At 42.2% G+C, this 144,179-nt stretch overlaps 6 protein-coding genes across 7 annotated transcripts in view; 3 read left to right on the plus strand and 3 right to left on the minus strand.

Moving 5' to 3' along the window:
• The window catches only part of LOC135260774 (E3 ubiquitin-protein ligase RNF138-like), a 6,272-nt gene extending 1,947 nt beyond the window's left edge, over positions 1-4,325 (minus strand). The window contains exons 1-6 of one of the 2 annotated variants that reach the window (XM_064346309.1): positions 4,141-4,325; positions 3,169-3,318; positions 2,862-3,015; positions 1,788-1,927; positions 1,290-1,337; positions 229-334 (exon numbers count right to left, since the gene is read on the minus strand). In XM_064346309.1, coding sequence (XP_064202379.1) covers positions 229-334; positions 1,290-1,337; positions 1,788-1,927; positions 2,862-3,015; positions 3,169-3,302 — 582 coding nt within the window. In that variant the 5' untranslated portion in view covers positions 3,303-3,318; positions 4,141-4,325. The other variant, XM_064346308.1, reaches the window with a different exon arrangement.
• Positions 4,326-28,254: 23,929 nt separating this feature from the next.
• LOC135260785 (opsin-5-like) lies at positions 28,255-42,000 on the plus strand. Its single transcript, XM_064346322.1, has 6 exons — positions 28,255-28,384; positions 34,146-34,308; positions 34,790-34,917; positions 35,719-36,053; positions 38,554-38,841; positions 39,493-42,000. Exons 1-6 carry the CDS (start codon positions 28,297-28,299, stop codon positions 39,649-39,651), a joined length of 1,161 nt encoding a protein of 386 aa, XP_064202392.1. The 5' UTR covers positions 28,255-28,296; the 3' UTR covers positions 39,652-42,000.
• Positions 42,001-46,590: 4,590 nt separating this feature from the next.
• LOC135260777 (beta-1,4-galactosyltransferase 6-like) lies at positions 46,591-74,897 on the plus strand. Its single transcript, XM_064346311.1, has 9 exons — positions 46,591-47,442; positions 55,543-55,659; positions 56,130-56,243; positions 58,174-58,298; positions 58,682-58,798; positions 59,875-60,062; positions 65,408-65,530; positions 67,166-67,267; positions 69,057-74,897. The coding sequence occupies exons 1-9, from the start codon at positions 47,328-47,330 to the stop codon at positions 69,202-69,204; spliced, it is 1,149 nt and encodes a 382-aa protein (XP_064202381.1). The 5' UTR covers positions 46,591-47,327; the 3' UTR covers positions 69,205-74,897.
• On the minus strand, positions 74,512-78,026 carry LOC135260778 (transthyretin-like). The gene is made up of 5 exons (XM_064346313.1): positions 77,893-78,026; positions 76,809-76,954; positions 76,436-76,571; positions 75,549-75,688; positions 74,512-75,081 (listed from the first exon to the last, which is right to left on the minus strand). The coding sequence occupies exons 1-4, from the start codon at positions 77,956-77,958 to the stop codon at positions 75,581-75,583; spliced, it is 456 nt and encodes a 151-aa protein (XP_064202383.1). The 5' UTR covers positions 77,959-78,026; the 3' UTR covers positions 74,512-75,081; positions 75,549-75,580.
• Positions 78,027-78,717: 691 nt separating this feature from the next.
• Positions 78,718-95,855, minus strand: LOC135260776 (desmoglein-2-like protein). The gene is made up of 14 exons (XM_064346310.1): positions 95,621-95,855; positions 94,502-94,624; positions 92,026-92,181; positions 90,672-90,813; positions 89,797-89,963; positions 89,236-89,370; positions 88,677-88,862; positions 87,199-87,467; positions 86,808-86,950; positions 85,990-86,214; positions 84,975-85,211; positions 83,382-83,497; positions 82,469-82,912; positions 78,718-82,220 (listed from the first exon to the last, which is right to left on the minus strand). Exons 1-14 carry the CDS (start codon positions 95,672-95,674, stop codon positions 80,787-80,789), a joined length of 3,831 nt encoding a protein of 1,276 aa, XP_064202380.1. The 5' UTR covers positions 95,675-95,855; the 3' UTR covers positions 78,718-80,786.
• A 6,319-nt stretch (positions 95,856-102,174) lies between these two features.
• Positions 102,175-117,968, plus strand: LOC135260780 (desmocollin 2-like protein). The gene is made up of 16 exons (XM_064346315.1): positions 102,175-102,500; positions 106,138-106,228; positions 106,747-106,940; positions 107,302-107,418; positions 108,623-108,778; positions 109,615-109,759; positions 110,335-110,489; positions 110,809-110,943; positions 111,188-111,373; positions 111,734-111,981; positions 112,755-112,897; positions 113,223-113,444; positions 114,054-114,275; positions 115,188-115,303; positions 115,584-115,922; positions 116,306-117,968. The coding sequence occupies exons 1-16, from the start codon at positions 102,414-102,416 to the stop codon at positions 116,501-116,503; spliced, it is 2,754 nt and encodes a 917-aa protein (XP_064202385.1). The 5' UTR covers positions 102,175-102,413; the 3' UTR covers positions 116,504-117,968.
• Positions 117,969-144,179: the final 26,211 nt, after the last annotated feature.

Here is a 144,179-nt window from a genome sequence, read left to right on the forward strand (position 1 = left end):
AGAAAAGGACAATACTGAAATATATTGAAATTAAATACATTACCGGACACGGCAAGACACCATATATATGGGTAAGTATACACATTACTTCCAATTTAAGATACCGCAAAGCATTAATCTACAGTGAAATATTTCTCATCGTTACCCTTTCAAAAATGTCTACATATTTCTAGTACATTACAGTGTACTGAGAAGCTTCACTGGACAGGGTGAGGGTTTGGACCTTACCACAGGAGTGAGGTCCCAGCTGTGGGTGCTGGCGCAGTGCTGAACCAGAGCCATGTCCGACAGCCCCGGCTGCTGGCAGTAAGGACAGGAGTACGAGGCCGTCGGTCTGAAACACACACAGGGAGTTAGAACAGGAGACCGCGAGAACAGCACAACACCAGAACACCAGAACACCAGAACATTAGAACACCAGAACATCAGAACACCAGAACATTAGAACACCAGAACACCAGAACATTAGAACACCAGAACATCAGAACACCAGAACATTAAAACACCAGAACACCAGAACATTAGAACACCAGAACAGCACAACACCAGAACATCAGAACACCAGAACATTAGAACACCAGAATAGCACAACACCAGAACATCAGAACACCAGAACATCAGAACACCAGAACACCAGAACATTAGAACACCAGAACAGCACAACACCAGAACATCAGAACACCAGAACATTAGAACACCAGAACATCAGAACACCAGAACATTAGAACACCAGAATAGCACAACACCAGAACATCAGAACACCGGAACATTAGAACAGCACAACACCAGAACATCAGAACACCAGAACATTAGAAAATGACCCGCTGAAGCTCCACAGACTCTCCAGCTGCAGGTAACTTTCTGACTGGCCTAGCGTCTCTAATTCGAATCATAATCCTGCCTAGTAACAACACCTGACTCATGTTCTCAAATAAAATTATCAAAGCTAATGCAGTTTTCAAATTAGAATTCAGGTTATGATCGGTTCTTTGTGGAACGGGAAAAAAAAATGCACTTATGAAATATATAATGACATCCCATTTTTTAATCAAAAATATGTTAAACATATTAAACCTGTTCATAATTAACATAACAGTTGCATTAATTAAGCATTAAAGCATCCGCAATTACCAATTAAGCAATGAGTACCCGACTAAAGGTGCAATTCAAGCCTCCGATTGTGCCATAAATAAAATTGTGCCATAAACAAAAAGAGCGAAACGCTGTGCAGGGACGTCATGGCGCCATGAATAGTTCGCGGACAGTGGCTTCATTACAGCGGTGCCTACCTTCCAGTCACAGGGGACGACTGTCCAACATGCGGCACAGCGGGAATCCTAAAGCAGCAAACATAATCGGATCACTGATCAAGATGCTCTTCCACTGCAAACGAATTGCTACAGTACAGGCTTACATTGTGCGTGTTATTATCTGTTTCAGATCTGCCAAAGCAGCACTGTTTTTCAAATATTAATAAACACATTGTGGGGGGAAAAAAACATTCAAACACGGCTTTCATTACAGAACTGGCACTTCTGCGATCACTGCATTGGTATTTCCGATAAAGCCAATCGCAACGTCAAAGAACTGATAGCAGAACTGTTTATGACAGAGATTAACCACAGGTTCACCCACAGGGTGCTACGTTCAGTTCAAACTGTTCAAACCACTACACTACACAGATCACAGCACGGCGTCGAAACAGGAAGGGGTTCAAGCTTCCTCTAGGCATGCTGCGTTCAATCTCTCACGTGTCGTTCAGTTTTCTCGTGAGCAGAGACATTTACCTGACGGGAGGTATGGTCTGTGCGTTGTTATCGCCCCCGTCCTGCACTCTCTGCACAATTCGAGAGCTGGCGGGCGGACCGTACTCCTCGATGTACGCCCGGCAGTACTTGTAGTGGGTCCTCATCTTACTGAAGAGGCTCTAAGAAAGAATATATACACACGTTGTTTATATGAAAACTCTCCTGTGCCTGTTGCCCTTCAAACATGTCTGCTGTTATCAGAACTGGGATCAGTTCCATTTAAGTTCAATCAGTTTTAAGGGAATTCAGAACGTCATGGAACTTACAGGACATCAGAACGTTATTGGCATTTTAAAATTCTGTCAATTCGAGCACTGCATTCAAACACCATTCACCAGTTGAAAAAGGCTAATAGAACACTATTCACACTACATTTATTACTAAAAACTGAACAAACAGAAATACAATTGACCTCAAGCCTGGTTTTTTTTTACCCTTGTCAACACACTCCACTTCTCTATATCATTTATCTTTGTGATGCAATTGTGTCTGATCACCTGAGCTGTTTTTTATCTTGACTGAAAAGGGGAATTCACAGCAAGATTCAGGGACTCTCCAGCCTGTAGTTCCAGTATAGCAAAGAGCACTTAGAGCTGACCACAGAAATGAACGATTACAATGCACTATGATCATAAATCAACTTGTGCATTTCATCAGAGCTTGGAGCCTTGAAGATTCTACCAGAAGCCAAGCAGTTCAACATTACAGCATTACATTATAACAATGAGGCAACAGTACATAATATTTTACCACATGTGTAATACCATCACGCAACAGAGCACAGTATTTGACTGTACCCGAACTACACAAAAACATCCAACAAAATAAAACATTCGCCACAATTCCGGACATTCCGTCGACAATGCATTGTACACCGTATTACCCAGCCATACGCAGTGCATAGCCTACTACAACTACACACCATGACCCACATGTATACACTATTTATTTATTTATTTATTTAGGATCCCTGCACAGTGCGCAGCTAATCTTCCTGGGGTCCGAATATTAAACAGACCTACACATTATTACTCGACAGCACGCGATATTTACCTGAGATCCACAGGCCCTGCACTGTCCCCATGTCTCCTTCATCTGCTTCTGGATGTCTTGCGCCTTCTTCTCCCGTTCCGACACGGGCCCTCGGCACAGGGGGCAGTGCAAACCATGGGTCGTCACCGCTGTCACGAAGCAGCTTCGGCAGAACCTGCAGGCGAGCAGACGGTCATTGCCCCGCTCTCCCTCTCCCACAATGCAGTTCTGCAACACCGGCCAGTTAGGAACCTTGTGTTAAACAAACTTGCTGTATCAGTATCTGGGATAGCTGATGACAACACTTTAATATCTGACATGAGCCTACACATGTCGGCAGGTCTTCGTCCTTATGGGGATCTTGAGGACGTCATGGCAAATGGGACAGTCAAAATTATCGGAGGAATCGTCAGGTGTCTCTTCGCTGTTGCTCCCGTTTTCTGCTGGCCCTGTGGGCTCCATCCCATGCAAATGTCACCTGGGATACAACCGACGCGAAAGTCAAACAGATCTCATCTACAAGGAGAAATATTAACCACTATGTCAACTGTTCAAACACCTAACTAAACAACTAACCCAGTCCTTGGTCTATTTGTATTTTACTAGGGTTCAACCACAAACCTTCTGAAATAAGTTAGCAAAGATGTCATTTTACCATTTGGTTTTTCTACTGGGGAGGAGGAGGGAGCAACAAACATGATCATGTTTTTAACCACTAAATGCGAACATCCAGTAAGCAGTCAGGGTCGCATCGACGTTTCAATAAACATATCATTAAAATATCAGTGAAATATGAGTAAATCTCCGTCTTAAATAACCTCCAACAGAGCGTATATCAGTCCAGTAGAGACTACTGTCCGAACAGTGCGGGAGCAGAGCATACCCATTCCCGAGAACACATACAGACAGCGGCGCGGGTACAGAAGTAGACCTACCTGTCTTTAGGGAAGCCTCGTAGTCAAATAAGTGTGCGTACTTTATCATAGGGTATTTAATACCGAGCAATAGCCTACATTTCAAATGTCACCTTTCACTTTCTCTCTCAAACGAGGAAGTACGGAAAACACCAAACGTCACAGAGCCGAATTGTTTTCATCGATCTGTCAACATCAGACCTCAATATCTGCAAAATCCATAACTACAACTTGTCTAACAGGCATGTGGCTACAATTACTGTCTATCAAAAAACAACTGAATGCTTTGGATGTAAGCTGCTTTCTAAAAACAAAATTAGGACGAGCAAGATGGTCTAACTCCTCGCATTTTCAGCGCACGTATTTCTTAGAAAATGTGAAATTACCCACACTTGAAGTTGCAGAAAACTTCGGTGATTTCAAATTCATTGAGCCAAAACATATTGGAAAAAGGAAATAGAGAACTGCATCAAACAAACAAACAAAAAAGCTTTCAAAGACGGGTAATGTTTCTCTAGACTTTGTATCTTATAGTTTCGATAAAGAGGTGGACGTGCTTTAACAAGTTGGCACTTGATTGACTAACATTCTTTTGATGCAGTTAAGGGAGAAAAAAAAACTAATTTGGCGAGATGGCACGTGACGCGAGTTCAGTTATGCTTGGTACTTCCCACGGGACCGGTGGGACACTTCCAAGTCGGTCGTTCCAAGGTCCAACATACCTCCACGTTCGACTCTAGCCAGGAAATGCTCACCACAAAAAGCTGCTGCCAGTAAGTCATGCAAGCACATTAGCCTATTTTGAAAACACGTCCCGTTGCTGCGGTAATTTGAGACTCATCAACATCGAGTGTATTACGGAGCTCGACGTTCCTCCTGGTGGCGCCTTCTTGCTGCAGAGGACACGCGAAGAAAGAAATAAAAAATATGTTGCTGTTTTATGAAACCCCATTAAGCATAAAACCGGCGGTTCATGTTGGTATTTTTGTCTTCATTGTTGGAAGGGAAGAGATACAGATTGGCAGCATTAGATTGGTATAGTCCCTCAATGTGGAACTCCCACACATCACCAAGCATGGCAGATTTATAGGATATAGGGGATTTTATACCGTACCGATGCAATCATTACAGTACGTATGCGAATGAATGCCATTCAAAAGTGAACGATTTACTAACGCACATTCATGTGTCATGATATGAAACACATTTTTGCCTCGAGGCATTGATTTCAAAACATGCCAATGATCGTGGGATCATGATCATTTTTTTGTGTGCGGTTGCCATGCTTTCTGTTATTGGATAACATCCTGAAAAGCTAACATCCTGAAGCTCATCGTTCAGTGAAATTTATCGCCACTGGCGTTCGGTAAGCAGAAGACGGCGAACGGGGTTGACAGTTGCAGTCACCGGATCCGTCATAGGGGGCTATCGAGCAATGAGGCTTGGGCCTACACATGTACTGTAAAGTGACACTGTCGAAGATCACTAAGCTCCCTATGCATCTTACTTGGTAATATGATTTTGGTTTAGAATATAGCTCTTTATGGAAAAACTCTTTAAAGAGTCACTATTTAGACGTATATTAATAATGTAATATTAATACATGTCATCTTATCTTTTCTTTATGTAAATTCGTACAAAAAAAATGAATAAGAAAATTCTCACAGTTTTCAGTTTGACTTTGGCATTTATAGTTCTATCTTTTCTAGATCATTGGCCTTGGGATTGCTGTGTTCTTGCTGTTGTGATGCACATTTCATTTATCTTCACCACTGTGGGCTTCTACGTCACTTTCGAAGAACGCCTGCCAAGTTAATGAATGGATGAATGAGCCTGGCTGGAATTAAAGCCTATCAACACAACAGCCTTCATGATGGCCCTGCTTAAGGCTTTTGTTAGCCTGCCAGGCGTTGTGCTGCTAGCCCTGCGGAGTTTCTATTCCTGAATTGTCTCATGTGCGAATATCTGGCAGAATGTTGTCTGAAATGTGTATGTGAATTGCTGAATTTCTCCTAAGCTCTGAGTAATTTAATGCAACTGCCATAAAATAAATAAATAAATAAATAACAGTGGCCGTATAATGAAAAATTCCTCTCAAAAGTAGGGTTAAAAATTGAACCCTGATACAGGATTCATTGCACACATCACATTAGATGAATGTGCTATGAAAGCAGCTGATAGCAAAATGGTACCTTGAATGCTTTCAGCTGTCAGCTAAACTGCGCTGGAAAGTGGTTTAATGGAAACAGGTGGTGTTAAAAGCTTGATTCAGCCTGAATGGATTCTTGATCCTGTGGCCTAATCTGTCAAAAGAACAAATTTCATGGACTGTGATCAGCCGAGAGCACGGGTTGTGTGTAAAGAGGTGTCTGTGCTCTCATGAAATTGCCTCTTGACAGAAATGTTCCTCGTCCGTCTGTTTTAATATGCAGGGATTTTTTTTTTTTTTTTTTTGAGTAATCAGTAGCTGTGTACGCAGGTCCTCATGTCCACTCTGCTCCTTATCTCTAGCATGCTCTGGTTAGGAACAGCGGGAGCAACTGCAGTGTGCATAACTGGGCTTTGGACTCTCAGGTTTAGTCCTCAAGACCACAGAACTGCATTGCTACTGGAATAGCTATTAGTATTATAGTATTGCGTGATCCGTGTAGAAATGACTGCTCTTTTTATACATAGCCCTCCTATTTTAAGAATGAATGCTGGCTTCCAAAGGCAGTATTTCTTGTCCTTGTGTGTATTACTGTAAGAGCAATGCAAAGGGAAGGGCGCACCATTGTCAGATTGTCAGAGTCTTGGTCCCAGGCTTTTTCTCCACCTTGCGTGCGTTCTCCGTGTGGTCCGTCTGGCCTGACATCACAGGCCTGATCAGCTGATTTCCTAATCATGGTCAGCGTTGCCGCAATGTATTGTGGGTAATTTTCAAAATGGAGGAAGCAAACCGCTGTGCACTGTGCTCATTTCCAAAACCTTGTAAAAATACCAGAATCAGCAGGAACATGCATGGGGAACTGTATATTTATATACCAGGTTATCAGGTGGTTGCAATGTCACCACTTTCATTTTAATCAGGAAGTTTGAGTAGCATGATATTATTTGGACAGCTTACTTCTGCTGTCCAGCTGTCTCCCTGCACCGCTTGACTCAGGTACCCAAAGGCTTGTCTTCTCCCTGGTGCTGTTTGCTTTTCCTCCAGGCCAGGCTGGTGTGCTCTCGTACGGCAGAAGGGTGGGTGAATGATTCATTAAACGCTTCACCGGTCCCCGCAGAAACATCTGAAATGGATCAATCTGACAACAGAAAAGAACCCTGGATTAATTCAGAGCGTCAGCCTTCTAAACGTGAGAGTCTCGGATACGTTGGCGGAATCCTAAAGTGTGCTGCGGGTACACTGGTCCCAGCTCCTGAACAGAACTGGGTTTCTAGTGTGACTTTGTGAAAAGGACCAGGGTGTCTCTGTGCAGTTCAACCAAAGGAATTTTACTTGGGAGCGTGTCAGGGGAAAGTATTGAGAAAAGCAACGTATTACAGGGCAGGGATAGTGGAGTTAGGGACACAGGCGGCTTCACATTAACGTCCTTTACGGACACAGAGAGGTTGGGATTCTCGGTTGAAGAACCCTCTGCACTTGCCCATCCATCTCAGAGTAGAAGTTCGGGTAAGGGTTTGTTTATGAAGGCTTCAATGTCAAGTTTTCGATTCGATAAATGTTTGTACTTAAATTTGATTCATGAATAAAGGCAGCGGTTCATATGTCATCTTCAGGAACTGTAATCAAAAATTGACTTATTTGTCTACCAATTGGCACATTTCAAGTGTCAGAAGGAACATACAGAAATATGAATAATAATAACGATCGTATAAGGACATTCTGGTTCTCGTACAAAGCTCAAAGGCGTTGGATTTCATCCACGAGGCATTCCCCTCGTGCCTCTGCGCCCGACCGGATTTTTTTGAAGATGGTGGGGCCGAAAGCAAGATGTGCTAATTACGGTCAGCCAGGAGGAAGCAGCGAGCGCTCCGCTTCAAATGAAATTAGAATTAATCAAATTAAGAGATTAGCCGAGGCAAGCGCAGGAACACGCGGGGGGAATCGGCGGCGCCGGAACACGCGTGTCCTCTCTTATCGAGCTTCCCCTCGTCCTGCTTCCAGAAATATCCGCGGGTTAAGGCCACGACGTGCCCGCGTGGCGCACAAAGCAATCTGGATACCGGTGACATAAACGACCGACGGACCACTCTGTTTATGCCTGGACTCCTTTTCTTCTCCTCATTCGCTTCACGTGTATTTTCACAACGCAGTTATCACACGTTTAATGCGCAGATCTAAGAAGATCTATGAAACGTGAATACATCACAAAAAAACGCAGCGCGTGCGCAAATTTGATTCACACATTATAACAGCATCATCCGTTAAAAGCTTTATCCAGAAAGCAAGGAAGGTAGCAGACTGAAGCCCCAACCGTACAGGGGCCACTATGACATTAAACATTAAGCGCACTCTACCTCTGACATTGCATTTGAGACTTTGGGAAAAAGTATTTGCCTCCTGTTCAGTTTCAAGCACTACTGTATTATTGCCCTCCAATCCGATCTTTACGTCACATTACGTTATGTCAGAGAAGAGCCCAGGGGATCTAATAATTGTTTTACGTGTTAGTGTGTGTGCATGTGTTTGTGTGCATGTGTGACTGTGTACCAGCATGTTACATTAAATGACAATCAGAGGATGCACTTATTCAGATGCACTTATGCACTCCCAATGTGGAGAAAGAACCAAGTAGCAGAATAGAGAGATCTGGTAGGTCAGTAAGTTCTGAGGTCTGTTTAAATGCAGGATATGCCATGTCAGATATAGACATTTTATGTTAAAAAAAGGTAAAGAAGATCAGTGATAGGCAGGTATTGGTATTTAGAAGGCCTAACATGAGTAATCTGTATGCCAGTGGTTCTCAATCTCAGTCGCGCAGACAAACTGTATATGCTTGTTTTTGCCAAAGCCAATCTCTTGAGAAATTAAAGTTGTTGAAAAGGTGTTGAAAAATTCTACCTTGATTGTGTGGTTAAACTTGTGTTGCAGGTTTGGGTTGTCACAATTTGCAATTTGTCAGTCAACTCTGTTCGTTTTACACAGATGGTTTCAGGGTTCCACAAATGGGACCCAACTGATTTCGGCTGTCAGCTTGTAACTGTCTTATTTGCCATGTAGTACATACAGTACAGTAAATTAAATCATAAGTTGGTCTGACAGATTTAAATTTGTGGGAGTGAATATAGAACATTTTTTTAGGGCATACATAGCTATTTCTGGTAAGATGTGGCTTTGAGGGTAAATCGTCCGTTAATAGACAAAGTTAGTAAAGGTGTCTAATTAAGGAAAATTAGCAGCTCATTACAAATCAGAGCTTGTAATTATGGTTGGAACAGACCCCAGCGTGCACAGCAGGTGACCAGGACCAGGGCTGAGAAATGCTGCTGTATGCCCAGTACTAATTAACTGACGTATTAATTGTGCTAGTTCCCATTCTGGCCAGCAGAGGGCTTCTATGATCTGGCTGTCAAAAGAACTGATGCACATCATGGGTAAGTATTTCAGTACTTGAGCACTTAAAATTATTTAGCTGTACGTAGGAACATCAGAGACCAGGAACATGTCGCTGATCATTTCCCTGAGACATTCTGAAGGGCTTTGGGCACAGTCTTTCGAATCAGGCAGTTCTCAGTTCTCAGTGAATCTGATCTTGCAGCACAGTGCCTTGGAACCAATTAAATCCGCAGGATCATTAGCGTATTTCGCTAACGGTAGCTTCCCTTTCCAGGGGCTTCAGAGAGACTAGTTTGGGGTTGAGACTGCGGTGTGCCAGACCCTGTGTTGCTACTTGGATCCCATCTCTTAAAAACCGGGCTTGGGGAAAAAAACGGCAACCTTGTCTCCGAGGCCGAAGTTGGCGGGGAGGAGGGGGGGCGTGGTCAGCGGCTACGGAGGAGCGCCCGTTTAGAGGGAGCACTCCAGCACCTCAGGGCAGGGAATTTTAATTGGCACCCAGGAGCCGGACCGGGACCGTGCCGGGGGCGATGCACTGAGGCCAGGCCTCCTCGTGCCGCCGTTTCAAGGCGATCCGAAATTCCTCTGAGTCAAGCCGCAGAAGCGTCGCTCCTGCCGCCCAGCCGACCGGCCGCTCGGCGGTGGAAATTTGCCGGAGATTAAGGAGTTGCTAATTAGCCCCTCTCCCCTTCATGTGGCGCCGCAGACCTGATAAGATGCCACTGCAGTTCATTACCTCTCATTATTATATATCTAGTGAAATTTGTAAAGCCAACCCCCCCCCCCCCCACCTCCCACCCCCCCACCGGCACCCCCATAAGGGCCCTGGGTTACTTTGATATAGAAATCGGGGCTTCTTGGTCTTACACTTGATCTCCAGACATGTGGCCACTTGTTTCTTTTTTTGGTTTCTTTTTTTTTAATGAAAGAAAGATTTCCCAGAATCTAATCCTGCTTTGGGCTCCTCAGAGGAGAGGGCTGGCACCGGTGGTCATCATCTAGAGGTATTCGCGTTTTTGTCCAAAATCTGTGCTCGTTGACATTACAGCGGTCAGTGTGAAAAAGAGATTTACAGTGTGCCTTGGAAGCCTATGAAATCAACAAGAGACAGGTTAAGAAGAGAGAGCCAGATACAGGGAAGGCTGGAAGAAATTCTTACCCTGATGCTGTGAGCACATAAAAATTGATCTTCTTTTGTTGCACCTTTATGACAATGGTACACAACAATTCAGGCTTTCTGATGCCCTCTTCCAATTCACCGTGAAAGTTATCTGTAGCCCTGTGACGCTGCTCTGAAGGGCTGAAAAGAATGCTTCCATCTCCCGTAGCACTTCTTCTGATTGTGCCAGCCTTTCGTAAGTCAAGGGCAGAACAGAGCGACGGAGTTCAACTTTTGTTTGTGGTTGACCTCTGTTTTAAATTGCTTTTTGCGTCACACAGCCACGTGCGCATGCACACATGTACACACACACACGCACGCACGCACGAACACACACAAAATTTTATCCAACCAAAACCAGCCCTTTTGGGATGGGACTGGATACCTCTCTGGTGACTGAATGATTAATTGGGGTATTGCACTACAATGTGCTGGTTGCTCGAGAAGCGGTAGAAAAACATTTTACCGGTGCTGGAGGATTGAACAATTCAATTCAATAATACTTTACTTTTCCCACATGGGGCACTTAAGTTGGAAAAAAAACAACATGGGCATTGATATAAAATAATAGAGCTACATAATAATACATTTTATTTCTAAAGTGTTTTTTTTCATACTCTTACATCAGCTTTACGTGAATAGAACCTTACATCAGCTGTACGTGAATAGAGTGAAAGAAGAAAGAAAGAAAAAAAAACAACATAAAAAAGGATATTGTAACGGCGACTGCTTGGAAGGTAATTCCAGAGACATGCAGCACAGTTCGAGAAAGCCCTGTCACCACAGGAGAGAAACCTTGCCTTGCAGGATACAAGGTGTTTGGAATGTGTTTTTGCTCCAGGTATGTCATATGCAAAAGTCTATTTCAGGGGCCGAACCATGAAAAAGACCCTGAGCTCAGTTAAATGTTGGAACAAGGGCTTCACATTTTAGGCAAAATAGGCAAAACCACAATAAGATATATTGTGTAACACGAGGCTAACATTAATCTGATGACTGAGACTGGTGCCAACTCCCAATTTGTAGCACGCAGCCGAACCCCCACTGACGGCTTATGTAACCGAATCTAAGAAAACTGTCCGCTTGTGAAGTAAAACTAAGGGCGACAGAAGAGAGCCGCAATACCGGCAGAAATCTGTTTTTTTCCTTCATGTCCGCTTCTCTACTTGCACACAGCTCGTGGAGATGCTAGAATATATGCGAGATATTGCACATCTGCACATGCGCGTGAATATCACCAACGGAGGTAATCACTTTACACATGTTCCGCTATGTTGTGCCGTTATACCTGGCAACGTCATTCTAATTTTGACTGGTCCGGTTGCGTGTAATTCTGTAACGAATGGTGCTGTGTGAATTTTTCTACTGAATTTCAAATGGTAATTGAATATCTTGCTAATCAAGTCTTGCCTGAGTGGGCCAAAGCAGGTGCAAGAACCCAGAGCTTTTAAAATGCAAATGAAAATGAGAGGTGTTCTCATACTGATTGCGCAACATACAGTAATCCATAGTAACATATGTTCAAAGTGTAACCTATTTTGACAGTAGCCTATTTAATTACATACAAATTATAGTTTCAGTATTTATAATTTATACATTTATAATTTAGTTTTTTGAACGGTAAGGAAATTAAGTGTTTTGAACACAATATATGAAATATGCTTTATATATACACATTGGCCGCTTATATTAGTATTAGTACGTACAGTAGGCTGTATAAGAAAATGGAACTAACACATAAAGTATCTTAGTAAGGTTTTGGGCCACCACGAGCCCCCAGAACGGGTTCAATGCTGCTTTGCATAAATTCTACAAGTCTGTGGAACTCTGCTGGAGGGATGGAACACCATTCTTCTAAAAGATACTCCCTCATTTGGTGTTTTGATGATGGCGGTGGAGAGCGCTGTCTAACACGTCGGTTGAAAATCTCCCATAGGTGTTCAATTGGGTTGAGATTTTGTGACTGCGAAGGTCATAGCATATGATTCATATCATTTTCATACTCAGCAAACCATTCAGTGACCCCTTGTGCCCTGTGGATGGAGGTATTGTCATCCTGGAACAGAAACACTAGCCAGTTGAGCAGTCTTTATGACAGAAGCTCCTGCCATCCGTGCCCCAAAGATGAATCCTCTTTCGAAGTCACTTAAATATTTTCCTCTTGTCACCTTGATCTAGAATGAGGGTACTGTGTCGCTACATTTTTGTACATGCACAAGTCATGCTGATTATTAATAGTTTATTGTATCTGAGTCCTGTATGAAGCATCATCATTTATTATGTTTCTTCACTCATTTATTCAGGTTTTTCCTTTAATTTGTCTCCTGCCTGTATATATATATATATTAGTATTTAAACATGACATCAGATTTCAAAATCAGATTTTCTTGGCTCACAAATTTGTGGCCAGTTGATACGGTCTGACAGCTCGCAATTCACTTGATGATAAAACAACATACCATTTTTGAATATCTATCTATATGTCTATCTATCTATCTGTCTATCTATCTATCTATCTATCTATCTATTTCTGTCTGTCTGTCTATTGTCTATCTATCTATCGTGGTGTATGTTGGTCACTAGCTCTAAGGTCTAATTTTGTCACAATGTCAGAACAGTGTTTCAAGAGTTTCTGGTGCTATCCTACAGTGCAGAACATCTTACAGTACATCATACCCCTCAACAAATTTAAGAAGATGCCTCATATCTCAATGTATTGGCTTAAATAGGGAGACAGAAATGTTATTGTTAAGAATACAGAGCTGGTTTATGGTTTATTCAATATTCTTGGTAAATCATCAAGCCTGACAGCTGACTAATTGGACACAATTGCCTGTTTGCTGTTTCAATATGATTTGCAAATAATCTGGAGAGATGGCAACACATACCGTGTCCATGATTGCATTCTGATTTCTGTACACTTGCCTTGGAAACCCATTAAAATGGTTGTTGTATTTTGCATCAAAAGATAACCTTGCCTAGTTTAATCAATGATACACATGGCATTGGTTGGAGCTCTGTGTTTCTTCTTCCCTTCTTGACTGATATAGATTTTTTTCCATGGGAAAAGCAGCCATCTGTCATTCTTATCACGTGATCCTGTTTGGCTTATCAATTAGAAAACAAGACCCCCAAGGTTATTTAGAATGATTTCTCACTTCCCCTCTGGGAGGCTGGAAAGTGGTGCCATAGAAATTCCACTCACCCTTTTCATTTGAAAAAGATTCAAAAAGAAAAAAGGTTTCCTGTCAGTTTGAACTAAGGGAGGCTAAAAACTGATATTTTAACTGTCAGATTATAGAATTGATGGTGCATTTGTTACGTCTTTGATTCCTTTTATGCTTTGTGTATGAAATTCTGCTCAAAGAATTTGAAACATTTTCTCTCTGTACTAACAAATGTAATATAGACATAGATTGAAGGCCTCGCTTTGTAAAATAGTTCCATTCCTCTCTGGGTTTTGAACACTTCCTGACACTTGTACTGTAACACAGGCGACCTTGGCCATCTCTTTGTTTGCGACTCAAGGCTGCTTTTTAAAATTGCATTACAGGTGAAACCAACTGCGGCGATTGCTACGAAGTGCACGAGAGAGAGAGTGTCACTTCGTGCCACTGTTTATACTTTCAGACCGCGATCTGTCCAACTCAACTGCGCCCAATCACGGTAGTGCGCTCGCCAATTATTGCGGCGTATTTTAAGAATGTAATATTAGCCTGTGTCAGTATGCATCCCAGAATGTTTGTTGCTTTATTTTTGTTTGAAGTTTATTTCAGGTTCATACACATACATTATGCGCATGGCACACACTAATGGACTGACAGGAAACAGCTGTGCCTGATTCTACCTACCACCCCCTTCCCATGTTGGTAAAATACTCCCCAAGGGAAAGAATAAAAAACACTTACCTGGTTACTTAGATTTCGACAAGTGTCACAACAACAGATGTACAAAATAAAGAACAATTATTAAGGTAAAACTCACACAATGAGCAATCTGTGTCTTTTTATTGCAATTGCTTATTTGTGATTGCATTGTTGCTATTTTTCTACTTTTTAAACAATGAAAATAATGGAGCAACTACATTTTTTGAAAATGTGCAGTCGACATTTTTCAGTTTGGATGAGTCTTAGGATAAGACTGTCATCCTTCGACTCACAACGTGGTTGCTTTGTGTTTCAGACACAGGTGGGATCTCCCTTTGCACGGCGCAGTCGTGCTCTGTTGCTGTGCGCGGTGGAGTTTACGCTGTGAGTGACGGTCCACAGTTTCAAATTCTGTGAAAGTAGGCACGCCGGTCCTGCTCACCACATTATTGGGAATGTGTTAGCAGTGAACAGCAGGAGGCGCAGGCGAACGGTAGGGGACTGGGTTCCAACACCGTTCTGACCAACACCTCACCCCGCCACCCCCGTCGCTGGGCTACACCTCCCTCTCCGATCTCTCCCACACTTGTAACCTACAGCTCCCCTCTCCCTTTTATCAGTCTTATCTTCTCTATTATCGAGCGGGAGGTAGCCAGATTAATGCCAAACGCCGCCGCCCCCCCCCCCATCCCACCTATGCGCACTGTGTACAGATTCAGGAAAAGGGGGGGAGAAAAAAAGAGGTCACATTTTATAATAACAAATACAGGTAAAAGATGCACAAATTTGGCAAAACTAAGTAAAGATGTAGATTACAAGTTCATCATAGATATGCCTTAGCATAACATAAACATTTATATTTCTTTCAGACTCATACTACTCATATACTGTAACTACTGCTGGTGTTGAATTAACACTGTAAATTTTACTATGTTATGTTGGATGTAATGAATCTGGGAATTCCAAAGGCTATATCCACAATGGGTCTTTTCAATTGTTTCCCGATACACTGTGATACGAATCCACTGTGAGACGTCCCCATTGGTCAGCTTCGTGTCCAGATCTGGGTGACAACTGTGGAGTCCGCCATAGCCCAGAATCCTTTGAGGAAGTGTGTCCTAGGCACCCAGCACTCTGAAGTGCTTTAAGATCATGAGATGAAAAGCATTGTCAACACATACAGTATACTAAAACCATGGCGATTATTATGATGATGATCAACTGATCATTGATGTAAAGTCAGCTTCTTGTTCTTCTGAAGGAGTACATGGAGAACTCTGTGGTGAATGGTGATGAGAACACTTGGGGTGTGCTGAGAATCACAAGCCCTGCATAACTAAAAGAAAGATGTCTAATCTTTGAAAGCTCTGGTAGCATAAGCTTTCTGATGTGCTATTTGATCCTGATCTTAAACCCTTCAAGTGCACGATTCGTCAGGATTCATGAATGATTCAAATCCGTTTCTACTGTAGAGTACGTGGATTATCAAGCTTCCACGTGCTTCAAATGTAAAAAAAAATAAATAAATAAATAAATGCTTGAAGTAAGGCATTTTAATTCACACATCTCACGGACATTGTTGGGACTTTTCTGCTGGACATCTGTACAAGCACTTGTAATTGCTGTACATCCGAGAATGAGAATTTCTAATTAAGGTTTCTAGGAATCTCTCCGGTCACCAATGATTTATTTCTCATCTGTTGTAATTTTGAGAGTGACAGACTGTGGTAGAGGTGATGGCCTTGATGATTGTAATGAAATTCTTATATGCAGTGATTGCAGCCTTCTTTTTGTTACTGGGACCCAGTTAACCTGTGCCAATACCAGCAAGAGCAGAATTCCCTTCCTCTCTCCCATCCCATTCTGTGTGTGCATGTGTCTATGTGTGCATGTTTCTGTGTGTGCGTGCATGTGTGTGTGGGTGTGTGTGTAAGAAAACCAGAGCAATACTGAGCAATGCAGGGTTAAACATTATGGGATTTGTGGGGGATAAAATCCATGACCAAAGTTTAAGCTAACTAAAAGTTAGCAAATGCTACATTGAACACTCAAAGTGTTAATTTGGCATAATTGTATGTCTGACATTACAAAGTATACAGCTAATTGGTCCAAGACAAATTACTACTTTTACTTACCTCTCAATAGAAAGACCCCTTGAACTTCACTGGGTGCAGCACAGCATGAGGTGTGTAATCAACACTGTTGAGAAGTTGAACCAGGCTCATGAGAACTTTTTAAAATTACGTAGATTTTTTTCCATTGTAAAAATGTTTTTCTAGGTGACTGAGTTTTTTTCTTTCTTTCTTTTTTTATATGTCCGGAATACCTGGAATCCTGAGATATAAAATCCACCCTTACATTCACAAATTGATTTAAGGCCTGTTTTTGCAGCTGATGTTGTGTGCAGCTCGATCGATTAATCCACTCAGAGAGAGCAGGACTGGAGACTAGCTGCCGCGGCTGGATCAGTGCATTCACGCTTTTCCTCAGAAGCTTGCGATGAAGGCCGAGCTCCTACCTACTTCAGTCTTTCCTTCCAGCAGTACATATCTAATTCAGACTTATGACATTTTAAATGTCTCTTTTATATCGTTTTTTTTTAAATTTATTTTTATCTTGCTTTTTTTTTTTTTAGATACTCTTAATTTAAAACATTGTGAGTTTGCCAATGATAATCAGCCTACAGCTGAACTCTGCACGGAACACAATTTTGTACTGAAGGCAGAGGAATGTTATTTGATGGTAATTATGGTAATATGATAATTATGATAACTGTATTATTGTGGTATTTGTCTTTTGTCTCTCAAGATCAAATAAATGGTAAATAAATACAATGAAGGGGACAGTCTCAATGCAGGTCTTATCATACAGGGCAATATTAATGACAAACAGCAGGCAGCTACTCACTTTCCAACTGTATATTATGTGATGTGATTAATCCATAAATCATTATGGTGCTTTGTTTTCTGTCTAAACACTTCTGTATATAAATGGCAAATTATCTGGCACACACAGACAAAGATATGCCACGCTAGTCAGTGCTGGCTACTTCATTCTTAATAATGTCATAAATTATGGCTAATAAGTTATATGACCACTGCAGGCCACTGCTACTTGAGAATCTAATGCTGCAAAAATCTATTTTTCTCATGATGAGCACAATTCCTTTCTGAGCATGTATTTCCTATTGGAGCGGACCCAAATGGAGGGGTGATGCATGTTCTCAGGGGGATTGCTCCAAATTTCAAAGTGATCTTTCTCACAAATGATGCAAAAAATGGCCAGCACATGAATAATGAATGCATACAAAATGAAATGGCTTCTACACAACAACAAAAAAAGAGAGTGACACGCGTATTAAAATGAAAGCACCACATGAATGCCACACGATCAATGCATTTTTAATGTATTTATTTTAAAAAGTGATTTCTCTTTTGGAGAGAATGGCTTGGGAATAATTCAAAGCCCTAATTGCCCGCTAGACTCCATATTCAGCCTAGGGGAACAGCGTTTATGTAGGAGAATGACTGATGAATCTCACCCGGCTATGTGGATTTTTCATCCCACTTGTAGTGATTTTAACAAGCTTGGATTTAATTAGAACAACCCAAGGGCATCTCTGCTGTGTCTACGTACCTCAGAACACGGAGCTACTTCTTTAATTTATTGATTTTTATCAATAATTTCATTCAATTTATTTTGTAGCAATAGTATCAAGTAAACTTTGAGAAAGGGGTCTTCTTCCCTAGGAAAAGTAGACTTCTTGTCTTATCCTTGGAGTCGAAGGCCTTCTAACATATATGGGTTCTATAGAGCAAATTATTACTTGAATCTTTAGTCAATACCTTACATGATGTTTATGTTCTCAATGCCTTCACAAAGCAGTTATAACATCTTTCTAACATGAATGGGCGTCTTTCACATATAAATCACATAAATCACATATAGACAAATTGTGTTTTAATGCTACTGTGATGTAGACATGAAATACATGCCGTTTAGTTAATGTAATGTATGAAGGATACCACATTGTGTGAAATCGCTTTCTTAGAAGGAATGTTGTTTGTCACTTCATTCATTCCTGTATTCACTCGCTCCTGAATGATTTACAAAGATGCTGTGCAGTGAAAAAGAGGCCTTTGCCATTGTGCCAATCAGGTTTCACATACCACAACAAATTCCTGAATCTTTTTTACAGTATCTGTGCAAAAAAAGACATTGAACCATGCATGTTCAACTTTCAGTGAACACACACACCACGTATAAAATAAACACACTTCCACTCTTAAAAGAATTAACGTTGGATGTCAAAATATCCTGTGGAGAAACAATACCCAGTTTTCATGACTGATTCATACCTATATTTACATTTCTATTTCAAGCATTTAGCTGACACTCTTATCCAGAGCGGCTTACCACTGCTGTGCTTCCAAAAGGCCTATATTCATAAATCGCCAAGAATCCAAGGAACAATAATGAGAGTGCAGTGGCCAGGCCATAATACATGGGGAGAGATTAGTCTCAATATTACAGAGAAATCCACGTACCATGATCTATAAATAAGAGACAACTCAAAAATTTGTTTCATAATCCACCAACAAACATCTCTCAACTTGTGTCTTGTAAATTGTCATTTAATTAAATAAATTTGCACTGATTTGCACAAATGCATACATATTGGTGAATACATATTTTCCCTTTTGGACAAATACCTCATATTTTCTTAAATACTTTCTGGATGTGAGGAACAAAAAGCATATTTCTAATTTCTGTGTGTATTTTTTTTTTTTTTACAATAAAACATTCTCAAATGTAAAACTGGCACTCGTGAAGTGTTGAATCTGCATTTGCATATCAAGTGATTCATGCATACCGTGGCATAAGTTTGTGAGTTTCCTTTTTTATTTATTTTTATTTTGAGACTTTCCTCTAGCGTGTGTGCGTGTGCGTGTGCGTGTGTGCATGTGCGTGTGTGTGTGCGTGCGTGCGTGCGTGCGTGCGTGTGTGTGTGTGTGTATTTTAAGTTGTCTGCGCAGTGCAGCAGCTCTCTAACTTAAATAAAATACGTGCTAGCTTAAAAAATGCACACGTGTGCCCAGCCTCCCCAACCAACCGAAGATGTCTGGATTTTGCTGTGGGAGCAGAAGAAGACATGGGGAATAGCCTAAATGAAAAAAAAAATACATATATTTAAAAAATAAATCCTTCACATCCTTCATCCTTTCAACAAAGAAGTCCTTGAATGCGACTCTCGAGAGCAAGTATCCTGAGAGGTAAAGAGTCTCCTTGTTAAAAGGGCTTTTAGGAGTGAGGAAAGCGTGACCGATCTGGAGAGGCACTGGGGCTCAGTTGTAATGAAAACCTGACCCCCTGAGGAACAGAATTGATTACCCCCCCCCATTACAACATGTGTGAGTTCAGTTTCGGCACGTCTTCGAGTTTAACACGTCTCACCATGACAGACTTCACAGAACTATTAAAATGAAAACGAATGCTGTGGATGATGTCAGAAGGGCTTCCTTCTCAGTTAAAGGTTTGCGGAATGCAGCCTTTTACAGTATTTCTGTCGTCTTATGAATGGATTCAGCTCATTCAGCTCCGTTTGCTGTTCAAAATCTCTCCATCACCGATAAAAAATAGTCAGTCGCCAATACCTTAAAGGGTTTGTAATTGTCCATTTGCTGAATTGCCTCAGTTAAAAGCCAGCTGTATAAATTGACAGCATGTCAAATGTAATCAGTGCATATCCCTCAGGATAAGAGTGTCTGCTAAATGGAAAGACATATCTTTTACATCAGAAGCATAAGCAGATGTAGCATCACACCACTTCTGCTTCTGACAACACTACCCTGATTATGAGTGTGAAATTAGAAACGAGGGGGGAAAAAAACTGTTTCTTTTTTCAGTTAAATTTTGGAAGCAAATATTCATGGACAGCCTATAGCGCTATAGATTTGTTTGAGACACAAGATTGACAGGGAAGGGACGCAGGAGGTCAGCAGAACCTTCCATTGCATTGGGCTGCGACCTCTCCACTACATGCGGAGATCTGTACACAAATTCAGAGAGGAGAAGGCAACACTAATTTTCTCTTCATGCAAGCTAACTGCTAATTATTCATGAAATGCGTCCTTCTGTGATTATAATGCTATTCTCATGCAAATTAAACATTAGTCGATTGTGTGCTGATGTTTAATCAGTACACAAAATTGTCTTCTGCAAATTGTCCTCTGAATTCTGCAAATTACCGCATTCATTATTTGTAAATGAAAAGACGTTTGCTGAACAGCTTACTCTACAGGGTTGGAGTCCTGATCGATGTGGTCACTACTGGCACTACGATCCTTACTTCACTCTAGTGTTTCTTTTGCACCTCTACATCGTGAACCAATGCACTTGTTGTACGTCGCTCTGGATAAGAGCGTCTGCTAAATGCCTGTAATGTTATGTAATGTAATGTAATGTATTAAATTTTAATCTTCAAATAATCTTCTGCCATAGAAAAATTAATCTCTCACAATGCCATGCATTTTCTCCTTGCAAAACATATACTGTAGGACAAGCTTTCTCTATACAGGCCTTAACATGCCTATGGTGAGGAGAAAATTCTGAACTTGTTCCCCATTCAAAGACCACTCCAGCCTCTTGACCACTCTCTCCTGGGTCAAGCCCACGCCACAACACAACCTGGAGGCCTGGATCTATCCTCTTGCTCCTCTCGTCTGAATATAAATATACTCTTCAGCACTTGGACCGTCTGTCGTACCAGATAGTCGAATACCCTGAGCTATTATCTGTCCTACCACCATGATTACTTGCCCAAATAGATTCATCATCACTTTCCTGTTACCCTTTAGCTTATCTTTCACTACTGGCTTTCACTCCTGGAGCCAAGCCGGCCAGTGGAAAATGAGCTTCTCTTTCTAGCCGAGTTCTCCTGAGATTTCTTTGCACCAGGGAGTTTATTTTTATTTTTTTTCTCTGAGGGGTTTTCCTTTCGTCCCACTTGCTGGTTTGTTGATGTTCAGGCCTAGTCCTTTCCATTCTTCGCATTTTGCCATAAAGTGTCTTTGTGACAGTGTCTCCCTGAAGCCGCTGTACAAATGCAGTCAGCCTTTTCCTATAACCATTTACTGAAACTCAATGCACCCGCGATAAGCCAATGTCCTACGCACCTTTTTAAAGGCGTGGACAATTCATTCCTCTATCTAGACTTTTGAAGATGAATGAGTTCCACTTTCAACATGTGACAAAAGCTTGCATAATTGTGAAAGTGAAACCTGGTGCTCCAAGCATCCTTTATTCAATTAAAAAAAAAAAACTAATAAGCTAAACATCACAAGGAAGAACTTTGAAGACGCTCACTAAGTGTAAGGTATTCAGTGTGCTACTGAAGAACAAATGCATGCAGATGTCACAGTAAGGTGGAGGGCATTTCAAATTCCTCAAGAAGCCTGTCCTAACTAATTTCACTTAATCTTGAATTCTTAATTTAAAAAGGCATGTGACATATTGGGGGATCTCAACTGTGAAGCTCACATTTATTTCAACAGAAATTAAATTGACTTCGGGCAATACCAAGTTCAGCATTTACATCTATTCTTGGCATACAAAAACACAACTACTTTCAGCTTTCTTATCTCAGCTGAATTTAAATAACAGAAATTAGCCTTGTGTTTAAGAAGCAATGTACAGTATGCACATGGTGTGCACATTTTCTCTCCCCCCCCCCCCCCCCCAATTTCTAATTAATAGTAGGCTATAACCATAATAAAGGACTCTCCGGAAAAATTACGTCGAAAAAGTTACAGTAGCCTAAGTGTATTTTCTTCCTTCGGATCACCCAGAAAGCACTATATCCTACAGTAGGCTACCTTCCATCATAAAACCTGCGGCTTTCATCGCACACAATCCTTAACAAAATTGCCAAGGCAAATCGATAACAGCAAAATTGGAAAAATACGCGTAAAGTGAACTGTCCCTTTAACAGCTGCAGACTTCATCAAACATTTTATGATAACCCATGAGTAGTGCGATGCATTCCCGTAGGCAACTTAAACCACCGTTTTATGTGCTGCATCTGCAAATCAGGGCTTTGTTTTGGCGTGTTGCCCTTAGAACAGAGACGGAAAATCGTATCTCTCAGATCGGCTAATTATCTTAAACGCATCACGAGACGTAGTCAGACAAAGACCAGCGCAGCTGTCAAAAAGAAGTGTTGACGTACTGTGCGCGGAGTAAAGCCGGGCACCCACCGCACGCGTATCGGCCGCGAGCGCACTACGCGCGTAACTGAAGCGTAGTTGAAGTACTGTTATTACAACGGCAGCGGGCGACGTCGTCTCCACCAGATGCGAACGCGTCGCGTACCGGCTGCGAAGCTCGCGCGACACAAGCGAACTGAAGCGTAGTTTTTCGCTTCAGTTCTATTTTTTCGGCTTGTCGCGCGTCACGATGGCCTGTTTATACACAGAAATATGCTCTAAAATGCTAGGTATACATGCTCTGATTTATATTTCATCCTTATATTACTGGGGGTGTGTCCCTAGTTACCTCCCAGATATTTTATAAGCAGCTAAAAAAATACAAGCCTTTTCGTTTTGTAAAAATAAATAAATAAATAACTGGAACCTAGGGAAAAGGCAAACTTTAGTTTCGCTGTCTTATTTTGCGGAGGGGGTGGGGTAAATTTGAAAATACACCACAGAAAGACGTAGCCTATCGCACTTGTACTTCAAAGCTTCCGGTGTTCATGGCGTTGTGGTGTTCATATCCCTTCAAGATTAAACTGTTACTGTCTTTTTCATGATTAGCTGATTTTACTAAATCTGATCATATAAATGTTTTGACGTGAATGACAAGACAACACAGGAATTCCCAATGGTTGATTACGGATTATTTATTATTATTATGATCATTACATATTCTTCATGAAATTGGCACGCTTGTTAACCAAGCAAATAAATTAATACAGTTTGAGATTGATTGTTATGCAGGCTACGTTGCGATTTAAGTTTATGGTAATTCTTGAAGGCGTTTGCTTTCTCACGTATTTACGAGGTAACGAAATATTACCAAATTAACAAACTGAAAAAGGTCTCTCACCAAAGTATTTACTTAACCCATAATCAACAGTCGTGAACAAACGTGAAATACACGATGTAATCCCACTGCAGACTGCGAGAGCTACTAGGAATATAGAGTTTTAAGCAAGCCTTTGCGCGACACAAACGGAACCAGTGGAGACACGCTACGCGCCGCGTCGTGCTGCTTCGCCGTGCAAACGCGGTCGAGAAAAGGCATGTAATGTGACAATTGTTATGCCCGGTGAAATACGAGTCTGTAATCCCGACCTGAACATTAGTCAGAGTCTCTGCAGTTGGCATTTAAAAATTCTATTCCTTAACCAATAAAAATGGATTTCTAAACAACAACTTTACAGGTTTGCCATGCACCACCTTTGGACATTATGATGGAATCGCTGTGTATATGCATGGGTAAAACCGATCATTCAAAGGTAGCCTATACCTAGACCTATGAGATTTTATTTAGGTCGAACTAACATTTCGAATACTCACGCCCACGTGGGTGAACATGAACTTTTGAGAGCGCGTGTTCTTCAGCCACCTGTTTCCGAAGTAGGCTACGGGATGATTCTGTTTTCATAGTGACTGCATGCGGTTTAAAACCACAGCTCATTATGTCCAAGAAAACAGAAACGACATTCGGTATTGCGAATAGCGATATTAAAACCAAAGGCAAATGAGCAAGAAAAAAGAAAAAATTATGCACTTGAAATAATCTGGACGCCGGCAAGGGATGGGCTACTGAACAACCTATATATTGTTAGTCTCCAAGAGGCGCGTGAATTGAGCTGTCAACTATGCCGAAAAGTCGTCCAATTAATCTGGGAAAACAGAACCAAGTCACTCGCGTGATATTGCACCAACCACTGAAGACTGGGATGCGCCTGTTTCTCAATGCTGATTTTCCGTTTAGCCTAGCAACCAGGCAATGGTTGCCAGAGGGGTTTATAGTGGTTCTTTAAATACCAGGCAGTAGGTTACAGTTGCTGACTTTCTTAAAAAAAAACTGGCGCAATTACAAATGTGGATTCATCAAATCAGAATTCAAATCAAAATTCTATCAGGCAACTCGTTGGGGATTTATAAAATATCAGAAGACCAAGGTAAGATTTCTTCTTCTTCCCTGTACTACTACTACTACTGCTACTATTACTATTATTATTATTATTATTATTGAAATGTATATTTTGAGTACACGATTAGGATCATCCATAATACGTGAAAATTTGGGTGTCGCTGCTGTAACGTAGCTACAGCTACTTTGGATCGAGGGTTGCCAAAATGTCCCTCAAATTGTTGCTTTTTATTGACCAGAAAAGGTTTTTGATGAGCGTACGTGAATTATGTTTGTGCGTGTATCAAACATATATGGGCACTTTTGAAGAATAAACATACGTATAGAATGCACCTGGAGAAAAGTATTTTTGCTGTACAGAGAAGGTACTATAGTAGTTAGGAATGTCCAAACATTTTAATAGCTATCTGACAGCACTGTGTGACCTGTTTGTTGAAATGAATATACATAGTGGGAAAGCCAGTAGCCTCCCGTTGGTGTGTCCATTGGGTATTACTGGGGATAGCAGGATCCTGGCGCTTACTATATCTGGTTTTATCTCTGCATTGACCCCCCTATGTATGCAGGCACACTCACATGCAATATGTATCCACATTCACACACACACACACACACACACACGTGCATGGACACAGAAACCCACACACACGTGCACGGACGCATTCACGGGTGCACACACACATGCACGGACACACAACCCCCCCCCCCCGCACACACACACACACACATGCGCGGACACACACACACACACATGCACAGACACGTGCACGGATGTACACACACACACACACACACACACACTCAGTGGCATACACTAAATACCACCCCAAACCCCCCCACTTCCCAGTGCCTTCACACAATTTCACATCTCAAACTTGCATGATGAAAAAAAGGTTCCATTCTATGCGTTTGCGCATGTAAAGAATGCGGTGGAGATTGTTTTTTAAAAAAATTTTTTTTATAGCAATTAGCATTTGCTTACTGTGGTTGTCTTCCGTGGCGGTTGGCTTATTCCTTCCAAGCCATAGAATGCAATCAGGTTGCACTCAAACTGTTCATCACCAATCAGTGAAAAATCATTTCCCTGTGAAAGTGTCTGTCTCAGGGACGGTTCTGGGGAAGGCTGTCAAACGAAAAGGACTGATTGTCAATTTTTAAACATTTTTTTCCTGTCGTGATAATTACCCAGGGGAGGCACTTTAGTGGGCGTGCACGTGCACATAAGGACGGATGAAATGATGAGGGGGGAGAGAGAGAGAGAAAATTAGTGAAAGCGCGAGACCAGACAGGCATGAAATCACCACGTGCTTCTGCTCTGTGACATTACGAAGCACGCCGCCGTCCTTTGGCATGGTATTAATCACAGCGCACGGCAGAAACATGTTAACCCCAGCAGAGTTTGTTAAAGTGCAATAGACATTGTGTTGTATTGCAGTAAAGCGTATTTAATCAGGGCTTGTTTAACGCTGCACGTTTTACGGTGCAGTCACATTTCGGCAAGCCGGCGAGTTAATCAGACGGGTGTCTCCAATCAGTAGGGCGCTGTGGATTTGATTCACCGCAGTCTCGTCTGACATTTTGTGCCGTTCAGTTTGGCGCTTGGTCCAGTTTGGTGGAGATGGTGTTAATGACAATGCGATGGATTTAAATTTTTTTTTTCTCAGTGGCAGGGATTTCACTTCTACACACCGCGGGGAATCAGAACCGGAGAGATGCCAGGAGTACTTTATTGCTTGCTCAACATGCAGTAGCTTTGGTCCACTACTGTTGGTGTAGCCTTTAGCAGACCTCCCATCCAGAGAGATTTACACAGCAGCACACATATTTACTGAAGCAACTCCGGTTAAGGAACTTAGCTCAAGGACACAAAGGCACTAGCCCCTATCTGGGGATTAAACGTGCATCTCCTTAGATAAGAGTCCGCCCTCCTTTCCGCTATGCTGCACTGCCGCCCCTCAGTTCTACAGACGTGCATGCCGAAGAAGGGAAAGAGGATAGAACAGAGGTCACCCTCGAAGCAGAGGTCATTGGCCCACGGCCAAATTTTGCATGAGTGCGCAGCTCAATTTACAGGCTTATAAAATAAAGCCCTCTTTATTTTCCTATCAGCGAAAACAAATATTTGGAGCGGTGGCTTCTATTTCATTTCAACTGACGGGAAAGTAAGACTCTTTTTTAAAATTCCACAGTTCTTGCTGCATAATTATGCAAATCCAGAAAATGTAGAGCTCCTGGGCCTCAGTCTAAGACCCGCTGCTCCAAAGTATCACAACCATGAAATGACATTTTACTGTATCTTCAGGATATAATTCACATAGGCGAGAAATGCCACGGACATCCAAGCCAAGTCCAATATATGTGGGTCCTCTGTACATCATATGAACTCATGTTTCTACTCAGAGGCCTTTTTTATGGCCTGCAAATGGAGTCGGATTCCTCATGTCCAGATTGCGTTTGGTTTAATTGCCTGGTCTGAGACACACGTACACGCACCTGCACTTGCACGGACACACGCACACACACGCACGCACACGGACACACACACACAAACACACACACACACACACGCACAGACACATGCACACAGACACACACACGCACAGACACACGCACACACACACGCACACAGACACACACACGCACAGACACACACACACACACACCCTCTCATCTCCTCCCTCCTCTGTTTCCTGGCTCTCCTCACTGTCCAGAGCATTGGATATTATATCCCCTGCAGTGATTCATCTCTGGATGAGAGCTACGGTCCTGTGGACCCCAGCACTGAACTTTGAGGATCTGTTTTTTCATCCTCTCACGGCTCTGCTAAACAGCGTGGGCCCACAGTGCGCAGGCCAAACTCGACAATGTCAGGCGTCTCTAAAAAGCTATAAGAACTGTCTTTCAAGGGGAACGGGAACTCCCTTCTCTTATAAATGGTCAGTCGATCTGTCGACCAGTAATGTGGTAAAAAAAAAAAAAAAAAACGAATTACAGTAATGATGACATGCTGATCTTTTAGATATCTGTCTCCTGTCATGGAATAATGAGAAAGAATGAGAGGAATAGCAGGTAGAGGTGTAAATTGAGAGAGAAGGAGAGATGGACAAAGGGAGAGGAAATGATTGTGTGTGTGTGTGTATGAGAGAGAGAGAGAGAGAGAGAGAATCCAATTCACTCTAATAAATTCCTCATGTTTATGGTAATTGCTTCCTCCCCACGTTTGTACTGATTTTGCATATTTAAATACCTCCACACAAATGTCTTCCTGTGAGTGGGAATACATTGTAGAAATCATTAGGAATGAGTCAGTGCACTTGATCAAACCGTCAAGGGGCTTCCCCTTAACTTTGATTTAAATATAAAATGCATATTATTCAGTTACATTTAAAAAAAGAAATGCATTAAAGTTTTTTCAACATGTTGGGCAAGTATCAAAATGTAGGCAGGTGTTATTATACAGTACTTGCCAGAATTTATTTCATAAAGAGAAAGGCCTATCAGTGATTGGAAAAAATCACCCAGGCCCCCTTTGTACCACATTCAATAAATATTTTCAGATTCATTTTTCAATTTCTATTCATTTATTTATTTTGCGGGAGTAGGCTTGGCACTTCAAAGCATGGCACTGCCCCCATCAACGCAGTCCACCATCATTAAGGAGCGCAGGACTCATACCATGCTCTGATAATGCGTTTCCTGGAGACCCTTTGTACAATTTGCCGCAAGTATTAATTATGTCTTTGGTGGGGGGACGTTTGACTGCTTCACATGCTTTATGTTTATTTATTTATTTATTTTTAACTTTTAATTTCAGATGGGGTATCTGAGGGATGGAGCTTCCTTCCATTCGAATATTCCGGAAAGCACTGATATGGTTGTTGCGATTGTGTACTCCATATTTGGTAAGTGAGATTCCAAACTCCCCTGGAGAAAAAAGCATCAATCATGGCGTCCAGTGTTTCATAGACGTAATATTATCATTTCCATGTAAAGCGTCATTTAAAAGGTCGTTAACAGAAGCCATCAGATGTAGGAAATTCAAATGGTTCATCAATAAGGCAAAAGATATAGGCAAGAATACCTAACTTTGAGCAGTCTTCTCATTTTTGTGCCTGTGGTAAGTGAAAGTTTTTAACCTTCATGGGAAAGTGCTATCAGATTCACCCAATAAAATCAGAGACAAAAAATAAAAATAAGATTTTCTTATGTTTTTCTTATAGCTACAGGGACTGCGGTCAAAATGACCTCACACAACACCTTTGTAGACAACGTGGCAGGAAAACATAGGATTATATTTCTTTGCATGTTTACTGTTTACGCCCACCAAATCAGGAAGTGTCATACAGTATCAAGATGAAAAAATAAGGTTAACTGGTTTTATGAGACGTCGAACACAGAATGGGCTCAAATTTATTGATGCCGAACATGATATGAGGGTTAACAATCTAAATGTTACTTTGCGGAACAGCCAGTCATTCCTGTGTTATGGGTACGAATTTAGTTGTGTATGTTAACCCCTCTCAATGAGAGAGCAGAGAGAGAGAGAGAGAGAGCAGAGCATTTGAACATAGTGACCACGTCTGTGCTTCCCACATTGCTTTCGTAAGAAGTTCGCTCTGCTCAGTACCTGTCTCTGCACCAGGCTGAGCAGAAGCAGATGAAGGCGCGGATGTGGTTGTTTCCTTGGCTGCCCATGCCACGGCCAGCTCAGCGCTGTAATAAACACACTGATTCAGCTCGCCTTGTTTGTTCAGCAGCCTGCTGTATGTCTTACTCTCATTGTGTGAGAGCGACCTTTTTCAGATAGTACTTCAGAATATGACCTTCTTCTTCTCTTATACGGTTTAAATACAGTGAACTGCAATGTGTTTTTTTTTTTTTTAAAGAGAAGGTCATTGTGGCCATGGAATTCCACAGAATAAGGCAGTCTCCATTATTCTACACACAATATACTTGTTTCAGCAATGTGTGTGTTGTAACCATGTGTGAAATGTTCTCAGACTGCTGGCAACCCAGAATGTCTTATAAAAGAATACTTAATGAAACAAAGAGCTCTGTGTATACTGTGGAATGAATTGTTAATAGTTAAGCTGTAAGATCAGAAATATGCCATTAGAATGTTCTTAACTGAACATCCTTATGCGGATGTAGCAATCACTGCTCGCATTTAAAAGTAATGCAGTTCTTGAACACTGACTTAAAATTTTGAAACATAAAAAAAACCTACTCCTAAAAGTTTTAGAAAAGCGAAGTACTTGTCTTGTCCGGAATGAAACTTAAATTCTAATGCCCAAAATCAGATTGCATGCTTTTCAAGGCTGGGAGGGAACGGGATGGAAAAGATGGGTCCAGGTTGTTAATCAAAGCTTGTTCAAAGAAGCACACCTGATCCGTCACGACAGGCCTAATTGTCAGTCAGATGGTTTATTGTGGTGTTGCAATGTTGACCAAGACGCTTATTACCGCTTACATCAAAAAGATCTGTTCTACAAATATCTGTGGCCATTTTTTGCAGTCACTTGCATGTCTCATTTGTAATTCTGACATGAATGGATTCTTCAGGCTTATTATAGCTGGGCCGTATGCTTGAAAGGCAATAGAGATTAACTCACTCACGATCAAAGCCTTTTCTGATTCTGAAGGCATTATACAGCGATTGCTCATTACTAATGCAGTTTACAGCTATGCTCATAAAATAACTTCCATTTAGTGAACCTCGGTGGAAAACCTAGAGGTGAAATTCCTGTTTTCCGTCGATTAAATCATCTTAAATAAATGCTATATGCTACATTCAGCGGTTTTTAATTTTTAATTAGTAAAACATACTGAAACCAGCTAGCTTTGCAGCAGTGCATGGCTACAATGTCCCATTATTCAAGCTGGAAGAAATGTAGTTTAGTGGTTCCTTTGAATCCACCTTAAACACTTGACCGCTTCCTAGCCCTTCTATTAGACATTACAATTCACCACTTTTTCCCAAAGCACTGTTCTCACCTGCATTTCGGTCATCCTCAGGACGAGGTCAGTACAGCCTTCTTTGATGGCACACGTTGCCACTTGATGATTGGCAGCAAAGTTCTCATACTGTTTTGTATATATTAGATGAGCAGTTATATCACCTGTACAGAAAAAAAAGTTGAATTCTAAACTATTCATAACAATGAAATAGTTTGCAGAGGGAGGAGGCTGATAAAATGCAATAGATTTAAGTGAAAATGTAGTTTGTAATTGAATTTAATCAGGGTCAATTTTTAACACTGTTCTCAATCATTGTGTGACAATGCTTAGTTCTTAGTGTAAACATGTCCATGTGGAGAAATGTATCTTTCCGCATTGACAGAGTTGGTTGCAATGCTTCCACAAACCTGGACTAGAAATTGGCACCAGAAATGGTACAACAGGGCAGAATAACAACTGCCTCATCTTGTTTTGCAGGGCTGAGATGGAAGTATTTTTTGTGGGTGCGTAGTGATAAATTGCAAATGCGCAAAATAAATTGAGTCCTTCAGTGTGCAGTGTACCAAGCAGATACTGGTGCACAATGCCCCTTTTTTGTTTGCCATTCTGTGGTTGCTGACTTTCTTTCCGCTCTGCCTGTTAAGAAATCTAATTGATTTTATCAGGGTCACGATCAACCACTGATTATGTAATTAGTCGGGTTATGGTGCTGATGCAGTCAGGTCGAGGAATATTGACTGTAAATTTTGAATCCCTCAAGAGCTTTTGAAACTCTGGTGACCCTTATCATAATTAGCATTAGTTAGTATTATTCATCGCTGACCACGATGCAATTATTATTATTTATTCATTCATTCATTCATTTATTTTGCGTTTTAAAATATGTTACAATACGTGATGTGCTAAATTAGCCAGATACAAATATATTTTAGATGTCTTTAACTATTTGCAATTTGTCCATTTTATCTTCAAGCCAAACACCATATCATAGGTAGATCAATTTCATCACCTGGTCAGTAGTCACACAGCACTTGCTTCCTGAACACCATGTTTGGGGGCGTGCCCAGAGTTGGAAAGTCCTGCCATGTTTTTCTTCCACCCATAAACTCTGTCAACTGATTTACCTGATTAGTTCTACCTCCTGGCTCAAGAACACAAGTCCAGGTGATAGGAACAAAATACTGGGGAAGACTTTTACTTTTTTTTCCACCTCAAGGGGGTGCCATAGTGCTCACAGTAGTAAGTAGCGCTACATAGAGTAAAAGTAGAGTTAATAGAGTGTATGTGCGTACAGTGTAGGGAATAGGGTCATGGGCTCACATGGGTTACAGTCTGTACTTTTGTTTTCAGTCTGAGACACTGGGTTCACTGTATAATGAAACTGGTGAGAGCTCGTTTTGGTGAAACCACTCTCATATTGCATTAAGTGTGAAAAGAGGGTGTTTCACAGAATGCATTTATTGCCAGGAGCATGTGATTGCACTTCCAGGAATGTTTTGTTGCAAAGCAAACCTGATTAGGCATTTTGATTAGCACTCTAGAAAGTGCCTTTGTGCAAGCATTTTAAGTTCACTTAATATGTCAATTGTCTTTATAAACATTTGGAAAGTACGCTAATTAAAATTCTCTCTCAGTTGTCTCATGCTGTTGCATTTTTTAAAAACTTTCCATCAAGTTAGAGAATGTGCTAGCTGAATGACCAAATGGAGTTAAATTATGCAAAAATCAATGTTATCTTCTCAGTGTACTGGTTAGACAGCAGGTGCATAAGCCAGTTATTTAACCAAGTATTGCCACATGTCCACAGTAGGACACAGTTATCAGTGCTTTTCCTGTTCATTTGCCTATCTGTGGAGGATGAGCATTTACCTCACGCGCTGATTAGAATAATTACCCATTCCGACCTGCATTTAACGAGTTCATTTAACCATGGCTATTTGTTTATTTGTCCCGCAGTGAAATCTTAGGGTTTACTAATAAAATGTTACCTCATAATTCTATGTTGCTTTATATTTATCGCCAGGGAAATTATTTTATATGTATTGCTATGTTTTCTTTTATAGATTTCACTAACAGCATGCAGGTTGGAAGTGGTAGCCTGTGTTGCAGTAAATATAGGCAGTTCTTCCAGTTAAAGTTGTGGAAAGGTATACACGTATTGCTGTCCTGATAAAATGGATTTGACATTTTTAATTGCTTTTTTAAGTCCTAGCTACCGTTACCGTGATCACATGGTGCAGTATAAACCTGACTCAAATGACTTAAAACTGTCGTCATTCTTAATCGGTTAATGTTATGACAGACGTTACTGTCATATAACATTTATCGATAAATGTATGATAGCTTTATGTCATTTGACATGAGCTGACATTGTATGTTATGCCATCTTGTGACAGCTGTTATGTCATGCATATGACGGTGTTATGTCAGCCTTATGTCAAAGGGTCCAAGTAAAGTGAAGTATTTATCAAGAATTTCTCTCATAGCAGCAGTGTCAGCATTTTTTATTTCACTGTGGGAACTCAAAGTGCATTCCTGATGGAGAAGTGTGTCAGTTACAAGAAATCTTATTAGCTTAGCAGTAAGAGCAAGCAAATACTGTAGGAAGCAACACTCAACTACCTAGTGAAGCAAGTGTAGCAAAATGTTCAGCATTAAATCATCTTTGGTAGAGTTGTATGTTTCATTTGATCTCATTTAGAGTTATGTAAACCAATTAGCTGATTAAGCACAGAATATTCTATGACAAGCTTTTTTTAAAGAATATTTGTAATTCAATATGTAATCTCTATTTACTTTTTTCATGATGACATTTGAGTCCCCTAATAGTAATTCTGAAATCTATCTTTAAATTAGTCTCATTATGAGACAGTATTTACAGCATTTTGGCCTTGTTTAATAATTTTGTGCATGTAACATAGGTCTGGAACTGCGGCACTTTTAAACACCGGTGTATCTGTTATGGGGAACTTCATAATTTGACAGATTTTTCAACCGTTTGCAAACTTGTGCATTTCAAACAGAATAAAACATTACAGTGCATCGTTGTAGTGCCTTATAGACTCCACGACTGTAGCCTTGATCACAGGACTTGGACTGTCACAGGACTGTCGCAGTCTCCGATGCCACAGCGTGTTTGTCAGATCGCTCAAAGTTTCGCGTTTGGCTGGCAGGATGAACCTATGGGAGGCGTGCCTCTGGCACCCTGCAGCTCTGCTTCCGGTGTAGCTCACGTCATTGGTCGGTGTGCTCGGCTGCCTGCGTTTGCTCCCTGGTGGCCAGCAGGGGGAGCCCTCGAATTAGCTGCAGCCTGTGACATGGTGCCTGGCTTTGCTGACAACAGACTGTCATTGTTCACATTGTCCTGCTGATGGACCGGTCGGGACCATTGCTTTACATTCATGTGATAATTATTTGTAAAATTTTTTGTCTTTTTTTCTCTGTTTGTCATTACTATACATCCTATATATTTGTATATACATATATATACACATATATTCATATATGTAATTGAAGTATTATTATGAATAATTATCAAATTGAATATTTCCAATAATAAATATTTTGTTGTACTATTTATCCTGCATGTATTATACTTATATATAGCAGATATCACAGTTTCAAATGTATCCACTGTAGTCTTAGTTTGTTCCAGTTTCCTGGCCACTCTGCCATATTTTGACCCACAGTTGTCGTCTATTGCAGGCATTTGCTCCCTATTCGGCAACAGTCTGCTGCTCTACGTCTCCTATAAGAAGAAGCACCTGCTGAAGGCGGCAGAGTTTTTCATCATTAACTTGGCCGTCAGCGACTTGGGTCTGACTGTGAGTCTGTATCCGCTGGCAGTGACTTCCAGCATTTTCCACAGGTAAACAGAAGTGAACACAACAAAGCGAAGACCATTAATTTTTCATGGCAGCAGAAAGTTAAAAATAAAAAAGGCACCCGTACCATATGCTGTGCGGCATATACCTTATTATCCACTTCACAAAAGAATCTATGTAATATACGTATTGCCCTTGCTACATGTAATATCTGCAATATATGTATGGAGTAAATATTTCAGCTGCTACAGTTTGTGTTACATTGTATTTGAGCAGTCTCCTACCTATGTCATGGAAAGCTGTGGGCTCACTAGTTTCTGTTGACTTAGCACTTCAAGTCATAATTCAAAGTAGTGCATTACACAGTAAATACACTCCTCCTGGTTTCTCTGGTCTAAAATGGTTTCATACTTCGTGGGGCAGACGTTTCAGCTTTCCAAGGCCAGAGTTCTGGACCATGACATTATTTACATCACCAGTCCACAAAGGCAATTTAACATAATCTTAAATCTCTCTGTTGTTCAGGTGGCTGTACGGTGAAACAATGTGCGTGATCTATGCTTTCTGTGGAGTGTTGTTTGGGATCTGCAGCCTGACAACACTAACGCTACTCAGTACCGTGTGCTGCCTAAAAGTATGTTATCCTCTGTATGGTAAGTACTGTATGCTTAAACGTACAAGGCTTAAGACCAAGGTTCCTAAACTATAGGAAATTACCTGTCTTCTTTTCTGGGTTTCTTTTTTTTTCTTTTGCATATTATTAAATTTTAGGCCAGTTTTGAGCTATTCGAAATCATGCACAAAAAAAAAGAAAGTGTACTTTGTCTTTCCCTTCAAGAGACGATGGAAAAAGGACAACCCATAATTTTATAGAGTAATGTTTATAAAGTGAAAATCCAAAATCAGGTATAATGATAGTTGAAATATGAGTAAATGTACTGTACTTGTATATGTATTTTATGCTGGACTAATATTGTAGGGGTCATTACATGGTTACATCTAGAATACTCTGGCAAAAACATTTGGGTATGTAGAGAAAAATTTGTATATGAAATCTTGTGCATGGGCACGTGTGCATGTGTGTTAGACTATATTAAATATAGATATATTCAATTAAATAGATATACTATATGACCAAAAGTATCTGTCCGGAAGCAAATCCCAGCAGCAATGCTCTGACCTCTAGTATAAAGCCTTCCCAGAAGAGTGGAGGTTGTTACAGCAGCAAAAGGTGGGCCGACTCCGCGTTAATGCAGAGATGGTGGATGTCAGGTGTCCACATACTTTTGGCCATATAGTCTATATTCAATTCTATATTACCATAGTCTATATTCTATATATTGTGGAATATATTCAGGTATATATATATATGGAAACTATATGTGAAATTGGTAACTTATATGAAATCATGAACTTATATTGAGTTGGTAAGAGGTGTGTGTGTGTGTCTCCAGGGAACAGGTTCAGCTACAGCCACGGGCGCGTGCTGGTGGCGTGCGCCTGGGCATACGCGCTGCTGTTCGCCTGCTCTCCCCTGGCCCGCTGGGGGGTGTACGGGCCCGAGCCCTACGGCACGGCCTGCTGCATCGACTGGCACACCTCCAACAAGGAGGCGGTGGCCAAGTCCTACACCGTGGTGCTGTTCGTCTGCTGCTACATCCTGCCGTGCGGGGTCATGGTGGCCTCCTACGCCCAGATCCTGTCCGTCGTCTGCCGGTCCCGCCGCACCATGGAGGAGCACGTCTCCGCCCAGTCCCGCCTCGGCAACATCCAGGCCATCATCGTCAAGGTGAGTACGCGTACGCGCAGGGGAGGGGCCGCGAAATCAGGTCCGAATCTGTTCTGTCTGTGTAGCGCTTTCCTTTACTAGGGACTGACGCAAAGACGCTTCACAGGAATAACTGAAGGAGCACTGAGCAAAAACCAGGCCTGGACCTCCAAAAAAAAGCAAGCAGTTAGGTAAAAAAAATTTCCCTCAATGGGAAAATGACAAAAAAAAAACACTAAAAACCACCATAACTGCTGAAACGGGCAAAACCACAGACCACTAAGTCCACACCCCTGTGTGTCTGCACCCCACCCCTCTCCCCCCATCCCATCCCATCCCATCCCATCCTGTTCCATATGCTTCCATTTCCTCCCGGGGGCAGATAAGAGTGCTGTTTCACACACACACACACACACACACACACACACACGCACACGCACACGCACACACACACACACACAGCACAGCTTCGTATCTGAGAGAAACGCACGGAGAGGAAAACAGGACAGGGAGGGAGCTCAGCTTCATTGGGAGCTCTTGACCGCAGAGAAGAGTGCTGCTGCCCGTGTGTTCAGAGATATGTAATGTTGTTTTTTCATATGTAATGCGGGTTGCTTGCCTCTCTTTATTCATATGTTCGTACCTCTGATCCACCGGCAAATCAATCTTCGCAGTTCTGATTATAGTTTGCTGTTTATTTTTTTTTGAGCCGTTTCGCAACAGTGTAATTATATTGCACGTGGGGACAAATATCGATTCGGTTGATTTAATGCATGTGCTGTTTTGCATTTACATTTAGGAATTGCTGTGGATTCCAGATTGATTTGCAGAGCTAACCTTTAACGTACGGTCCTTTTACGCAGATGGATATCTGCTGAAGCAATTGATGTATTTCAATGACTTTTTCCCCCGTCTCTTCAGGAATTTCCTTTGATTGTGGCGTAGTGTGCCTGTAGAAGCGTTGTGGTGACTATTTCACCCTGATGGTAAGGTTAATTATGAGTGAGGTTTAGATTCAGCAGGACTGGCTCTAATCAAGCCAGGGTGCGTTCAATCAGCTGAATCTACTTATCAATTAGATTTGGCTAATTGGTTGATTGAGTAACTAACGGGGTATTTACTTTTTCACATGAGTGTTACGGGTTTGACAACTTTTTTATTAAACAAATGTTTTGTGTTTACTCGGTTTTCCTTAGTCCAGGGGTGGGCAATGAGGGCCGTATCTGTTTCTGGTTTTTTCTAGTTTTCATGCCAACTTCTGGCGTTAATTACTTAATGACCCCTAACATTTACGCCATCTGGCTTTTCACCTGCATTTCTTGATAAGTGCATGAAGGACAGCCGGAGACTGTTCTTGTGTCTGTATATGAGATGTTTTACTGTGATCTAACCTACGAGTGAACCAGTGTTGGTGTGTACAGCCAATTGGCTCATTTAGCCAGAGTAATTGGTGGAAACAAAAATCTGCAAACACACCGGCCCTCCAGGACTGGAAGTGCCCACCCCTGCCTTAGTCTTATTTTACATTTTTCTTAAGATCTGAAAATTTTTTTGTCTGTGACAAATATGCAATAATAGAGTCTTTGTAGATTAGAGATATGTACTCCTGTTTTTGGCTGGGTAATCAGAACAGAAGGGAAGGATTTAGGGATTTAATTGTTGCATCATTAATACCACTTCAGTCAAAGTCAGAAGTCAGGCAGGGATTGCAGCTGACGCTAACTCAGTGATGTCCTCCTCTAATGTGTGTTATTTTAGTTCTCTCCATCACAGTCACGAAACATGCATTCTGGATGGCCTGGGGGAGGGTTAATTTTGTGTTTTATGTCAGAGATAAAACACACAGCTAGCAGTGTTAGATGTGGTATTGATCATAGTTCCGTAGAATGGAATAGAATCAAAGCTCAAGGTTCTGTTGAAATAACACTGGACATTTTACTGTATAGTATGACACAAAGAATATCATTATAATGTGAAAGTTAGAACACAAACTATTGTTAAAAATGAAACGTTATTGTGTGTTCCAGCTGTGTGCATTCCCAGTGTGTCAGACACTCCCCCATCCTGTTCCAGCTTATCACAGCTGTGTGCATTCCCAGTGTGTCAGACACTCCCTCATCCTGTTCCAGCTTATCACAGCTGTGTGCATTCCCAGTGTGTCAGACACTCCCCCATCCTGTTCCAGCCTATCACAGCTGTGTGCATTCCCAGTGTGTCAGACACTCCCCCATCCTGTTCCAGCCTATCACAGCTGTGTGCATTCCCAGTGTGTGAGACACTCCCTCATCCTGTTCCAGCCTATCACAGCTGTATGCATTGCCAGTGTGTGAGACACTCCCCCATCCTGTTCCAGCCTATCACAGCTGTGTGCATTGCCAGTGTGTGAGACACTCCCCCATCCTGTTCCAGCTTATCACAGCTGTGTGCATTCCCAGTGTGTCAGACACTCCCCCATCCTGTTCCAGCTTATCACAGCTGTGTGCATTGCCAGTGTGTCAGACCCTTCCCTCTCCTGTTCCAGCTCAGTGTGGCGGTGTGCGCAGGCTTCTTCGCGGCCTGGAGCCCGTACGCCGTGGTGTCCATGTGGGCTGCGTTCGGCCACATCGAGAACATCCCCCCCCTGGCCTTCGCCCTGCCCGCCCTGTTCGCCAAGTCCTCCACCCTGTACAACCCCGCAATCTACCTGCTGCTCCGGCCGAACTTCCGCAAGGTGATGCGGCAGGACGTGGCCGTCCTGCAGAGGATGTGCCTGAGGAGCTGCCTGTGCACCAGGAGCCTGGCCAAGTGTGACTCCAACACCATCGTCAAGGTCAGCGCCAAGGTCACCCCCCCCCCCCCCCCCCACCTTTAGCTCAGTCACTCCTGCCTGCACGAGTTTGCTTCTGTAGGACGATGCCAAGTGTTTAATGTTATTATGTAATGTCATGTGTGCACATTTTTTAAATCACTTGTGAACTACAATAAATACAGCTTTACAATGATTATGAAAAAGGAACCCCCCAATTCCATTTGTACATTATCAGCAGCCATAGAAGTATACAGTACACTTTGGGATTTATTAAAACGTAAATAAAAATCATGAGCATGATGCTAAATATGAAAGATGTTGCCAGTATTTAACCAGTAGGTGGAGGCCTACTGCCACCTGTACGATATCTGCATGTTATCTTGTATGTGGTCATACCCTGTGAAAACACTGGTGCAAAGTGTCTCTACCTGTTCAAATCGTGAAGGGGAAAAATTTCATTTCATAATTAGCATTAGCGTTTTTTGCAGAGTATCTGTAAAGTAGAATGCTACATTGAGCGCGTAGCTTTCATTCCAAACAGACCCGAACGCCTCAGAAAAGCACAGTAGGCTGGATTGTGTGTAGGACCGTTGTGACGAGTGCAGAAGTGACACGTGCGAGTCGGCAGGTGCCCCGCCAGAGGAAGTGAGAACTGTGCCATTTTCCTCACAGGAGAGGGGGTCTCCGGAACCCAAACCGCCCAGGAAGACCCCGCAGGCTGCCAAAAAAACCGTCCGCGTGTTTGTGCGAGGGAAGCGGAACACAGAAATCGACTGTGTGGAGATAACCCTGGAGGCGGTACCTGTGCAGACCAAATCTGCTTGGCAGTAACACCTCTTTTGTGTTTAAAAGTTCTACAAATGTCAGATAAGTTAGATCTTTTTTTCTATATAAATATTTAAGGTAAACAGTTCAACTGTGAATTGAATGTAACGTGTTTTACATGTTGAATAACAGCATTCACTCAGATATTTGTTTTAGCTGTGGGGAGAAGGGAATTTTTGTTGTGAAATACTGACTTTATCCACTGCATATTTACTCAGATGCACCTCTGCAATCTTCAGAAAGGCAGCTTTTCTTCAGTACTAGTGCTTTGTTGGCACAATGAATCCTATCAGGGCTATTTCTGTCACCTTCAGGTATACTGTTAGAATACTCATGGAATAACTGTAATCTTTTTACTTGTTTGACAGTGTTGTACAGTGATTGTCACCACAGAAATGCTGACAAATTCAGCTGATAAATCTATTGAACATCCTCCACGAAGACCACGCTCGTGAAATCACATACTGTGAATGAATAATCTGAGAAAAAAAAATATTTTTCAAGATTTTTTAATAGTGCCAGGGATTAGCTATGTTCATTCAACAATGCAAATAGAGGGAGAGAAATTGATGGAGGCATATGGGGGGTTAGGAAAAGAGAAACAGAGAGAGGGAGAGGCAGAGAGACAGAAAAGAGTGTGTGTGTGTGTGTGTGTGAGAGAGAGAGAGGGAGACAGAGAGAGGGAGAGAGAGAGATAACTCTTACAGGCAGCTGTTTCTGATTTTCTGAAAATTTTCTGCATGAAAGTGTGTACTCCTAAATGGTTGATAGCCAGGTCCAGTAAGGCATACAATCTCAGTATTTCTGAAGAAATAGATATTTTTGGTTCACGTATTTTTATAAGACCAAGTTTTTTCAAAAAAGACTATGCATATAAAGAATGTGTACCTCAGATAAAATGAGCATTGATGGTTACTACGACTATCATTGTGCTATTTTCTATTTAGCTGATTTGCCTGTCATTAAAAGCCAAACACGAAGCCAAATGAAGATGAGATTGCTAATTATAGCTCTCTCTCTTCAAACAATAACTTTTATCATGTATGTCTTTGGTCTGTTTGCACTCACAGATGATACAGTAGGCAAATCCTTTTTCTGCATATACAATATACAGTATGTGACCATATGCTTAGGCTACATACTTCATTTTTAATGTGTTGCAACTCCTGTTCCATGCATTTAGAGATTGCATTTCTCCTAATTGTCACATTCAGTCTGATATATAGCCCTACAACAGTCTTGTGAACTCCCGCATGCTTATTATGGGATGCTGTGTGTCAGTAGAAACAGTACTGATTACAAAATGTGAATGCTGAAGTATTTCCATTCAGATCCATTACTGGGATACAACTCAGACTACCTCCAGGCAAGACGCAATTCAAATAAGATTGTGACAAATCCAGTCGTGTTTTTTGTGTTTCGACTGCAATCATCAAGTGTGACCCGTGTTGGATTTGTCAAGATACTGGACAAATTTTGCATTAAAAGACAAATGTAAATAGGTCCTTTGATTTATCACTGTACGGTGTGCATCTGGGTCTGTGATTTTTATTACTGGTATAATGGACTTGATTTGGTGATAAAGAACTTGGAGATGTACCAATCCATTATATATGGCAGAGAACTCCCAGAACTTTAGTTTGTTGAATTCACCTGGGTCTATTCAGTATTTTGTTCTGTTAACTTTTTTTATATTGAAATTGTAATCATTCCTTTGAGGAACAAATTATAATTTGTGGAACAAACAGCAGACTGCTGTATTGCCTTTGATTGAACAGATTGCTATTAGATTAATAAATGATTAATTAGATGCAAGCAGGCTTAGCAAAATTAATAACTTCTAGTCAAGCTGCTGATGAACCTCCCACTTCCTGTTCAGCATTCAGTTTAAAGCCTTCAGTTTAAAGCCTTTTCCTGGTTGTCAAGGAGAGCAAGGAGAGTGACGCTCCATTACCAGATGAAGTAGTAAAAGACAGCTATGACTGCATATTATGCAGTATGTATCTCCAATAAATGATACCCTGAAAACTATTGCATTTGCGGCATGTCTCAGTTAAATAGACATGACCGATCCCAGAAGGTGGGCATTCACTAAAGGCATAAACTCTGTCAGTTGTTTCATTGATGCTTTAAAAATGTCTTTTTTTCTTTTAGTGCTGCCAGTTGTTTGTATTACAAAACTGGATATTTTTCATTTGATGGATATAAATGTAAATGAGAATTATGTGAAATTAAACTAATGTGAATGCAGTTTACTCACTGAAGTATACTCCTGTGAATACAGTGGGATTTTGTATTGTCACATTTTACTTCAGGTATGATTATTGAAATAATAAAACGAATTGATGTGACATATTTTAAATGTGACTGAGCATGTTTGCCCGCATTTCCTCATTGCATTGGTCTTCCAAGAATGTTGAATACGTTTGAGCACCAGCCTTGAAGGTACAGAAATGTTCTTGGGGATTAATTGTAGCTGCTGTTGAGAACTGAAGGCGTTTTTTTAGCTGTTGCTGTAGTCTCTGCTCACGTGCCTTCGGCCATCACCCGGAATATTCCAGAAACGTGGAGGCTTTGGAGGACAGGAAGTCTCATTTTGAAAGCCGATCAGAGGAAAGTAGTTGTGGAAACAGCTGAGGGAAAACAGGAAACAGACTGCATTTGTAAAAAAAAAAGAGCCATACTTCAATGTTTATCAAGGCTAAATATTCAAACATCTCTCCATCCTGGCTTCATCAGAGAAATGGTGTTGTAAGCAGATGGAAATCCTTCATATGCATCATTAAAATGCCATCGCTAGTGCACAGTTTTATTACAAAGGGATAGCTAATCAGATCCTCTTCAAACAGTTGATGTGGATCTTTTGAACTGTAGTTATTGAATTTTCTTGGTTTGTGTTCCTCCAATTGGAACAAAGCGTTAGAATAATAGCACCATTCATTTTTATTTAAATGAAGAAGAAAGGGGGATTTTAAAGAAATTGGACAGGTAAATAATTAATTTGCCCTGATTTCAATTCAAATTCAAAAAACATATAATCATATCTTTAATAAAACATTATTTGTCATTTTCAACAGTGAAACTCAAATTGTGGTTAAATAATTACAGTAATAACCACCATATTATAAATTATAAATAAGAAGCATCACCAGAGCTTGGCACACATATAAAACTGCAGCATGCAAGTATCATAATATTTGAATACCCAATCGATCAAAATTCAGTCTGCCTCTACATCAAAGCTTTTTCCCCCACTACTGTACAGTTATAAAATCTGATTAATTTTGATGCTTATCCGCTCTCAATTGAACATTTGAGAACATCATTTTGAGACACCCAAAAAAAAAAAAAAGGCATTCAAACTGTATCGAGATTATAGTGATGTTTTAAACAAAGACAGCGGATTCATGTGTAAAAATGTAATTGCCTGGTATGCAGACATTTATTCACACTGAACTAAACATTGTGTCCCTCTGGGATTTCATAGGAATACATGTCAAAGGGCTGGTGGATTTCTATACAAAATTTTCTCTGGGCCAAAAAGCCCACTCCAACCCACAGACACAACAACGCCTTAGATTTGACTATGATCATGGATTTGATCATCTTTGACCCATGTTTAAAACATTCATTCTTTTCTTCACAAACAAGCTTTCAGACAGTTACATTTATCGAAAAATGCAAAATGTCAAACCGCATTTGTAGAAGAATAAACTCAACACTTGCAAATAATCTCAAGTTAAAGAAGAATGTTGAGTCCAACATTTGTTGGATCACATTGTTTGTGATGTTTAGAGTGACGCTGCCCCACGCCCGAGACCTGACATGGGACAAGTAAACGGGAGAATTCTGAGTCTTTGACGTGAGCCTTTCGATATTGAGTGTGACTGATCACTTGACTGAGTCTGGCTGGCCTAATTGTGGCCATGCAGCTAATGAGGGTTTTGTGGTCAAGACCAGTGGATAGGAATGTTTAGCATGCTATAAATCATAGATGTTAGATTTTACTAGTTCAATTACATTTTTAATTTCCCTTCCCCTAGACATTGGAATGTGCCTGCAAGTGGAAACAATTGAAGGCATTTTGCGTGAAATGTTTCATTTGCAATCATGCTATAGAAGAGAAAAATGATTAAATAATTGGCTAATCCCCATTGCAATCATATTAGCATTTTTCTTTCAAAGCCCTGCATTTGTCTTCATGCATTTCATTAACCTTACCTGTCCTAACTCATTTGTAAACATGCATGCCATTAAGCATTAATATATCCGTGTCACATTTGAATATTCATTTGTGCATTATCCTGATTAAAACAAAAAATAAGATAATTACATTCAATCTGCAAAGGAACAGAACCTAAACTGGCACATAAAAATGAACATTTAGCCTATCTAAGCTGGCATATACAAGCGAACATTTAGGCCTATCTAAAATGACACAACTTTAATCTTTTTTTTAAGGCCAACAGGCCAGCCCGGAGGCATTGCAAAGCATACTACCCGAGAGTAGTTGGATAGCTTCAGCATTAGACACAATCTGTGATTCATATGAAAGCGCTATTTGGCACTATTTGTCCGCTAGAGCACAACATAGGTGCTTGTGTGTAGTCTAATACAGGATTCAGGAAGTAGAAAAAGTAATTCCAGATCTGAGACTGTGTACAATTAGGGACCATATGAAATCAAACTTTCATGAGCTGTCCCTGCTGGCTTTTGTTACTCAGCACTTCATCAGCATAGCAACTCATCAATCAAAGCATTTGATTACACAGCTGACTCGGGTGACCGGGTTTCTTGGGTCTGCATCAATGGCTGATCTTCAGGTGAAAACAAAAGCCAGCAGACGCTGACACTCTCCACAACGTGGATTGAAAATAACTACTGCAATCTATATGTTTCATGGGATTTAAGAACTTATTTTAATGAACATGGTAAAGGGAGAGAGATAGTCTGAAAATATAATCAGGTCTTTTATGGTTAATAAAAAAGGTATTCTCTTATATTGCATCTGATGGAGTACTGAAACACATCATTGGCCTTTCTGAACATAATATAACACTAGTGCATCAGTTACTAGACTCAGGGGGAGCTTTCATAATCCACTGGGTATTGTAACATTGGGAGTGCTAACATTGCAGAACGCAAGCTGTCATTGAAATTCACCACAGATGTTTAATTATTTTTCTTCAACTGGTGGTAACTACTGACTCATCGGTCACAACACAAATCATAGCAACAATTGTGCATTTCTCTTCAGGTTAAACGACACACCTAGAAAGTAGACATGTGGTACAAAAGAATGGCATCTAGCATATATCACAAAGTATATGCGAGATACTACAGAGCCAAACCCAAGTGCTTACAAAAACAAACATAATCCTCCCCTTTTGGCAACACAGAGACTCATAAGTCTGTGTCAAACTTAATATTTAGAAACAATAATAGGATGAATTTATAAATGGATGTGGGGGAAAAAATATATAAATTTGCAAATAATACATGTATTTCTAATCAACCATTCTCTCTTTCAAGTGACAATGAATACTGAAAATGAACTTTAGATGCAAATAACACTATGCTCTAAAGGAAATCAATATTTTTGTTGGTGTCTCGCTGGATGTTTAACATGCCAGTTTTGTTCAACTGTTTCCAGCCGATGCATGTCTTTTCACGCAAAGGTATAAGTTTTTCATAAAATTTTAATAGAAAGAGCAGCTGACATACGAAGACTGAAATTAATCACACTGTACCAGGTAAGGCGTGCTGAATGTCCCTGTGTCTATTTCAAGCATATGAAGTGATTCAATTCAAGACCTGTAGACTCAGGTTTTCTCCACGTCACAATGGGCCACCAGTTTTTTTCATTTAATTTATGGCCAGGTCCTTCAGAATGCATGAGATGTGTTACATGGACCTGCAGTAGTAGACCAGAGCAACAAAACAGAAATATCATAGTACTTGTAAATTGGATATGGGATGGTGTTATATATAGCCCTAAGTAGTTTCTCTCTGTCAGGCTTTTTCAGATAATGTGGGTTTTTTCAGTCCATAAATCCTGTATTGGAATCTCTTATATATTATATATGCAAAAATGTTTGTTTGTGTGTGTGTGTGCATGTATGCGCATGTGGGCTTGTGTGTGGGTCATATACAGTGCCATGAAATAGTCTTGCCCTCTTCCTGATTTCCTCTATTATGGTATATTTGACATGCTGAATGGTTTCAGATCTTAAGACAAAATTAAATATTAGATATTAAATATTATTTCCCCCATTTTTAAACAGTCCATCTACCATTGAAATAAAATAATATATGGGTAAAAATTAACCAAAACAATTTCATCCTATATTTTTTCAATTTCACAACAGTTTTGGTTAAATTCACAACTGTGGAAACCCCCAACAAGTAGAATGGCTCATCACTTTCCGGGAATCGGTGTCTATGCTGGACAGGACTGAATCATGAGCATCCAATTTCCTTTTGGTTTCCACCACATATAGCTCGAAGTGGCAAGTCAAGTTTGCAAAATGGCATCTCAGAGGCTCTAGAAGTTACGACGAAATGCACGGTTCATGGATAAGACTAGCCGTACATCCTCGATTTGTCTACTCAATCCAAGATAATTAAGCAGCTAGTAGGCCTACTTCTCATCCCCATCATTTTCAGCACTTGTGAAGCAATGGCAGGATCACACCCCTGATAGTACTTTTATGCCAACTTGGTTAGGCACTTATTGTGATAGTTGCAGCAAGTCATATTTTTTTTTTTTTTTTTACTTCCGGGACCGTATTTTAATTTAGTGATAACTATACGCAATATGAACTGATGTCATACTGCTATGTGTCCCTAATATGTACTATATACGGGCGCTCAGTGTAACAAGCGGTTAACTGGGCGTTTCCCTTGTCGTTGAAATGCTACCATACCCCACAATCCTTCACTGCAGTCAGAGTGGTTGCCATGGTGATAACTGGTAGGGCGGGGCTGGCCGGGGAAGGTGGTTGCACTTACCGACAATGTCTGCGGAAAGCCGGCAGGCATAATTCAAATCAAACTATTTTATATTTCTGAATCCCCCTAAATTATTTTCCAAATGAACATTTTGGGCCTTTGGAGCCGCCCATTAAGTACTGGTGCTATTTGCACGCTTCCATATCCACTATCGCCGAGAAAGATTGAGCGTGTTCTAGCGGGGTTGCTAGGTGGCTAGCGGACGCAGTTGAAGGAAAATCATCAGCCATTCAGAGCAGAGGCAGCGCAGACCCGTTTTCCCAGGGTCACTGGACCTTCCTTGTCGGGAGAGTAAATATAGAAAAAAAATCTACACATGGAGCAACGACGGGGTTATTACTGAAAAACGACAACCGTGTTCTGGACTGTTACAACATGTCTTGTTGGCGACTGGCTTGGAGGCTTGACGGTGCTTGATCAGAAGGCCTGGTTTTCAATCTGGAAATTTCTTGCCTGGGATAGCAATACCGTTTTTCTGACTACATAGCATTTTTTACTGCACCCACCCGCCGCCCCCCTCTCCCCAGCATACACGATGCGGACTGTATCGACAATTTGATTTTTAGATTATCATTTTAACTCGGATACACAAGCTATCGATTAAAAGATTGTTTCCAACGCAGTCTTTTATGGGATCACTATTTCGTTTCGGTCCGCAGGTCTAAGCAAAAATGTTGAATTGGAGGCGGCTGCTGCGGGTATCAAACCGCTCATTTTTGGCCTTCATTTTTTTCTTTTCTCTATCTACGTCTTGTCTCTACTTCATTTACGTATCTCCTGGAATAGGTACGTATCTGTATTCGTCCGGAAATTCTTGTCTTGCATTTTTCTGCTACGTTAGCTCGCTGCCGTTAGCCATTTGCACTAGCTGCACTAGCAGCGTTAGCAGCAAGAGAGCTAATTCTGAAATCGACCCTTCAGCAAAATGCTTTTCACTAGCACAAGCTAACTTCATGTGGAGAACTAACTCATTGCTAGATAATGCGTGCTTTTGCAGTTGTATACCCACGTTTCTTTTTCGTACATTTAGGTAGCTATCGGCCAATTTAGCTCTGCTTTAGATAGCAACTGCCGGATATACAGCTAGCTGACATTAGTCATCCACCTCTCACGAGTGCACCTGCATACTAGCTAGTTAGCGGCTATTATCACATTGCGTTCTGTGCTTGCGTTTTCCTGCGAAGTTATTTATCCGGTTGATCAAACCATAGTTGTCCACTAGTTATCTAACGGAATAGTACAACTACCCATCTAAATATGCCAACAGAATATCTCCTAGTTTATTTGCACTATACGTTCACAGCAGGTGGCTGGACATTTCAAATGTTATCCGTGCTGTATATCCGAAGTAATTTAGTGTTAACGTTAGCCAACTAGAAAACTAACTACAGAGCTAATCAACTAATTTTGCTAATTTGAATCGTTGAGGCAAACATAAATGTAGAATGTAGAGCGTGTATGCAGCGAGGAGAGTTTAACGTTGATTATAGTACTGTGCTGTACTGTACTGTACTGTACTGTGAGTGGAGTCTCTTAACTGAAACCGAGAACACCGACGTTCATCTCTCAAAGCGCATCCTTTCACTTGTTGTCATAGTGAAAACGGTGTTTGAACTGATAATAAACGCAAACTATCTGCCCCACGAGTGGTCTCAGTAGACGCTTAAGCTGAACGACACTTCTCTGAATGTGTATGAAATTAAGCAGTCGAGCAGATAATAAAAAAGCTTTAACTTATTTCAACAAAAACCTTTTTTAAACATAAAAACCAAACCTAAAACACTGTCTATACATTCCTGCAAATACTGACAAAATTGGTCAGTATATCGCATATGTTAAATGTTATTTGTGTTAACTTGGATCTAAGTAACAATCATTAATGCATCACATTTCTGGAACACTTCTGCACTGTTCTAATCCTGTGATGTCATGTTTTCCACATTTTATTTCATGTGACTTGGGCCCATGTACTGAGTTTGACCCTTTAGTGGAATTTTGTCTTTCAATGTTTCACATCAGTCACAAGTTAAGTCAACCTATCAAACCAGAACTGTTCCCCATCAATGTTGATTTGCAGTGCAACTATACAAAACTGCGTGACGTACAAAGATTTTAATCCATGTTCAAACTGACACCCGATATTCACCATTTAAACACCTACAGCGTATACGTGTCCAGGCTACCACTCTCACACACCATGTCTGTCTCACATGCACAATTTCTATACCACCAGAGCAACAGGTCTGGTTTCATTTTTAAAAATCTGCAGAGTATGTTGTCACCTTTGCCTCTCACTGCCTCATTTAACATTGCGTATTGACGTACTTTATAACTGTGGCAGTTCTACTCTTTGTTTGTCATCGCAATACTGTGTACACGAGTAGCATGAATGCAATATCAATGTACAGAATTGTGCTGCCGATTGCACCTGTACAAAATAGCCAAAGGTCAGAAGGGACAGAAGGGAATCTTTGGTGCGTCAGAGACTCTTTAGTTATTGGAGTATTTCTGTAGGAAGTCCTGAAAAGTACCAAACTCTCATTGCTGTACTTGCGTAGGGTTTCCCTGCCCACCTGTCGAACTTAAACTAGGCAGGAAATGGCACGTCATCAGCATCCTGTCTTCTAGTGAAAGTTCAATCTGGGGATTCCCCAGAAAATGTTTAGCTAGCATCTCTGGAGACACCTCATGGATTTACATTGCAGGTTTATTTATTTATTTTTCTGTGTATTGATTACTCTCAATTTTCTGTTTCTCACGTGACACAAGCCAGAAAAGGGTCATAAGTTGTCGCCTGCAAATTAACTTTCATGTTAATAGTGGCCATTTCACATTATTTGAATCGTTTTCTAGTTAGTCATTTTTTTTTATATACACTTTCAGAGGTCAGTAGTCTTTGTACCATAACGGTGATCTATTAAACAGGCACTGGGCTTTTTTTTTGTGAAATACTCCCTCTATTAATAGATAATACTGTATGTCAATAAACCTGACATGAGTTAGCCTACTCTGTTTAAGGGTGCCCACTCAGCAAATGAATGATGGCATTTAAAGCAAATAGTTGTATGTGCCCGACTGTGGGACTTTTGGTCGCCTTATGTTTACATATCAGGTGCAGCTGAACCTGTTGCATTTGTTTCCTCACAATGCTTTTTTCAGTTGTGTAATGTTTACGGTTCATTTAATGTTTCATTTCTTTTCATGGATGAAGTTCAATTTAAAGACCCTTGGTCCAGCAGCTTTCATCCTCATAACAAAGGTAGTAGCCTAGAATTTTATTGACTTATGCACACATTTCATTGTTCAAAAAGCAGGAAACCGTCAGCATTGCTTAAGCGTTCACTGGATGACTTTGTGAAATATTATCTCTTGTTGAGAGTCATAAATTATTGTCCCAAAATAGGCTTATGGTATAGGCTAGATATAGGGTTTATCAAAATACTGCTCTTGGTGGATGTAACCTTTTTGGCAGATGCATAACCGAGTTTGTGGGAGTCCAATATTTCAAGTTTGTCTGGTATCTGGCTGTGAGTTATGCTATTCCAGCTGATTAAAAATCACAAGACCGGGTTCTGTTTGTTCAGCAGCCTGCTGTCTTTATCTGCAAGCTCATCTGCTCACTCTCACCACAGACGCCACACACTTGTCTTTTTTACTCTGGCCGTCAGACAAATGTGGAAAAAAATACTGACTTCAGTTTTTTCCTTATCACTCTTTCCAGAGACTGCTTTAGCAGAGTCTGGTCAGATGCTAACATTAGCGCTAACGCACGTAGAAATGAATGGTAGCAACAGTTAGCAAATCTTCCATTCAGAGAAAATGGCCGTGCTATGGATTGTGGGTAGTTTTGCTACGAAGGAGTGCTGAAGCTGTTACCGGCACACAAAAAAAGGGAAGTCAGTCGGAACTTTTTTTGTCACGGGCGCTACGTAATCTCCTAATTACGATGATTTGACATCTTTTATTCCAGTTTTTTTTTGTCTTTATGCGTGGGGGTAAAAAGAAAGAAAAAAAAAAAGTTGTTTGTCTCAATGTATGATGCTTCACGAGGTGTGACAACTAGCCTAATATTTATCCTACTCAAAAAAGTGGTTTGGAAGTCATCGACAGTCCACTTCCGAGAATCAGGGCTGGGGAAGGGACGTGCCAGTGTGTGGTCCTAATGGTTTCTTGCGGAAGCATTGTTCCCCAGCTCAAACATCCTCTTTGTTTGAAATTCGTAATGCAGCGGTGCTTCCCGTTCACTCTCCACATGCGCGGACCGTTCCGTTTCATGGTTTCTTAGTTCTCTGCCGTGGCCTGTGAGACCCTGTGCTGTCCTCCTCATAACCTTTACTTTGCTGTCGCTGTTCGTGAAGGCTCCGGCGTCAGTCAAGCACATCCTGTTATCCGTATTTCATCTGGGCTTTTCACGTTAGCTTGCCAGCGCTACCCATTCCCGTCGCGTGATCCGTAGTTTGTGCTGGGCAAATGAGCTGAAGATTAAGATTTGATACAGGGGTGTCTTTGAAACGAGAACATTTAACCTGTCTCTGTCTTCAAAGGGCCCTGGAAACTGTGGGTTTTTTTTTATCACACAACCAGCATGGTTGGTTTTATTACCAAAAACCGCATGGAATCAGGGTTGTAAATGCTGATCAGAAGGTGGATTTTTGGTGACCTGCCATAGATTTTATGGACTGTCAAGTTTACCTTTAGTCAATAATCTGTGTTCAATCCATGTTGAGCTTGCTTTTTTACGTCAGGAACGGTTTTAATTGAAATGCACACTGTCTGTTCAGCAGAACTTTATGAAGAGTAAGGTGCTGAAAATGTTGCCACATTGATCACCGGTAGTCGATAGAAAGTTGGCTTAATTGTTCTGAGGTTGTTCTTGTAGTCCTCCTCTCTAAGAGCGCGGGTCCTGTGTGTATGGACTATGTCACAACTCTCTTTGGAAACAATAGGAGCAGAAGGAGTCTGACCGACCTTCCCCTTGAGTACGGCGATATTTCAGCCTGGCTGTGCAGTATCTCTGTAATAATGGTGTGTGCGGTAGAGCCCGGTCGATAGGTCGGACGCCCGAGTGTACGGTGCCACTGCTCCTCCCCTCTCCCACGTAAACAAGCCCAGGTTAAAACCTAGTACATGGCTGGACCGAACCGGGCGACGTCACAAACATGCGCGGTGTAACTTTATCAGTCAGTCAGTCAGGCAGTCAGTCAGTCAGTCACAGACATTCGCATTTGTAGGGCTGGCCCCGCTGTTGCATCATTACTGGCCTGACCGATCTCTCAATTCGGATGAGAAACGGTCCTTTGACATAAGCGGGATAAATGTACCGTTGGGAGGGCGGAGTCAAGCCTTTGTGCGCTGATGCGTGGGTGGACCCGTGATGCATGTTGCAGTGGTCTTCCGTTGCCTTTTCGTAGAAATCAGCGCACATCATTTAATGATCTCTTCATTTTGCCCCGGATGTCTGTTTTTGCATCCGAATGGGGAACGCTGCCCCCTACGGTAAAACGTTTTGAAGTCACTCTTGAGATTGATTTGGTTTAGCTTGTGAAGCACTTTCTAAACTGTCCTGTGTAGTAATAATAAATCTGATGAGAATGACCTGTTAGACATTGACGGAAAGCAAACCCAAGACTGGGCTTCCCTGTAGCCTAATTATGCAGCGCAGTTATGCTTGCTACACTGAACGCGGGATGTCTAATGACGTTATTTTCCTCTAAAGATTTGAGCAGATTTGATTCTGTTGATTTCCGGTGTTCGCAGTAGGCTCTGCGTCCTGCCTTTCAGAGTTGCCGGTCGTTAAGGTGTGTAACTAGGCATCATTGAAGAGGGAGTGGTTCCTTTGTGCGTGTGCGTGTCTCGCAGACTGTCAACGCCACGTGGAGGGGAAAAAACATTTTAAAATTATGGCTGTTACAGATTCAGTCCCTAGAATTAACTCATTCTTCCTGCAAGCACATGATTTGAGACCAATTTGGGCAGAAACCCTTTTTACTGACTATTGTGGTACTCAAAATATTTTCCCAAGGTTGGCAGGTCTGCTAATGGTGGCTGTAAATTCCGGGGCTGTTGAAAGTGCCAACACAGTGCATCACGATGACAGCAAAGCACTGGCACAATCCCGGATGTGGTATCTTTGTGTTGGTTAGCTGCGGTGCCAAAAAAGTGGATCAGGACGGATTCTGAAGGAAGAACAGCCTACCGCAGTGGCATAAAGCCACATTCTGCTTTTGCAGCGTTATGTTAGACTTCAGAAAGAGCGTAGTCTCGCGAGCCAATCTCTTTTTTCACTTCGTTCAACAGGGCATGGCCGATGCCTTGACGTTCTAGGCATAAACGAAGGAGGCAACCTTCCCGGGATAGGTGTATTTTCCCAACCAATCAGAGTGTTTTGGCCAGGCGTGGTCTGAAACGTGCACCGGAAAACATTACCGGAGGCAAACTTTTCCACAGACCCGCATCAGTTCGCCACTATTTGGGGGAAATGATTGTATTGATTGTAGCGGGAAAACGATCAAAACCATTGCTTCTTCTGCCCATTTTTCTGGGTATTTATTTGATAGCAGACTGCATACCGTAGGCCACGCTTGAAAAATTAAACTTTTGCCAAATCCTGTAGGCAAGCAAGCGAGTACATCTCTGTTCGGTAACAGCGAATCCAAACATACGCGCTGAAGGTCCTTCAACTAAGTCACGCCATGTATTTGGCAAGTCTGTGATATAACGGAATTAAAATCTTCTTCGAATTTGTCCATAATTCTGTTTTTAGCAGATAATTTGGGATAGCTCGATAGCTTTGTCCGTTTTGTTTCAGTTGGGACTAGAATGCAGCACAACTGAGACAGACAGTTCGATTAACCAATAGAGAATCTGCTGCTGGCTCCCGGCGGCAGAGGCTCCTCCCTTTTGCCCCATAAAGTACATGCGTTCGTCCAGACTAGAAAGAGCATAACGTTCTTCAATCTTCAAACTTTTTTTTTTTTTTTTTGGAGCAGTAGCTCAGGGTTGATGTGAGTGGCCTTTCCTCTGGCTAGCTTTTGGTCGGTCAGCTTTGCTCAAGGCCAACTGAAGTCAACCTCAAAATTGTGACTGGCCAATGTGAGCTTATAGCTCTGTGGTTCCACTTTTTCCCCTATTAATGAACAGATGAATCATTTGTTCCCATTTTAGAAATAAATGATTGAAAAGGTATGAGTCCCCAACCCTGTTCTGTAGGCACTGTAAGTGATCATAGCCCCGTACAGGTAGATCAGGCTTCTGCTGATTCACTGGTCTGAGAGACGCGGTTGGCTTTGGTCCCTAAATTAACAGCCAGTGGAGATCGCAATCTCCTTTTAAGAGGGTACGGTGTCCTGCTGTTCCTGTTACCTGTTTTTAATTACTTCAAGTGTAGTCTAGACTTCTAGCGGAGCCGTGTCCTCAATTAAAGGAAAGTTTTTTAAAAAGTAAGTTGCTTTTTTAAAGTGTCTTTTCTTAAGCACTTTTTTTTCTAGTGCAGTTTGGCATGAACCGATTAACAGTAAATTTACAGGAAGAAGAGTTTAGCTGTTCTGAATTCAACATTGAGGTAATTGGCTATGTTCTGCAGCCTTTTGTGCGCTGTGCATTTTTATTGCAGAAGCAAAGTACGTAAGGGCTTTATGGGTTCAAGAAGAGTCCAAGTCCCTATAGCCATCTATATTACATGAGTCTTGAAATGTCTTTGGCTGCTTTTGTGAAACTGACATCTTTTTCATGTAGTTCCAACCCACTGGCGCTGCATTGGATCATACCAATGGTCCAGCAATGCCCACACGAGGCTTGACCTGTTTTACGCACCACTGAGCAAACGCAGGTCTGGATAGTCATTTTCTTACCGTTGCGATCATTCTGATAGCCCTGAGTTCATACAGGTGTGTGGGTACCTCAGAAATGAAATTTTGAGTGTGGAAGATTCGGGCTTGTGGAAGTATTTGGATTTTGTGTAGTGGAAGTTCTGGGTTTTTATTGAAGCTTGTTTTTCAGTTTAATAAATACCTTCAGTGTTGCATTTTAGAGCTTGCTTATTAAAAAAAATATGTGAAAAAAATCTTTGTGGGGGGAAAAAAAAGGCAGCTTTGGCCACTCCGTTGAGTGTTTCGGGCCATCTGGGAAGCAGGCGACAGGACAGCGGCTGTGTCATGATTCGTTTTTCTGGTGTTCTGAACGCAAGTTTATTGTACAAACAGGAAAACCTTGTGACTGCAACCCAACTCAAAACAGTCTCTTAAGAGGAAACTGCTTTCCCTTACTGATTCAGTGATTTCCTCCAAAACTGTAACCCGACTCAAAACGGTCTCTTAAGAGGAAACTGCTGTCCCTTACAGATTCACTGATTTCCCCTGAAGCCGATTGTTTCCCCTCCCACCCCTTTAAACGTTTATGTAACCTGTCTCGAGTGCTGTCTTGAGACTAAGTTCACATGAAGTAGAATATTGTTCCATTGTAAAAGCAAATGCTTTCTAAGCAATGAGAGAGAACCGGTTTTTTGGACATGGTACGCTAAAATCTGAATGCTAGCCAAGCACGTTAGCGCGACAAATTTGTAGGCACTCCCAAGCAGCCATGCTGTTCTCCCGTTCACATACCAGCGTGTGTCTGACGGGTTTTGGATTTTAAGAAAAGCCGTCCGTATCGCTGTGACGGCGCTGAGCGGAGCGGGGGCGGGGGCTTGCACAGCTGTTCGGGCCGTGATAACTAGATATGTGCGCGGTGAATGTGCGCTATAGTATCGTTTTTTTTTCTTTCGCCCGTTTGCCAGTAACGGTCTGTGACGTACTGAATGCCCTGGCGGTGGGTGTTTGAGCGAGATAGCGTTGTCTTCCTGCGGTGTTTTGTCCAATCCCCTGAATGTGGACTCCCGTCTCTTTGCAGCGAACACCTACTACTTCATGGTCCAAGCCCAAGGCATCATGCTGAGAGACAACGTGCGGACGTTTGGTCACATGATCAGGCTGTACACCAACAAGAACAGCACGCTCAACGGAACAGGTAGGCGCTGGGGCCCCCAGGGGTGGGGGAGGTGTTTGGGGGGGGCATCCCGTGTCAGGCTTCCCGCCAACAGGAGCCACACCACCGCTGCTTGCTCAGTCCGATCGATACGGGGGTCACGACCCCTGAAGCGTTCATACTAGAATCTCTCTGCCATCGGCGCTTCGGTGAACCTCTCGGGTGTTGCCCATTAGGCATGTTTTAGTTTACTGATGCGTTGATGCAGGTAGCCCTCCCGTGGTTGGAGGTGCGTGTGATGAATATCAGAGAGAGAGTGTGAAGTATGTGCAGGTCTGTTTAATCCCACACGGGCTTTGAGAACGTGCGGGGGGGGGGGTTTAAGCTGGTCAAAGACCGTCTACACACCGCCTGGTGATGGGTCCCTCATTATTTTTGCACATAATGGGGTGCGTGAGCAAACAGCCTCGAGGACCCCAGCGTGTTAACGCTCTGACCCCCCCCCCCCGCAGATTACCCCGACGGCAGCAACTCCAGCGAATTGATGGCGCAGCCGACCGCCTATCTCCCGGAGAACTTCACCTACGCGCAGAACCTGCCCTGCCCAGAAAAACTGCCTTCTATGAGTAAGAACCTCGCCCTCCATTCCCGCAACCAACGGGTTACGATCAGCCGGAAGCGCCACCTGCGACGTGGGCTATGTGCCAGCACCGTACGGCCTCAGGGTTGTGGTTCGATCGGGGAATCAAACGGGGGGGGGGGTGATCCTGTATTGAGATACCACAATGACGGTTGGTCTGATTATTGTTACTAATTGTTAATGTCCTTAATGCTACGAAATGATAGTAGGCTTATTTAAGTAGAACAGGTTGGGATTGCAGTCAGTAGAGGACTCTTGAATCGTATTGTGTTTGTTTTTATGCCATTTTCTAGTTGCAGACCTCTCAGAGTTCTGTAGCCTCCTTTCCTGATGTTTGTATTCTCTGAGGTTCTTATATATTATTAATCCTGGGTGTGCTATGTTCTTTCTCAGGGTTTGATAAACACTAGTGTTTTGCCGGAAGCTGTTGTGCAGCTCTGTTGATGTCAGTCTGTACAAACTCGGTTGCCATCATTTAAAACAGCATGTTTTAAATGCCAAGCGCTTGCGGTTCATTTGCCCGTTTAACAAGCGCATGTGAACGCTACTGTTTGCTCCTGACCTCAGGAAACTAGGGGGGAAAAACCGTTTGTTGCCTAAGTTAAAATTGTTGGTGTAATTTGTCGTGAAAGTGGCTTTGTCCCGTTTTGGAACTGCCCTTTCTACCCAAGTCCTCCTGCACCCCTCCCTGCCGCTGCCCCAAAAGTGAGACCGTGTCCCCATTCAGAGTACCACAGGGAAGCCATCCTGGATTCCCATGGTCCATGAGAACCTTGAGCATCCTGGAATGTCATGGAAAGCGCTGATATAGCTAAATTTGAACGTCCTTGAATACCTGAATTTGCCTTAACAAATTTGGAAAAAAATGTACACGCTACCAAAAATATATTTTTTTATTTTTTTCGTCCTCCTCCCCTGCACCCTCCTGGAGATTCCCAACCTCCTGAAATGTTCTGTTGCTGTCAGGTTGGACCTGCCGGTCGAAGGCCCCTGTGCTTTCCCATCAGGAGAAACTCATCTGGATGCAGTTTTCCCTGGGAGCCACTTCTATGAAAACGCGCTGAATAAAAGCCGTGACCCAGCAGTGCTTTTAGCCGCCGCAGAGCGCGTGGCTGCGCAGCGCTTTGACGCTCTGTAAATGCTAGGAAGCCCTGCAGCGGATTGGCTCTGTCTCAGGGGAGGGGGGCCCTGATCCAGGTTAAACTCCACAGCTGACCGATGGCCTCGCTTGTGTCACGTGTCCGGGATCGAACAGGGCCTGCGTGTGCTGCCCTGATGTCAGATGTCAGTCTTGAGGAGTTGAAATTACGTTACCCGATTACTTCAGATAAATGGGACACGTTTTCTTTTTTGTGAACACGGGGTAGTTTAGTGTAATGTTTGGGGGGGGGTGAGGGAAGCGGAGTTGCGGGTTTGATTCCCTAGTGTGGCACTTCCGTTTCACCCTTGAGGAGGGTGCTTAACCGTAATTGCTTCAGAAAGCGCTGGGCTGTGTAAATGGATTGCGTGCGTACATGCACATGCCTGTGGTAAGGCACATCTTCATCCCAGAATGCTTTTCTCTCTGAATGCTTTAACTTGTCGACCGCAGTTTTAAGCGCATCACTTATTGATGGCTGGAGATAGTGAAGCGTTGCGGCGGTTTATATGGCCAAAAAGCAGCTCTTTGCAACCAAATGTTGTGTCTAAAAAATGAACAAAAAATCAGGTAGGAGCTGTGATATGAGTCCTCGTCCAGTTATAGCGTTTTGTGGTGGCTGTATCAGCGCTTTTGTATACAGACTGACCAGCAGAGCTCACGAGCAGGAACCGGAGTGAAGGTTTTCGCGTGTGCGTCAGAGCGCCCACCGCGCGCGTCGCTCGGGACACGCACGCCCGCTAACCGGCTCGCGCGTTCTGCCCCCCCCCCCCCCCAGAGGGTCACATCGACGTGAACATGACTGAAGTCCCCATGGAGGAGATCCTCCGGAGGTTCCCCAGGAGCTCGGGCGTCCGAACCGCCGGCCACTGGAAGCCGCGAGACTGCAAGCCGCGCTGGAAGGTGAGCGCGGGGGGGGGGTGGCGTAGCGGGGGTGGCGTAGCGGGCGGCGTGTTCAGCTGGTGATGCGTCCTCTCACGCGCATGCCAGATCAGGAGATGTTAACTACGCCATTGTGGCTTCATCGCAGTGTTAAGATGAATGTGATGAGGGCGTTTATGAGATCTTTCCATGTTAAGTTGAGCGACTGATACTCTGGTTTGTTCAGTAAGTGTTTTATTTGTATGTTAGTGATTTGTTATTACATTTAAGTGAAGGTTCATGTTGCACTCAGTGTTCCTGCGCTTTTTTTAAAAACTGAGTAATTGTGTGAGACCTATTCTCGCTCTCGTGCTCGCTCACTCGTGCTTCCTCTCTGCCTCTGCCCCTCCTTCCTTCCCTCCCAGGTGGCCATTCTGATCCCCTTCAGGAACCGGCACGAGCACCTCCCCATTCTGTTCCAGTACCTCATCCCGCTGCTGCAGAACCAGCGCCTGCAGTTCGCCTTCTACGTCATCGAACAAGTACGACGGGTTCCGCCAACGCGTTTCTCACGCTCTCCCTCGCACGGCTCTCCTCACGTATGACCAGGCGCACACGGCTCACACACACACACGCGCGCACACACACACACGCGCGCACACACACACACGCCCGGCTGCTTTTCTAAATGACGTGCCGGGCGTTTCGCTGAATCGGTTTCGGGGTGAGCTCTTTGATCACGCCTACACCGGCAGTGCCTCCTCCTCGGATTGGAGCCCGTGACCCCGCCCAGTTCACTCACCCCTGTACTACTGCCGTCTGCCCTGCCCGCCACGCATGTTCTGTTTCTGGCTATGTTCCGTTTTTTTTTTGTCGGCGGCGCGCCTCTTTGTTCCTCTTCTGTGCCGCGGACGAGCCGCCGTGATGTCACTATTATGCAAAGCTGTTGTAAACGGAGACTGTGTATCATCTTTCCTGACCTTACTTCACCAGCGTAGTCGTCCTCAGCGTTCGGAAGCCAGAGAATCGTTTCCTCTGGCTGTGAACAGTAACATTATGTTCTCTTTTAGTACCCTGTTGTTTATGCTAGTTGAATGTGTCACGGAGAATGTAAATGAGCACTGGGTGTGTGTAAGGCGAGATATTACTAAACCACTTCCTACAAGCGTCAGTCAACATTGGGCATCTGGGGCGTTTTCTTCCCCGGCTGAATGAACGACTTGAATGAACTTTCTTTGTCGCCTGTCATCGTCTGCTTTTATATTTTATATCTTTATTAAAAATGGCTTTTACAAAACGTTGTGGGTCAACACTGACATCTAGTGGTGCAAAAAAGCAAAATTTCAGGTAATTGAATGACCAGATTCTGAATATGCTTCCATTTCGAATGATTCTAATGGGCAAACCATGGTTGCTGTAATAGTTTGAACAATAGGGCGTTTGAGTTGATATATTTTATGGTCACAAACATAAAAACTCAAGACCAATAAGTATTGTCCGAACACTCAGTAATGGTGCTAAATGTTAATGTTGATTGAGTCAAGGGGCCATGTGTCGCTCTCTGGTCTTAGTGCCGAAGAGAGGGACTCACGTGCTGGCTGCTGTTCTGTTTCTCCAGACTGGAAGCCAGCCGTTCAACCGAGCCATGCTCTTCAACGTGGGCTTCACGGAGGCCATGAAGGACCTGGACTGGGACTGCCTCGTCTTCCACGACGTGGACCACATCCCCGAGAACGACCGCAACTACTACGGCTGCGGCCAGATGCCCCGCCACTTCGCCGCCAAGCTGGACAAGTACATGTACATGTGAGTGAGCTGAGCGCTGCTGATTCCACACAAAACCAAATGCTAGTTGTGTACGTGTAAGCGGTTACTCCTGTTGCCTCGCAAGAAAGAGGTTTCAGCTCAGAGCCCTCGCTGGCCCGGGTCCTCTCTGCTTGGAGTTTGCATGTTTCCTCCGGGTCTGTGCGGGTTTCCTCCGGGTACTCCGGTTTCCTCCCACAGCCCAAACACGTGCGGGTTAGGTGAACTGGAGAAGCGAAATTGGCCATCCAGCGGTGGTGTGTAGTGTGTAGTATGTTTGGTAGCTGAGGATATTTTGAGACTGAATTGGAACGTATGATTTTTTTCTCTCTCTTGTCCAAACTCAGCCATGTTTGGTGAGGCTGGGTAAGTTAGTCTTGAGTTTTTATTTTAATTTTTAGCTTTGTTTTACTTCCCCCCATGAGGCGTAGTTTTCTTTAGTGTGAAATGAATTGAATTGAATTAAATGACTCTTTAACTGTAGTGCTGAAGTAGAATAGAATGCTTTTAGCAGTGGTTAAGTGGTTGTTAGGTTAAGAGTTCACATTTTTTCGGCTACGAGTTCCTGTTCCTTTTTCTTTTTTTAACTGTCTGACCATGCAGGCTCACCCGAGCATGCTAGTTTTAAGAAGGCTATAAAGATGTACAGACGGGTGACAAATTGCATGAAAAGCCAACATAAGTAAGTCTTAGTGAGGTGTTGGGCCACCACGAGCTGCCAGAACAGCTTCAGTGCACCTTGGCATAGACTCTCCAAGTGTCTGGAGCTCTGCTGGAGGGATGGAACACCATTCTTCCAAAAGATGTTCCCTCATTTGGTGTTTTGATGATGGTGATGGAGAGCGCGGTCTAAACCATTGGTCCAAAATCTCAATTAGTTTGAGATCTGGTGACTGCAAAGGTCATAGCATATGATTCATACAATTCTCATACTCATCAAACTATTCATTGACCCCTCGTTTCCTGTGGATGGGGGCATTGTCATCCTGGAAGAGACCACTCCCATCAGGATAGAGATGTTTCACCATAGGATAAAGGTGATCACTCATAATAACTTTGTGTTGCTCTGCAGTGGCTCCTCCCTCTAGGGGGACAAGTGAACCTGAACCATGCCAGAAAAATTCCCTTGACTGTAGAGGTCAAGGGTTCAGGCCTGTACAGTTCTCTTGGTGTAGGCCACACATGCACTCGTCAAGAATATGGTGAAGCATGTCTCATCTGATCATGCCCAATGTTTTCTGGACCACTGAACTCCCAAATGCGCATTTGTCCTTGTAATGAGAGGTTTATGCACTGCGACCCAACTACAATATCCTTATCTATGTAGTTGTTGACAGACTGTTCTTGCTGACAGTCTGATCATGTCCTGCATTGACGTTCTCAGTCACCTGTGGAAGAGCTGCTCTTCTGTTTTTCATTACGTATCTCACATATGCACGAGCGTCACGGTCATCGAATGTGCGCTTTCAACCACAATTTCCAACCCTACTCACTGATGTCTTTCCCGTAGATCTAAATGCAGATGCCGCTTTAGTTACTGTTCCTATAGGAACACTAGCCTGCTAAACAGTCTTTGTGACTGAAGCTCCTGCTGTCCATGCCCCAGTAATGAATCCTCTTTCAAAGTCATCTTTTCCTCTTGATCCAAAATCAAGGGCAACTGGGCCTGCTCAGCATTTTTGTACACGCCACAGAGCATGATGGGATGTTAATTGCTTAATTGTATCATGTACACCAGTATGGAAGCATCTGCATTTGTTATGTTTCTCCACTCATTTATTCAGGTTTTTCCTTTAATTTGTCACCTGTCCATATGTGTTTAGGTGTTATTAAATGGACTGCATTTATATATAGCCTACTGCACAAAGCGCTTTACAATGAAGGCCTCTCATTCACCCATTCACACACACACCCACGGCAAAAGGCACCAGCCCATTGGGAGCAGTTGGGGATAGGCGTCTTGCTCAAGGACACTTGGACACACCCAGAAGGCCGAACCGACAGCCGACGGCTTGTCAGACGACCGCTCTACCTCCTGAGCTTGTACCGCTCCCTGGGGTCACGTGATGTGCTGCACGTTGTTTTTACCTTCAAATTACCTCAGCAACTAGTTCAGTATGTCAGTTAAGTGTTTGAGTGACGAGGAGAGCCAGCCCTGCAGCCTTTCCGGATCACGGTTTGGCCACACCTGTTGTAGCGTCTTAGGGTGCTTTCACGCCTTAAATGTTCCTTTGCTTAACGGAACCTGATGTGAGAATGAACTGCTCCTGTTTGCTTTTCAAAGGCAAAAAAATCATGTGCCTGCTTTTATTTCTTTTGAAGTTTATTTTGGTCCAGTATGTTGCACTTTGCGAGGTTTGAGTCTTTGATGTGAGCACCAGGGCAAGGAGCGTTGGGCGTCTGATCGTCTGATTGCAACATCTGATTTCGACAACCGACCAGGACCAGAATCTGTAATCCCTGCGCATTACGGAATCTATGTACTTTCTTGTACTTTATTTCTCCCAGCATTTGGCAATAGGCTATTGCTTAAAATGCATAGGCCTGTACAAATAACGGCGTAGGCTACATCAAGGTTGACACTTACCATCCACAACTGCTGCAGAATCACGTAAAGCACTGAAAATGGAAGAAATTGTGGAAATTGCAAAAAAAATGGGGAAAGTCGTGGAATTCATGGCACCTGCGACTTCTGTGCTTAACACCCAGCCTTACCTATATATCCCAATCACATCATGAAATCCTCGTCTTTATTATGAGAAATTACTTTTCTCATAATCATGCTATATTATTTTGGGGGGTTATTTGACCAGATTGGTGATATTGGAGGCCTTGTAACCCTACCCCCTCCCCATAAATTACGCCCTTGGTTCATGTTGATGTTGATTTGGAGCACATGTCCACAGACAGTAGAGGGCCGCTCACCTGAGCATCTGTCGAGAATGCGCATATTCGATAACTTAATAATACAGCACATTCCGAGAAAGATGCCCTGCAACTATGCAGTGCTAGTTTCACCAGTCACCAAAACGGGAAGCGAAGATGTTGCTGCTAACCAGTCACATGCAGCATAAGTAGCACGCTTCCTGTGATTGGTTGGAAAGATGTTCTCACCGGAACTGAACTGCTTATTTCTTTTGAAGTTTATTTTGGTCCAGTATGTTGCACTTTGCAAGGTTTGAGCCTTTGATGTGAGCACCAGGGCAAGGAGCGTTGGGCGTCTGATCGTCTGATTGCAACATCTGATTTCGACAACCGACCAGGACCAGAATCTGTAATCCCTGCGCATTACGGAATCTATGTACTTTCTTGTACTTTATTTCTCCCAGCATTTGGCAATAGGCTATTGCTTAAAATGCATAGGCCTGTACAAATAACGGCGTAGGCTACATCAAGGTTGACACTTACCATCCACAACTGCTGCAGAATCACGTAAAGCACTGAAAATGGAAGAAATTGTGGAAATTGCAAAAAAAATGGGGAAAGTCGTGGAATTCACGGCACCTGCGACTTCTGTGATTAACACCCAGCCTTACCTATATATCCCAATCACATCATGAAATCCCCGTCTTTATTATGAGAAATGATTTTTCTCATAATCATGCTATATTATTTTGGGGGGTTATTTGACCGGATTGGTGATATTGGAGGGCTTGTAACCCTACCCCCTCCCCATAAATTACGCCCTTGGTTCATGTTCATGTTGATGTTGATTTGGAGCACATGTCCACAGGCAGTAGAGGGCCGCTCACATGAACATCTGTCGAGAATGCGCATATTCAATAACTTAATAATACAGCACATTCAGAGAAAGATGCCCTGCAGCTATGCAGTGCTAGTTTCACCAGTCACCAAAACTGGAAGCAAAGATGTTGCTGCTAACCAGTCACATGCAGCATAAGTAGCACGCTTCCTGTGATTGGTTGGAAAGATGTTCTCACCGGAACTGAACTGCTCCAGAGTTCACTTGAAAGTGGCCCGAGATGACAGTCCTTTCTGAATTGGGCTGATGTGGGTGTCATTTTGTGTTTTAGTCCAGTACTATGACACCTGATTCAGTTAACCAACCATGGTCTTCAATTAGGCTAAGACTTAAGTAGAAACAGTGCTGAACTAAAACAAAAACCTACACCCACATTGACCTTTTTCAGGTAAGATGGGACACATCTGGTCTAAAGCAAGAAGATAGATGTGTTTTGGGCACAGCAGTTTCATGTTTCCAGAGGCTGCGCATATATAGACAGATAAATTGTACGTTTATTCACAATTCTCAACATACATATCAGTTTTTATGTTGTGCCCCAGTGTGTATTTCTGTGGTCTTTGTTTGCATGCCCCAACAATCAAATATAAGATTATACATAGCGTTTTAAAGAATGAACAGGTGAACAACCTCCGGAGGAATACATTTTATGTACAAGTTGCTGTTAAATTACTTGAAGTACATTTTCTTGCTTTAGATGACAAACCCCTCCAATACCCTCGGTTAGCAGCCATTATGAAACTGGCAGGTTATCAGAAAGTCTATGAAAGTCTATAGAAAGTCTATAAATGATCCGTTATCATACACACACAAAACTGTTTGGGCCAAACATGCAATTAAACTGAATGATGATAAAATAAAAAAAATAATAAGTTTAATAATTGAACATATCCTGTTCAATGGCGCCTCCTGCTGTACGTTTTTGTTGTTAGTTTTTGCTGGTGGTGGTGGCCCTTCCTCTGTCTCTGTGTAACTGTGCTCTATGCTCTTTTTTAACATTTAAAAGGATTATGTTGCAACGCGTACTTCCCAGATAAATGCATCTATGACGTACAGTAAAACTGCTGGATGTACAAGCCAGAAGGCACAGAGCCCAAAACAAAACAGGCAAACAAGCATGTAGGTACATTTTCCAAATACATTGCTCTCAGCAGAACAATGCGCAAAAAATGCATTCCCACAAGTCTAGGCAAAGAGCTGAGATGATGCCAAGTCAACGTCAACTCACAACCAACTGTATTCCCATAACGACTGTTCATAAATAAACTCAACATAAGCGTTAGGTGCCTTATATAGATTTCCTGTTTACTGCCCATCCCTGATAGTCAACTTAAATTTTCCATTAGCTTATTGCTAAAAATAACTTTTACACTGGATTCTGTGCAGTAATCTGGTTTTTCATGTTCAAGTAGCACCACCACCGTTTCCTGTTATCAAGTGCTCTTGGTGGCGCAGTAGGGTAACGCTTTGATTTGCTGTGCTTTTCCACCACGGTGCGTTCCTCTCGCACACAGAGTCGTTCCGCTGGCTGTGTGAGGGTGGGCGTTCCCTTCCGGTTGGTGACTCTGGCTCATTTCCCTTTCAGCCTCCCGTACAGCGAGTTCTTCGGCGGCGTGAGCGGCCTCACCGTGGAGCAGTTTCGCAAGATCAACGGCTTTCCCAATGCATTCTGGGGCTGGGGCGGGGAGGACGACGACCTCTGGAACAGGTCACTCTCTGCGATGAATGCTAACCGCCGCTACATTAAGCTAGTGCCAGTGTTAATGATGCATCAGTCTAGGGTCAATGTTAATGATGCATCAAGCTAGTGTCAGTGCTAATGATAAATGAAGCTAGTGTCAATGTTAATTATGCATAAAACTAGTGTTAACATTAATAATACATCAAGCTAGTTTCAATGTTAAGGATTCGTCGAGGTAGTGTCAATCTTAAGGATTTGTGAAGCTACAATATGCAGTGCAAAGTGCTTAACACTAGAGCATTGTGGCCCTTGAAATGTTGCCCAGTGCATAATCTTTCAGCCTAGACAAACAAAGGAAGCATCACTGTTGTGACAGACACAAGATAAACACAACCCAGACAGCAAATCTGTCTGTTGGGTATTTCTGATCGAATGTACAGGGAAGGAGAGTCTGTTGGCCTAAAGGTAAAGCGTGTGACTGGCTGGTGAAGTGTGTGACTGGCTGGTATAGCGTGTGACTGGCTGGTATAGCGTGTGACTGGCTGGTATAGCGTGTGACTGGCTGGTGAAGCGTGTGACTGGCTGGTATAGCGTGTGACTGGCTGGTATAGCGTGTGACTGGCTGGTATAGCGTGTGACTGGCTGGTGAAGCGTGTGACTGGCTGGAGAAGCGTGTGACTGGCTGGAGAAGTGTGTGACTGGCTGGTATAGCGTGTGACTGGCTGGTATAGCGTGTGACTGGCTGGTATAGCGTGTGACTGGCTGGTGAAGCGTGTGACTGGCTGGTGAAGCGTGTGACTGGCTGGTATAGCGTGTGACTGGCTGGTGAAGCGTGTGACTGGCTGGTGAAGCGTGTGACTGGCTGGTATAGCGTGTGACTGGCTGGTATAGCGTGTGACTGGCTGGTATAGCGTGTGACTGGCTGGTGAAGCGTGTGACTGGCTGGTATAGCGCTTGACTGGCTGGTGAAGCGTGTGACTGGCTGGTATAGCGTGTGACTGGCTGGTGAAGCGTGTGACTGGCTGGTATAGCGTGTGACTGGCTGGTATAGCGTGTGACTGGCTGGTGAAGCGTGTGACTGGCTGGTGAAGCGTGTGACTGGCTGGTATAGCGTGTGACTGGCTGGTGAAGCGTGTGACTGGCTGGTGAAGCGTGTGACTGGCTGGTATAGCGTGTGACTGGCTGGTGAAGCGTGTGACTGGCTGGTATAGCGTGTGACTGGCTGGTATAGCGTGTGACTGGCTGGTGAAGCGTGTGACTGGCTGGTATAGCGCTTGACTGGCTGGTGAAGTATGTGACTGGCTGGTGAAGCGTGTGACTGGCTGGTGAAGCGTGTGACTGGCTGGTATAGCGTGTGACTGGCTGGTATAGCGTGTGACTGGCTGGTATAGCGTGTGACTGGCTGGTGAAGCGTGTGACTGGCTGGTGAAGCGTGTGACTGGCTGGTGAAGCGTGTGACTGGCTGGTGAAGCGTGTGACTGGCTGGTGAAGCGTGTGACTGGCTGGTATAGCGTGTGACTGGCTGGTATAGCGTGTGACTGGCTGGTATAGCGTGTGACTGGCTGGTGAAGCGTGTGACTGGTTGGTGAAGCGTGTGACTGGCTGGTATAGCGCTTGACTGGCTGGTGAAGTATGTGACTGGCTGGTGTTGTTTGATTTCAGAGTGCACTATGCCGGGCTCAATGTGAGCAGACCAGAGGGAGACTTGGGGAAGTACAAATCAATTCCGCATCATCACCGAGGAGAAGTACAGTTCCTGGGGAGGTACGTTTCACCACTTCAGTCAGACCAGTTTGATAGACACATACACACTTACACACACCTTCTCTCTCTCACACACACACACACACACACACACACACGTACTGTACGCATGTGCAGACACACACACACACACACACACACTCTTTCTCTCTCTCAATCTCTCACACTCTCACACACCCATACTGTACACATGTGCAGACACACGCGCACAGATGTGACCAGAGACACACAACTTCAGACACTGTGGATGACACGTTTAGAGGGGGCTTTTCAATTGAAACCGCCACTCTACCAAACTATAGCCAAGATTTTCTTTTCAAATGCGAAGTTGCAAAAGCAGCCACAGAGCCGATATAATAGTGCCACGTGACGGCTAGTGCAGAGCCGACGCAGATTCAAATGCGTGGTGAGGACAGCGAGGCTGCTGCACGGCTGGGCCTTGCCGCTGTCGAGCGTACTTGCCGTTTTCGCATTGCGCGCGTGCTGTTGGAGTGCGATAGCTCAGTGGCGCAAAGCTTGCCTTTGTCTTTTTCTGAACTCTGCTCAAATAGACCAAATGGCACTTCTCCACTCATGTCCTTTGCAAAGCGTTTTGTGATGTCAGTTTGATTTTCGCTAGCCGATATCTACGTTATCACTTGAACTGATCGAGGGACGTGTTTTCCATATTCGTATTAGTCACACTCGGTTATCAAAACTGACAGCAGAACAGCGCTAATACTAAACGTGAGCCTGTCACAGTGAGAATAGGACACTAAAGGGAAATGTTTCTAAATTACTTTAATGTGGGGATTTTAAAAAATGCATTTAATAATTTATAGAGATTTTCCTAAACGTTTAGCATTTTTTTGTGCAACTTTAGCGGTTAAACGTTTAGAAGTCACACCCCTAACGGAGAGGCTAATATTTATGTACGTGCATTAGCTGTTTATTGTATATGGTAAGCAGGGTGACGCACATGACCTCGGCCTAGTTTGGGATTCATTTCCTGGTAATGAATGCTTAGGTACTGGAGTGAATGTCGTAAGTGTAACATCAGACTGTACGATGAATGGGACCTTCACATCTTCGTATTCGACGGTGCCATACTGCAGACTGAGTTTTGAATTTATGCTTTAGATGTCACCCTGCGGGCAAAATGGCAGCCTGACCGCAGTAGGCGGTAGTGTGGCTATGGTTGTACTGACAGACATGTTCATCTAAACGGGTATTTCCTGATGTCCTACTTCCCCTTTTTGGCAGGGCATTGTGTCTGTTTGTGTGTAAACGGTCATGTCCGCATCTGACCTTAAAATTTAGTACATGGGCCTCGACTCTGCAGAACAGCTTTGTAACAAACAAGAAAATCTTTTTGGAAACAGCAGTCCCTTGTGCCCTTGTGATCCGTGTAGCTTGTCATTTTTTTTGTCTTTTTTTAAATTATGCTTGTTCCTTTTTTGTGTGCTCATTGTGGGATTGTAGTCATCGCTGAAAGCAAAACAGGTTTTGGAATTGAGTGCTGTTAATCTGTCATGTTTTAAATCTTGATTTACTAGATAACCAAAGATCTATTGTGGGTTTATCAAGGGTTGTCTTGATACTGATCAAGGTACCTAGTATGACTCACTTGCTCACAAGCTGGAATACAAATATTTCTCCGTACAGAACATTCCAGAAACTGTGTTTTACATGAAAGTGAAATCCTGTCCCCCAAACCCAGTGTCCTTGAATAAGGAAGTGATTGTTGTAATGCTCAGTGCAAGTAAAAAAAAAAAAAATCTGATTTATTTTTACTATTTTTCCTCCTCAGGTACAAACTGCTAAGGTACTCCAAAGAGAGGCAACACCTTGATGGTTTGAACAACTTGAACTACACACCCAAAATCACTTTGAGTAGCCTGTATAAAAATATAACCGTCAACCTTTATCCGGAACTGGCTCCTATTCCAGACTACTGACTGCCGTCGTCCTCTGCCGTTTCGCAAGCACCTCCTGGGAGGGATGCCCACACCCTCGGGGAAGAAAGGTCCTGTCCTTTTTTTTTTTTCCCCCCCTCCCCGGCTCTGTCGCGGGGACGCGTTGTTTGAAACGTTTCCAAAGTTACCTTGGCTCGCCGAGAGAGAATTCCACCGCGAAGTACGTCGACCGAACGAACGAACGAACGAACGAACGATCGACCGTGCGTGTCATTGCATGTTGTCTGTGTCGGCTTCAGCTACTAAAACACACATCACATTTCGGAGGAGCGGAGAGGAGGGGTGCGTCGCCTTAAGAGAACCCGTCGCCAAGTCCTCGTCTCTCACTTTGCATTCTTGCGAAAGCCACCCTGGTAAAATGCTGAAGGGAGACGTCCAGTCAAAGTCTGTCGGCTGATGAACGCTGTAAATTGCGTTCCGTGTAAAATACTTTGTAAAATACTATTGTAAAATGAACCGTGTGTATAAGACACTGACGTCGTGTAGTATACTCACTTTGAAATGTTAATATACGCTATTCTTAGAAGTGCGGTGTGAAATGTTGAAAAGTGTGAATTCCCCACCTGTTTGATGGCTTATAGCACAGGAACGTACCTTGAACTCGATGGAAACGCCTTTTTCTTTGTGTCGTAAGATAATGGACTGCCCCAGGACTAAACCTGGGTTGTAATTTTTTTCTCTCCCAAAACTAAAACAATCTCAGTTTGATCGTGAGAACGATATTTTGCTGAGAAAATTTAAAAGAAAAAAAAAAAAAGATTTTCCTGGCCTTAAGCCATGCTTTTCGTCTGAATTGCACAACTCTATATCAGTTCATAGACTTTGACTGGACCTTTGCTTTTACCATTACCGTAGAAGCCAATAGATATTTGTTTATATCATATGTTTGTACACACACAATTTTTTTTTAAGCAAGGGTTTTTTCCTAGAAAACATAAAATGTGATTTTGTACATGTGATGTATATTTGACAATACATTTTATTTTTTGTATTTATTTTTTTAATTTAAGTTTTTTTTTTTTTTTTTTCTTTTTTTGAGAAGTTCTCTTTCTTCACGTGTTTACATGAGCACACTCCATATCTGGCTGCCATGCAGAGATCATTTGCATGAGTGGACCCTGTGTAAATAAGGGCCTTGTAAAATGGTTAGCATAGTAAAACTATTAAGCATATTCCAGTGTACTTTTATTTTGGCAGCTATGTCCCATTTCCCCTGCACCATTTTAGTAGATTATATAATTAACTGAGCTGAGTGGCCTTCTGCCTGGAGGACTATAAGAATAAGTTTAATGCGAGCAGAGGCTTTGACGTGTTGCTATTCTTAACTGTAGCTTGTCAGCACCTTTCATGCATGCCTTAATTGATTTCATTTTCTTTTTCTTTTCTTTTTGTTGTATAAATTCTGATTTTTAAAAAAATTTGACTCCATTGCTGTTGTTGACGCATAAGCGGTGTTGGTCCTTTATTCAAGTGCACTGTGTTAAAGGTGACGTTTTGTTTATATGAAGGCGTGCTGCGGACACTCGAGTGCCATGGGGGGCACTTGTCCCTTTGCAAGCTCTGCCAGAATGTTCCGGACAAAATGTACCACCGGTCTCGATTGTAAGTTTTGTTCTTTTTCTCCCGTCTGATTCACGTTTTAATTTAATTTTATATCTCCTTAGAGGTCTATCTGAGACTGTAAAAATGCCGAAAAGAAAGATGGCGAAGGTGACGCGACGTCGTCTTTTAGCGGCTCAAGGAATGGGCCTAGGTCGTAAACCTGTTGGCTACGTGCTTAAGCTTTGGACGTACAAGCAGTTATGCTATCGTGGAAACGTTGCGTTAGCTTGTTTTTTATGCGCTCTCTTCCCCCCCCCCCCCCCCACCCCAAACGTCTTTATGGACTTTTCGTGGTTCGGCTGTACTCTGTTGCCATTTACCCATGTCACCATAAATGTTTTTGTTATTTTTGAGGTTGTCAACAGGAGGAGGAAAATCAAAAGTTGACCTCAAACTGCCAGTAACGTAGCCAATTGCTGTCTGCAGAAAGCCTCCACCGTAGTTTTCTGAATTAAATCTGTTTAACTTCTGTCTCGTAAAATATGCCATTCTTTGGTAGCCAGAGGGTAAAGATGTTATAAGCTGTTATAGCTTGCAAACTTCATTTGGCCATTAATCGATATTGCTGCTACTTCCATCTGTCAGGATTCCTAGGAGGAAAGTTAACGTGGTTTTTGTAGTTTCTCATGAAACTCAAATGCTGTTGTGAATTGGTAGTTCTTAAACCTGGCCTCAATTCAGTTTGCATAATTTGTAAAAATCTGGCCATAACATGGAAAAAACATTCATTCATTAGAATATAAATGTAATATTGTGACAATATTGTCAACATTGACAACACACTATCTCACATTTATTGTTTTTGTTGGTTGCTATCCTGTGTAAATACAATATCAAGTTGTATACATGACAAAACTACAGTGTACATATTCTGATGGGGTTTGAATAGGAAAACCTGCTGACATGAACTGTCATTATAGTTTTTCATTGTTTTGTTTTTTTCATTCACGTTTTCCATGTCTGCATCCATATATGTGTATTCTTAAGATGACAGGTTGAGAGGAATCATATTTAATGTTAGGTAGCATAAGTGATATGGCCAAGACTTCTTGAGCGTACATTTTCCAGGGAATTCTGACGTGTTTAATAGTTTATGGATAGGCATTAATGCTGACTAGCAGCATGGCCTGCTCGGTTTACCTCAGTCTAGTCTCCAACCTCAGAAAGGACACTGAATGGTCAAGTTAAACAGGAGTACCATCCAGCTTTACACTAAATGGGCTAAAACATTTAAAATGAAGGTAGCCTGAAGGATTATTGGAAAATGGAAATATTGGTGTTGTTCTTGTATATTTTTTACACCCCTTTTAAGTAGATTTTCCTTTTTAGAGATGTATTGCCTGAACTCGGACACAATGCGACTACTAACCTGACAATATTGATGTTATTGTGAAATAACTGGCTAATCAAATAGCCAGGTGGCTTATTAGTTAGCCAGGTATGCGTTTACTTGAACTACTGATTTAGGATTCAGGTTATGGTAGCTAGCAGTTTATTTGCAGATATTAAAAGAAAAAGAAAAAAACAAGGTAAAATTGCTTCCTTTCTCAATTCTCTTTGTTAAAAAATAAATAAATAAATGAATAAAACAAAATCTTGTTAGTTGGATATTGCTGACTGTGTTCGACATCCTGGGGAAATGCACTTTACCTTGTTTTTCTGTCGCAGCCTAGACAGGAGAAATGGGCTGTAGGGATTTGTGAGGGTGCTGTTGTAAATATTTTTATTTGCCCAGGGTAAGGGCAGGCCTCTAGACGATTCTGGAAAAATGATATTGGTAAATGCATTCAGTCTGGTCTAGTACGTTTAGCATGTGTCCGAAGGAGGCTACAGAGACAGAAGGGCATTTACGTTTACTGCGAAAGAGCGTTTAAAAAAATGTGTACTTATTTTTTGGCAGAATAACCCAAGTGTTCAGATGTCTGGTGTATTTTAATTGATATTTCTTCCCTATCAATGTGTGATCTTTAAAGATGGACCGTGTAATAACTGCATTCCTCGGTTGTATCATTGTGCATTTATACACAAAGTCTGTGATTCATAACAAGGCTGTTTAATTAGTATATCCATGTTGATTTTGTCACAGACCATGGTTTTAAAGTCTGATTTATTTTCTGGGGTTTGTGTGTTGCCTTCATGCTTCATTGCCTATTTAAAGGGGCGGTTCACCTAAAAATGAAATTAATTGTACGCTGCCACTTTTCCGGTGTACTGACTGTCCTGTCTCTTCTTCCACGGGTTTCCAGTGCTTTTTCTCCCCCCATAGGGCTTTCAGTTTCTCCTGTGTATATTTTCGTAAAGTCTTGACCAAAGTATGGCAGTATCGTGTTAGGTCATAGCCCTAATTCTGGGAAGTGTGTTAGTGTTTTTAAGCCATGGGTTCTCTTGGCAGATTCCCAATGTTTTTGATTTATGCAGAAAATAAGGTCTGTAATTAACATAACCCTATGTCATGTTTTGTCCTATGACATAAATTACACCCGTTAATATCTCAACAGTGAATAACTTCCCTGTGTTAGGACTACAAACTGACACTGTGCCGCCATGCTTTGGTTGAATCTTTGCACAGATATATACACGGTTGCCGTTCTTTGGTCGAAGAAATTGCTCTTGATGAAACCGTGCACAAATTAACCTCTGTGGATGTTTGAGTAACTAGCAATATATTTGGAAAGAGACGTTGCTGTTGAGTTATCTAGAAAACTTGTTAGATCTCCGCAAAACTATCTAGATGGGTAGATAGTACTCTGGGTAAGTGGAAACGTACCTTAATTTCATTTTTGGGTGAACTCCCCCTTTCTCCCCCTTTAAGGAATCCCAAGTGGAAATTAGTTGACAATAATTTTCAAAAAGTTGGGGATAGCTACGCAGTAGGAGTAACATGTTCGCAAGGGTTTATCTTCAGAGTTAACGTACTGATGTAGATGTCTAGACATATTAAGGTGAAACCAAAGTGCAACTTTTCCATCCATACATCACTGCTATGGCCACCATCAGGCTCCTAGACTCATTTTTACAGTTCAACCACTTGGTAAATACACTGATGCCTGTGTGTATTGAATTATAACCATATCAAAAAAAAAAAACAAACAAAAACAAAAAAATGTAGAATTATTTTAAATGTGGAGTATTAAGTCTTTCAGTATTCATATATTTATATACATGTGCCTTGAGGCCCCTCCACCCCCCGCCCCATTTTTTATTTTGTTGTTTTACTTTTTACTGTTCTTTAGAAATGCAATTTATGTTTTTGGCTGTGACTTGGCTTGTGTTGTTTTTCAGTGAAGTTTGAGTGCACATTCTATTGTTCTGTTTTTATTTATGAACTCTGACCTAGACATTAGAGGCATTTTGATTGAACATGTTTAGATTTTCATTATTTTTGTAAAACTTTGCAGTTCCAGGGGAGGAGTTTGCTATGAACATGTCCGGTCATTGTGGAAAAAAAGGTTTGACAGTACGGCTGCAATGACGATGATTGCGGTCGGCACTATACACCTCTTGTAATCTAATGACGATGAAGTCGGTCATAGTTTGACTCTGTAACCTTTTTTTTTAAATTCAGCAAAAGTCAAATCCTTTGGTTGCCATGTTCTTGCGCCACAATGCTTTAGCTGAGAGGAGTTTCCTCTGAAAACAAAGCCTCATTTTTATTTTTTCTTTGGAATGATATGGGTGTAGTTTCAGAGGATTGTATGCGTTAATTTTTTTATTTTTTTTGCACAAAGTTTTGTAGCGAGTTTTCTTTGGCAGCTTTAACAGGACAAGTTTACTCCGTGGAAGTTGTTGTATCCATTTGCTGTTCATAAAATACCATTGAAGCGCCATGATTGTCCATTACACACGCAATGCGCATTAAATGATCAACATCACTTTCCTGGCTAGTTTATTAGTCATGTGACTGCCCCACCCAGATCCAAACTGAGAATTACAACTTGAAAACAGCAGAGTCACTCCAATACAAATGGACTTTCATGTAAGCTATCCATCTTCTGATTTGTCCATAGGATATTTGTATATTTTTTATCATTGTCTTGTATGAAAATAAATGCACAAATATTAGCAAAGCAGAATTCCCCCTCTTCCCTCATTGAATGATTCTTGTTTTATTTTCTTTCAATAATTTTTGTTTTGATCAGCTTGGCAAAAAAAACAAAAACAAAGCAATCAACAAAAAAAAGGCTCTATGGTATCAAAGGCACTTTCTAAGTTCCTGATGCAAAATCCTCTTCTCTGATTGGACCGGCGTTGGAGACCCTGGGTAACAAAACGTGGTTTACAATTACACGGTTGATTTGTTTAATGGGCACAGTTACATTTGTGTAGGGGGGGGGGGGTGTTCAGCCATCAGAGCTAATTATATGTATTTTTCCTCCCCATACTGATGTTCACACTACCTTTAGCAGACACGTTTATACAGAGCTACTTACAGTTTACAGTTTTTGCATACAATCAATTTATACAGCTGGATAATTGAATAAACTTAAGTACTTTGCCCCACAGTGGTTTTATCTGGCACAGTAAAATGATCAGTGTCAATTCCACTCTTAACAGTGTACATATGAATTCAGTTGGGATAATGATGTACTCTGTAAGAGTTGATTTAACACTGCACATTTCACTGCGTACCTTGGAAAGGAAACTGCATCCGCTGAGTTACTGAACCTGCAGTCTGTGCACATTGTCGGCAGCGGGAAGCGCGGGCGGGTGTTGCCGTCGGTTACCTTCTCGAGGGTTTGCCGGGTGAAGGCGTGGCTCAGTTGTGCACGTTGGCGACGACGGCGGTGGCCGTGTAGGAGAAGGGGCTCAGGAGGATCGCCACGGTGTAGTGGCGGTGTCCGTCCGCGTGCGCCGTGAAGACCACCTGCGGGACGAGCCGGAACCCTGTCAGATCTTCCCTCTGGGTGTCCCTCTTTTATATCAAATGCACTCCTTACACCCCCCCCCCCCAGTCGCTTTCCCACTGTTCCTGACACTGTTCTTCCAATATAATGCTGCTAAGTGCAAAGGAGACAGGAGCTCCTTTTTGCATGGATTCAATCAACTTCTGTTCTTGACTGTTCTTGAATTGCAATCACAGTGATGATTGACAGGCTTTTTTTTAAGCATTTACTTGTGAGTCAGTTAAGGACGGATTAGCTAACGAATCCTCGCCCCAATTTCTTTTGCTATCAGAGATACCTGGGTCTGTATTTTGCAGGGTCCCGTGTCACTGGTCTTCCCATACAATGCTGCGGTCTACCTAATGTGCACAACCTGAGTATAATGACTGAGTGCTGACGTTGGGTCTGAGAGCCACAAATCAGCAAAACGGAAACTATTTTGTATTGATTTTTGGAAATACATATCGTTTGCCTTACAAGTTTACACTGGCTTTGAGGGAGATCATGTGTGTTAACATATTAAAAAGTGTTATTTTAATTTATGAAAGTGGCTATTTCGATAGACATTAGCAAAAATGACTTAAATGTATAAATAAGGAATAGAATTTAAGTAATTTTTTTTCCTTTTTTGGGGGAGGATTGTGGTCATTGGTTTAACCAGTAACCCGACTCTGAATCTGCATCTGCAACAAATGTTTCTTCCCTGGAGAACATCTGTGTTCACTCACGTCAGCCATTTCGTGGAAGGGAGTAATGCCCTTGGCTTTCCAGTACGCTTTGGTATCGAAGGCCACCTTGTAAATTCCTGCGGTAAAATCCTCCTCTTTGATTAGATTCATGACTTCCCCTGCTAAGCCGGTAACCCTGGACAACAAAATTGGGTTTCTGATTAATGAAAAAATATGAAGGGATTAACTGGTAAAAAAAATCACACGAGAATCTTAAATAGAGGTTGATTTTGAAATGAAACCTGGGTGTGTTATCAAACAGGAGATAGACAGCAGCTCGTTATAAAGGCGTTACTTTCTGCTTCCTGGGCTTGTCTGCGCGTTCTGATCTGGTATGCCATGGTGATAGCATGGAGTAGTGTTTGCAGATTACCCAGAAGTCACTTTGGTCCAGGAGCCGGCCGTTTCCTGTCTGGAGACCGTGACCTTCACCTCGAACGCTGGAGTGCCCTGAACCGCATCCAGAACCTTCACCATGAGCGGGCAGGTGGGGTAGGCGTCTCCGTGACCGCCTTTCTCCTGGAGAAAAGAGCATCGGCTGTTTTTCCACTTCAACCGCGGATGCTTATTGTTTCAGTGTCTTGCACAGGCTTGTTTGCTAGTTCTCCGTAGTCAACATTTAATGCAGTTCCAAAAATGTTAAGCCTGGATTAGGGTGTGCATTTTGTTTATTCGATGCCATTACCCTGTAAAGAGAGATTATGTATCTGGATGATTAAGCAAGCACTAAAGGGGAAGTAGAGAACCCAAGGGTGTAACGTCAAATCCCTTCCAGGGATTGAAACGTTAATCTTTCTGGTTTAATTACAGGTTCAGTAGCCACTAAAACATACCGCTGCAATTGACTCAATAATGGACTTCCACAAATCATGAAGTACAGTCCCATTTCCAAGAGCAACTTTCAACCGTTTATAATATCTACTTTTATGTCCAGTTCTATATTTACTTTAATTTTTTTAATTTAGAAATATGTTATTGGTGAATGCTGCTATCAGAATGAATGTTTAGTTATTTGCATGTCTATATATGTGTAAGTAAATGCAATTGTAAATATTATTGAATACTATTTCAGTAAACCAAAATGTTTTTCAAATGCACAATTTAGATCAGGACTGCCCATCCCTTTTCCTGGAGATCTATTGTCCTGTAGTTTTTGTACAAGGCACTCCCCATTCAACAGCGTGATCTCATTGAGCTGTTAATTAGTAGAATTGGGTGTGCCAAATTAGGGTTGAAATGAAAACTTCATTTCAGCAAATCTCCAGAAACAGGGTCGGGCAGCCCCGATTTAGATAAGTATTTAAGGTACCACCCACACTGCACATAGCATTTAGTTTACGTTATCGGATTTCTTACTTCCTAAGAGAAAGCCATCAGCAGTAATTTAGACAAAACGTATACAGTAAAAACGAGTGTTAACATATTTTACTTAAGTCTTTTGAATGACAGAACCTTACCACAGGCGCTGCTTCAATGTGGAAGATGGCAGCCGCCAAGATCACAAAGACTGCTACAGGAGTCATTCTGCCTGTCTCTCCTGGTTTCTTCACTTCGGACTGGCTAGTCCGCACTGTTAAACTCTTATACCCAGGCCCGCCAACCTTGTCTGTGGTTTACTGTGATCATGTGATCACAAATATCTGCTGACCTGTTATTGTTTTCCCCTGCAAATCAGATGAGAATAAGAAAGTAGAACAGAACTTTTTGCTAAGAACCTTATAAAAACAGGATTTAGGATTTAATGTACAGTACAGTGTATGAATGACTTCCTGGTGATAATCTTTTGGGTTCACATTTTTAAAATGAAGAAACAGCGGGATCAACTCAGGCAAAGTGGAGCAGAAACTTTCTATTCCCCCCCCTATTTAATATCCCATTCAGATCCGATTTTATTAAAATGTTTCTAGTCATGAGATTTTAAGATGGATTTGAGGTGTTGGTGTAAACTATGCTCGATTTATTTATTTATTTTTTTAAACCTGCTGCAGTATGTAAGAGTTACTCAACTCAACCTCAATCCACATTCACTCAACACTGTAGATTAGCTTCCATCGATCCATGTACGAATTTCAATTGTGTTACAGGAATATGGACGGCAGGCACAGGTTCACGGAATAGATATTCTTAGACTGGACTTTGGAGGGTGCATTTGCAACAGAGTTGCTATAGCACGTTACTCCAGGTGCACACACTGAAAAATCAGATGGAGGGGAAATGCATTACAGCAGGAAAAAAAACATTAACGGTCCAATGAAAGGAACAGAGAAAAGTAGACACAGATATGTGTATCCAATGTGCACACTTTATTCGTTAAAACATTTTATTTTGAAAAATACAGCACACGTCATTGATACTTCATTGTTAAACGTGCATGGACCAAGCGCATAGACCTTTTAGGATAAATACCGACATATACTAGATACTGCCAGCCATTCACTTTGTTAAACGAAAAGCTTTTTAAAATTCAAGTTTATTTTAATTGTTTTTTTCCATACAAATTCATTAAGATATTGTAAATAGAAGGAAATGCAGGACAATACAGTTTCACGAAAGAAAAAAAAGTATAAAAATATATTAGCAAATTTTTAATTTTAATTTAAAACATTTAATACATGACTTCAGGAGAAGATTTGAGATATTATCCTTTGGAAGTAAATTTGTATTATAATTCTGATCTGGATCAAGAAAGACATAAAAATTCATAATTACCCAATGAAGCCCCAAAATAATGCAAAAAATGTGTAAGCGTAAACAAAGAGAAAATAACAAAATGAATGCAAAGTTCTCTCATAGGCCACACAGCCAAAGACCCCTCCCCAATTTTATTTATTTATTAATTTATAAGGTGGGGACTATAAGAGCCAGCATCTGACAGTGGCAGGTACATGAATGCTGTTCTTATGTTGTCAGTTGAAATTTGAATGAGACAAAATTTTGCCCATCGATTATAAATGCATTGCCATACAGTAACATTACTAGTGTTTTGTCTGTTTAACTTACAACCTCACAACGGTGTCTGATGTTCCAGTTAGAGGACAAAGGAACATGGCAGTGCCTCTGCAAAATAACTATTTTAACAACATATCTATAATACATTCCAATATATTGACAGTTTTTAAAAAATAATAATCTGTTGACAATTAATGATATATCTTACAAATACATTCCAACATTTATCAAATGTGTCACTACAAATAAGATATTGTCCACTTCAACTGACAATTGATTACTCGACAGATCTTGCAGTGTTTTGTCTCACTGATGCGTATTAAGTGCTAAACAAAATATTATCAGAATAGTTTTCCATTCTCACAAAAAATGACCAATAGAGAATTCAAATATATTTGGTCTCAATATATGGAAAATATATATTTGGTTGGATAAGGGACACCCTTTGCTTTAACTGCTTAACGTGTGGGGAAAAATAATCACACGACAAGAATCTCTTGGGGAAGAAAAAAAGGTGCGTGTTCACCACGTTGGATAATCAAAACACTCTGTTCTGTTAGCAGCAGAGTCGAATGCAATTCATAGACTGAAATAAGAAAGCTTAGGTCTTATGCAACTGCCAATTGCTATTTGAGCTGGTTTCAGTATTAAAGCAAGCACTCTCTGCATTCATGTTAAGGTAGTAATATGTCAACACAGCCTATTTCATTAGCATTTACGTATTTATTTATGAAGTGGGACCCACATGCGCATATTCCCTTTGCTTGGTCAGGCTGGGATGAAGTTGTGCTGGTTCAGAGAGCCAGTGTAGGGCAGCAGTGTAGCATAATGGGTAAGGAGCTGGCAACCAAAAGGTCACAGGTTGTACCCTTGAGCAAGGCACTTAACCGGTATTTCTTTCAGTATATATCCAACTGTATAAATGGATGCAATGTAAATGCTATGTAAAAAATAAAAAAAGTTATGTAAGTCGCTCTGAATAAGAGCGTCTGCTAAATGCCTGTAATGTAATGCAGAGTGTGCAGAATGTGCTGCCCACCCCCCACCCCAGCTAATTATTCTGAACTTTCTAGACCTTTCTAAACAGCCGTATACACTAAAGGTGGCTCACTGCTGTATTGAGCCAGCGCATTTGCACAAGGTCACATTCGCAGCCTGCAGGATTATCTCAAAGAAATGTCAGGTAAAATAAACGACTAGGCTACAGGCATGTAAATAATTTCTGTGTTCTGAGAAAACCAGAAGTAGGCCTGAAGTTCAAAAAAACAACTCTGCCTTCCTAGCACTCCCTTTTTAGACTTTGCCCATTATGCACAGTGTGTTTACAACACGCTCAGCAGTTTAGCAGACCAAGACAACTTCAGTATACGCTGGCCTGTGTTAACATGTCACTCCTCACTCTTCAAGACCACAGTGTGCATCCCACGTGATTCCCCTTGGGCTGAATGGTATGAGCCTGAATAATAATTTTTTTTGTGTTTTTGAGGATTAGGCCGAAAGCATTAGTAAAAAAAAAAAAAAGAAAGAAGAGGGCTAAGCAACGAGTGACGAGCTCAGATGGGGGGCTGTGCGGGCCCAGGAGGGAAACCTCCTGCATGCTCCTCTCAGAGTAGGAGATCTGCTTCTCCTGCCTGACCACCGTGTGGGCCCCGGGTGGAGCAACCATCCGGAGCTCCGCCCCCTCCTCCTGAGCGCCAGATGGCCAGGAGACACCCTCCTCCCCAGCCAGCGAGTTCTGGGAGGCTGGCGACAGACGTCCCCGCGTGGATCCTGCGCCCACCTCCAGCAGGAGACTGTGGGACTGCGAGAGGCTCGTTCCCTGTTGAAGCCCTTGCTGATGACCTGACTCCACGGCCACCTGACTCTCCACCAGCAGGGGGTTTGGGGATGCCGAGGCGCTCCTCTCCTGTACAAGCACCTGCCTTGGTTCCGATTGGCTCTCTGTGACCACCTGCCTCTCCAGCACCAGCAGGCTCTGGGCCCCGGGCCCCGGGCTCTCCACGCGCAGGAGGGTGTGGCCCCGCCCGGCGTCGGCTTCTCTCAGCACGTGGCGCTGCTCCACCAGGACCACGCCCTCGTTCATGCCCAAAGCGCCAGCCGGCACCGCCGCCCCCCTCTGCTCCCGGACGAGCACCGTCTCACCCATGCACGGAGCGTCGTTGAGCAGGTACACGCCCTGGGCGCTCCCGGGCCTGTCCGTCACCAGCAGGGTGGCGCCCAGGCCCGGCTGCTCCAGGACGTAGCGGGTCTGCAGGACCGGGGCGGTGGCGTAGAGCACGGGCGTCGGCTGGACCAGGTACGCCCCGCTCGACGCCAGCACGTTCTCCGTCACCTGCACCCTGGGGGCGGAGGCGGCGTAACTGGTCTCCGTGACGACGCTCTCCACCGCGTGGGCCGGCGGAGTTGCGCGGGCGGGGGAAGCCGCTCGGGCCGGTGAGGCCTTGCCGACGCCCAGCGTGGTTTCCGCGGTGATCTCGGTGTGGGTCGTCTTCGACGATGACGCTGCGCGGGCTGGTGAGGCCTTGCTGGCGCCCAGCGTGGTTTCCGCGGTGATCTCGGTGTGGGTCGTCTCCGACGACGACGACGCCGCGGCGCCCGAGTGGACGCCGCGAGCCGCGGCGGCGGTCGAGGACGCGGTCTCCGTGGCCGAGCCCCTGCAGATCTCCGCCAGGGTTCTGAACTTGGGGCCCAGGTCGTTCAGGAAGTCCAGGTTGTCGTCGGCGCCCAGTAAGCTGCAGCACCCCACGGACCCCGCGGGCGACTCCTGACCCTCGTACTCGTATATCTGCAGTCCGTCCCCCAACAGCCCGCCGAGACTCTCTGCACAGCCCACTTTCTGCAGAAACAAAAAAGATTTTCTTTAGTGTAATGCCAACCTCCAGGGATTCTTCACTCTACTTTGTTTGACCTTTAGGCAGGTCAAATTAAAAATAAAATACGCTTTATTAGCATGACTGCACAGACATTGCCCAAGCAATCCTATTTAAAATAAAATTCAACCGAGACAGTGTTCATTAATTATTAAATTATGTATTTAATAATTAAGCGTATTGTTTTCTTATTATGATTTGAGCAGCTTCTTACCTGAGAGTAGTAATCGTCCAGAAAATCTTCTGTGAGGGCGATTCCATCCCAGGCTCCTTTGTGAAGGCTTTCAAATCCCGAGTATCTTCCTTTCATTTCTGCGCCCTGTATTCCATCACTATAGCCCCAGGCAGAGGCGGAAGAGTAGCCACCTTCTGCCCCTCCATAACCTGCCCCCATGGCCTGCCCATAACCTGCCCCCATGGTCTGCCCAAAACCTGCCCCCATGGCCTGCCCATAACCTGCCCCCATGGCCTGCCCATAACCTGCCCCCATGGCCTGCCCATAACCTGCCCCCATGGTCTGCCCAAAACCTTCCCCTGCCGCCCCCAACAGACTTGCTCCTGCTGCCCCTCCCGCAGATTGTCCTGCCCCAAGCTTCTCAAAATGTTTAGCTTTAATGGAGCCATCAACCTCTGTGGGGACTTTTAGAAGTGGGACTTCCTGTAAAGGCACAACAAGAAATTTTTGGTCAAGTCAACAGCAGCCCAGTTGCTTCAGATAGATAAATGACATCGGGAAGGGTGAGGACAATTCATACAGCAGTAAAAACTACTAGAAACTGTTTACAGCTAAAAAAAAAAAAAAAGAAATTTAAAACTATGTTTACAGTTTAAACAAAGAAATTTAAATAATTCAGTGACTACATTCACAAAACATCTCAACACACGACATTTACTTAAATTAACATTTACCACAGATTAAAGTGCTGTCAGCAGAAAAATGACATTGGCCACTGACTGACAATCGTCCCCGAATTCTATTTATCTGCGTACTACTATTTTAAATCCAACGGGGCAGAAATAAGAGCACAGTTGATTTCCATTGCTAATGGCGAGGAATCCGAAAACTGACTTTTAAAAAAAGATGCACACGTCCAAGAAGCAAGACGCTAAGAGGAAAGGGCTGCTACCTTGTCTTCTCCAGGTCTCTCTGTGTGGTACTCTATCAGATGCTCTTTGGTGTCCACCGGCATCATCATGAAGTGTTTGCCCCCGCACGTACAGAACAGCAGTAACAGAGGCACCACTGTGGGACAAAAGAAAACAACAACTTTAATCTGGCTACATAACACGTACCCTCAGCCATGATGTTCTTTATGCATGTAGGGGCGACACAGCTCAGGAAGTAAGACCGGTTGTCTGGGAGTCGGAGGGTTGCCAGTTCGATCCCCCGCCCTGGGCGTGTCGAGGTGTCCCTGAGCAAGACACCTAACCCCTAATTGCTCCCAACGAGCTGACGGGTACCTGGCAATCATTCACCGTTAGCTTGTGAGTGTGTGTGTGTGAATGGGTGAATGAGAGGCATCAATTTGGATAAAAGCGCTATATAAATGCAGTCCATTTATACATGATTTACTTGCATGATTACATTTTTACCCCCTTAAATCTACCCCCATTTCTTCCCAATTTGGATGATTTTTGCGATCATCATTGAAACCCCCCGCTGTCAGTTTTGGGAGAGCGTAAAACAAGTTCCTGCCCTCCTCTGAACCCAGAGTGTCTGTGCAGGCAGACTCAGACTGTGGGTGCCCCACTGACCAGAGGAGGGCGCTGGTGTATGATGGAACATGGATGTCGTACTGAAAATCCCTCCCTTCCCTGGGTGAAAGTATGGTCAGTCATGCACAGATTATTGAGTACTTAGAAAATGTCTGACGTGGGTGTATCAGAGAATCCCTTTACACGATGATCTGTTTGAGCGTGTTTGTGGCGGACTGTAACCGCGGATACCTTCACGTAGCAATCTGTTTGAGCATGTTTGTGACATACTATATCAGTGGATAATTTTACACGTACATCTTGGTATGTCTGTGACAGATTGTATCTGGATCTTAGTACGAGCATCTGTTAATGTTTGTGACATACTATATCAGTGGATAATTTTACATACTGTAGCAATCTGTTTGAGTATGTTTGTGACAAACTATATCAGTGGATAATTTTACATACTGTAGCAATCTGTTTGAGTATGTTTGTGGCAGACTGTATCAGTGGATCCTTTTACGTACTGTAGCAATCTGTTTGAGATGTTTTGCAACTGTTCAGTGGATCCTTCGTACGTAATCTGTTGAGTAGTTGTGGCAGACTGTATCAGTGGATCCTTTTACGTACTGTAGCAATCTGTTTGAGAATGTTTGTGGCAGACTGTATCAGTGGATCCTTTTACGTACTGTAGCAATCTGTTTGAGAATGTTTGTGGCAGACTGTATCAGTGGATCCTTTTACGTACTGTACGAATCTGTTCGAGCATATTTGTGGTAGGCAGTACCAGTGGATCCCTTTACATAAACCTCTGTTTGAGCACATTGGTTATAGACTGTATCAGTGGATCCCATTATATAGCAATCTATCTGAGCAGGTTTCTGGTAGACTGTATGAGTGGATCTCTGTAGGCAGAGATTTGTTTGGACATGTCTGTGGTACTCCGTATCAGTGGATCCCTGTCCATACAGATCTGTCAGGATTTGACCTGTACACTCTGTTCTGGACGGAGGGTAACTCACGTAGAAGCAGCAGCAGGGCCAGCAGCAGGAAGGCCACCCCTGGAGCCCCGAAAACGGTTGAAGGCACGGCCCTGGCCTCGCACGCCTTCTCCGCCCCGCCCTCCCCACAGGTGCAGACCATCACGTCCAGAACCTGCCGGGCCTCACAGGCCTTGCCCTGCTGGTCCCGCACTTCCAGCTCCACTTGGTACAGGCCGGGCCACAGCTTCTCACTGGCTCTCAGGATCACACTTCTGTCTTTTTAAACAACAGGCAAAAAAATGAAAGATCTCAAACCCACCTTTATAGACAAATTTAAAGACTTTCATTTGGTGAACATCTTTTTGAACGCCAGCCCCCAGCATGTTTAAATATGCATTACAGCATTACAGCATGCATAACGAAGACTTTCTGTTTATATGTTTGCAAGGTGGAGGACATGGGGAAACAACTCATTATCTGTCCAGTTGTTCATTTTTTTTCTCTTTGATTTTCCCTTGTTTTCACAGGTCACAGGTTCAATTCCCGGGTAAGACACTGCTGTTGTACCCTTGAGCAAGGTACTTAACCTGCATTGCTTTAGTATATAATCCCAATGTATAAATGGATACAATGTAAATGCTATGTAAAGTTGTGTAAGTCGATCTGGATAAGAACGTCAGCTAACCGCCTGTAAAGTGAAACTTTCCCTTTGAACAGCTACCAAACCACAGTCTGTTTCACAGAAATTCAGCTGAATACATTATTCATTTTCCAGTGAATAGTGTGTGCAGAGGTGGACATTCCGGATTCAAAAAGTAAAAGTCCTCCTCAGTGTTATATTCAGGTCGCCTGGATTTGCTAATTAGCACACTTCTGCATTCAGGAGGCAGAACTAATCAGGTAAATCAGCTGGCTGAGTTCACGGGTGGAAGAAGCGCATGGCAGGACTTCTACTTTCTGACCCCCTGGACCTCCCACCTGAGAGTGTGAGGTAGGTGGGTAAGGTGAGGTTCTGCTAAGCAAAAGTTTGTAAGATGAAGGATTGGTTCGTTACTCTCGTCGGCAGGTTCGACGGTCCACTTCTGCTTTGTGCCTTCGCGCACGACCCGGAAGTGGAAGGGGGCGCCGTTGGGGTCGGGGTCCGCGTCCTCGGCAGTGACCAGCAGGGCGGTGTCGTAGCTGCAGGCGGTCCGAGTCGTGCTGGTGAGCGTGGGGCAGTGGTCGTTGAAGTCCTCTACCTCCATGAATATGGTTCCGGTGGCGGTTTTTGCTGGGATGTCTAATTTAGACAGAGAAGGGTTAATTATGCTTAAACAAAAACTTTTAAATCACCATCTGCGTCTTTTATTTCAGTTATTTGTCTATAAAATTATGTTACATCGTATATATATTTTTTTTTAAATGGTCGCTCAAGTTAAAATGTAACTGTCACCAGTAATGGTGCTTAGATTGAATTTTGAAATGTTGGGTGTAATGGGCGTACTACTTCTAAGTGCTCAGACTGTTTGTTTCCTTTCAGAGATTACGCAATGAATTATTACATTACATTACATTACAGGCATTTAGCAGACGCTCTTATCCAGAGCGACGTACAACAAGTGCATTGGTTCACGGTGTAGAGGTGCAAAAGAAACACACTAGAGTGAAGTAAGGATCGTAGTGCCAGAAGTGACCACATCGATCAGGACTCCAACCCTGTAGAGTAACCTGTTCAGCAAACAACAATCCTACCAAGTACAAACTAGCACTGGAATCACATTTGCCTAATCAGACAAAAACAACAACAACAACAATCCTGCCAAATAAACTAACGTAATCGTATTATCCTAACTAGGTACATGAATGCATTATAAAGAGTACTCAGAAACGTACCATTCGTTATACATATTATCTTTGCAATGTATGTTCCATTAACCAAGAACTTGGATTCCCGATCTGGTATTTGGCTCAGTTTAATCTCTGCAGTCCTTTCATCGATTATCAACCAGTTGGCTTGGTCGACCAATTTTGCATACCTAAAAAAAAAATTAAAAAGCATTTGGTAACACGGAAAACAATGCAAGAGCATAACTGCTAACGCACTTGAGGGCACACTATGAAGAACTTGTTGAATTAACTGACAAAAAAAGATGCATATTATTTTTTTTCCATCTGACATAAACATTCATTTCATGCTCCCTCTCTCCTTCAGAATAGGTGAATACCAGACATCGGATGTCTTTAAAATCTGACAGAACGTTAGGAAATTCAGCTGCGCACGAACCGGACGTTTTCTGCCGCCACTAGGGTGTCCCCGTCGATGGCGGTGTAGGTGGCGATGACGGTGTGGGTGGTCACCACCTTGCTGTTCTCGGAGATGGAGATGGCCTTCATGGCGGGACTGAACCTGGGGCCTTCCGGCTGGTTCTTCACGTTTATCTTGATGGGGTAGGATTTTCCGCCCGGTGGCAGGACCACGCTTTCGTGGTAGGCCGCTTTGTTGCGCATACTGATCCTGAGGTTCACCTCTTTCAGCTCTTCATAATCCAGGGCCTTCAGATAAATGAGCGGAAAAAAATATTTAATTAATTTTCCATATTTTTAGGGCAGGGTATGAAGGGCAATTTTCCACCCCCACATGCCCCATTAAATATGACCCTGTGCCTTTCACACCACAGAGATCCTGGGAATATATATAATAATGTATTTACACACATAGCACCTCTTTTTACTATCTTATTTAACATTTGTTTGAATAGAGACAGATACATAAACATAGAGTATTTAATAAATAGTCTGATGCCACGCATCATAATATTTACAGTACAAGCTAATGACGTATATAATGCAGTAGTCAAACTGCAAATGTTTGGTACCAGCAGGTATGAAGTGCTTATACTGCGTTATGTCTGTGGTGCGGAATGACTGCCGTGTGCAGTCTGACTGCTGACGAGCGCAATGGCACGTGAGAAGACGCTCCTCCCACGTGTGGTGGTTTTGGCACCCACTGCCTGCCAGAGGGCAAGAGATTCAAATACCGTGTGTGTGGTGTCAAAAGAGAAGGAATGCTAAACCCAGCCATCCTGGCCAGATTCCCACAAAACCAACTCTCGGTTGACTTCCCTGGTTAAATAAAGCTAATTCATTACTGACACGTAACAGAGCTGAAAAAAAAAAAAAAGAGGAATAATATGATATACTGAACGTATTTCGTGAAGAATACGTTTATTTTTTTTGGCTGTTTTTAAGTACTGAAAGCAAACGAAGTTCTTTAACTGCCCACATCAGGAGAATGTCAAATTGGTGATTTGGCGACGGCAGCCATTACAACAACGATGTAATAGCCATAAAGAACAGCCATGTTTCAGACCCTCAGCTCTCGCGTCGAGGGGAAAAAAGGCCTCAAAAATGGATAAAAGGAAATGCGTATTTTTTGTTGGTTATACATTTTCAAAAATAAGCACACATCTTTATGGATCGATGGACCCACTAAAGGCAAGAGAAAGTGGTTGCGCACGTGCTTTAAATTCCTGATGCAGCGGCACAACAATCGATGTTTAAAAAAACAAACAAAAAAAACGAACAAAAAAAAATTTATATCGGAGAGTTATATCGGAGTTATATCGAGGTGTTGTAGCTGAGTTCTGTATGTATTATATGTTAATAGTTTATATGTTAATGGGTTAATATGTTTATATATATATATATATATATATATATATATATATATATATATATATATAATTTCAAGCTTTGTCAGACCTTGATCAGTGTTATAACGCCCTCGTTGGTCTTTTCGTCCGTCGTGATGTTGAAGTATCCGGCTTCGTTTCCTGAAACGATTGAGAAAATCGTCCGCCAGTTGTCGGTGTTGATTGAGTCGAGGTCCACAGCTTTGATGCGCATCACCTCCACATTCACTGTGTTCTCCTCCACACTGCCCTCATACTGGAACAAGCACAAGGAAGGAATTCGGCTCAAATGTTCGGCTCAACTGGTTTGAAAGTTTAGCAATTGGCGAAAATGTCCATAGAATTTGATTTGAATGTATATCAAAATGGTAGAACAGTGGCACTAAATAAAAGATAAATGTAGGGCAGTGGTAACCAACCCTGTTCCTGGAGATCGACCGTCCTGAAGGTTTCCACTCCAACCCTAACAAAGAACGTCATACAATAGCTCAACAATAGAGATCTTTTTCAGCTGTTATAGGAAATCAGGTGTGCCAAATTAGGGCTGAAATGAACACCTAAAGGATGGGAGATCTCCAGGAACAGAGTTGGTTTCCAGTGAGGTAGGGAAACAGGACTTATTAATTTACGTAAGATTTCTCCAGCGTGGGGACGTTGTCGTTGACATCCAGGATGTTGATTGTAAAAGCTCCTGTACCAGTTCTGCCTCCCTTCTGCCCGTTCATGTCGGCGCCAATAACTTTCAACGTATAGGAAGTGTGCGTCTGTGAAACAAACAAAAAAATTTTTAATCAACGAATATACAAATATGCTAAATAAGTAGCCAAGAAGAAAACACAAAAGTTTATTACAGAGTAGCTTCCCATACACCAGCTTAAACACTGTGTTTAGACCACTGGACAAAACAACTGCATTGCAACAGCGCCTCATTACAGATTAGGACTTTCAATTATTGAGGCCTTGTGGAGCCATTTTTCCAGACTATTCAAATCTGGAAAAAGGTATGCTGCAAAGACATGTCCTTGTATGGCCAAAAGCAAGAAGATAAGAAAATTAACATATAATATTCATTTCCAGGGTGAACTATCCCACATCCACATATCCACATATCCACATATAAGCCACACTTTTTGTACACACACACACAAACACACACACATATATTATGCTATAAACATTTTCGCACTCACTTCTCTGTCTAGAGTGTTTTGTCGGACGCGAATCTCGCCCGTTTCCTTGACGAGGTAGAACATGACTGGGTCACCTGGAACCTGTTCCAGGATGCTGTAAGTTATCTGAGCATTGGGAGTCGCTGGATCATCAGCGTCTGTGGCAGCAATTATCATCACTAAAGTGCCTGCGTTTTCAACCGAAAGAGACAAACAGAATGATCAATGCAGCCGCTGCAACCAGCTAATTACTGTTGCTTTTAAAAGTGTATCTTTGCTCGGGGTGAGGTGAGCCAGCTAATTCAGTTACAACAATTCATTCTAATTCTAGTTAAATCTCCTTAGCGATCAAATTTATGCATGTCTTTTTTTTTTTGGTGACTTCAGCAGTCTTGGTGCAGAATGCAATAAAATGCTTTCACATTTTATTCATATCTACAAAAAAAAAAGATTATTCTTCATAATGAACTACAACAACAAGGTAGTACAAGGTACACTTCACGACAGACAGTTTAGATATTTGGTTCATTTGAAGCACTGCTTTTAGAGATGCTGAATCTACTGTATACTCAGTGGTCTGAGAATGTTGCTGGCCATGTCTGGCACTATTCCTCATATTTATAAGATGAATGCACTAATATTTCTCTTAAATTGTAAGATGTGCTGGATAATAGAATCTGATAAAAGAATGTACTAACATGTCATAAAATATTTCAAGAAAATTCCATATTCCAAATTCCTTAGTTTGCCACCACAGAGGGCTGTTGTGGCCGCATTATCTAATATTTGCGTTGAAACGTTTCCAGAGGAGAGCCACAGCCCTTAGCTCAGCAATGGATAAAAATGTCGTTAATAATGCAGAATAGTCAAATAACATGTGCTAATTAAAAGTGTACCTGACTGGCTTAATTCACTGACATTTCCAGCTTTCACAATGGAAAACACCGGATCGTTGTCATTTTCGTCTTCTACAATGACGCGTAGGTCAATGTTTCTCTCTGCTTGTGAACCATTGTCAAATTTTGCCACGCCCTGGAGCTGGAAAGAGGAGAAATATTTCTTACACCTGGGTCATCGGAATTGTTTACATTTTTTTTTTACATAGGATCAATACATGTAACTAGAAATGATGAACACTGATGGCCTGTCCATATAATCAATTATATTAGCATCTACAATTATATGATATTTATATCTTTATATATTTTGGCTGTTTTCAGCTTTATTTGATGGAACAGTGTAGAGAGACAGGAAGAATTAGGGAGAAACATGCGACAAAGGTTGGCGGTCGGACTCGAACCACCGACATCGCTGCACGCATTGAGCATGTGGACAGCGCTCTATGGGCTGCGCCACTAGAGGCCCCTCCTGTGTATAATGTTTTAATGTGTTAATGCGTTATCATACACAGTAAAGTAACATTTATTTTTTTACAACAAATTTTCTGGTGATATAAAACACTTTTTTTATTTTTTTATTTTTTTTACCTTGAGTCAATCAAGCAAGGCAACTGAGAACTCTGACAACCAAGGGAAATAAAGTGGGTAGGGAACGGACAGGGGTTTGAAAGGCCAATCAGATGAAGAGCATGTGATCAACTGACTAGATACAAAGAGCCAGGTCTGCGGGAATTTGAACAAAACATGGGGGGGAGGGGGGAGGGGGCGGGGGGGTGGGGCAGCAAAGTATCACTGAAATGGGGGACTGGATTTCTATTTGGCCTTCCACAGCCAACACCTCTTTCAGCAGCAACCAACTGAAGCTTTCCCAGGAGGTTTCCCATCCAAGTATTAACCAAGCCTATACATGTGCTTACTATTATTATTATTATTATTATTATTATTATTAATGTCTCAAGGCAGAAGGACCAGGAACCTCCTGACGAAAAGGAAACCTGCTGTGAATCATTAAATCAAACTCATTTTCAGAACTGGGGTGCACATCAAAACTCAGTTGTGCTGGCTGCGATTAACTAGCTCCCTTATAGCTAGCTAACTTTCCTCACTACTAACTAATTTACATAAAACAACACTGAATGAAAGTCGCTACAGGCAGCCAGAGAATGCTGGATTAACTGTCAAACAAGACATGTAAAATACAGGAAAGTAAAATACCAAAAGGAGATAGAAAATTATTTTTTAAAGGGATTTAAAAAGAGAAAATGGAAAAGTTGTGTAAAAAAAAAAAAAAAAACAGGATTTCCACTTTGTTGCAGATCACTATTTAAAACGGTTTCGGAGTTGCGCTTACGTAGTAAACCGCTACTTTCTCTCGGTCCAGAATATCCGTCACCCTGACTTCGCCACTCCGTGAATCAACAACAAACAGCCCGACGGGGTCCTTGTCAGCGCCGGGACCTGTCAGGGAGTATCTGATCGAAGTCCTCGTCTCTTCATCGGACCGAATCTCAAAAAAGAAACCAAAACAAAAAAAACAACTTGTTATTATAAATGATTCATGGCGTATCAGATTGTTTTAGAGCAGGCCTAAAACATGTACACCTCTGGTATTGGAAATGTACAATCCACAACAATTTTAAAGCATTTAAAAAGTGATTACAAAAAAAAAGAAACTGAAACATCTCTTTTAGGTACAAATTATAAAATCTAATTTTTGACAGAACCTAAGAGTTTCCTCAGATTTATTTAAATAAAAAAATATAGATAATTTGTTTATTGACTATTTGGTCCTAAGCTCCATGTAAATATTTGCAGTGATTCAAAGTGTATGTTCAGCCATAATACAATGACATACAAATTTTGCTTTTGAAAATAAAACAGTTATGAGGTATGACTTGAATGCATGTACAGTAAGTAGGTATGTTTATGTGTGTGTGTGTGTGTGTGTGCGGGTGCAGTGTACTGTAGCATAATGTTTAGGGGACCGAATTTGTGACTCCAAAGCTCTAAGTTACATTTTCAGCTGGAGTGCTGCTGTGTTAGCTTTGTGCAAGGCACTTAACCTAAGGCGCTTCACTAAATATATCCATCGGTTCATATGGGTTGGATGTAAACTGTATAATCGAAGGGTGTATTTTGAGGCTGGTATTTTATATAAGGGTTACCATCAATATTAACGGACTTTTTGTGAGAATAAATTCATTGACAGGGACACACAGACAGCTTAATAAAGGCACACTAGGCTAGGCCCTGCCTGTTTATCAAAGCTTAATGTAAAGATTTATGAAAAACAGTTTGATTGGCAAGCACACACAACTGGTTCTGAAAGCACAAAGTCGATGTGCTCTAATGCTGCATTCCAATACACCACTGTGCCAACAATTACATCATTTGATTTCCACGGATTCAGAATCGGAATCTGAAGACCAGCCCCAACTCGTGCTGCTTCCCGCACAGTATCCTACTTTTGTGTAGGGTAGCACTGTAGCATGACAGCTTGCCTTCCAAAAGTCTGAGAGTGGTCAACTGAAATTTATTATTCTGTTATACTCTTAAGGCATTTGGATTTAAGATCAAAAGATGAACATGTGGCAAAGGTACAGACAAACACCTTTTCAATTTGACAATCAGATCATTTCATCGTACAGTAGTTAATTTAGCTTTTCTAAGGTTGCATGTAAATTTGAAAGTAGTTAAAACTTTTTATTTATTTTTTTAAACTTGAAATGCAGTGCCATTCTGCATTTGATCTGGAACAAAGTTTCATGGGCAGATGAGACGAAAATAAACCCTTACCGAAGAGATGGATACCTGAAAATGTGGGAAAAGGAAGGAACAGCCCATGATGCAAAGCATCCCCCACCCCCCCATGAAATATGAAGGAGGTAGTGTCATAGCTTGGGCATGTACGGCTATTTCTGGAACAGGCTCACTCATCTTTATTGATAATTTAACAGAGGATGGTTCAAAAAGTGTAAAAAAAAAAAAAAAAAAGAAGTGTACAGATTTTGTCTGACTATGTACGGTACAAAGAAATTCATCCAACATCATCTACCGGAGCGTCATCAATCCTGCAGCAAAGCAGTGACCCCAAACACACTGCCTGTGCAACCAGAGCATTGATCAATGGGACAGGAGTGGAAAGTTTTGGACTGGCCAAGTTAGTGACCTGATTTAAACCCAGTCAAGCATAGATTTCACTCGCTCAAGGGTACACTGAAGACGGAAACCCCTCGAAACAAACGGAAGCAGCTGTAGTGATGGCCTGGAAAAGCATTTCTAAAGAAGATACCAAATGTTTGGTTATGTCAATGAGTCATAGGCTTGATGTGATTATTGTATTTAAGGACTATGCAATCAAATATTAGACTCTATTGCTTTGATTTACTTTTACGTTCAGCTGTTATCCTACTTTTGCACCGCTGAAAATGAAGGCACGCAACACAAAAATAGCCATTTCTGTAAAATGTTAAAACATACACGCAATTTAAATGCCATGAAACTAAATCTGAATGTCTGCACATTTGTCCCATACTCAACTTTTGATCTCAAATCCAAATGCATTAAGCATACAGTATAGCAAAACTTACAAATGCCACTCTCCTTTTTCCATAATTCTGTAGGGCACTGTAGGTTACAGTAGATTCCCAGCTGGTGTGTTGCTATCTGTGAGCAAGGCACCTAACCTGATTTGCTTCAGCTGAGTAAATATATACTGGGTGCAAAAGGAATGTAAGCTGTGCAAGTCACAACCAAAAAAGCCAGCCGAAATCATCCATCCATTTCCTGTCATAAATGAAATGTTCAACAACAAAAAAAGATCTTACTTTTGCGATGACTTCGCGTCTGTAATCCACATTCTCTTTCAGTTTCCTCGGTGGTACGATCCACTCCCTTTTTTGCCTCTTTAAATTTGTGAGCCCTTTGGTGTCCACCTTGACAATTACAACCTATACATCCCACACACACACACACACACACACACACACAGAGAGAGAGCTCAGAATGACATGTTCCTGCATTACAGCAAAAAATATATAAACTGTGGCCTGATGTGTTGCCTATTTTCCCATCTAACACGCATTAATAGAAATTTCCATAATTCAAATAATCACATTTTTAAAGCAATGATGGACCCCCTTTTTCTTATAGGTATTGTTTCATGCACCAATTAGTAAACAGCTACGAAACCTGTATGACTAAAAATGCGCAGTGGTCAAAGTAAGACAGCTGCAAAGACGCTATAACAAAAACATCGTAACACCTTTGACCGAGCAACCCATACTGCCCGGTCCAAAATTAGTTGATTATCATACAGTTAAGGAGAGTAAGTATCATACAGTTACAGAATTGATGACCCGGCCTTAAAATTAATTTGTTTACACCGACTACAACGCCAGCTACGAGCAATTTGAAGGCGACGGTGAAAGTATTTTAAAACATACTTTGCTTCCTTGGCGAAAAGCAACAAAAATTACGATTTCGAATAAACATTAAAAAAATAAAAAAATATAAGACGTTCAAAAAAATTTTATCTTTATGAAAACAGTTTCGTAAAAAAAAGCTGTATGTTAGTTTTTTGTCCCGTTTATACTGAATTTTGTTTAACCGGTGCTAAAAAGTAGCAATGGCGTGCGCAAGGGTTGTAGCATATGACATAAATAAATAAATAAATAAATAAATAAATAAATAAATAAATACATTTTGAATTTACTGACGAATTCATGCATTTGATTCCAGTCACTGTCACATTTTACATTTAATTAACATTCGATTAAATACTTGGTCATGGAGTCAAGGGGCGGTCATGGAGAGGCCAATAATTAGTAAAATTAAAATCACAACTTAAATGTGAAATGAACGTCAAATGGTCAGTCCCAGTACACAACGACGGCCATATGACGCCCACCACACAGGTATGGCGGAAACCCAGATCTTTTACTCACCGTTAGCATGTGGATCAACAGCAGACATATTCCAGCATAAAATACCCGGGCCATTTTGGGTGACAACTCTGCAGAATTTGCTCTCTGAATTGGAATAATGCAAATAGGTCTGTGTTTCCTGTGTCTGGTGGATATGCCCTACGTTTTTATTTGCGAAATCATAATACAACACCAACTTCCAAAAAGCCTGCAGGCAAGTCACTGCGTACTGTGCCTCGGGAGTCTAGGGGAGGCGACTAATCAAGTTCCACTGAACCCATACCCACTCCTGATAGGCCGACCACAGGCGGACAAAGGAGGAAATTACAACTCATGCGGTCACTGGGCTTGGCGGCCAGTTAATGTTTTACTCCGGGTTAACTGTTTTGGGTATTTGATTAAAAATAATATATGTTTTTTTTTTCATGACGCATCAAAGGTTAATCAAAATAGTGAGTGAAGAAAATATAAAATTATATATATATATATATTATAATCACTCATCATGTAAACAACTTTTTATCTTTGTAAACATTCATAATTTCAGAAAATGGCAACACATTTGCAGTGAACGTCTGTATGTATCATGCTCATATTATTATTATTATTATTATTATTATTATATTATTATTCTTCTTATTATTATTGTATAAGAACATGTCATTTTAATTACATTAACAAGTATGCTATTTGGGATAATTGCCTGTGTTTTATGCGGTTTTAGGCTATTTCAGCTTTTCTTATGCAGGCTCGAAAGCCTGTATTCTCAAGAAAATGTGTTCTGGATGGCATGAATGTAATAAATAAATAAATACATAATACAAATAATAAAACAACATGAACTAGGCCTGTCATGGGCAATTGGGACCATTGCTCGCCTATGTGCTAAACTTCACGGAGAGGACTTAAATTCTTCTGCTTGTCTTCAGCCAAGAGCTCAGAGGCATGGACGCTCCATAGGCTGGTCTGCTCGAAAAGACCACAAAGTGATCTCATCATCAATACTGCGTCTCAATTCTCAGCAAAAAATCTCAACATTTTCCATTCCAATCAGTCAAGATATGTCTGTAGCAGGAAACTGCTTGCAATTCTCATGGTTTTAAAGAAAATTATTTTTATTAGTTTCTTTCTTTCTTTTATTATTATTATTATTAATAATAATAATAATAATAATAATAATAATAATAATAATAATAATAATAATAAAAATAATGAAATTGTGTGATTATATAGGAGATCCATGGTGAATTTAAATTCTTACATAATTTTACTGCTGGAATACCTCAGATCCACATGCCAAAGCTGCTCTAGCCACTACACAAATGGTCCATACTGACCCCAGGTCATTTTACAGTAAAGTTTGCGCACTTCGCCAGCTCGCCCAAAGCTCTTTCATGTTGGTTGCCAATGGCAGTAAAATGCTCAGTGTTATGCCAACTGATAGAATACATCCAACCCTGACAGAGTACACTCCTAAAGGGACTCATTTTCTGTTAGCTCAATGAACAATGAACACTAGACTGTGCTTCATTGTGCTGAGGTGAGGTGTATCTTTGATAAGTGTGAGTTTGTTTTGGGTGTGTCCGAGAACTTGTGAGGGTAGAGAGAGCGATGGGAGCATGTGCGGCCTGAGTCACCTGCGGCAGGGACCCACGCCTCATTACCGTAAAATAGACCGAGCGTCACAGTCCTGTCACCGCTCCACGAACACCGCCCTAAATCCTCCTGTCATCCGCGTGCACACACAAACACCTGTCACTCACATTGCAACCGAAGCACTGTCCTCCGAGAGAACCAGGGAGAAAAACACAGATTCGCACGGGCTAACTCTCGCTCTCTCTCGCTCCCTGTCTCTGTCTCTCAGAGAAGTGGGCCGTTGCAAAGTTCAACATTTCCTGCGGGTGGATTCGTGGGAATCGCAACATCGCAGGAACTTCCTGCAGTGCCTATCAAAGGGCCATTCAGTCCCGTTGATTTGCAGAAAATAAATCATTAACTAATTTTATTCCACCAGGTAAGATACTTGGCAACACTCTCTCTCTCTCTGTGGCCCAGGAAGTCTGCAAAGCCTGGAGCCAAAGGTAGTGGTGCACATACAGAGGACAAAAATGCTGATACAGAAAACTCATAGAAGACTTTCAGAAAAGAAAATAACAACACTGCCCCCAATTCACATAAACTGTAACACTTCAGTTATTAAAGAAAATATCCAGTATACATAATTTAACATATGACTGCATTATTAGGGATATTTATCAGACCATGCAGACTTTATGCAACACAAAGCTATTTCAGGTATTCATTACTAAAATCAGACTGCACACCATAATGAGTAAGGTCTGGAGGAGGGATCTGAAGAAGGGGGAATGATATGCAGTAAACCAGAGACTTTTGGGATATTCACTCACAGAAATATTCAGATATACACACAACATTCCAATGACAGATTTAATACAAATCAGTTAGTTTAATGGGGAAAAAAATCTGGCTGGTTAAATTATTCCCAAGATGCAATGCACTTTGCACTTGAAGTAAAATACATCTAAAAAGGCTTGTTTATTCCCCCTCAAGATAAAACCCATATCTTGATTTAAACTCTGGTTTCTTTCTCATGCAAATTGTTTAGAACAGAACAAACATATCGCAAGGGTGTGAGCTCTGTGTTAGTTCTAGTCACTGAGTTGGCAGACAGCAAGTTTCACTCGCATTCTTCATTCCTCACTCACTCTCTCTCTCTGTCTCTCTCTCTCACTCACTCTCTCTTTCTCTGAGTGCATTCTTGCACGGAGGCAAGAGAGCAAGAGATAATGTCGCTATGGCAACCGCCAACACAACTGAAACGTGAGTTTAGCCTCTGGGAAAAGGTCCTTGAAAGGCCCATTTTACTTACGTGGAAGGCTTACAGTAATAAACAAATCAATGTCAGTCATAAAAAATCAGTTTTTCAAAAGTGGTTTAATGCATATGTGATTTATTACTGTCACACTAAATCTTTGTTTTGTTTTTTAGTTTCAGATAGTTGACACTAAAAAAACAGTTTGAAATATTGGGCAGTGTTCCTCAGACCTTCTATCTATGTTTTGTGATATTGATTTGCCACTGACAGTTAAACATATTTAAAATCTGTGATGTGTAATAAAAGCATATAAAAGGCTTAAGGTTATATCTGATTATATCAGATTATGTAAGGTTTTTTCTGAGTATGTTTTCCATTAACATCTCTTTCAGGTAACTTCAGTGGAACGCAACATTAAAATAATTCCACTGAATCACTTAAATGTTGCTTATAAATCATCTTATGTAAGATGAACTACTTGTACCTCTTTGAAGTGCAAGTAGTCACAAACAATGACTTAATTAGTCTATGCTGTGGTCTGTACCCGGAATTTCATTAGAGAGACTTTGGTATGTACTTTTATTAGGGCGTAGTTGCTGTAAGACTTTCACTTGTCCTTGGATTTCATGTGGAAGCAGTAGACATCCCCAAATGTGAAATGTAAAGCCCTGCTCTAAGGAATTTGGTAGGGTATGGCTGAAAACCAGCTAAACATCACACCTTTATATCATCCACAGCGACACGCCCATAGGCTTGCCCAATATGGTTGAAAGATATATGACAACAGCGTTTATGCAATTCAAAAGCAGATCGACATCACAAGTCAGTGATGGTTCTTAAAATGCTGAGGTGGCTGACAATGGTTACTCCCAAGGTTTTTTTGTTTTTTGATGATTCATTAAAGATCTTGGCCAAAACCATGTGAGAATATTGTCAGTAGAATTCTACGTGTTCATTCATGCAGTGAATACAGCCAATGCTCATTTCCTTCACAAATGGCTAATTGTGTGTAATGCTTCATATAGTATTTTACAACTGATTGTATGAAATAAATTTAAGCTGCAACATTTAAATATGAGCCATTTTGGGTGATGGCGTGCGCTAAAAACCTGAGCAAAGACAGGATTTGTAAACGACGCAGGATGTGCCAGATGTCATGAGAAGCTTGAAGAGGGGTGTTCACTGCTCAGGTTCACAGCTCACCCATCTGGAGAGCCAAGGAGATTTAAACTCCCCATCAACTGGCCTCCTCTCCTGAACCTGTTTCTGGTTTCTGTTATTTTCGCGATGGACTAATCAGTCGGCCTGTTACCCATCATCAGGTGATTCCCTTTTCGTTTAATCGAGTCTAAAGCTGAGGCATAAACCTTTGACCCCTTGGTGTACAGATGTTAACAAAAAAAAAAAAAAAAAAAAGGATAATGAAGTTAAGACTAATCTCCTATCCCTGTTATTATCAAAGGGATATAATGTCTTCCGGTGTCTTTGCTAAAATTAAATAATTGAATGCCAAGTATGTAAATCTTATGGTTCCCTGTGGACAGTTATCATGCCTTACACTTCATATGAAGCTGTCAGCAGATGGGTTTGAAAAATAAAATAAAAAATCAAGGATTGCAAGAGTATGCTACTACAAACATAACATCAAATGAGCCTAAATATTATAGTGAATTACTGAACAAATAATGACTGAAAACGGTGTGTGAAAGCAGCAGAAGGTGATTTTCGTAATAATAAGGCAGGTGTTATTTTTCACAAACACAACACTATTAGTTTATGGTAGCACCTTAGCCTGGCTGCTGGAGTTCAAAGTTGCCCACATATAGAGTTTCATAAAGTGACATAATTTTAATTGGACATTAATAATTTACAACTGGCCATGGCGTACACCTACAGTATAGCCAATACATGCTAACAATGTTCAATGGACCAAACTGCTATGCCTCTTCATAAAATAAAATAAAAATAAAAGGTTCATCACCAAATCATGTTAGATTGAATATATGGGTATTTGTACAAGAAAAAGAAAAGAAAAGCCTTTCTGAAAGGAGGAACACTCATTGTTTGCGTGGCTTGGGTCTGACTTTCTCAGCCCCGTAGCTATAAAAGTGAAGAAGCTCTTGGCCTTATCAGCATTTTGAAAAGCTTGCCTGATCTCACTGCTCTGGCTTTGACCTCCCCCACGGCAACAGCCAGATGCATTCCTCACGGGTGAGAGCAGGGGTCATTGGTTCTCCACTGTATAGCATATAGTTGCTCACAGAAAATGTATCCATGGGGTTTTTCTCCTCCATACATATAAACATGATGTTTGTGGAATTTATGGCAAACTATCTTTAGGGGGCAAAAGGTAGCATCTAGTGAAATTTATTCCTGAATGTTGTAAAACACCTTGTGACCAAATATTTGCAGTTTTCAAACATGAAAAAAGACATTGACTGGGATTCTGATTAAATTCAAATGTTAACCTTTTTTTTTTACATCCTCAAAGTTTGTTAGAATGAAGAATGTTAATAGTTGAGCTGAGCTGACTTAACAGTAATTATTTAAATGGGTTTCACACAGTTCAAGGACCACCTAAATTAAAATCTGAGACAACAATTTAAAAAAAAAGACGTAATAATGGAATTTATCAGGTAGCCTAAAGGCAATCACTGATTTCGTATTATATCAACGAAGGCCACTGTCGTGTTTGCCGGGACTTTCTTTCCCACACAACGTTCTACTCAGTGGTCTCAGTCAGAATGAATCAGAATGAATGGCTGTTTAGTCACAAGTGGGCGGAAGAAGGAGACGCTAACACTCTTCTGTTATTTAATTATATCTCCCGTTAAAATTATGTTCGAGTGGTTGTTGAATTTAACGTAGTGATTGCAGAAATAAAACACGCTACAGGCAGAGCAATACTTTATTTATATCAAAAGTAGGGTAATTTATTTCCACCGCATGAAACAGTATAGCCATAATTGTATCCATTCGTGGTACGGTGTAATCATTTAGCTCCTTAGTAATCACAGTAAAGATCAACTGAATAAGCAAGAGTATAAAGCATAGCCTATTTCTATTCACGTAAGTGCAGTATTTTCACATATGGGCATATATTTGTGTCGACGAAATAAAACGGGCGTAAAAACAAACCCCCTTTCATTTTTATATTGTGTAGAGTGCAGAATGCTCGTTTTTATTGTCTGGATTAGGATACTGACCACTAACCCTGGGAGCAAGTAAAAGCGATTGCATATCCAACGATGTTCCGAACGCTTTGTTTAGGAAAAGACACTACACGGTAGCCTATAAATAATTTCAGAGTGCTTCGTGCTCTCAAATGCGCGCATTATGGAGATGTTCATTGCCACTCGGATTACCTTGACCGGACCTTATTGTATTTACAAAGAGCCTTTTGTTTCAGAAACGCTTCCTTATCAGAGAACAATAGTCACATTCTACACGCAATACTCTGACTTGAGGAGAAGACTTAGGGGAAAATGACAGTTTATGTAGGCTATTTTGAACAAGAGGAACAGCGAATCGTGATAAATTGTGTAGTGGGGATGCTGACTTTTACACGAACACTGTAAACCAACAACCAACTCAGAAGCTTGATGAGGGAACAGCGAATCGTGATACATTGTGTAGTGGGAATGCTGACTTCTACACGAACACTGCAAACCAACAATGAACTTGGAAGCTTGATGAGGGAGGGAGGAGTCCGGGTGGTGGGGGGACGCGTGCTGTGAGTCATCTACGATCCAGACAGGTAGACACCTGCTTCCGCTCCACAAGCCCTACCCAGGTGTCAATTTAAAAAAAAAAAAAAAACAACAATAACGACTGCCATTACACAGACTAGAAAGAGATTATGGTAACCAGTGAAAACCGAAAGACTACGCCTTTTCTCACGCAAAGTTTACGCCCTTTCTCGCTGTCCAACCTATAGCTCCGCAACTTCTGCCTATTCATCATTTCAGGGTGGCCATTATGGCGAGGGCACCTGTTCGTTTTTGGTCAAGTACGACTTGCAAAATGACTTACTACTTCTCTGGCATCATCTTCGTTTTTTTAACGGTGAGTCACTTCTTTTATCTCGATATTTTTATTATGGTACTTTTTGATATGTTGGAATATGGGGATTCTATAAGTTCTAAATTCAGTGAGATAATACAGTAAGGTCATTACTAGCCTACTGTACTTTTATGTGTTGTGCGTATTTAGCCCATTTGGTCCCGCCTAATGTGTGGCATATTTATTTATTTAATTAAATCGTCGCTGGACGATTTATCATATGATCATATAATCATATAATTATAAATCGTCCAGCGATCCGGAAAGTTAATTCTGTATGCTGCTCAAACATGTCGCAGGAAGAACTACCCCGGTGACTTCAGAGTGTTTTTTTTTCTCACGTGTTTGCCCGTTAAACGTATTGTTTTGAGTCTAACTGGGAAACAATAGGGTCGTGAATCGTTTCAGATAATCCAAGTAATATAGAAATATTAGTTTTAAAATGGCACAAGCAAAACATAGTTTAACCAAAATTCAGAAAATTCAGCCAATATTTATTTGGGGACATGTCAATCAAAAACGGAGAGTCAAGTAAGTTATCTTCCTTTCCCTGATACCTATCACGAGTAGCTGTATACTTCAATAGGTCCAGGACATTAGTATTACAAATAAAGTGTTTTCCCCCCACAAATGCAGATTATTGAGTTTATCATGACGAATCTGTGCACAAAAAGCAAACACTTGCATTTAATCATGAGTATTAGTTGTTTATTGAATCCTGGCTTTTGATAATTCTCTAACTATAGTCCGCAGGGCTCTCATGCTCCAAATAGATTTTTTTTCTTTCTTTTACAAAAGTAGTAATCAGAAGTTGACTCAAAATGAGTCGAGCTTTGTGTTTTTAGCGATCAGGTAGTCTTCTTCAATGTAGATTTTGAAAATGTAAATGTTAAATGTGGTCCATGGTATGCTGCATATCCACTTAATATTAACCCAATTGTTCTTTAAAGCACTTGTCGGAACTTTCACACTAATTAGAGTGATATTGTGTCAAAAGGCTGACAAACGGCACATCTGCAAAGAGTACTGAGATACTGAAGCCAGGAATGTCCTCATCCTGGATTGATAGCCACTTCAGGGCAGATTAGTCAACAAGAAGCAGTTCTGACAACTCCAACTCATGAATAATTGTGGAGGAATGCCCTTCAAATATAATTCCTTATTCAGTAAGTTACTTTACTACAGGACCGTGTAGCCCAAAGTGCTTTACAAGTTAGCTCAAAAACTGTGCGACTAGCCTACACAAAGCATCTCAGGTGCCAGGGAGACATCACATCATGGTAACCAGGTCAGCAAGATGGCCACCTCAGTATAGCAGTAAATAATTTAATACATCTATAGAGATCTATGCTTAGTTTGCCGTCTGAGCTATATAATTTGTGTGACAACATACAACCAGATGCTACACGCTTCTGTTATTTGTTCATAGTGTAGAAAAATGCTTGTGTGTTCAATTGGCCAGATGGTTCACCCAACGTGAACTCATATTCCTGTGACTGTGTACACATGCCTACCTGTTCAGCACACTTCACTAAGTGGAACATGGTGACCTAGAGTGACACATAAATACTTAATTAAAAAAAATATTATAAATAAACTCCCAAAAAGATATAGAGTATCATTGCTTGAAGGACATTTTGAAGGTTATTTTTTCCAGCCGTATTCACGCACCATGTGCATTGCTGCTACCTCCGCTATCAATTCAGGAGAGAGCAAAAAAAAAAAAAAAAGGCGGCGTTCTCCTCCCAAATATAATTTTGAGCTGCTGCTTCTGCCGCACACAAGTTGAACTTGCACAGGCATGAGTCAAAGACAGAAAATCCATGTGAAACTTGAAGCTTTTACCCCTCCCTGGGTGTCACTATGGATAATTACGCCTTGCCCTTCAGTGCTGCCAGATGCTGTTGCCGCTGGCACTGTCTGGTTTCGACGACGGGCCGCAAGATCCATCAGAACACTGGGATCAGTGCCTTGACGTGATGCGTCACCCGTCAGCCCAGTTCACTAATTCACTAGTTCACCTAATTGCTTTTTTTTTTTTTCTTTAATTGAAATTGCTCTTGCAAGGTGCCTTCATTCCAGCACTAGACTAGACTCAGACTACCAACGTTTTGACCCTCAAGTCTTCAGCTTGTCTTGGAAGGAAATAGTCTATGGTGAATTTTGGTCGGTACTTCAAAAAGTGATGCGTTGTTTATTCATGAAGCATGGAGAGAGTACACATGACCGGTCTCTGCGATTCTCTTGTGTAGCAAAGGTTTTCTGTCTTCCTTTGTAGTTCAAGTTTAGGTCACAAACGGGTCTCTTTCTTTTTTTTCTGCAAGTTAGAATTTCCCATAGCTGTTACATATAGCATAAACCACATTTTAAAGACCTTTCTTTATCAGCCTTGGAACACTCATCCTGTGGCCAATTAAGCTTATTCTTGCAAGCTGCATCCGCTTATTCAAGGCCTGCATGGTTTTTCTAGTATCTATCCCTTACCTGACCTCCACAGTCAGGTCATGTATACCTGACCTGATGAAGATCTGACGGTCGAAACGTTGTTTGTTATATAGTCCAGTAAATGGGAGCAATAAAGAGCAGTGTCTTTTTTTTTAAGGGTTTTTCTGTCTGTTTTTCTGCGCTGGAGTTGTTCCCCACAACTCCAGCACCTACCGAAAGACTGGGATGTGCATATGTTTTTTCTACATCGGTACGAACTAGATTTCTGCCTAATCAAACAAATAAGTATACAAGCAATACATAGTTAAAGATTCTAGATGCAGATGCAGAGCTAGGGGCAAAGCACTGTACAAAAAGACTAAATCCAGACTTGTGCAAAAGTCAGATGCATGCAAAAGAGAATAGTTTTATTGAGACAGTTGACCTTTCTGGTTAAGCAAAGGTTGAATGACAAAGAAATGTATGAGATTGTGTGTAAAGCCATGTAGAACTGAACAGCTGTTCTCATGTCTACCTGTTGTTATGCAGGTGTGGGCTTGGGTAGTACTTTTAAGGGGCGACCTCCTGTGAAATCTAATTTCATGCTGAAAGTAGTGCTGGGCGGGCCAGTAGGGAGCGCTCTTCTCTCTGCCCTTTGTTCAGTTGAGAATTGCCCATTAACTGTAAACCCACGTCCTGACTCACCATGGCCATTGAAAAAGGAATGCTGTTCTGGGAAAATTTCCATTTGCTCGGCCAGCGAATCGTACACCTGCATGTAGGACTCAGTGTATCTGATTTGCTGCACAATGGCTTTGCATTTCCTACCCGATTTGACTCTCTGAGTCATCACAAAAAGAGAATTTGGTTCTCAGCTGAAAGGCAAGGCAAACCATTAATGCTGTACGGCATGTTTCTGTTATGACTGGAGAGGTGACACACCTGTTGTATGTCATGTCACTTGCTGCCTGTGGACATATCACACTGTATGCCTATTTGCTGTTATTGACATCAGATATCAATAGTCAAACAAATAAATAGTCAAGTAAAAGATATAAAACTACAGTATATCCAGTACTGTGTCACAAACAATAATTTATGTTTATGATGAGTTTTGTAGGTCTGATGAAAGACCTTTCATAGAACGTGTTAAGCAGAAGTCCATGTCATCATTACTGTTTATGAGATGACAGTGTTCTCCCTTTTTTTACTCAAGGTATTCTTCCAGTCTGTGGAACCTTGCCTTCCTCGGTCCATACAGGCATCGGTTCCCCGGGTTGTGATGGTCGGACATGTCATTTCAAGAGGTAATGCTGATTCACGTACATTGGGTTTCAGCATTGTCACCTGTTCATTGCACAAGTTGATTGTGTGCCAAGCTTCTTATGTGATTATGTGTCTTGTGATTATGTGTCACGCTTTCACTTTTTCCCCCGATGAGCCACAATGTGTGCACATTTGCACTTTCACTCAGTAAACGATCAGATAATTCAAGCAGTTGATTAACCCGTTCAGTCGCTTCACCTGGTTTCTGGGTTCTGAATTAGTTGCTTTTTAAATGAAAAATGAAATGAATGAAAACCAACATTCTGTGGCTGTCTACAGATAAGAGTAAACACTGCTAGTGGACGCAATGCTCTGTATTGACTGGAAGCTTTTCTTCAAAGGCCATTGCGCTCGCTCTAGTCCGCATTTAATGCCATGTTTTAAAGCGTGGTACTCAGTGCATGCGAACTGAAAGAGAAACAAAACTGGATGCAGATTAGCACCGTGTTGGAAATTCCCCGGGCTGGAGTCCCCTCACTGTCTTTTCCCACTCGCTCAGTTAACCTGGACGGGTGTGGCACCGCAAGGCTGACCTCCGACGACCCGAGGTTCTCCATCCAGACGGACGGCAGCGTCGTCGCCCGCCAGTTCATTAGAGTTCCGCCGGAAGGCAGGAGGTTCCCCGTATGGTTCCAGGATCAAAATGGCCTCCGAAGGAAAATGGCCGTAGACCTGTCTCCGAGAGCTCGGGAGGTAAGAATGAGGAAATGCAGAAAAATAGTTATTTGATGCTGTCATAAGTATAATGGCAGCTAGGTTGGCTGGTTGTACACAGTAAAATGATCAGTGTTAAATAAACTCCTACTGGACTCATATGTCCTTGAATAAACACTGGACATTTTACTATGTAGTGCCTTGTACTATACTATAGCAACAGTAAATATGAGCCAGTAAATAAATTCATAATGCTATCACCATTGTACACTTTATCTTGAATCATTTAGCAGTTAATTTTGTGATTTTAAAAAATTTCCAATTTAAAATAACAAAAGAATCAAACTGAAGGGGGGGGGGGGGGGGGAATGGCGTTTTTAATTTGCAATGTTGTTCTTAGGTTGGACTGAGGGAGCAGAGGAGTGGATCACACAGACGGTTTAAGAGACGCTGGAGCCCCCCGCCCTTCATCATACCAGAAAACGATAGGCCTCCTTTTCCAAAAGATCTAGACTTGGTAATCCACATTTATTTATTTATTCAAAATTTATTCAAACATTTACTTCACTGCGATGGCACATGAAATTCTACACACTGATGTTCAGTGTAAAGGTGCCAGATTGTAGCTAAGCAGCTAGCTTCCAGCTATATAAGAAAGAGTAAAATATGGATAAGAAAACCGTGATGTAACCTTACTCATAAAAACAAACAAACAAACAAAAAATGCGGTACCCCACTAATCACTGGCTACCTTGGTGACAACCAACATAAGGGGCGACATAGCTCAGGAGGTAAGACCGATTGTCTGGCAGTTGGAGGGTTGCCGGTTCAAACCCCGCCCTGGGCGTGTCGAAGTGTCCTTGAGCAAGACACCTAACCCCTAACTGCTCTGGCGAATGAGAGGCATCAATTGTAAAGCGCTTTGGATAAAAGCGCTATATAAATGCAGTCCATTTACCATTTACCATAACAGTGCCATCGTGATTGGTGGGTACTTTCTGACTACATCCTGGCAATTTCCACAGGGATTACAGAAGTATATCCAGAATTTACCAATGTCTGCAATGTTCTATTGATTGTTAACTGGCATGCACCGTGATTAGTGGAGCTCATCCCTGACAACGTGGCTGTTTTGGCCTATTACCCTATTACCCTGCTGTAGTCCCTGGGCAGGCCAGAACAAACGATGATGTCACAGTTGTCTTTGTATTGTCTGTTGCCTAGCAGCAGCATGATGGTGTGGCAGGCTAGAACATAGAAAAATAATCCACAATCAGCAATTCAATAAACTAACAACTGCAACTAAAAAACATTTAATTAAACATTTTAATTAAACTATCTCAACAATTCAAATATACAAAAAACTTTATAGTTTAAGCTATGTTTAATATGTGAGAAAAGAGAAAGTGCTAAATGAGACTACAGTATGTTAAAACCGCCCACCCAAATAATGGCACAGCAATCTGTCAAGTTTTGGGTTTATTAATAAGTGTGTGAGAGCTGTAAGTAATGATAATTCTGTTGAAACATCGTCTTGTAGCTTTTCAGAGTCACTGGCTTCTGTTTATTTGACTTAAGAATTTGTATTCTTGAGTTTCAACTCGCTTTAATGATACACAATCAACAACAAAGTATTGAGTGTTCAGCATAGGAACAACATCAACGTTTGTTACTTTTCACTGACTCACGTGTCATTTAAAGTTGTTCTTTGTTTGAAACAGATTGGATCAGATACCTCCCAAAATTACTCGTTGTATTACGTGATCTCCGGGCCAGGGGTGACGGAGTACCCAGAAGGTGTGTTCTCCGTGGTTAGGCTGACAGGAATGCTGAAAGTTCACAAGCCTGTCGACCGGGAACAATTTCCTGTATTCAAGGTAAGTGTACACATTTCCCAGGTGGATACATGTCACTGATATATACTCAAGCTTTTTTTAGCTTGTGATTATGTAACAGACTTCCATCTAGACGCTGAAATTAATTTGACTCAAAATGTTCTGTCCCTTTGGGTAGTATATTGCACTGATTTGTCATTTAGATCCACGGTCAGCCAAGTGAAAGTGTGCTTGTTCTCATCTTTCGGTGACAAATTTGCTTTCTTACACAGGGACCATTGATGTCATGCATACTGTACACCATGGCTTGTTAAATACTCAAACAGATATAACAGTTTCAATAGCAGTTATAACAGTCACAACAGTGCACGAAACCAATAGCTAAAGTTGAATATATTGATAAAAAAAAATTTTTTTATCAGTGGAATAGGCCAAAACGTAGGCTAACCAAAATCAACACTATCAAAATGAAAGAGCACAGTTGAGCTCAGGAATCACAAATATATATACAGGTTCAAGTGGCTGGCTACTGTCTATGTTGGATTAAACAAGTATTCTAAAATAATCCGTTGGATTTATTATATATTGAGCATCTATAAATGCAATGCATTCTAATGTGTTACTATTACATTACAGTGGCCTTTCAATGTGTTTCAGTTAAGATTATCAGCAATCTGCTGGACTTTTACTGGTATTTAAAGTGTTAAAGTATTCAAACTAATTGCGTGACAGGTCTGGCGGTGGCAGCACTGTGTCAGGTAACAGGCCTGCTCTGCCCAGCGGTCTGTATGAATGGTGTAAATGGCTGGCGCAGTGCTGGTCAGGTATGAAACGGCGCGTGAGTGCTGACTCCGGGGCGTGCGTTTATTTCCCAACAGTTCCGAGCCAGGGCGATAAACCAGCAGACCCACGTCGACACGGACGAGCCTCTCATCGTGACCGTTAACGTGCAGGACGTGAACGACAACGCACCCCAGTTCTCGGGACCGCTGCAGTTCGCCGTTCCGGAGAAGAGCCCGGGAGGTAAAGGCCTCTTCAGTGGCGGTTTTTTTTTTTAAAGCCTTCATTTTGTTTTCTTTTGAATGTAAAGTGTTCATTGAACCACAAGAAAGATTTCCTTTTGATGTAAGACATGTCGTTTATGAATACTCTATGGAGTGTTCTGGAGACTGTATGATCGTGATAACAGTTTGGGCCCAAGAAGAGATGATGCTAACGCTAAACAAACGAAACGTCTATTTGTACACCTGCAGGGTTGCTATAAACATATCTAAATTGTCTTTTGTTTGTACTCCAATTAACTGGTCTGCACTTGCAGCATGTGCACCATTTTCTAAAGAAAAAATAAAATAAAATAAAAAAAATAAAAAAGAATCTGGTCCCCAGGAAGAAATAGTTGAAGATCCCTGCAGAGTTTTCAAGTGTGTTTAACCGGATGTTAAGAGTATGAGACGTTGTGGATTTGCGGTAGACAGAGACCACTCTGACTGGCTGCAGCGCTGCATCCACAAGCCCCTCCCCATCACTGGCGCATTTGAGCATTCCGAAATGACATCAGCAAGCCCGTTTATTCTCACGCCGCTGGTCCCCCACTACAGGCACAGAAATTGGAACGGTGCTTGCCACGGACGCAGATGATCCTGAGACGGATCACACTAAGATCAGGTACACCCTTCTCTCTGGAACTGACCTGTTCAACATAAACCCTACCTCTGGACTGATCACCACAAGGACTGCCACCCTGGACAGAGAGGTCAGTGTTGCTGTCCTGGGATATTTTGCATTTATTTCTTTATCGATTGATTGGTTATTTGATTTATTGGTTGATTGATTGAGCATTTAATTACACGAGGGCAGTGTTACCGAATGCAAATGAGAAACGTGCAAGTTTAACCCTTTAAGTGGATTCCTGTCAACACTCATTCTCATGACACAGGCCTCTGCTCCCATTTGAGTTCTCCCCTTATTCAACAGCTGCTTATTTCATAAAAAAAAGAGATGACCAGAACTACAGAACCTCAGATGGGCATCCATTTTGACAGATCCATGCCTTTGTGCGTTTTGTCTTTCAGGCAAAGGACACACACCTCGTTACCGTGGAAATAAAAGACAAGAACGGTGACATCACAGGCCTCGCCACTACCGGGACCGCCACCATTTCGCTGAAGGACATAAACGACAACCCTCCCACATTCAAGAGTAAAGTTGTGAGTCACGGTTATTTTCACAGAAACCGCCAACAGTGAACACTGATTGTCGGGTCAATAGATATTTATGATTCACTGTTTGTTGAATGTGTAACATATTCTTTGGTGTAACGATATTGAAAAGCTTTGATATTATGTGAGAATATTTCATGTAATCTACTTTCAATCTTTTTTTTTTTTTCACTGAAATGTACACTTACAAGATAACAGCAGTATCTAATGATTCCTGCATTTGACATTTCAGCACAGTGCAAAAGTAAAGGAAAACGAAGGCGGTGCCTTGATTCTCCGAATTCCAGTGGAGGACAAAGATTTGGAGAAAACGCCCAACTGGAAGGCTGTGTTCAAGATCGTAAATGGCAATGAAAATGGCAATTTTAGGATTGAAACAGACCCTGTAACTAACGAAGGTCTTTTATATGTTGCCAAGGTGAGGTACAAAGGTTAGCATAGCTAACAAATAGACACACCCATGAATCAGAGCTGTAGCTGGTTAAACAAACACAATACAATAAATGCGCACACTTATCACAATCACAATTATTAAATGCTGCAGTTAATTTTTTTAAATATTTGTAGAGAATTTAAACATTTGTTTTTTTGAATCAAAATGTGTGGTACTGCATATATACATACAGTGTGTGTGTGTGTGTGTGTGTGTGTATATATATATATATATATATATATGTGTGTGTAATATTAATAATAAACTTTGTTCCATGGTGTTGTACTATAAAAATGATTCAGCACCTAATTGCATGAGTAACCCCTCTTCCCCTATGACCCCCAGCCGTTGGACTATGAGAAGAACAAGCAGGTGACGCTGAAGGTGAGGGCCGAGAATGAGGCTCCGCTTGCAGGGACCACGGATACCTGGGCCACCGCCCCGGTGGACGTGACTGTAGAGAACGTAGACGAGGGCCCGGAGTTCGTCCCGCCGGTCCTGGTCCGATGGATCAAAGAGAACGTCGCCAATGGCACGGTCATCGGCACCTACACGGCAATCGACCCGGAGACCAGCAGCAGCGCAGGCATGAGGTAAGCTTCTCCTCGGCCAATCAAAAGATCCCAAGCCCAATCATCAGACTGCTGTTGAATTGGAAATTCCTGGATTATCCGAACACATCATCAACGTCTGACCCTCCTATTATTAAATGGTATTAACACGTCTTATTAGAAGCATGCATGTATGAAATCCCTTGATGTAGTGTGACCATTACATGCAGAATCTTCAGAATCACAAATATGGAAATCAATAAAATCAGTGTTTCTCTGTGTCCCCTCTTACAAGCAAGGAAACTAAAAAGTCAGATTTTTCATCCGACTTCACAAGCAGTTTTTCTTGCATTTGGTCTACAACACATTTTGCCATTCTCTGCGAGTGTTTACTAGAGCATTACAAGTTTTTTGTCCCAAAACCCAAAATCGCACAGCAAAATGTCCTCTGCAAAATCAACAGAGTACTTAAGACTCTAATACAGAACATGTGGTCCCTCTTAGACTCACACAGTGTAAACTGCAGAGCTGTTTTAACACTGCAAGTTCTGGTGTATGAGTGTTTCCTTTGCAGTAATTAACCAAGCATGTGGCAGGATAAGCAAACCAAACAAAGTAGAATAAAACAAAATAAAAACACAATAAAATAAATTAAACATGTCGCTGCTTTAATATCTTAAACTTATTTTCTTAAGAGACATGCTTATAAGCTGAAACATTAAACGCCCCAGGTGTTCTAAATGAAGAAATGGTACTCGGCCAGCTGAGAGAGATCCTGTTTCAGTGCTTTAAATTTATGTTTGTCTAACTTTCAGGTACGAGAAGGTGTCGGATCCAGCCTCGTGGATCACGGTGGATGGAAAAACCGGAGATCTGAAGATCGCTAACACGGTGGACAGGGAGTCGGAATTTGTGCAGAACGGCATGTACAACATCACCGTCAAAGCCATCGACGCCAGTAAGTGGTATTCGACTGACGTGCCATTATCTCTCCTGGTTGATCATTCCCGCGTGTCTCGATCTAGTTTCAGCTTTGATGTCATTATGCAACTTTGATTTTTAGCCAATGATGTCCTGTCATATTGGGCGGTGATATATAGGTTTCCAGCTTGAGACCGTATAAATATACTGTACCGAAAAAATGTTTTGCATTTGAATATTTACAGGAGTTGATATAAAACCACGCATCCCTGGTATCTCGGTTATCCATATACCCCTGTAGATTGACACGCGTGTGTTTCTTTAAGGGTCCAGTAAAGAGAGTGTTTTGTTAATGGCTTCAGGCTCCAAGTCGGGCACGGGGACGGTGATCATCCACGTGCAGGACGAGAACGACAACGTGCCCAAGCCCGTGGGGACCGAGCTGCTCATCTGCGAGAAGAAAGGGCAGCTGGGCTCCGTGCTGGTCGCAGCCGAAGACAAGGACCAGAAACCGTTCTCCGACCCCTTCACCTTTAACCTTCCACAGGGGAATGATGGGAAATGGACAATAACAAGAGTAGATGGTATGAGCCTATTGTCAAGAGGGCGGGAGGTTGAAATCTGGCAAGGGTCATGTTTCTAACATTTATTGTTGTCCTTTGTTGTGCCGAAACACACATACTGCTACTGGCGGTACACAGAAAATAGTTGTCCTTTTTTCCTATGGTTTGATTGAGAGTCAGTTTCCCTTGTAAAGGATTACTATGACAAGAAAGGTATTCGTGATTCAGTTATGACAACGCTTTTCAGTTCAGCTCGTCAAGTTCATCGACATTTAAAAAGCCAATACACTGGGAAAGTGGTTTACTGCCCAACGCAGTGATGACCAATGTGAGAGTATAGTATAAACAGTTAATATGAGGTTAAAATGCAGACTGTCCTCCTTAATTTGATATATACACTTTTAATCTGAAGAATACATTCAATTGTTAAATGCTTAAGATACTGAAGATGGAAAAAAAATCTTGATTAAGAATGAATTTTTACTGATGTTTGGCTAAAAATAAGATGTGATGATCTTCACTGGAATAATTCTCACAAGCTGATTGGCTAATGGCTGACTAGCTTACGGGCATACTGTTCTGAGGCCCAACGGTACTGAAGGACGCTGACTGGACGCCGTCGCTTTGCAGGCAAGTCGGCGATGCTCCAGCAGGCCAAGGAGCTCCCCACGGGCAATTACAAGGTTCCCGTGGTGATCAAGGACCAGCAGAGCTCGGGGGGCGTGCAGACGATCACCGTCCGGGTCTGCCAGTGCGTCAATGGGAAGTGCCCCGACCCCCTGAAGTCGTCGGCGCTGGGCGTGTGGGGCATCCTCGCCCTGCTCTTCGGCCTGGCACTGCTGCTGCTGCTCGGTGAGCGATGTCCGACACCACCGCAGTCCTACGCCACCCGCAGTCCGACACCACCAGCAGTCCTACACCACCCGCAGTCCTACACCACCGCAGTCCTACACCACCCTCAGTCCTACACCACCCGCAGTCCCACACCGCATCCTACACCACCCGCAGTCCTACACCACCCGCAGTCCTACACCACCGCAGTCCTACACCCCCCGCAGTCCGACACCACCCGCAGTCCGACACCACCCGCAGTCCGACACCACCCGCAGTCCTACACCACCCGCAGTCCTACACCACCCGCAGTCCGACACCACCCGCAGTCCTACACCACCCGCAGTCCTACACCACCGCAGTCCTACACCACCGCAGTCCTACACCACCCGCAGTCCTACACCACCGCAGTCCGACACCACCCGCAGTCCTACACCACCGCAGTCCTACACCACCCGCAGTCTGACACCACCCGCAGTCCTACACCACCCGCAGCGGCTCAAAACGCCGCAGAGTAGCCGACGCTCGTGGCACAGAGAATCACGCCGAAGTGACGTTCTGATGGGTCTCAGAATAATTCCCTTTTTATTTATTTTATTCATTCAAAAAAAAAAAGATCTAAACTGAATAAAATAGTTATTAGCAGTTTTGTTTTGGTATAAATTATGGTAGTGATTGCACATAATGATCTCTAAAACTAAAACTACTCTCATCGGTCGGCAAAGATGACAACACCAACCTTGTGGATTCAAGCAGAGTGTTTAATAAATTTACCCGGGGGCAGGGTGGAGCATTCTTTTGGAAAGGTCCGGACAAAGTTCACATTGAAAAGGCACAAGGCACAGCGACTGTTCGCGGCGCGGCGGACGAGTGGAGTTTAGCTGAAATAAATGTCTTTTTTTCCTTTTTCTCCCCTCGTCTGTGGCGGTGAAGCCGTGTGCTGCGCGATGCGATGCTCGAATAAAGCGGAGAAGTTTGAGATGGTGGACGGCATGGATGGCGGTGGAATGCTGCTCACGTCCAACACCGAGGCCCCTGGAGATGCGGTGGTAAGGCCCGCCATTTTAATCACCCCTCAAATAAACACCGTCAACATCGCCATGGAAACCTTTACACGGCCCTTTTATGTGATTACGATGAAATCCATAATATATGGTACTGTAATTATAACATTTTGACACTGTATAATGATAGCGCAAAAGAGTTGTAATCGGTTTGATCTGTTTTTTCTATTAAAATAGCTCATTCATCGCTGTGCGTTTAAACTTGTCACAGCAAGACGAAAGTATGTTATTCATTCGATTTCTTCGTTTATTTTTTTCCCTCTAGATGCCTGATGTCATGCCAATGCCCATATCTGCCAACGACCAATCAGTCAAGGGCTCCTTAATGGGGGGCAGTCATGCGGAACTGGGCGGCTTTTCTGGCACTGGCATACAGTTACCGTACAGCCCTGAAGAGTACGGGCCTATATTGACGTATCCCGGGCATATTGAAAAAAACGTAATGACGGAGAACCGCAATTCGTTCGGCAGAAGCATCTACAGAGCCGGCGGCTCCTCCTCTCACCTCGTTGACGGGCACGGGCACGGGCAAGGGCACGGGCACAACTTCATGGACCCATCCTCTCTGAGCACATGGAACACGAACGGCATGACCATACGTCAGGTAAAGCTGTTTCACCTTCTGATTGGTCGCCTTTGTTGATAATTGCTGTCAGGGGGAACTGTCCAGTGTACTGTATCTAATTGGGTTTGCTGAGCTGTTAACCTGTCATTGCTTTCAGAGCAGGGATCTCAGAGTCATGTAGGGTCACCAAGTTTCAACTTTTTAAAGTGCTTCGTTTAAGTCACTCATGAAGTCACAGAGGTGTCACCAGCCACATAATCTGGAGTTAAACTTGCAAACACTGTGGCCCTCCAGGACCAGAGTTAAATCTACAGACGGTCCCCCAGGACTAGAGTTTCAGAGTCTTGCCTTAGAGGGTATTAATGTATTCATGGCAGGCTTGCTAATAACCAAGGTCACGTGACTCCCGCTGAATTTTACAGAAGCTGGACTTCTTCCGAACTGAAGAGGACGGGCGCTACGCTGACGACCTGCTCCACTCATACGGGTTCGAGGGGGAGGGCTCCCCCGCTGGCTCGGTGGGGTGCTGCAGTGAGCAGGGGGGCGAGGAAGGTCTGGAGTTCCTCGACAACCTGGGACCCAAATTCAGAAACCTGGCGGAGGTCTGCCGTAAGAAATGAGAGGGGCCTCCTACAGTCCCAGACGGAGATCGCTAGAGCGCATTTTTCAGAGGGGAGCTCCACCCAGAAATCACGGTTTACTACTGTATGTTGAGTCTTACCCCAGATCACTTGGTGTGACCTGTATTTCATGTTTCAAAGCCAAATCGTTCACCTTTGTCTGCAAAAGACCGTTTGAAGTAATGAAGCCACTTAGCACATCCTTCTCTTATCCTTGAAGTTAAGGGAGACACTCTTTTGACTTTGCGGATACTGTATATTGGTGACAAATCTGTCGTTTTTTCAGTTTTTCTGAAGTTACAATCACAATATTCAAGTATGAAGGTTTGGAGTTTTTTTTTTTTTTGGTTTCACCTGAAGCTACAGCCTCCACTAAATCCTCTGAATACTTTCTACAATGGTGGAAAGAAAAGGTGTCATCACCCAGGCAACATCACTGTGTGGGGAGGACTTATGTTCATGATCTTTATTGTGGGCCAAAGTATTACTGTTTATGTCACACATTAGAAATGAGACAGGTTATTTATTCTTGAGGTAAGAACCAGCATGTTCAAAAATGTTTTTCTTTTTTTTTTTTTGGCTTGAGTTCACCTTAAAAGCCAAAGGGTATGGGGTAGAGACGTTGGCTTGAACTAAATGGTTCTTTTGGCACTGATGGGGAATGGTGGTGCACAAGCACTAGAAAGTAACATTCATGGCAGTTTTTGATTTCATTTTTTTAAATTTTAGAATCTACATTTGTATTGAAATTGCAATGTGTGTGTTGCTGTGTGTTGTTTTGAATGCACTAAGGTGTAAGAATGTTTGTGGCTGTTTCTAAAATTTGCAATGAGTTAATTTTCTAATTATTTGTGAAGATCAGTGAACAAAGCACTGGACTTTCCCATTTTCCACTGGGCAATTAAGAAAATGGATGTAGCTAATTGAGTTTTTAGTTAGTTTTAAATTGTGATCATGTGACATCACAAGAAAACAATTATTGTTTTTTATGTAGAAGGTTCCAGCCAGGGTATTAAGGCAGTATTACTTTTCTGTCTTATCCTGTTCATACAAGATGCATAAACATATTAGTAAATAAATAAAACATACAAAGACCCTGTTTTAAAGGGAATTAGAATGACAGAACCATTAAACTGTCAAAAGCTCTCCGCATTGAATGCAATGATCCTTACATGTGTATGTGCACTAAAACTGCCTGTTTTTTGTTTTTGTTATACATCAAGTTTCTGAGATTGTACAGTATCCACCGTTGTAAATACAATGAAGATATTTTGAAATAGTGGGGTTGGATGAGGTTAACAGGAACAGCATGTCAGTAATTATGTGGAATTTCAAAAGTGCTGACATTATAAAACACTCACAGATACCAGACACACCAAGGACTTTAACCTGTTCTTTTTTAACATCTTACCTATTTATAATGTCTGGTTAAAATTGATTTATTAAAATGAATTTGTTTTTCAGATTTCTGACTTCTGAGAGATTTGTCATTGTTCTTCTCTTCTCATAATATTAATTTAGCTGTTGCCTTAGAATCACTTATAAACAAGCATACAACTTACTGAAAACCCAGTAACTGTAAATGTAATTTTCAGTAATAGTATTTGGTTGTATAATTTTCAAGAGACCACAGATGCTTGCTGAGAGAGTGAGGGAGAGAAAGAAAGAGTAATAGAACAGTAAGAGAGAACAAAGAAGAGAAGGAATGTGGGTGTGTATGTAGGTGTGTATGTGAGAGACAGAGAGGGAAAGAAAAAGAGGGTGTGTGTGTGTGAGAGACAAAGAAAGACTAATAAAAAAAAGTAAGAGAAGGAGGAGACAAAGAAGAGGGAATGTATGTGTGTGTGTGTGTGTGTGTGTGAGAGAGAGAGAGAGAGAGAGAGAGAGAGAGGGAGAGAAAGAAGTGAATCAGAACAATAAATCAGTCAAGGGAAAAAAAAGAAAGAATACAAAACAAATGGCAGTAGCATTTCCAACTCTGTCATCTTTTAAAGGCGTGGCAGCGTAACAGCTTGGCTTGTGAACTACGCTACACCCCAGCACAACAGCCAGGTACATGATTAACAGGGTGTGGTGCACTGTGAGCAAATGCTTGCACAATAAAGTAAGCTCATAACATAAAAAAAAAAAACCAGGCAATAGAATACTTTCCCCGGCGAGGTATCAACTGCACCACCTGCTGGAATGGAAGCTAACTGACCCAACGCCTAACGTCCATATCACAAACTACTATTCCTGCCTGCGCCTTGCTCACGTCGACAAATACATTTATTTTACATCTTTATTTACCTTATTAACAGCTTATTTGTAACACGAGGGAGCTTTCAATTGCTAATAAATCAGTTTAAAACAGCTGCTTTCACAGGCTGTTACCTCTGTATGTTCAGTACAAGGACCCATTTCAATGTGGAGATTCAAATCATATTCCCTTCCCCATTTCATTGACAGGTGTCAATACAGACAGACACACAGACATACACACACACACACACACAAGAGAGACAGAGAGGAATACATTGCTTACACTGCAAAGGAATGGTAAAATAACCCACTTCCTCTTGCAGTGCCCTGGTACACTCTGAAAGGTGACATAAGGCTGTTCATTCAATTGTGTCTGAAAGGTAGACTGCAGCAGTGAAATCTGAACGCCTGTAAATGGCACTCCAGTTCCCTCGTTCCAGTGTTCGCTTGTTGTTACGCATATTTACGTGACACTGAGTTGTAGGCAGTCATGCTACGGATTAATACTGAAATTCCCACTGGGGTTAATTAATAGCTTCAGAATTCCTTGAGTAAGTGCGTGTGTGTGTGTTTGTGTGTGTGTGCGGTGTGTATTTTACATCCGCTAAAATTTATTCTCCTCCATTTTGAAATAATATAAGTTATGAACGCAAAAGTTTTAAGGTGGCAGTCAGATCAAAAGCCAATAAATGGCATTTTGTACTATATGAGAGACATGACTAATCACGTTCGATTACTTAAAAGTATCTGAATGCAGAGACAAAGACCCTGATATTTTGCAGCTTGAATTTCTATCCTAGATCGATTTCTATCCCATTTTTTTGGATTGAGTAGCTCTTTACCAACTCCTGCAGAATCAGCATGTCGTGAGAGGCGTCAAGTGTGAACGAGAATGGCTTGACCATTAGGTCAGCATTCTGTCTCTGACGTGTTTCTGGGTGCAAAATGTAACACTGAGCACTGAAGGCGTAGCCTATAACTCTGGAGTGACATTTAAGCAGTGATGTCACTGCTGCAGGTGGGCGCAATATTAGCATGGACCGAAATATTGTTTCGTCGCCAAAATGCTCTGGATGGCAATAGGACAGCTAAGAATAGCTAAAAAGTCGATCCCCATGAATGTTTGGCTTAAAATGTGGTAAGTTTCAATGTATATGTGCACAAGTCAATGGCAGATTGTGGTGTTTTCGTAGGGTAGGCCTGTGCATATTACGAAGCTCTTTAAGGGCTCTTTTAGACGGCGCATGGTTTATGGGGACAGGGGGGAGGCCAGATTCACCCGATGTAGTTCAAAATAATTAAGATGATTTTTTCAACTACGATCAACATAACATTGCCTATTCGGAGAGGAGCAGAAAGGGCAGAAATGAAAGATATACATTTTAAAAGTGATTTGCTGCATGACAAAAATACTTAACCGCGCAATTAAAAAAAGGCTTAGCGAGTTCCCAAACCAAACATAAATCGTTCGAGTCAGCAAATTGATGTGAATGTTAGGCTATATAAATTAAATAAACACTTATTTCCACTCTTATCGTTTCTATAACCATCACCGTGAGTCACTTGTTTCAAGACGCAATTAATTTTAATGCGGCGGCGTGAAATTAATTTATTGCTCGTAATTAGTTTCCTGCTTACTTCGAAAACTATCTTTCAAGATAGTGCTTCTCGGTCCTGCGCCAAGAGCCGTTGTTTCGCGGCTTGCTTCCGCTCACCTGAGAGGCCTAGAATCTGTCACACCTCGACGAAAAACACACACTCACCCTCTCTGGGAAGCAGCTTACCGATAATCAGGGGACACCAGATGCTAATTAACACTCACAAATAAAAAAATAAAAAAAAATTAAATAAAATAAAAAAACACCTGACCTGCATGTCAACCACGCCCTTTTCATTTGGGTTAGCAGAGTAGCGCCCAAAAAAACGCAACCAGCGAGCGACCTCGGATTTTTTTCGAACGACTTCGAGGAAGAAAAAAAAGTATTAAGCGGACTTGGCAACTCTGAATGGAATGTGCTGTCGGGGTGATTTGGAGATCAGCAAGTCCGTGCAAAATCTGTGCTGCAGTGTGCAACCCAAATGATCCCTGGGCAAACATACTGTAAGGCCAGGGTTAGACGAACGCGATGTTTTGTTGTTTCTGGTACTTGTTCCATCCAAGATTTTGTTTGCATTTTTATCGTAGTGTGGTAAATTATTAAAAGTTCGAGACTAAATACTTTCGTGCTTAAACATAAATTGAACACACGCTTCAGAGCATACATTCAGCACACCGTCATTAAGATAAACAATTAATCAATTTCAGGGAAAGAATAATCAAATTACTTGGATGGATAAAAAATCCAGGACACCTTGGCACTTTGTACTAGGGTTGCCTATTTCTGTAGTAATGGTGGCACTACGTTAAATGTTCATGAATGTGAAATACACGCAAATCAATGTCACCCAAGTAGGCTGCTGTAGCCTATTGGGTGTGTGTGTTTATTTATTTATGCAATTTATTGCATTGTAAAAATTAAAAAAAGTAGTAGACGCAAGAATAATCCTTCCCTACCACTAGATGTCACTGTTCACTTTGATGAGATGCAGGAAAGCTTAAACAGATTAAGTTATTCAGAGTGAACCAGGGCAAGCTGCTGGCATAAACACTTTGTGCCCGGGGGGGCTAACTCAAGGGGAATTTACCTGAATTCTGCATGGGAAATTGTACTAAGAACATGACTCAGGATTAGGTTCAGATCTGTTATTCTTTTGTAGTCCAATTAGGCTGTGTTGATTTGCTGTCAGACTGAGATTGTGACAAACCTGAGACTGTTCAATTATATCTCAATCCCAGTGACTGATTGGTACGTTCTTAATATATGTAGCCTACGCCTGTTAGCACTTCTAATGCCCAAGTTCTTCTTCCCTGCCCCTCCAAATCAAGCTTGCACACCGGAAACACAACGGCGCTCCCACAGCGAAGGGTTACTGGTGGTTTCCGAAAGTTTCATGGGGTGTATTTACCCTGTACCCTGTAGAATGCAGGGTCGACGTCAGTCCCTACTGAGAGGGTGGCCTTTCACAGTCCACCAGCAGTTACCCTGTGGTTTGAGGAGCATGCCACTCATGTCACTATCTTCTCAGTCACCCGATGTAATCCCAGTTCAGCCTTGATGGGGATACTGAGAGAGGACGCCTAAAAACAGTGTTTTCCAGTTCCGTGAAGCAAGGGTGAGCTGATTGACTTTCTTCCAGAAGGGTCGTGCCATATTCCTACAGCAGATTACCTGATTCTGGTAGGCTATGCTAACCCCCTATTAAGTAATAGGGGCGACATAGCTCAGGAGGTAAGAGCGGATGTCTGGCAGTCGGAGGGTTGCCGGTTCGATTCCCGCCCTGGGCATGTCGAAGTGTCCCTGAGCAAGACACCTAACCCCTAACTGCTCTGGTGAACGAGAGGCATCAATTGTAAAGCGCTTTGGATAAAAGCGCCATATAAATGCAGTCCGTTTACCATTTATTAAGTGACATTGCATTTTTGTTCACTGCCTGTATATAAGGAACTGCACATTTCAGGGTTTATTTGGGTTCATCGTTTCTGGGCTAACATTCCGGTGTTAATATTCCAATTTGTCAACCGGTCGGGTTTTCCAAAAAAAACGACACGTCGAGGAATCCTTTAAGTGTAAAATAATGAATGACGAGGGAGCCTCTGGGCTACGCTACTCACGCTGATCCTAATCTCGACGCTTGAATGCCTAGTCTGTTTGCTCAGCTACGCGGTAACACCGTTGTGTTTGTTTACATGCAGGTGAGCGAAACTGAAGAGCATCCCTTGTTCTGGCAGGGCCTCTGCCCGCCTGCTTTCGGTAACACGTCCAGGGGGACCCATCCTGGTCGCGCTGCGAGGAAGCTAATTGCCGGACATGATCGTTTCGCCCAAATTCGGTTCGCTGGAATGAAGATTTACGAGCCGCCAGTAAGGCAGTTCAACAATGCGACAGCTCAGAATTCGGAATGAGATGCAAGCTGAGGTACTGCGGACGACTGGTGTCTGAGTTTCGTTCTCTCAGTGTGTCGGTGCCTAACCTCACACTAACGGGAAGTAGGCCTACTGTGGAGAGTTTGGGAGAAAGTCAATCTTATACCCTTTTTGGTCTCATTTGGTTATGAATCAAGCTTGTTACTCAGGTTTTTTTGTTTTGTTTTGTACTGATGTGCATTCAGGAGCAAACAAGTAGGCCTACAGTGCGTCATAAATAAACCTCATTTATCTTTCCATTCTCTGGTACCAGGCCCAGCATTGAGAGTGAAATAAAGCAATTTTGAATAGATTTTTTTTTCACATAAATGGATTACGTAGACCTATATTCAGTCAAATTAAAATAACCATCTTGGGCAATATCTCCCACTCATGAGCACTGAATTTTTGGGTGAACTGCATAATTGATGAGTCTTTTCTGCGAATTTGGAATAGCATTAAAGTTTTATTTTATTTTTATTTGTTTATTTATTTTCTTAATTTGGCACCCAATTTGGGGCGGTACTTTTTCCGTTCCCACCACGATCATCAGCAACTGCAGCCGCGTTCATGCGCAAACCCCACAGCCGATTCGGGAGAGCGCAGACAACGACGGTTGCCTGAAACACGTGTCGCCAGCTGCTTATTTTCACATGGCATACTGCGGCTAAGATCGAATAGAAGTGGAGTCACAAGAATAGCTTTTATGTACGGCTTTAACATGTAGCCCCCAGGCGCCCGTTCGACCAGCAGTGGTCACTAGATAGCGGTGAAATGCGGACCCCTTACCGACTGGGTGACGCAAACGGCAGTGGTGCGTCCCCCTATGGGGCTATCAGCCGTAGTCGGCACTGGCCGGATTTGACCCGAAACCATAGGGCTCATCAGTGCGTCACGGCACGGTGACTTAACCGCATGAGCCACCCAGCAGCACTCGCATTAAAGTCTGGAGGTGTAGGATAGATGGATAATGGCACTTACCGTGGGCGTGGTTGGACGAGGAAGGATCTGAGGTCATGAGTTGTCGCTTTAATTTCATTACAGGAAAAATCCATGCCAAAGTTTACAAAAATGTATGTGTACTGTCTGCAGCTGAGTGAGGTATGTGTAGTGCATTGGTTGACCTCGCACTCAAGATTTAGACAAATTACTCCTGAAAGCATAGGTGGGTAGAAATCACTCTTGTTAAATATAAAAAAATATTCACATCACCATTCATGCTTTCAGCTACTTTTCATTATCTTTATGATTTTTTAATAAATCATATGTAAATGACCAGGCACTTGTCCTCATTTAATCAAGTAATTTGGCATGTCACTGTGGTAGTTCTAGCTTTGAAGCTTTATCTTGAAAGAAAGCATATTTTTAGCAAATTTAATGTTTCCATGCCAAGCTTCCATTTTAATTCACTGGCGTGCATTCAATCAACACTTGTCCTTAACTTTGCCTCTGTGCTTAAAACCGAGCATTACATTAAGGTTAAGGAAAACCCTGTTTGAGTCCCGGCCATTGTCTATGATGGCTGGGAGATGTTAGCACAATGCTTGTCTCTTAAAAAAAAGTGCAATACTGAAATTAAAACCGAATATAACCGAAGTGAATCAAATATTTCCAGCGATAAAGAATGATCTTGTGAAGCGTGCGATTTCAAATTAGTGCACACAGACATCTTGTCGTGACTAACAACACTGAAACGTTCGTTGTTTTAGCAGCTGAGCGTTTCATTCAGATCCAGTCTTCAGTGCTGAAGTCCTGGCGCACAGGGTCGAGCTCATGTAGCTTAAGGGCAATAACAGGCCGACAGCCAGGCTACAAACCGGCGAAAAAAAGGGTCACTCAGTTCAACTGAAACTCTGAGTTGTTTTCTATATGTGGTGACACAAGGGCAAAGAGTTCGATCATCTTTACAACCCCTTCACTCATCTGAGCAGTTCTGGGCAGCGTGTGCTGGCCGTAAATGAACTGAGGGCTGGAGCGGGCATCTGTGTGTAAATCTATTATGGAAGTACTGTCATATTTTAACAAATATGGAGTCCACAGAGCAATGAAAAGCTCATTCGATGGGTGGTTTTTTAAGGTGTACAGGAGCTAGCCTTTGTAGCAGAGAGAGTCCTGCCATTTCCTGCCTGTGTATAATAGGTCGATAACTCAGTAGGGCTATTTGCGTGAACTGTAAACGTAAATGAAGATCAAGAACTAAAGTGGTGTAAAACACGTGTGCTTATTATCCCAGGTCTGCCCATGTCTCATTCATCCTGAGCTCTCTGTGACCATCTGAAGACAAGTTTATCATTTCTAGAAAGTTAAATAAATAAAAAATAAAAATAAAATCAAACAAAATTTGGCAGCCAATGTGGAGATGAATACATCCAATTCACTCTCTAATTTGGAATGTCCAGTTTTCTGCAACTGCAGCAAAGTTCATATGTGAACTCCACTGCCAGTTGAGGAGAGTGTAGACAGACAGATGGAATTTGCAGGGTGGAGTCGGAGGAAGATTTTTCATACGCCTTTGGCATGCAGTCCATTGGTGCCCGATCGACCAGCGGGGGGGTCGCTGGAGAGCGTTGAAATACGGACCCCTAACCGACTGAACCCTGCCATACTCTGAGCGATGCTATCGCGATTGCGCATTGTCCTGTGGAGCTACCAGCTACAGTCAGCAGTGTAACTGCCTGAACTAGATCTGAATGCACCACAGCAATGCATGCATTACGGCAAGATTTGAACTGTTTGAATAATTCAGCAGAAATTTCACCTTGTAACAGCATTATTTAAATTCATAAAAATGTTGTCAATGAAATGTCCATGAACAAATCCATTAGCAAAAACACTTTTGCCCGTCAGTGCTTTATTATTAAAAATAAGGCAAAGGGTTTACCTGATTTGGTTATGAGCACTGAGTGTTTTTAAATGAAAACCAGAAAGCCAGAAATTTATTTGAAAAATCACATTCACATTTACATTCTTAAAACCAATCTCGGAATAAATCAAACTGTTTCAAAACATAGCATCAGTCTGAATATTCTCTAAACTAGTTCAAAGTAATCTCACAAGACTGTAGACATGTTTAATGTTGAGCCCATGCATGTTAAATGCAAACATACTTTAGTTTACACATACAGAAAGTCCTTAGACCTACTTCTTCTCTCTGAATATCATTATTAACTGTTTACCAGTATAAGCAGAAGTTGGAGTCCACACCAAAAGATTATCTGGGGGGGGGGAGGGGATTTCACGAAACAGGATGAGTTAGCTGGATACCTGTACTGAGAAAAACCTGGAACAGTTTTTTTACTTCAGTCCATGTTCCATGTTTGGGAGAGTTCAGGGTTTTACTCCAGCCTTTATCCAGCTGACTAAGTAACCCTGCTTTGTGAAACAGGGCACTGGGCAAGCAAGTAATCAGAAGATCGATCTCAAAAATGTTACCATTTCTTGCGCTTTATTTGCATGTCTGGACATCCTTCAGATGAGAAGCCAATCAAGCTAATGACCAAGGCCAGTCAAGGAATCACACACTTATTGCTTTCTCTGGGATGACGGCTAATTATGCTGCAAAGTTAACTTTTTTAAAAATGTTACAAATTAGCAATAGCTAAAAAAAATCAGCTGTAGCTGAACGTACCACAGTGTCTTCAATGAGTGACATAGCAAAAGCAAGGGATTCCATGACTGTTCTCAGTCGGAATTTTATGTTCTTTTTCTCATTGCCAAACTTAAGACTTATGGAGAAATTATCTGTGGGATTTCCAAAAGGAAGAGAAATTTCAGTCCGCCAGTGTGTCCTTGGCTTAAAGGCAAAAGAAGTAAGACTTCTTGCACAGAAGTCTTACATAACACTATGGCAGGAGACAAGACAAGGCCTTCTGCTTGTTAATTTGCTTCAGTTAATAAATTAAATCATACCTCATTTTGTTTTTCCTCTGTGTCTTGCTTTCGCCGTGTGTACTGCTTTCAAAGTAGTGAGCAGTGTTTTAAAAAAAAACACACACACGCATTTGAAAAAGAACAATTGTGTGTTTTTTCCCCTCTGTGACAATATGCAATAGTCTCTGCATCGGAGGAAAACACAGTGCAAGTCGTATCCGTGACCTCGGGAATTGGTCTGCCAAGATCAATCTTTATTTCTTGTGCCATTTTGTGTTCAGCACAGGTGGCAGCAGCCGCAACAGCTGGTGACTCGGCTAACAAATTCATCCACGCCGCGACTCGGTGGATGTGGAACTTGACAAGAAAATTACAGAAGCTGAACGTTTTACTTATTGCTTCAATATCTGGGGCCTGAAACATGGACGTGGAAGACATGATTAGTCTTTTTACATGCATCTCTTCCCCTTCCTTCCAGACATGTAAATAAATTGCTCTAGGTGTAGACACTTGTAATCAATGGGTATGAATTAAGAGTATTCAACATAACCAGTGTGATGAACATTAGCCCAAGTAATGTGTTACAGATCAGTATTGATTTGACATATTATAGGCCACGCCCCCTCATGCCCTTCATATATTTACACATTTTTTTAACTTGAAAAAAAATGGTGTGACCTGCCATTTTGAGGCTCCCGTTAGCTGTAAAATAAAAGTAATTGAAACATGCGCCATGCCCGTGAAAATCTCAGAAGCCGCATCTCAAAAAAGACGCGCCTATTCTTAACTCCAGACAAGGTGTCAAAACATTAATCAGCGTGATTGATTCGCTGGCTCGGGATGCGAGATGAATTATTGTCTCAAACGGCTGAAAGGCCTCTTCACAGAAGGTGCTGATGGATGCAGTATTCACACGGAGATGAAAAGCAACTTGATTTGAGCGTTTCCGCTGCACTCCGCTGTGCCTGGCTGCTCTGCGGAACGCCGCCTCCCAACCCCTCTCTCACTCTGCTATCTCTGCAGCGTAGTAGTACTAATAATAATAATAATAATAATAATAAATCCCTCCATACATCCATAATCTAACTAGCTTATTCCTGGTCAGGGTTGGGCGGATGGGGGGGGCTACAACCTACCCAAACATGCACTGGGTGAGAGGCAGGAATACACCCTAAACAGGTTGCCAGACTATCGCAGGGCATAATATTACTACTACTACTACTACTACTACTAATAATAATAATAATACATAAATCCCTCCATACATCCATTATCTAACTAGCTTATTCCTGGTCAGGGTTGGGCCTATCCCAACATGCACTGGGTGAGAGGCAGGAATACACTCTGAACGGGTCACCAGTCCATTGCAGGGCATAATAATAATAATAATAATCATCATCATCATAATAATCATTAATAATAATAATAATAATAATAATAATAATAATAATAATAATAATAATAATAAATCTAACATCAAAAAGGTAGTACTAAAGCTCTTCAAATATTGGAAAACAGTGCAAGTGTGTGCGTGTGCGCCCTGATGAAGACCTGTTGATCAAAATGCATTTTTTATTGTCTGTATGGATATGCCAATTCATGAAGGCCTTAAATTATTTCTCCTTTTCCTCCTTTACCACTTATTATAGAGTGCCTTGGTCTATTTTGGGAGTCAACTCAATTTTTCATCTTGCACTATTTCCCGATATTCTGAAGAGCTTTACTATTGCCTCTTTCGATGTTTGATCTTTTGTTCCCATTTCCAAAGAGCACCATCATATCATTTTTTTTGTTTTTTGGTTGTTTATCCACTAGGACACTATCTTATAATAATAATAATAATAATAATCTGGCTGCCTCTTACTCCCAAGCTTGAGGAATTTCACTGGCAGCCAGTCCACAGTCAACAGCCTGTGAAGCATGTAAGCTCTGTCACTTCAGCCCAGACTGAAGCGGGTAAGAGACTCTTTGAACACCCTCTCTTGTGTCAACATGCCTTCCAGGAGTGAGGGGCAGCTCGTTTCTCTCTCTCTCTCTCTCTCTCTTTGTCTCTCTCTCTCTCTCTCTCTCTCTCTCTCTCTCTCTCTCTCTCTCTGTCTCTCTCTCTCTCTGTCTCTCTCTCTCTCTCTCTCTCTTTCTTTCTCTCTCTCTCTCTCTCTCTCTCTCTCTCTCTCTCTCTCTCTCTCTCTCGCTCTCTCACTCACCCCCCGGCCCTCATGAGAGTTATTTCCTTGTTTAAGCGATAATGAATACTAACCCTTGGCAACTTAATGCTATAATGAGACCATAGATCACCAAACAAATGTTAAACCTCTTTTCTTTCAATACAAGCAAAGAGAGAAGCCGGAAACATATTTTCTTGAGAGAATTTTGTACCAGCGCTTCAAGTGCAATTGCACGGGTGTGAAAATGTTCTGCGCTGCAGGCATTTGTTTTTTCTGGGTAGGCCTAGAAATCGCAGACGTCCAAATGAAACCATCTGTCTGTTATCTAACACAATGCGGTGCGTTTCTCTTCAAAACCAGACTCCTTCCAGACTGATATAGCGCTCGTTCTGCCTCATCCTTATCTACCCTTCTTCATTCTGTTGTTATAATTTCCATTCCCTGGCGGGAGGAATTATCTGCCGACAAATACATTTTTAAAAAGCAAATAAACACGGCACTTTTCGTGGCGTGAGTGGGTTTTATGTGTAACCGCATTCGGATGACATTTCTATAAACAAAAACAAACTTTTCAGTGGAACCTGGCACATTTCATCAAGTCTGTTTAGTGGTGCAGAACTATGTCAGCGTTTCCGCAATAACGTCCACATTCACACCATTGCAAATACTTGAGAACTAAACTAGATACATTTTTCATGTTTAGCTAATTGGCGCTAATTGAATTAATTTACATTACATTACATTACAGGCATTTAGCAGACGCTCTTATCCAGAGCAACTTACACAACTTTTACATAGCATTTTACATTGTATCCATTTATACAGCTGGATATATACTGAAGCAATTTTGGTTAAGTACCTTGCTCAAGGGTACAACGGAAGTGTCCTACCCGGGAATCGAACCTGCGACCTTTCGGTTACAAGCCCAGTTCCTTACCCACTGTGCTACAATTGCATAGAATAATTTCTAGACTTCTAGGTAAGGTTGAAAAAAAGTAATATTGTATATAATCATTAGCCGGTAGGTTATAAAACACATGCTATGTACACATGCAGCCCTCCAAATCTACATCTATCTAAATGCTAGAGATATATGTAGAAGACATGCATCACAGATACACAGTTTTATCTTTCTCTCTCCCTCTCTTTCTCTCTCTCCATCTCTTTCTCACACACTCGCTGATTATTTTTTATTTCTTGTGCACTTCACTTTCACGGTCTGTGAAAGTCTGAAAGTGTCCTCATCTTGTGAGGGGGGGTGGGATTGAAGTGGTCTTGCACCGGTCCAGTGCTAGGGACATTGTGCTTTATTGATGGTTCTCATCTTCTTATCGGCTTTGCGTAGCGGTGCCCTTATGTGTATTCACAGACGCGGCTGCAGCCTTTCATAATGCACAGCCCGCTTATTGTTCAGAGCATAAATCACTGAAAGCTATCGCACTTCCGCTCCTCTGCTTAGCGGTACACGCGGTAGCATGCCGTTTTCCTCGTTGTCTTGACAAGGTTGTAAGATCTGTTGTCGTCTTCTCTTTCTTTTTTCTTTTCTTTCCTTTTTATCACAGTTAGCTGTAGTTCTTTCTTTAGATAGATGGACAGACCCTTTTTTTAATCCCGAGTGGAAAATGCGTGACATATAGGTCTGAAAACAATCACAGACAAACAATATAGTCCTAATGACAAGATGCATATATAAGCATAAGGCAACAATACATAAAAAATGAATAATAATACTCTTTTTACATTATCTTGTTGCTAGAGCTTGCTTTTTTTACATACAGTTTACCAGTTACAATCACTGGGTATTGGGGGAACTTATAAAAATACAATCACTAGACTTAGCTTATTAGAAAAGAGTTTAATTAGTCCGAGGTGCAAGGTGGCTCATCTTGCTAAAGAACTGTTCCAGGTTGTGGATGGGTCCCACAGACAGGCAAAGGGCGCGTTCCATCACTGTTCCCTCCTCACCTCCTTTCCTCTACTCCCCCACTACCACTCGTCTCCAAGTATGTAGAGGAAAGGAGAGAAGGAGACGAGTTTGAAGCCGCTTCAACAATACGGCTCTGTGTGCTTTGCTCGTCTCCTCCAATATTGGGACACTGGAGGGAGGGAGGACACAAAGTTCGGTTTCCAGAGCACAGAGGAGAGGAGTGGAGGAAAGGAGGATATGTTTTTTGAATATTCGGATGCACCCATAGAATCTGATTCCATTGCCTTCCCCACGGAGAGAGAGAGAGAGGGTTCTCTCTCAGCAGAAGCAGTGACCCCCCTCTGGTCAAGCGGGGAACTACAGTCTACCTGTGCAAGGTGTAGATGAAATTTGCTAATTTCCTCCTCTGACTCAGTGTCTGTGTGAGCTTAAAGTGCAGACTGTGCAGTGAAAAGAAGCAGCAGTGTCTGAAGCAAGTCTGTGCTCTCCTGAATCGACAGAGACGGTTTCCACAAACCAAAATGGAGGAAAAAGGCTGATGACAACAGTGCATGCTACCCGAGCAGCTATTTGAGATGCCATACCTGGCATCTGTGCTACTTCACTCTCGCCCTCTCCCAAAACAAAACATCACAAAAATACAACAACCAAAGTAGTTTAAATGAAAGTAGGCTCTGCCATACCTTTGCAGGTAGAGCAGCAGTGCTGCCCAATCCTAAATCCAATCCAGAATTCTGTTACTACCTTTCAGGTAGCGTTTACAAGACCACACTAAAGACGTTTGCTACACCAAAGTGTACTAGACATCTTCACACTAGACCTGCAACCAACCACTGAATAAGTATGTGCTTGGACCTTTCTAGCATCCATTTCTCCCCAGGGATTATTTTCTTCCTGAAAACAACAAAAGAAAAGTCTTTGTTTTGTCTCCATTCCAGTACTTATATTGTAAATAAGAGCTGGAAGTTGTGACTGTATTTTCTGGGTTTTTTTGAAAATACGTACGTGTTTTTAACTGTGCCTCCCGCCGGCTGCCAGCTGACTGTGTGGCGCAGTGCTCCCGGCCTTTCGGCCTGAATCGCCTCTGTCTTTAGTGCTCTCATTGATCTGCGCGCCGCTGCCGCGGCGATCAGCGCATCCCGCGCGTGCCACCGCGGAGAGGTAATGGTGTCGTTAAAATTGATTTATTTATATTCCCCCTGTCCCAGAGTCCCCGGTGCGTACATGCTGCAGGTTCCTCTCTTTAAATCACGTTTTGGGTTATTCCAAGCGTTGAGTGCTCTTAAGACGTCAGCCCAATGCTGATTTTGTTTTTTTAAATCCTACCCAGGCCGTGTCTCTACATGTGGCGCAACACCAGCGGCACTTCATATTTATGTTGTGAGCTTTCATAATGACACTGATTGTATCATTGTACTGTTGATTGCAGCACTAGTGACTGTATTGAAACTGCTGTTTGTTATTTTTGCATACACTTTTATTAGTTGTATGTAAGGATGTCTTCTCTCCTGTTGAGCATTAATGTCATATTTCCTGCAAAAGAGTATTTTTATTCCCCTTAAAGATTTGTGGGTACAGCGATCAATAACATTAATTCAGCAAACAGTATATGACGAAACCAACATTTTCATTCATTTACAAGCTGGAGACAAATATTGTAATGGAATATAAAGCCTGTGTCATAGACTATGTTGGTTCAGGGTGGGTAAATAGTGGCACTAAACATGGTTACTTATATCAATTTTACGAAGATAAAAGCGTATCATTGTCTTCTTAAGAACATATTTTTAAGAAGACAGACATGACTTGTCCAACACAGAATAATGAAATTTTGACAAATACTGTACACATGAATGACAGTCATTTGATTTACAGCACTTAGCATATTGATAGACAACAGAGCTCAGAATCTCTGAAAGTTATGACTTGCATATCCCTATTGAATGACATGAGAAGAGGGGTGTAAGTTATCCTGGGTATTCCTGTGCATAAAGTTAAACCTGACAGCACTTGTAATTTTAACTTTTATTTCTGTTAAAGTGTTCATTCTTTAAAGGAAACAGTGGGGCCGCCGCCGGCTGGCTGGCCCTCGTGTGACCGCGGCTTTAATAAGAACTCTGGTATTTGATGCATAACCACCCCGTGTCTCAGATCAAGTGCGAGTGAATGATAATTAATCATTTTCTATCGGTGCCCTTTTCTGAACGTGTCGCGCTGAAGCCTCCAAGGACAAGCAACAAAAGGAACGGAAAGCCCGTACCGGAGACCAGCCCCATAACCGGTACAAAATAATTTAATTCCCAAGCAACTGGTAGGCAAACAATGGAGATTAAGCAGTTACAGGCCTCGTTTAATTATTTATATCCTCTCGCTAATTAAATCATTCCCGCTGTAGCCATGCTTGGAGGCCCAACCCATTGTCAAGTGAAAAAGAATTGAAATGATGCATTATTGACCTGTCAGTTGTTTTCCAATGTGGTGCAGTGTGCTTTTTTTTCAGTTCAGAACTGCGTGTTTTCAATGGCTTAGCTCCGTACTGCTTTCAAATGAGCACAAAAACAATAATAGATTTTCGACAACTTTGTATTTCGATGAGCATGTTTTATTCAGCTGTTCATTTATGTGATCTTTTCTCTGCTGCCAGTACATCAAAAAAAAAAAAATAGTACAGAATTCTGATTGGCTGTTGAACTCCATTGTTCTGAATAAAACTAACCAAACCTCACTACATAATTATCAATTCAATTTGGTTAATTAGCTAGCTTCATATCTATGGAAGCTACATATGCGGCCACTACGTTAACTAGCCTACCAGTAACTTGTACACACGCATGCGCAAAACAATGTGCCAAAGTACACAGTCATGTGATAGCCCTGCATCCAATAAGGGGTTGATATGTCCAAATGACACCTGAACTGGAAACAGATTGATGCAGGAAATTTTGCAGGTCTGCCCTTTTTGAAATTACAACGACACTGTACAAATAACACTGCCTCTGCCAAAGCAACTAACCCCCTCCTTCCTCCCAAAGCAGGAAGTGATGTTCAAGACAGTCGCTCTCAGCAGCATTCCGGTTTCCTGCTTGACCCCTCGTAGTCCATATGGAGCGTGACCCAGGGAGGAGAACGTACAGTAATGTTTTCCGTTTTCAGCTGTCTGTTTGGACAGATGGTCAGCTACGGCCCGAGCCTCAGGCCGACCTGTGACTGTGAGGTAGCCCCCTGCCGCTCCCTCAGTTTCAGCTGGACTGAGCTGTGCAGGGAAAAGGACATGCTAATCACTTGGACAGTGCACTGCTTCGCGGCTGCACAAGAGAAAACCAAGAGCTTAATTTTAGTGCCTGAGCTGAATAATAAAGCAGCAGGTCATGATTAGTGTTGCGAGGTGGGTGTGAACACTGGCATTGGTGACGCATGTTAAACGCGCAGAATGCACACTTGATATATTGTGGGATATGGAAATTTCCATGTCAGTGATTGGTTGCCTGTTTGGCGAGGTTCAGCGTCCTGGATGCTCTGTGCAGCCCTTAAAGTGAAGTCATACGTGTGCACTGAGGCTGTCGTCCATCACCTTCCATTGCAGCGTTCTGTTTCAAATCACAGAGAATCTGACTTACATGCTTGTAGATAAGCTTATTATTAACTTTCTCCATTGGGACACGGCGCCAGCGTTACCAGGGGTTCTTCAGCCAATGAGAGCTTTGTGTTAGTGTCACATGATCACACCTGAGGACACCTTCATTTTCACCTTCAACACCCGCTCATGCTGTATGCAAGGTAACCTCAGAAATAGATGCTTCCTTTTTTCATATAAGACTGCACAGGCAATACAGACAATTCAGTCTATGCAGTTAGCCCTAGGCTCTCTGGCTAAGCGCCTTATGTTTAACTAAAACAAAGCCAGAAAAAATATCTGGCAGGCAGAGGTGCCACCAGGAATCTTCATGAAAACCTCTCGCAGTGAGCCCCAGCATCCCAGGCCACCCTGTTTTTAGGGTCCTTGTAAAGTCAGGGCCCTTGGAATTGCCGTGCCAGCAGGTGCGAGCTATTTTTGTGTGTTTACCTCATACGGAGATCACCTTTTTAAACAACGCGCACACATACACATGCACACATGCACGCACACACACACACACACACACACACACACACACACAGACATCAGTGTTCTGATTGCTGTTCTTGACACCTTCTTTCCATGGAGGGCTTCTTGGCTACTTCATCCCACCCCCCACCCCACCCCTTTGGAGACTGTAATTTATTGTTACCTCTCAATATACCAAAATATTGACCATTACAAGGCACCATAAATGTCGAGGATCATAAAAGATGAGTGTCTTGTTTTGCTGGGATTAAATTATTCCAAGGTGACATTAGAGCCCTGTCTGCTATGCATTACACGTTTTTCAATCGCTTAATTTTTCATCGCCTTTTTCTGAACTGTCACCTCTCTCTCTCCCTCCCTCTCTCTCTCTCTTTCTCTCTCTCTGTCTCTGTGTCCTTGATACCATTTGTCTCTGAAAACGCGAAAAAAAAAGGAAAGGAAAAAAAAAAAAACCCCATTATTACCGCACGTGCACCCGCTGTTTTCCGAAAATAAAAGCTAATGATGTTGGCTTTAGTTGTGGAGCTAATTAAAATTCTATAAATAGGCGAGGTGATGGATGCGGTGTCAGAGCGCTGGCGCTGGGGGAGGCGCCGCCGAGGCGGTGGCGATCAATACCAAGCCGCGAATGCATGACACTGCATATTCATTTAATGAACCCCGAGTTTTATCTGTTAATTACAGACGCGGTTCCCGTGCTAACGTCCCCGGACCGAGGCGGTAAGAGCATAGCCTACCTGCTTATCTGGCTAATGATTCCTACGCGGCGCGCCGAATCTGCGCGGCCATCCTGCGATTTCCTCTTTTTTTTTAATGCGTTCATTAAATTATTTATTTTCTCCCCTCTCTCGTTCCCCTTTCCGCCGCGGAGGAGGTAATCATGTTGACATTTTAAGGTCCGTGCGTTGTGTTATGAGGTGTATCGCCATGTTCGGGTGAACATCCATCTCCTGGCAGAAGCCGCGTTCAATAGATCTATATTTTAGATTATTCCCGAAGTACCTACCGCGTGGCAATTACAATTCAACAATAAATGGTTTAAGACATTCATTCTCCCTAATGCTATTTGCAGTTTATCATTTCCACCTGGATTTGCACATGTAATCGACTCACCTGACCTGACTATAAATGGTGGGGCTGGCTGAGTCGTGGTTTAGCATAATGTATCTGACCTACACAGCTCAAACTGAAGCCACTGACCCTTCATTGCTGCTAAATGTTTTAATGTTTTTCACCACATGACTTGGCTTTTATGGAAAATATGGAACAGTGTCGCTGATGTTTCAGTAATTCAAGACCTACTTCATTGTGTGTTTTTTCTATTTTTTTCCCCTCCCTCTTCCTGTACTCATGTGCCTCTCCTGTCTTGACTATATATATCTCTCTCAGGTGAGGTGATATGCTTTGGATCATGAGCAGTTCCTTTCTATCTCTGCACTTACATCCTTTTCCCATCACTTTGGTACTACTCATCTCATCTGTCCACAACTCCAGTCTTTATGTACTTTCTTTTTTTTTTTGGCAAACTCTAACCTTGCCATTCAGTTCTTGAGGGTTACCTGAGGGGAGGTGAACCCTATGAGGTTATTCTGGTGTAGTCTTCTCTTTTTGGTAGCGTTTGACACATACAGCTCACCAATGTGTTCTTGCTTGTTCAAAATGTTCCAAACAGTTGAATTTGACACACCCATGTTTTACAGTAGCTATGTCTCTTTTTAGTTATGATCATTTATCGTGATATTTTAGCCTAATGATGGCCTGCTTTACTGGCACTGGCACTTACTCATGTTGAGAAACAACAGCAACAGCCTCCAAATGCAAATGCCATACCTAGAATCAACTCTGGGCCTTTTGTTAGCTTTCTTGTGCATAAAATAATGACGTTCAAAGACACAGCTGGCCAAGAAACAGCTGAGAAGCCAATAGTCCAATTACTTTTCGTCCCCTAAAATGGGGGAACGCTGTATAAAAACAGCTGTAATTCCTACAGAGATCATCCAGTAAGGATGTAAAAACCCTCAAATTAAAGCTGACAGCCTGCACTTTAACCTCATGTTCATTGTTGCATTTCAAAGCCAACGGGCCGAGAAACACAATTGTGTCACTGTCCAAATACTTATGGACTGCATGTACAGCGAAGTGGAGCACACTTGTGCCGCTAAACGAAGGTTTCACTGACGCTCGGGGGCACTGGGAAACGTACGCGCAAAACACTGGCAGGAAGCGGATGACGAGCGCTCCCCTCATGAAATATGCATGCGTGTCAATATAAGGTGAAATGAAAAAAAATACAACACTGACAGCAGTGTACACAGACATGGCCTGCATTCCTGACATTCAGGGACTGATTGCTCCCGACCCTGGAGAGAAATCTCCTACTCTGCCAAGGGGGCGGCTCATTCGTGTTTAGGCATTTATGAGAGCACTGTGATGTGGGGAAAGGTTATAAATCTGTTCCCCCCCCCCCAAAATATGAAAGTGGCAGCAGCGTTTACCAATTTACTCTCAGCCCTCTGCCTTTAGCTTTGGTATTTTAATAAACAATTACCACAGCGGGTACTGTACACCGCACCTTCATTTGAATGGACGGGGCTCTGGGTCTGGCCATGTGAAGAGGTTTAGTTAAGCCTGCACGGTTAGATTAAATACGACAGCCCCTTTCCGATGAATATGTTCTGTGCAAAGACGGCATTGTAACAAACCCCCTGCAAGTGACCGTCGGTGTTACCGTACAGTGATAGGACTTCCACAGCCCGTTTCCCCACAGGCGCTCTCTGTAACCCTCTTTGGCGCGCTGTGGAGATGTTCTGCAAGGGATCTGCAGGGAAATCCCGATCCCAGGGGGGAGCACTTGTGGCCTATAAGACAGGACCAGGCGCTCATGGATGTCCCTGTTCCTAAAGGTGCACTCCAGGCTTCCAGATTTCCTGCTGCCAAGACATTAGGAGCACAGGACCTCAAATCAGTGAGGTCATGACCGACAATCCAGGGATGCAGTTAAGAATTTAACAGAAGGAGAGAGAGAGAGAGAGAGAGAGAGAGAGAGAGAGAGAGAGAGAGAGAGAGAGAGAGAGAGAGAGAGAGAGAGAGAGAGAGAGAGAGAGAGAGAGAGAGAGAGAGAGAGAGAGAGAGAGAGAGAGAGAGAAAAAGATACTACAGTATGTAGGACCTCAGATAAGTGCCTGCTCGTGCATTGTACATTAGCTTTGTATCCTGCTAAGACCATAAAGAGAACCACTCAGAACCCAGCCGGGTGCTCAACGAGCAGCAATTTACATTTCAGTGGGACATTAAGAGGTGTCACGCTGTCCCCTCCGTGCTCAACCTCTCTTTCAAAAACCATTACCCACTTTCCTCGCCAGCGCTCGCGTGACTTCCACCTGTTCGGCCTCCGCCTCTTTACCCCTATCTTTTTTGGGAGATTTGCTTTTAACAAACCTGCATGGGCTCAATCAGCCAATTTGAAATGCATTTGCCAGCAGCTGACTGTTCTTCTGTGTGCGCGGCCGACAGGTAATGGGTGTACTTTTCGTTCCCAAATTTTTCAGCGGTGGGGTTGTAAAATCGCAACCTCACGCCTCTTTCTTATTTTCCCCGTGAAATTGTTATATATTTCAACAGACTCGACCTATCTACGCCCATTTCTCCATATTTCATTTTATCTACTATTTTTTTATTTTATCGACTCTGCTCTCTCTCTCAGATCTTGGATTATACAGCTCTGTCATTCCCTATGTCAGAAGCATTTGGACTGATTAGCATCTTCCTTAGGTTTGGGCCCTTGCTCTCCCTACAAGTCTCCCTATAAGGCCTTTGTAAGTCCAATCATATCATAACATTAATGTTCTTGGACTTCATGCCAGTGAGAACACGCTGTGGCAACTGGAGTGTTTTTGAGGATCCAGAGAGCCTAACTGCCACATGTAGGAACCAGCATCACTTCACAACACAATGTCATTACCTCACCACTAAAAGAAGTGGCATCTTTGTGAGTATGATTATCCTTTTTTATCAAAAGTTTACTTATTTGAAAAATGACAAATGACAAATTACATACATTAATTCAGATTGAAAGTACCCCCCCCCCCAACAACAAACAGGCAGTCCTCCACCCCAGAAACCCTTCCCATCTACGTACACTTCATAATACAGAGGGGGAAAAAACCGTAAAGGTTCACTACATATAAAAATGACAGAAGAAAGGAGCCTGTCAATGGTGCATGTTAATACAACAGAACATAGTGATATAGATTTTCATTTACCAAGCAATTTCATTATTGCAGCAGTAATCCCTTTCCTGAAGTCTGAAGTAGCAGCCCTAGCTTTATTGACTCTAGCTGCTGATAGTTCCATCATGACAATATCTTGAAAGGAGAATAACAGTTTTTGAATGCAAAGATCATGTCAGTGTAACCAGCATAACACAATAAGTCTCTTTGCTTCTGTTAATCCCGAAAGCAATGCTTTGCATTACTATCCATTTCACTGAATATTTGAATCATCATTAAGGAGAAGTACGGTTGGTTCAAAGGGTATATCTGATCCAACTATCTTGGGTACAAATGGGTACAACATCACACCAAAATATGTGAATGCCTTGGGCAATCCCATACCATGTGTTTAAATATAACTAGAGTTCTGTTACAATATAGACGACAGTTCAGGCTTTGGGCCTGATTAATGTGGCAGCTTATAAGTGGTGTCGAATGTGCCCTGTGACATCATTTAAACTTCCCGACTGATTGTCGTATTCTTCAAATCAGTTTCCCATAACTTTGTGAGCCTGAGATCTTCAGATGTTACGCGTAAGATGGGTGCAAACAAGACCTGATACCAATCCACTAGTCGGACATTCAAGGATAAAATCAATCCGAAGATGTGAATTCAGACCGACTCCCCATGGAACCCCATAGACCCGAGGGGCTGAACACAGAAATGTAAATACAGAAAGAGTGACGATTCCGTGAGTACGATCATCCTGTAGTGATGTCTCTTCTTAGTGATTGATATAATATTTTGGCACACTTTCATGCTTGTGCTTGGGAATTGAACAACAAGCCCCCCCCCCCAAAAAAACAAAAAAAAAAAACATGTTTTTTGCAGCCTAGGGAATAAGCACTTTATTTCAAAACTGAAGCTTTTTCTGTAAAGGCTGTGTCAGGATTAAAGCACACAGAGGCGTACGTATGAGTTGTATCCAAAGGGGGCTGTTTCGCAGCGATGGAAGAAATAATAACTATCAAGCTGACGTTGAGTGATGAGTTTGGTGCATTTGTGCTGGATGCAGTTTGCAAGTCAATGCGTACGGTGTTAATGCACACTGCTTTCTCTAGAGAAACAAACTCCAGATTCCAGATCAGATGATTTCAGCTGCCTCTAAAACACACAGAGTCAATAGAAATAGATTCTTCCAGGGCCTTCGGAATGAAGACGTTTGAACATCCTGAACTGAAGCACTGATGAGCAAGAGCTACTAATGATTTATTGTCATTAATGCTGCAGGTTGTGAATGTTGTAATCGTGATTTATGTGCGTCAATTATCTAATGCTATGCACCTGTGACGAGATGAGAACGCATGATGTTTGTGATATACTGAAAGGTTTGTGTGGAGTGAAATGAGTGGAGAAAAGCCAATGATGAATGCCGAGACGTTGCATTCTAATAAAAATTAAAGAACACAGTAAATTTGTTTATTGAGGCTTGGATTCAGTTGACATCTATCCTTTCATTAAAGGCATACTATGCAGGATTATTACCTCAAACATATTAAATAATAATGCTAAGGCATATCTATGATGCACTGACAACCTCTGTCTTTAAGCGCTTTGCCAAATTTGTGCGCTTTTACCTGTATTCATTATTCTAAAATGTGTTTGGTATGTTTCTGAATGTGGCGCTTTTTTCTGTGTGGGGAGGGGTGGGTGTGGCTACTAGAGTTGACCTTAGAATTGTTTTTCCTTGGTGGCGTCAGCTGAAGTTTGCCAAGGGGATGAAAAGTGACGTAGAGGTGGGTTGTCTTCTGTTGGACCTGTAACCAACGTTACCTGCAGTGTGAAGCTAGTGACGTTAAAGACTGCTCATTGAGTTTATTACGGTGTTTCTCAAAACTGTTTGTGAAAACAAAAGAATTATGGCTGCAGAGTGCCACTTCCTGTTTATGGAACTGTCCCAGGGCATGAACGGGCCCCAGAGTCTGATATCAAATCCAGACCGTGACTGTGGCCAGTGGTCCCACAGGGCGACGTCCACTTGATGCAAGCGTCATCCAGTGAGGGGGGGCTTCAGCCATCTTGCCGCTCACTAAAAAACATCCCTTTCTTCTCCGGATGGAAGGGCCCGCTCTTCTGCCCCTGCCACGGTGCTGCGTTCTGAGGCTGCATGCAGAACGTGCTTTTTAAAAGCCCCGGTCCGCACGCTCGGTCCGCGGATTCACACTGCCGAATTACAGATGGCAGATAGCTGACCCCAGGGAGGGGCAGCCAGGACATCTGGAACAGATCCAAGCTAAGCTGGCTCCACACCATTACCTGTTAACGGCGGTGATACAAATTAAAATCTAATTTAGGAGGCCCCTAAATTAAAAAGTGCATTTAATTTCTTCAATTTCCATTCCATTAGACATCTAATTTCTGTCTGTCAGATGCGGTGTGAAATTGTTCTCCCCGAGGAGAGATTTTTCTCTCCTCCCACTGGACTAATTAGTCTGAGTGAGTGTGTGTGTGTGTATTTTTTATATTTCTTGACAGCTGCAAGTTTAACCTTCTCATCTTCTGCTTGATAGGCTAGGCTTTACCGGCACTGCGGTATCTTTTCCTCTGTAAAATACTGCTTTAGAAATATCAATCCTCAGCAAGAAGTCACTTCTGAAGTGCACTGTGAATGATTCAAGATGGCTAAATATTTTTTCCATTACCTGTGTTGTTGTCCTCCGTGTCACCCAGGGATTTATATATTTGCAATGAATAAGATAAATGAATATCATCTTCAAAGAGATCCTTATGATCGACTGAGCAGTCAGTGCGAATACCAGATTTGTGTGTATGTACACAGTACACACAAAAAGTATTTGGCCACCTGTGCTTTAAAAAAAGAACTAGGTGGAGAACAATTCAGCTAATACAGTATATGCATATTTATTGTATAACAAACAAAAAATTATGAACATTATTTTTAGTTTCTACCTACAATAACACAAAAAGAAAAAAAAGATGAGTTTTACTTAGATAACAATCTTAGATACGACTTTCCTCAAAATAGCCTCCTTTGGCTTTAATTAAAATTAAGCAAATTATTGCAAGTCTCTCCAATAATTTTGCAAAATGGGAGGTGGAGGGCTGCGAGGGAGGTGGAGGGGTAATTAAGTTGAGTGAAATCAATTTTCTTGGGTTCCTTGCTTCCTTGCTTTATGGATTTTTTTTTTTTTTTTTAACCACAGGTAGCCTAATACCTTCCGCATGTAGTGAAAGTAAAATAGGCACTAAAGAAATATGGCAGACAAAAAGGAGTTAGGCTTAGATGTGTGGGGCCAAGTAAACATATTGTGGCAAGAAAGTTATTCCCCACAAGAAATATTGTGGCAAGAAGGTTATTCCCTGCAAGAAATTGCAAAGAAGCTTAAGATTACCAGGTGCAGCATTCAGTACACACTCAAAAGGGTCCAGCTGATGGGCAGTAAAGTTAACAGAAGACCAGAAAGAAGAAGGATGATATTAGAGGCAGAAGACAAATATCTTGCTGTGTCTCGCTAAAGAAACCATTACAGTATAAAACTGCACCACAGCTCCGAGAAGAACTCAGAGAAAAACCGGTTTCCCTGACTACAGTGAAACAGTGACTACGATCTGCTGGTCTAACACGCTGTGTATCGGCTAAAAAGCCCTCGCTACGTGTTGTTAACAAGAAGAAAAGACTCTTGTGGGTCAAGCACCATCAAAATTGGACCAAGAAAGATTAGAAAAAAGGCTTTTTTTGCAGATACAGACCAATTGTATTAGGCTACCTGTGGTTTAAAAAAAAAAACTTATACTTATAAAAATTATACTTTTGGCCTGTACTTTATATATACTTCATACACATGCACACATGCATACACATCCTTTAAAAACACTCTGGTTTTGTTCTTCTTCACCCATTTTGCAGGGATTTATCATAGTGATTTAGCTGATGTACAAATGGTGCTACCTTCGTGGACCTTGCACTGCCAAGGAGCTGGAACAGCAAACTAACACTGTGAATTAAATTAAAATAACACTTTTAGTGTTACATCCGTAGGTCAGTTCTGAATAACACTTGATTGTCAAAGTTCAGGACAAATGGTGAATGAATCCAGACTACAGTGTAATTAGAGATAACACTTGTCAAGTGAGTAAAATCATTTTTAAAAATAATGAAAATAATAATTTTAAGCACAAAAATGTTGCCTTGAATGCATTCAGTAATCCTACCACTGATTTTGGCAGCGGTTTGTTTGACACCTGTTGCCGGTTCCATCATACCCATGGCCCCCAAATCAGCCTTAGTGTACCAGCAACAGCAGCAGTAGCAGCAGTAGCAGCAGCAGCAGCAGCAGCAGCAGCAGCAGCAGCAGTAGCAGCAGCAGCAGTAGCAGCAGCAGCAGCAGCAGTAGCAGTAGCAGTAGCAGCAGCAGCAGCAGCAGCAGCAGCAGCAGCAGCAGTAGCAGCAGCAGCAGTAGCAGTAGTAGTAGCAGTAGCAGTAGCAGTAGTAGCAGCAGCAGCAGCAGCAGTGGCAGCAGCAGCGGTGGCAGCAGTAGCAGTAGTAGCAGCAGTAGCAGCAGCAGCAGTAGCAGTAGTAGCAACAGTGGCAGAGGCAGCAGTAGCAGCAGCAGCAGCAGCAGCAGTAGCAGTAGTAGCAGCAGCAGCAGTGGCAGCAGCAGCAGCAGCAGCAGCAGCACGTGGTTCAGAATTATCCCTTGTCATGTCATGGCACGCAGTCTATCTAAGCTCCCATTGTATTTTAGCCTCTCTGAATGACTCTCCTGGGAGCTATCTGGAGTACACAGTCCAGTAGGGTTCTATATCTGCTGCCTATGGGAGATGACCGAACAATGGCAGGGGCTGGAATAGCTTTTGATTGGAGGGAGTGGACGTTTCCGTGGGAACAATGGTTTCAGGGAGATGCGAAGGCGGAAGGCTGGAATAACTCCATATAAACTAGCTAGCCTTTATATCTCTCTCAGTTCATGCCTGGCACTATTCAGTGGCCAGAGATTTTATGAATGGGGTAGTCCTTGATTTGCACAACCGAAAACTGGGGCCTCCGACTATAGTCAAATGTACATTGAAATATTTTTCATCCATCCATTATCTATACCCGCGTATCCTGGTCAGGGTCGCGGGAGGTTCTG

Source organism: Anguilla rostrata, chromosome 8, assembly GCF_018555375.3.
Source record: "Anguilla rostrata isolate EN2019 chromosome 8, ASM1855537v3, whole genome shotgun sequence".
NCBI classification, from domain to species: Eukaryota; Metazoa; Chordata; class Actinopteri; order Anguilliformes; family Anguillidae; genus Anguilla; species Anguilla rostrata.

Excerpts from the sequence above, each read along its gene's own strand:
- LOC135260785 (XM_064346322.1), top strand. The coding sequence starts at position 28,297 with ATGGGGTATCTGAGGGATGGAGCTTCCTTCCATTCGAATATTCCGGAA. Across the intron at positions 34,309-34,789 it reads ACTTCCAGCATTTTCCACAG|GTGGCTGTACGGTGAAACAA; the intron begins GTAAACAGAAGT and ends TCTGTTGTTCAG. Across the intron at positions 38,842-39,492 it reads ACTCCAACACCATCGTCAAG|GAGAGGGGGTCTCCGGAACC; the intron begins GTCAGCGCCAAG and ends TTTTCCTCACAG.
- LOC135260777 (XM_064346311.1), top strand. The coding sequence starts at position 47,328 with ATGTTGAATTGGAGGCGGCTGCTGCGGGTATCAAACCGCTCATTTTTG. Across the intron at positions 60,063-65,407 it reads CTGGACAAGTACATGTACAT|CCTCCCGTACAGCGAGTTCT; the intron begins GTGAGTGAGCTG and ends TTTCCCTTTCAG. Across the intron at positions 65,531-67,165 it reads GACGACGACCTCTGGAACAG|AGTGCACTATGCCGGGCTCA; the intron begins GTCACTCTCTGC and ends GTTTGATTTCAG.
- LOC135260778 (XM_064346313.1), bottom strand. The coding sequence starts at position 77,958 with ATGACTCCTGTAGCAGTCTTTGTGATCTTGGCGGCTGCCATCTTCCAC. Across the intron at positions 76,955-77,892 it reads ACATTGAAGCAGCGCCTGTG|GAGAAAGGCGGTCACGGAGA; the intron begins GTAAGGTTCTGT and ends TCTTTTCTCCAG. Across the intron at positions 75,689-76,435 it reads CCTTCCACGAAATGGCTGAC|GTGGTCTTCACGGCGCACGC; the intron begins GTGAGTGAACAC and ends CTCGTCCCGCAG.
- LOC135260776 (XM_064346310.1), bottom strand. The coding sequence starts at position 95,674 with ATGGCCCGGGTATTTTATGCTGGAATATGTCTGCTGTTGATCCACATG. Across the intron at positions 90,814-92,025 it reads AGAAAGTAGCGGTTTACTAC|CTCCAGGGCGTGGCAAAATT; the intron begins GTAAGCGCAACT and ends TCCTCTTTCCAG. Across the intron at positions 87,468-88,676 it reads GCGTTATAACACTGATCAAG|GCCCTGGATTATGAAGAGCT; the intron begins GTCTGACAAAGC and ends ATTTATCTGAAG.
- LOC135260780 (XM_064346315.1), top strand. The coding sequence starts at position 102,414 with ATGGCGAGGGCACCTGTTCGTTTTTGGTCAAGTACGACTTGCAAAATG. Across the intron at positions 108,779-109,614 it reads AACAATTTCCTGTATTCAAG|TTCCGAGCCAGGGCGATAAA; the intron begins GTAAGTGTACAC and ends ATTTCCCAACAG. Across the intron at positions 112,898-113,222 it reads CGTCAAAGCCATCGACGCCA|GCTCCAAGTCGGGCACGGGG; the intron begins GTAAGTGGTATT and ends TAATGGCTTCAG.